Raw genomic sequence first — 107174 nt, 5'->3', positions numbered from 1 at the left:
GCGTAGCAAGCCACTCAGTTGTATCAAATCACTAGAGGTTCAGGATGAAGGCTCACCACCACCTTTTCAGGGCAACTAAGGATGGGCAAGAAGTTATGGGTACAGTGGCATAGGATTATGTCACTGGATAAATAATTCAGAGGCCCTGGAGACATGAGTTCAAATCTCATCGTGCCAGTTGGGAACTACAAAGAAATCTGGCATAAAAAGCTAGTTTCAGTAACGGTGACCATGAACCTAGTGGTTTGTCATTAAAAACCCATCTGGTTCATGAATGCCTTTTAGGGAAGGAAATCTGCCACCCTTACCTGGCCTGGTCTACATGAGATTTTTTTACTCCTGCCATGTGGTTGATTTTTAACTTCCCTCTGGTGGCCGGCAACCCACTTAGTTATATCAAAACCGTTTTGAAATCCACATGTACTGAAAAAGGCAGCTCAACATCACCCTCTTGAGCAATCGGAATGCTGGTCTTCCCAGAGCTGCCTGTTAGGGGTATGGAAATGCAATGCTTTACTGACCAACTGGCTTGCCATAGACATGTGACTGTGCCTTGAGGCACTCTGCCCCTGGAGACAGACATCTTAAGATCAGTTCAGTAAAGGCTCTCACTGAGTACACACTGAAGAAGTACGGCTGGCCTCACCAGGAAACATGGTGCACAGAAGTGAAGAAAAAATAGATTTCTGAACCCTGCAAAAGGGGCAGAGGAGACACTGAGAACCCAGGAACGCAGAAAGGTTCAAATCTGCAAAACAGCTGTTCAAAAGAACAAAGGAGAGCAGAGCAAGGCTGAAAGGCTGTGAGTGAGACAGCTCAGAAAGACACACACAGAAAAGTACAAATCTGCAAAAGAGGCTGCTGGAAAAAGGACAAAATAAAAGCACACGCGAGTGAAATCACTGGCTACACACCCAGAGGGCAGAATTTTCTGCCTGCCGGGTGGGTGGGCCCGACCCAATCTCCGGCGGGCGGGGAGCCAATCCCGCTGCAGAAGCGAGCCCCGCCTCCATTTTAAGTGGGCGGGCCAAATAAGGCCCACCCAGCGTGACGGCCGGTGGGAAGCGCTATGCGCTTCCTGTGTGGGCGGGAGGGCATTCCCCAAATGGGAGATTGTGCTCTTTCGCACATGTGCACAAAAGAGCGCACATCTCCCTGAGGCTAAGTGCTGCCTCAGGGAGATGGCTGACAAGTTGTATAACTGTTGGGCTTGCCTTTCTGAAAATTTAAATGGGACGGGTTCCCCCCAACGTCATCGCACGTCATTTTGCGCGTCGGCGAGTGGGCTCTGCCCCCTGCTCACCGACGGCAAAATTCAGCCCAGAGGCTGCAAGAAAATTACTGAGTGAGTGAAAATGGTTCCAGTCCCATCCCATGTCCATTTGAAAAATGATGCATGGCAAAACTGGCAGTTTTTCCACTTACAATAGCAAAACTATGAGATTGCAACAGGCTTAATGAATAAGCCTGAACTGATCAGGGTAGCCAAACTTTAACACTGCTGGGGAAGAACTGCTACAAAGTGTATACCACTCTAAATCAAACAGATGAGCAAAGAAAAAGGCAACATAAATGTTGAAAGTCTTGAATGCATATTTTGAACCCTGAATGAATGTTACATAGGAATGATATGTATTCAACACTAGAGTTCAGAGTGAAAACGAGACCATTGAACGATATGCGTTGGCAGTAATGCAGCTAGCAGAATCATGTGACTTTGATTAGCTAAAAGATGATTTGATTAGTAATAGATTTGTTTTAGGCTTGAGAGACCCTTCGGTGAGCGCAAGTCTACTAAAAGATGAGAAACTGACGCACAATTGCAGAAGTTGTGAAATGTCAGCTACAGCATATGTATGGCAGAGCAGATCAGGAGATATGTTATGCTGAGAGACGGTCCAGAAGCACTTGCAGACAAAGTGCAGGATTTAAATGTTGTGGAAGACAGCATGCACAGGCGAAGAAGAGTTGCCCAGCATGGGGAAAGCAGGTGTCTTAACTGCAAGAAGCAAAATAATTTCACCCGCGAGTACTTGGCCAGAAAAAAGCAAAACAAGCCCACACAGATGGCCACTGCAGAGTTATCAGCGGTCGAGTCTGATAAAGAACTATACATGGTATGCCGGGTTGGTTCTGTTAAGTCTATAGGAGACAAGTGGTTTGTGCCTGTTACAATGATGACCCCAGAAGGAGAGTATCAAGCGAATAAGAAATGTCAGATAGAAAAGGGTGCGTCATGCAACTTTGTAACCTTCACAGACCTGGCAATCCAAAAATGAAGCCCTCGAAAGTAAGATTGAGACTGTACGATGGTACATGACTCATACCGAGAGGACAAATTAGTCTGACAGCATAATGCAATGGCAAGAAGGAAGGTCTCAAGTTCCAGATCATAGATGAAACACAATTCCCACACATCTCAGCTAAAGCAAGACTCAAGCTTGGGCTGGTAACCCTGAAGGTGCCAACAGAGAAAGGGCAACCAGAGACCCCCGAGTGAAGGAGACAGAAGACCCTAGAGAGAGGGAGACAATACTCAAGTAAACTGCAAGATGGTTGCCAACTACATCAGCGCAACTAAATGCATGAGCCAAAGGTAAATCACTGGAAAATGTTCACATCAGAGCTGAACTGGAAGAGCTGAAGCGCAAGATTCTATACCTTTGAAAACGTGCGCCAAACTGAAATCGTCAATGAACCAAGCTGGGCGAGATCTGACCAAACAAATTTCAGGGCCAACGCAAAGGTACCAGGAGGAAAGAATGACCCAAAATTCCACAGTTGGCAACTCAAAGCGGGAGTTGGAAAAAACTCAACCAGACATGCAGGCGCAACCACAGACATGCGGGCCCAATGAGCAAAGCTGTTCCTTCACAGCAATCGGGCAGTCAAGAAGAAGGGATTCTCACCAGTTGTACTGAGTATAGAACTACCATCAATCCCAGAGGTCCATGGGTCCCCAACAACAGGAATGGAACACCAACTGTCACCAAGGCGACAAGCGCCACGGGAATGACACTCTCCGGACAAGGAACATCGCCCAGGGGAACAGCCAATCTTGACGCGCACATTTTCCATTCAGAGACCTGTGGCCAGAGTGGGCATACAGGACATCACAACGGACCTCCATGGCATCCAAAAGGTGCTGGAGGGCTGTAGTCCTCTTACCTTTCGGGGCCATGTCTTCTTATGCTCTTATTTATTAGCATATTAGCAGCTGAAATGTGTTTCCATGAAATAATAGAGTATGAGCACTCAGTGTGTCGTTCTGAAGTTCTTATCCCTGGTATTTTGGGGGAAATGTTAATCTGTTTCTAATAATGAGGAAATACAATTGCTGGTTCTGAGAACGAAACATCCATTTGCTGAGAGAAAGATCACCTCACAACAGCACATAGATGGCGATGTTAGAGGTTTGTCATCCTCTCCATCTGAGCTCCTTCTGTGCACTGCAACCAGGAGGTTCTGAAAAAAGAGATTTGAAAAATTGCCCCCCTGACTCTTAGCTCATGTCAACCTACTCCCATCTGCTCTGGCTTCAGGTCTTGCCTCTGTTCAGGTTGTAAATGCACACTTTATAGTGGTAAACAGAAGTTCTAAGAGAGCAGCAGAAATGTTGTAAGCACTCAGCAGGTCAGGTGCCACCTTGTGGGGAGAGAAACATGAGCCTGGACGATTCTGGCCCCAACTTGGCAGAGGGATGCGCGCAGAGCTCGCCCTCTCCGTGGCCGTTGCTGTATCTCCCTGTCGTGTTGCTGATCCAGAGGCAGTGTCATTCCTCCCGCGCCAACAACCCCCCCCCCCCACCCCCCGCCCCACCCAGCCTCTGTGTTCACCTATCGCTTTGCCATCCATGTGAGGGTGTGGCGACAGTCTCTGGAAAATGCACCAAAACATCCCCAAAAACCCTCCAGAGGTACCTTCTGACACTTTACAATAGAAAAGGTTCCATCATTTTTTTTTTTAACCTGCAGTGAGGGTACTCAATCCTTTAAATAACATGACTCCAGGGCCCATCATGTTGCTTCAAGCTTCTTTTTTGAGGAGTGGACAATGGAGGCATTGCCAGAATCTACATTGTCCAATTTTGGTGTCTTGGCATCACATCAGCTGGCTAGGCTGTGCGATGCCAGGATAGCGGCAATGCAAGGCATTCGGGCACACACAGGCATCGGAGCTCCATGCATCCATAATCAACTCAGATGCTGCCCAGGCCTCACAGGAAGTGACCCATAGATGCTTGGGCCTGGGGAAGCCAGGTAACCCTGCAAAGTGTGGCTGGAAGAAGTGCTATGTAAGTTAACTTCTTGCCTTATAATTCCTCGGCATGTACAGGGGTGGATAAGTTTCACCCTGGGTTCATTGAATATCCACACACGTATACCAGAATGTCTCCTCATTAGCGCGGGAACACCCAGCACTGTCACCTCATCTAACAGCACAGACCTGACCCTTCTGATGTGTATAACTAAGGCATAAGTATGGTCTCTTCCAATTGAGCTGTTAAACAACCCGAGTGAAGCATGAATACTTCAGCGTTTATCTAACTCAGCACTTCATTCTGCAAACAAAGCTATTTTTTTTAAGGTTACAATTTATTTTGTGCAACATACAAATTGTATGCTGAATGATAAATTACTACGCCTGCTAAAAGCTGATTTATTGAGAACAATAAATGACAGTTCAGTGCATCTAAAACAAATTCATTTAAAAAGTTGTTGAATGTGGCATTATATCATCACGTCATTATCGCTTTAATTGCAGCAGTAATACAGGTATTTAGCCATAGGCCTTTGCCTCAAATAGACATGTATTCCAGTTATTTGCTTAGCTGCATTCAGAAGGACATGAACAGGCAGTGTGGGCTTCAACAGTGCCTGTCAAGTCTTCACTCTTCTGACCAAAGTTGGCAGATATCAGCTGTTCATCGCTAGGATTCGCATGAGAATCTGCAAAATATTAAACCATGTTTAGTTTGGCCTGGGGGAAAGCTACCCAGTGTGTTATAATGGACTGCTGTTACTAAGACAAGGAACATCTTGCATGAGTATAGCTTGTTGTCACGTCTCTCAGAAGTGTTCCAAAACTCTTCCTGTATATTTAATCATTAATGAGGAATGTTGGTCAGGATACATGGAGAACTCCCTGCTTTTTTTTCAAGGAGTGTCAAAACATCCGATTAAACCACATAGAATAGGTGGAAGGACCCTTGCGTTACCATCCAGAGTACCTCCAACAATGCAGTATTTCACCAATGTTGCTACAGAGCATTGGCCTTGGTTAAAGATGCTCAAGTCCTGGAGCGGGAATTGAACCTCGAACCCTCTGATTCAGAGGTAAGAGTACTACCAGCTGAGTCAGCTGATACAAAACTATTTACTTTTTTAGAAGATGCAAATAAATTGCTCAGTATTGCCCATGGACACATGATGAATATAGCCTTATTTTGGATTGGAGTGCTTTAGAACAGTTCTAGATAAGGTGCTTATATAAATGGAAACTCTTTCCTCTGCTCCACAAAATGGGGCTATGTTAACAAAGTGCATTAAAAGGGAATAGGAAGTACACTTGAAGAGAAATAATTTGCAAGGCTATGAAGAAAAATCAGGGGGTAGTGGGTCTAAGTGGATGGCTCGAGTCAGCACAGGCACAATAGGCCAAACAGTTTCCTCCTGTGCCACCTGATTCTATTCTATAATGGCTACGATTTCAAACTGGTTCACCACCACTATAATGGAGCCTGGATAACATAGCTATGTAAACAAACTGCGAACCATACCGGCTGGAAGACAGTGGAAGCCGTAGACAACTGGGGCTGTTTCCAGCAGTGAACATCTAGCCTGACAGCCTAAAACCGGGTCAACAGTGTAGCATTTGGATTCCTGTCCGTGTATGTTAACTGTGTTGTTTAGTCTCACGGTTCTTTTCGTCAGTTTACAAGCTGAAAATATGGTAAGACAAGAGTTAGATAAATACCACAGTTATTATTATAGACAATATATGAACATACAAAATAGGAGCAGAAGTAGGCTATTCGGCCCCTCGAGCCTGCTCCACCATTCAATAAAATCATGGCCGATGTGTTTGTGTTTCGACTTCCACATTCCCATCTACTCCCGATAACCTTTGATTCCCTTGCCTAACAAGGATCTATCTACCTCTGCCTTAAAAATATTCAATGAGTCCGTCTCCACCACCTTCTGAGGCAGAGAGTTCCAAAGTCGCATAACTGCCTGAGAGAAAAAAATTCTTCTCATCTCTGTCCTATAAGGGCGACCCCTAATTTTAAAACAGGGCCCCTTAGATCTAGACTCACCCACAAGAGGAAACATCCTTTCCACGTCCGCCTTGTCAAGGCCGTTCAGGATCTTGTATACTTCAATTAAATCACCCCTCACTCTTCTAAACTCCAGTGGAAACAAGTCCAGTCTGTCCAGCCTTTCCTCATAAGAAAGCCATTCATTCCAGGTATCCACAGGCTGTTTCTGTCATCTGTGAGGCCTAAGTTTTCTAGTTAACTGATCTTGGTTATTTGGGCTGGAGACGTTTTGCTAGCTGCCCGGGGCCTGTTGACACTTGCGGGACTTCCCATATTTGGATGAGATGTATTCAAATGAGATGCTAATGATGGTGCATTAGTATGACATTGCTCTGCAATAAGAGGCAAGAGGGCAGCCAGAGCATTCTGGGTATTCTGCGTTGCTAAGGGAGTGGGGATGAGAGGTTAAATAGGGCAGTCTTGCCTCATGTGATCAGTTGCAGTCAACAAGATAAAAATTGCAGAATAATACTAAATCTTTTGGGCAGCTCCAGAAGGTGCTAACTGTGCCATTCTCAAACAGGTGTCCCATGCCTGCTGTTTTCCTGCCCTCCCCTATCTACATTATCCATGCAGCTTTAGATAGAGTTGGAAGATCCTGCCACAAGATTCAAATTAAGCCATCTCCTGGTTCACTGATACCAGACCAAAGATCTCCAAGGCTTTGGGAAACCTCAGCCTGGGAGGTGCTGCTGTAATAGAATTTCGACAGGCTGAATTCCTTGGGCTATGGACAGAACAGTGGAAAGCTCCTCTTAATTCAGCATCAAACCTAGAAATGACTGACAGAAATATTAAAGGGGACTGCTTAATACTTTGCTTTGACATCACATTGTGCACTATTTTAGTGGAGGCATTCAAAGCAAACAAATCAATGCCGGCGTTAAAATTATAGACTACGATTAGATGGTTGTCCATTAATTTCTAGGCCTAACTTGGTAATTTTATTCACGGAGGATAGAGAATGTAGGAAGTTCAGTAGGAGAATGTTCTGATGAAACTCAGACTGAGGTATATTATTGGGACTATGTAGATGGAGCTTTCCTCTGCACATATTCCATAGCTGAGGGTGCTTGACTCCCCACACTGGATGCCGGAAGCCAAACTGTGAACCTGAAGTGGTTCAGCCAGCAACTCAGCATGTCGTACAGACTGGGAGGGCTCTAGTTCCAATTTCTTGCTTGCGCTGACTTCGTAACTAGGTGGGTGCTATCGCTGAGCTCAACCTCACCCTCCCACCTCAGGTAAAGAGGTGAAATTGTCCGCTTTTCCTAATTCCTGATTGCAATCCAGTGACTCCAGTAGGGAGTGAGTCATTGCTCAAGGTCTGAATTGGGCTTTGCTCTGTTGTCCCTACGGCTCCACCATCATTTCCAGCATGCACCATCAGGGATCACACAACCCAATAGGCATGACACCAGAGGGAGACTAACACCATAATAGTGTTGAACACAAACAGGAGCAAGAGTAGGCAATTCAGCCCAGCGAGGCTGCTCTGCCATTCAACAAGATCATGGCTGATCTGGTTGTGGCCTTAACTACAATTTCCTGTCTGTCCCCCGTAAACCTCAACTCCATTGTTGATCAAAAACCTGTTTAAATCAGCCTTGAATATGTTCAATGACACAGCCCTCACTGCTCTCTGGGGTAGAGAGTTCTAAAGATTAATGATCCTCTGAGAGAAGAAATCCCTCCTCATCTCCATTTTAAATGGGTGACCCCTTATTCTGAAACAACGCCCCCTAGTTATAGATTCCTGCAAAGGAGGAAACATCCTCTCAGCACCTTCCCTGACAAACCTCCTCAGAATCTTATACATTTCAATATCATCACCTCTTATTCTTCTAAACTCCAATGAGTATAAATCCAACCTGCTCAACCTTGCCTCATAAGACAGCCCTTTCATTCCAGGAATCAGCCTAATGAAGTTTCTCTATACTGCCTCCTTCCGTAAGGAGACCAAAACTGTATGGCAGCACCCTAGGTGCAGTCTGAAATACTAAATCAGGATGGGGGCAAAAAAACTTTCAATGTCACGACAGGCATTGGAAGGTCTGGAGATATTGCTCATTCTGCGGGACACACCCTGCAATAGCCAGGACTATATCCTGCACACAAAAATCAGGACAAATCCAACCCAGCCAATTACTGCCCCATCAGTCTACTCTCGATCATCAGTAAAGTATTGGAAGGGGTCATCAACAGTGCTATCAAGCAGCACTTGCTTAGCAATAACCTGCTCACTGACGCCCAGTTTGAGTTCCGCCAGGGCCTTTCAGCTCCTGACCTCATTACAGCCTTGGTTCACACGTGGACAAAACAGCTGAACTCCTGGGGCGAGGTGAGAGTGACTGCCCTTGACATCAAGGCAGCATTTGACCAAGTGTAGCATCAAGGAGCCCTAGCAAAACTAGAGTCAATGGGAATCAGGGGGAAAACTCTCCGCTGGTTGGAGTCGTACCTAGCACAAAGGAAGATGGTTGTAGATGTTGGAGGTCAGTCATCTCAGCTCCAGGACATCACTGCAGCAGTTCCTAGGGGTAATGTCCTCAGCCCAACCATCTTCAGCTGCTTCATCAATGACCTTCCTTCCATCATAAGGTCAAAAGTGGGGATGTTCGCTGATGGTTGCACAATGTTCAGCACCATCCTCAACTCCTCAGATGCTGAAGCAGTCCATGTCCAAATGCAGAAAGACCTGGACAATATCCAGGCTTGGGCTGACAAGTGGCAAGTAATATTCATGCCACACAAGTGCCAGGCAATGACCATCTCCAACAAGAGAGAATCCAACTATCGCCCCTTGATGATCAATGGCATTACCATCACTGAATCCCTCACTATCAACATCCTGGGGGTTACCATTGGCCAGAAAGTGAACTGAACTAGCCATATAAATACTGTGGTTACAAGAGAGGTCAGAGGCTGGGAATCATGTGATGAGTAACTCACTTCCTGACTCCTCAAAGCCTGTCCACCATCTACAAGGCATAAGTCAAGAGTGTGATGGAATACTCCCCACTTGCCAGGATGAGTGCAGCTCCAAAAACACTCAAGAAGCTTGACACCATCCAGGACAAAGCAGCCCTTTGATTGGCACCACATCCACAAACATTCACTCCCTCCACCACTGGCACATAGTAACAACAGTGTGTACCATCTACAAGATGCACTGCAGGAATTCACCAAGGCTCCTTAGACAGCGGCCAGGATTTTCCCCTTGGCGATTTGGGGGCAGGGCCTGCTTGCAGAGAGGAAAATGACGCGGGATGATGTCGGGAGGAACCGACATCGGGAGGAACCCCCAACGTCATCCCGGTCCATTTAAATGTTCAGGAAGGCGGGCAGACAGCGAAATCAGCTGTCCACCCGCTGACCTGTCAAAGGCCAATTGAGGCCATTGACAGGCTAATTAACCTTGTTAAAGACCCTGCCCGGCCAAGCTTAAGGCTGGCGGGCAGGCCAGGAGCCCCAGCGGGCTCCAGGTTATTCATGGAACTTCATCCATGGTGGGATGAAGTTTCATGTCCGTTTTAAAAAAATTTAATAAACTTTATGTGTTTCTTATTAACATGTCCCATCTCGTGTGACATTGTCACATGAGGGGGACATGTTAATAATTTTTAATATTTCTCTATTTTTTAACTTTTCTCACCTGTCAGTTAACTCCCTGAGACAGCACTTTGCTTCAGGGAGCAGTGTGCGCATGTGTGAAAGAGCGCACTTTGACAGATGGGGAATCCCTTCACCCCCCGCACAGGAAGCACATAGCATTTCCTGTTGGGAAGGCCGCCCACTCAAAATGGTAGCCGGCCCCATTTCGGCGGCTGCCCGCCCGCCACCGAGCCAGTGGGGCCCGCCCGCCATCCGAGGGCAAAATTCTGCCCAGCATCTTCCAAACCCAGAACCATTACCATCTAGAAGAACAAGAGCAGCAGGTAGATGGGAACACCACCACCTGGAAGTTCCTCTCCAAGTCACTCACCACCCTGACTTGGAAATATATCGCCATTCCTTCACTGTCGCTGGGTCAAAATCCTGGAACTCCCTCCCTAACAGCACTGTGGGTGTACCTACACCACATGGGCTGCAGCGGTTCAAGAAGACAGCTCAGCACCACCTTCTCAAAGGGCATCTTGGGATGGGCAATAAATTCTGGCCCAGCCAGAGAAGCCTACATCCCATGAATTAATTTTTAAAAAATTAAATGGAGAAAGACTGCAGAAGGGCTGCGGCACAGAGGGATTTGGGAGTCTTGTGCATGAATCCAAAAAGCTAACAGGCAAGTTCAACAGGTATTAGGGGAGGCAAATGGAATATTGTCCATTATTGCAAAGGGAATGGAGTATAAAAATAGGCAAGTCTTGCTAAAACTGTACAGGGCACTAGTTAGACCACACCTAGAATACTGTGAACAGCTTTGGTCCCCTTATCTAAGGAAAGATATACTGGCATTGGACGTAGTCCAGAGAAGGTTCACTAGGTTGATCCCGGGGATGGAGGGATTTTATTATTAGGACAGGTTCAGTAGGTTGGGCCTGTACTCATTGGAGTTAAGAATGAGAGGCGAACGTATTGAAACATATAAGATTTTTAGGGGTCTTGACAGGGTAGATGCTGAGAGGTTGTTTCCCCTTGTGGGAAGTCTAGGACTAGAGGGCATAATCTCTGAGTACGGGGGTGCCCATTTAAAACAGAGATGAGGAGGAATTTCTTCTCTCAGAGGTAGTAAATCTGTGGAATTCTTTACCACAGAGGGTGTAGAGGCTGGGTTATTAAGTATATTCAAGGCCGAGATAGACAGATTTTTAATCAGTAAGGGAATCAAGGGTTATGGGAAAAGGCAAGAAATTGCAGTTGGGGATGATCAGATTAGCCATGATCTCATTGAATGGCGGAGCAGACTCGATGGGCTGATTGGTCTACATCTGCTCCTACGTCTTATGGTTTTATGGTCAATTCTTCCCAACCAAAGTGAACAACTCACATTTTTCCACATTTTACTCCATCTGCCTATCCACCTATCTACATCCCTCTGCAGACTCTGGCTGGGATTTGCTGGCTCCGCTGGGGCCAGTTTCCTCCTGGCGGACGTGGCAAGCCATTCAAATCCCCGTCGCCTTCAGTGGGACTGGAAGATCCCGCAGGCAGGAGGGGCTGAGAAAATCCCGCCCTCTGTGTCTTCCTCACACCTTGCTTTCCCATCTATACCTTTGTGTCATCAGCAAATTTGGCTACAATACACTCTGTTCCTTCATCCAAGCCATTAATACAGATCATCAATAGTTGAGGCCCCAGCATTGATCCCTGCAGCACCCCACTAGTTACAGCTTTCCTCATTTGTCCCAACTCTCTGTTTCCTGTCAGTTAGCCAATCCTTTACCCAGGCTAATGTATCAACCCCAACACCATGAACTCTTATCTTGTGTAGTAACCTTTTATGTGGCAATCTATCGAATGCCTTCTAGAAATCCAAATACACTGCATCTACTGGTCCCCCTCTATCCATCCTACTTGTTACATCTTCAAAGCACTTCAATAAATTCGTCAAACATGGTTCCTCTTTCATGAAACCATGTTGACTCTGCTGATTGTATTTTTATTTTTAAATGTCCTGCTACCACTTCCTTACGAATGGATTTTTGGCGTTTTCCCAGTGACAGATGTTGGGCTAACTCATCCATAGTTTCCTTCTTTCTGTGTGCCTCCTTTCTTGGATAACGGTGCTATATTTGCAGTTTTCCAATTGCTGGGACCTTTCCGGGATCTGGGGAATTTTGGAAGCTCACAGCCAATGCATCTGCTATCTGTGCAGCCACTTTGGGTGAAAGATTCGAGGAAAATGATAAAGTCAAAAAGCGAAAGCCTTTTTAAGGAAGGAAATCACATCCAGGCACGTTGGTCCGAATTATTCAAAAAGGGTCTGTTAGTAAGTATGTGGGAAACTTCTACCAGGTTGGGGTCTGAAAGATCCCAGAATGCTTGAATTCCTATTTGAAGACTCTGGAATGTATTCCTTTACCATCTGTACAGTTTTCCCCTGGCAGTAACCACGAGTGTGCAAATTTGAGAATTTCGTCGGTGCTGCGTTTATTTGGTTGTGGATACTCAGTCTTCCTCTGGGAATCACTTCGCCCACATAATCCGCAAGTACTCTCAGCCATCCATGGTCCCACGGCAACCTGGATTAGGGAGACAGAGAAAAGAGCAGCTCAATGCAATGACAATATGATCCTCCATTCAAGGCCGCTCAAGTTGCTATGAGAAGGGTGATTTTAACTCTCCCTGCCCAGTAGAAGTTAAGGTCACTCTGGTCTATTTACTGCTCCATTTCTGCTCTGGGGCAGCTTAATGTGCCTGACCCAACTCAGGCAGGAGTCTATGATGGAAGGTAAGGAAAAAAAGACAAAAGGAAAGACTTTAATTTATAAAGTGCCTTGTACAACCTCAGGACATTCCAAACCACTTTACAACCAATGAAGAACTTCTGAAGTATAGACATTGTTGTGTTGCGTGAAATGCAGTCCCACAAAAAAAAACCATGTTAAGCGTCTGCAAAGGGACATAGATCGTAATGTTGGTTGAGGGATGAATGTTGGTCAGTGGGGAACTAACTGCCCTGCTGTTCTTCAAATAGTGCATGGAACCTTACATCTGAGATGTCAGGTGGGCCCTCAGTTCCCTGAGTTATCCAAAAGGCAGCACCTTTGACAGTGCAGTGCTCCCTTAGTACTGCACTGAAGTGTCAACCCAGCTAATGCACTCTCTGGTGTTTCGTAATAAGATTCCTGTGGAGCTCAGATTTAAATTTTTTAAAATTAGGTTTTTCTTTATCTGAAAAGGAGATAACAGCAGGGAATGTTAAGCACCTTGACCTCTTTGCCATCAAAGAAGAGCTTTTCAAGACCGATCCCTAGCGCTTTTATCTTCACCCCATTTTCACTTCTCTCGATGACCAAGGATCCTGTAACAGTCAAGGTCAGCGTTAGACAAAGTCAGACACAAGTCGGTCAGAGTGCGATGTGAGTTTCAGGAGCTCTGCTTCCCGTTAGAGACAAATCAGCACGAGCCTTGAATTTGGGAAAGAGAATTTAATCCAAAATTAAGTTTGACGTTTTGCAATGCGAAGTGGACACTGAACATGAACACACGAACATACAAATTGGAAGCAGGATTAGGCCACTCGGCCCCTTCAAGCCTTTGCCGCCATTCAATAAGATGATGGCTGATCGAACTAATGCAATTACTGGAATTCACAATGAGCACACTGCAACACTGAAAGCCAATTCAGAAGCTGTTGGACAGAAACATTGAATGATTCAAATATTGGGTCATACTTCTGTGGTTTACTGTAAAATTAGCTTGAGGTATATTCTACCATTGAGCGTCACCATTGCAGAACTTTAAGTGATGGGACAGTGGTTGGCGAATTGAAGATACTGAGCTCCCTGTAGGGATGAAGCCTTGCCTGGGGAACTTGTCAAAGGCAGGCTTTTTTTTGCCCCCCGCCTTTTCTGAAACCAGCGAGAGATTCCTGGGAATGCAGGTGCCCTGAAGTGTCTTGGCCAAGTGGCAATTCCTCACATTTGAATGCAGATGAGGGAACCTCGCTGTCAACATGGATGAGGCAGTCATTGCCTAAACCAATGGAGCCAGCAGGGGAACCCTCAGCCCACACGTTCAAACTAAATTCCACTTAAAGCCAAACAGCAATCATTATAACTGCTTGTGGGAATGGTATAGGTGGCTCTAATCACAATCTTACTATTCAAACAGGCACTTTCCTGTGATTGCCATTGTCTATATTAAATTAGCTGGATGCAGGTGATGTAGAAGGATCTGGCTGGGTGGATCACGGGCCTATTAGGAAGCAGCCCATCTTGATTCCAACCCATTCAATTAAACAGACTGTAAACCGGGAGTCCTTCCTTACACAGGGCACAATCCATCCTGTCTGATTTCCCTTTCCAACACATCCAAGGGGGGGATCTGCCCATTGAGTTTTAGTTGAAAGCTCTTCTGAATTGCTCTTCAGCAGTTTATACCTGTCTTGTCTTGTCTTGCAATCATCAGCCATTGAAATAATGCTCAGCATTGACAACTCCACTTGCTATCTTTTAATGGTTACAACTCACACAGCCAGGCAGTGAAGGATTGAACTGAAGCCTAGTCTTCATACACTTACAGCTGCTATTTACAGAGACAAATATTACATATCATGCACCTTCAGATCAACACCAACAACCTCTCTTTCACCCTGTTCCTTTATACATGGATATGAGCACAATTAATGCCCACAACCAGAATACAATTAACCCCAAAGCGATATATAATTAACACTGATCTTTCCTCAGAACTCAGTCCTTACAGTCAGTTGGTAGTACAGGACTTGAGTATTGCTGAAAAAAAGAGAAGCTTTTCGTCTTGCACTTACCAGGATAGATGCAAGAATGTCAAATTTCAAAGGGAGCAACAATTTATACTGCATGAGAAAAGGGTGCTGATTGTTGGCAAGTTGACTGTGATTGGTCGAGATGTTGCCATAGAGAATGCGCCAGGGAATCATTATCCCCCATGCCTTTATTTAATTCAAAAAAGGCTCAATGCCTGGACATATTCCTCTTGCCGACAGAGGAGTGTGGGGGTACAAATATGGGGGACAATAGCTCCCTGCTGTATTCTTCCACAAAGGGATCAACCTTACGTCCCTTTTCTGCAACACTTTGAAAGCTTGTGTGAGACTTTCAACGTTTATCTTGAAGAAGCAAAGTTACGTACTTGGACCTGTAAATGGAAGGCTTGCGATTGACACCTTGGTCCCATTGACGAACAATTGGATTTTTCCTGTTTTTGTCGATTGCATTTCTATTGCACTTTTCAAAAAGAAAAAGATAGTGCATTATCAAAAGTGTGACCTTGTTGAATGCTTCTTATCTGCTGAACACGTTAGTGTCCCTTACCTAGAAGGACAATTCAGCTGTACAAACAGTGATTCTGCACTGCGTCTTAATAGTACGATGAACTTCAGTTCAGGGGTACAATCTTGGACCAATACATGAGCACAGCCTTCAGGCATTTGGTACTCAAAACTGTCCTTGGTAAATGGGGTGAAAGTGTTTTGCACAACTGTGCATTCAGCTGTAAAACAAAAATCATAATAATCAGTGCTTGGAAAATCTCTGTAATTAGTTACCGACCAATTAATGAGCTGGTGTGACGGTGGGACCCTAGCCATTACCAAGCTAATCATTTCAGAAAATGTAGGCCTGAATTTTTCAGTCGGCGGGAGTGGGCGGGGGTGGTCGCAGAGCTGACCGCTGCCCGCGATCGGCTCCACGCCGCCATTTTACGCGGGCGGGCCTTGTAAGACGTGAGCGGTAGCGCAACGCTACCTGTGCGGGTGGGGGGGAGGTGGGGAGAGTCGAGGCCAGCGCGCTTTCGCGCATGCGCGTGAAAGAGCGCTCCAATCTCCCTGAGGCACGGAGCTCCCTCAAGGGAGATTGAATTGTTATTGAAATAATTAAATAAATGGAAAAAATTTGAATTAAACATGTCCGCTCATGCGACTGTGTCAACGAGAGATGGGACGCGTTTTTATATTTCACAAAACGTTTTTATTCGATTCATAAAAGCTTTAGGAAACCTCATCCCGCTGGAGGATGAGGTTTCCTAAAAAAACGCCTGTCTGCCAGCTTTCAGGTTGGACGGGCAACGTTAACAATGACACTGGCGCACGCCCGCCAAACGCAACGTCGCGATGATGTCGGGACGCACACCTGGTGTCATCATCCGTCGTTTTGTGCGCCGATGTGTCGGGCCCGACCCAGCACGCTGACTGAAAAACTCAGGCCATTGAATCATAGAGCCTTACAGCGCAGAAGGAGGCCATCCAGCCTGGCATGGCCCTTGTCAGCTCTTTGAAAGGATTATCCAATTAATCCCAATCCTCTGTTCTTTCCCCAGAGTCCGGAGAATATTTCTTTTCAAAGTACGAAAGCATTTCCCTTTCAAAATTTACCATTGAGTTTGCTTCCACCTTTCACTCAGTTCAGCTCATTTCAGAACAACCTTAAAAAAAATCTCTTCACCTCCTCTCTGATTCTTTTGGCACCTGTTGTAAATCTGAGCCCTCTGGTTACCAACCTTCCTGCTAGTGAAAACAGTTTCTGCTTATTTACTCTACCAAAACCCCTTATAATTTTGAACATGTCTATTAAATCGTCCCTTAATTAACCTCTGCTCTAAGGAGAACAGCTCCAGCTTCTCTAACCTCTTCGGAGATCTGAAGTCTCTCGTTCCCAGTACGATTCTAGTGAATCTTCTCTGCATCCTCTCCAAGGCCTTGACATCCTGCCTTAAATGGTGCCCAGAGTTGGACACAGAGCCGAGAGGTCCCTGGTACGCTTCATTTGGCATACTCAGCTGTCTAATGATGTCCGATGTAAAAGTAGAGAAAACAAGATGATGTACCTGTGAACGTTGCTGAAACCATGGCAGGTAAATCCACAAAGACAAGTAATCCTCTTTTCTGCACTGAGGGAGAGTTTACATTAAAAGGTAACGGTGCTGGGATGTGGAGACCTTGGCGACTGAATACATGCTAAATAGAAAAGAAGCAGTGTCATGATAGATTTAGAGTATTGAGACTGGAAACCTCCTCTATGCAATGATGCATTGAAATCCTAAACCCGCACATAATAAAGTGCATTTAAGGTTTCTCAAAAAGCAATTTCACAGGGGGAATCTTATCACTAAAACGTATGGATGCAGGCCTGCCTTGCTCAGTGAGTTTATCCATTAGGAGCTTATGCCGTACAGATCAAAAGCGCAGAATCCTCGGTTTAATGAGGGGCAAACCAGCCAAGGTTCCAGCTCCTGATTATATCATCCAGCGACTGCCAGTGTTGATCTGATCAGGTAAGAAACGAAATACTTGCCTTTCTTTACCTCCTTTCACAATCTCAGGACATCTCAAAGTAGCCAATGAAATGTACTTGTGGGCAGCTACTTATTGCATAGCAAGATCCCAAAGCCAACAACGCTATAATGACCAGATACTCTGATTTTTTGTGATGTTGGTTGAGGGGTAGGACACGAGGGAAAATTCTCCCATTCTTCTTCGAATATTTCCATGGGATCTTTTACATCCACCTGAGAAGGCAGCTGGTGCCTCACTTTAATCCAAAAGACAACACCTCCGGCAAGCTGTGCACTGGGGGTGCCATTTGACCTTTGCACTAAACTCTCTTGAGTGGACGTTGACCTTATCACCTTCTGCCCCAGAGGTGAGAGTGCTACCCACTGAGCCACTGTAGATGCCTAAACTTTACAGATTGCGTTTAAGGTTTTTATTCCAGGTTTGTGTACAGGACTCCAGCTGCCATTTGGGCACTACAATTGGTTTCAGGGAGGGATCAAGATTGGCTCCCAATGGAGTTGTGTCCATCCAATCAGACGAGAGCAAGATTGCATTCTGTCAACCCCCTTGTAGGCGTTACACCTGCTAACAATAGGCCTCATATCACGAGTGGCTGCTTGGTGAAGGCTTCTGGACAGTGCCTAGCGACAGATACTGAGGGGAGAAAATTTGCAGAGGAAATGTTAGTGAAATGAGAAATACCTTTGGAGTTTTCACCACAACATTGAGTGTTTGTTGAGATGTTGCGGCAGCAACCACTGAAATCTGATGGGCAGGACTCTTCTTATGCCTCTCTGAGAACCCTAGCGTGAAGGCAATCCCGGCCAGCTTGTCAGTCACACTGTAATGGAAGTGAGGGGGAGTTAGTCTTCTGCACAGCACTCTGAATGCACAGTAATACAGCGAAAGATGTTTGTTAATTAGAGCGGCTCCTACATTCCTGCAATTTCTTTTAGGGTTTGAGGTATCTTGTCCCATTGTGCTTTGAACAGTACAGCAGGATGATGCTCAAAGTGACCAGTAGATGCCTTTGCTGCAATCTTGTAGTCTTGGCAATTTTTGCCCCATTTCAACGATGCCTGAAATTTTAACATTAATAAATGTTATTTCCATTCCTTAGACAAAGCAAAATTATTAAAAGAAACAGCTAATTGGTGTTTCTTGAGCAGTAAATTACTCTGAAGCATGGCTTGGTACATCGCAGATTTAAAATCCAACAGACATTCATTTGGTGAATGTATGGTTGATCGGTCTGTGATGCTAGCAGTTCAGGAAATCTCTCAACTCTTCTTCAGACACTGCCTTGGGATCTTCAATGTCAATCTGAGCAGGCTGATGTGGACTCAGCTCAAAGAAAGAAAGACTTGCATTTTTTTTTAGCACCTTTGATGACCACAGGGCATATTGAAGCACTCTAACCCTAATGAGGTACTTTTGAAGTGTTGGCACTGTTATAATGTAGGGAACATGGCTGCCTTTAGTGTCCAGCCAGCTTCCAAAACAGTATTGTGTTAATGACCATCGAATCATTACATCACTGAGGAGGCTAGTTGGCCTATCGAGTCCATGCTAGCTTTCTGTAGAGCAAACCAGCCAGTTCCATTCCCTGCTCTAAACCTGTAACCCTGCAAGTTTATTTCCAAGTGTCTATTCAATTTCCTTTTGGAATCAACATGCTGATGAGGGTCCAAGAGTAGGACAATCAAATGATGTCAGGGGTCATGAGGCACTGACCTGGCCTGGGTGGTGAATGGGTATACCATAACTCTGCCAACTGAGCAGCTGAAATCCTAACAATGTTGGTTAACCTGGTCTCCATAGGCTTTGCTGTGTAAAGGAAGTGTAGGAAGGGCAGATTATCTGTTTTTGCGATGTTAATTGAGGAATAAATGTTGGTCGGGGCACCAGGGACAAGCCCCCTGGTCTTTTTCAAAATGGTGTCATGAGATCTTTTACATTTGGTTTAATGTCTCATCCAAAAGATGGTGCCTCCGACAGAGCAGTAATCCTTCTGTACCGCGCAGCAGTGTCAGCCTTGCTTTTTGTGCTCAAGTCCTGGAGTGGTGCTTGAACGCACAACCTTCTGGTTCAGAGGCAAGAATGTCAAAACCTCACCTGAAGGCCAGCAATTCCAACATTGCAACACTCCCTCTATACTCTACTGGACGATTGGCTTACAATAAGTTAGTCAACTCCTACCGCAGGGGCTTAAACTCATGACCCTCTGACATTAAAGGAGCAAGAGTGATTTCAACTGAGCCAAGCTGACAAATCCAAGCTAATTCTTCTGATGAAAAGTTGCTGTTTTCAAGAAACCGTAAAGAAGTTATTACTGTTTCATACTGGCTATACAATCATTGCCTATAAGTTTGTGCAAGAAGACTGTATGGCAATAAGACTATCCTGTGAATAATGAGTTCTTTCTAATGTATCTACGTCCCTTTTTGAGGTGCAATTTTGGTTATTCCCTGGCCTTAGAGGACTAAGATATGTGAATAGGCTCAAGTGTCAATTAATTTTCAGTGGACCAAGGGGAGATGTGGTCACAGAATTAGAGATTATAACACTGAGTAGCCTATTTGATTCATTTCCGCTGGAGCTATCTAATCTAAATCCTTTCCTATTCCCACATTCTATTTTTCTCCTTCACAAGTACAAGTCTTCAAAATGGTGGAAGATATTGATAGGAAAGCTATTTCGATACTGAGTGCAGGACTGAACACAAAACTCAGCAGCAGTGAGCAAAGATAGTGATTAGAAATGTTTCTCAGACCAGATAGAGGAACAGATTGCACTCGAAGGATTCACTGACCTGTCCTGAAATAGGCTCCTGTAGATTTGTTAATATTTAACCTTCAATTAGCTTTTTAAACATATATGATTCCAGTTCCCTTTTACAAGTTCTAATTGATCCTGGATCAACTATACCCCTCCTGTGCCCCTTGCTGCTACATATACACACATGCACACACACACACACGCACGCGCACATACACACACACACACACACAGACATACATACACGTGCTGTTCCACATCCATTATCCCATTTGTCCCTAGTCTACGGAAGCATTTAAGACAAAAAAAAAATGCAGCTATGAACAAGAGTGATAGGTCCAATCCACACTGAGTGTGGCAAACACAGAGCTATGTTTTTGACAACTAGGGCCACTGTGTTTGTGCCAGCTCTCTGCAACAGCAACCCAGCTAGTCCCAAATTCCCCGCTCTTCCCACTGAAAATTTTCTCTCTTCGGGTAATTATCCAGTTCCATTTTGAAAGCCAGGGTGGAATCTGCCTTCACCCCTCTCTCGGGAGGTATTTGAGAAAAACCGTGCTTGATTTCAATGGGAAAGTGGACAGAAATGTTTTTTTAATTCTCAGGATATCAACATCACTGGAAAGGTGAGCACTTATTGCCCATCCCTAATTGATCTGTAAAATTGGGTTTGCTGGATCGCTTCAGTAGACAGTTAAGAGTTAACTATGTTGTTATGGAACTGGATTCACCTCAAGAGCGTATGGTAGATTTCCTTCCCATTTGAGAACCAGTTGGTTTTCTTACGATGATCTAACAGCTTCATAGAATCATAGAATGGTTACAGAATGAGGCCATTTGGTCCTTCATGTCTGTGTTGGTTCTCTACAAAACAACTCAACTTTTTCCACTTTCCCCCTAGCCCTGAAAATTTTTGCTCTTCAGATAATTATTCAATTCTCTTTTGAAAGCCATGATTGAATTTGCCTCCACCACACTCTCAGGCCGTGCATTCCAGATCCTAACCACAGCTGCCAAGAAAAGAACCTTGGGCAGGATTCTCCCCCTGTTGAGGGGGAAGTTGAATTGTGGGTGTACACAAGAGACATGCCTCCGACTGGCGCCCCAGATTGGGGGCACGCTGCCATTTTATGTGGGCGGGCCTTAATTGGCCCGCCCAGTGTGACGTCCACACAGAAGCGCTGTGTGCTCCCTGTGCGTGCGGGGGAATTCCTAAACCTGAGAGTGCGCTCTTTTGCGCATGCGCACAAAAGAGCCCACTCATCTCCCTGAGGCTAAGTGCTGCCTCAGGGAGATCGGCTCTACTGTCAAAAATATTAAAAATAGAAAAAAAAATTCCCTGACATGTCCCCTCATGTGACACTGTCACATGAGTTGGGACATGTCCATAACTTTTTAAAAAACCTTAATTAAATTTTTAAGAACTTACATGAAACCTCATCCCGCCCGTGGATGAGGTTTTATGCCTTTTCTGAGTGTGGCGAACACAGAGCTATGTTTTTGATGACAAAGGCCAGGGCTCCTGGCCTGCCCGCCAACCTTAAGGTTGGACGGGCAGGTCCATTAATTACTTCAATGACTCTGTCAATGGCCTCAATTGGCCATTGACAGGTCGGCGGGCACACAGCTGATTTTGCTGCGCCCCTGCCTTCCTGAAAATTTAAATGGGGCGGGGTGACATCGGGAGTTCCGCCCAATGTCATCACGTGTCATTTCATGCGTCGGCGAGTGGGCCCCGCCCCTTGCTCGCCGACGGGAAAATCCTGCCCCTTGTTGCCTTTGGTCTTTTTGCCAATCACCTTAAATTGCTATGCTTTCCTACTCAACCTTTCCACCAATGGAAACAGTTACTCCCTACATACTCCGTTCAGACCCCCATGATTTTGAATCTCTCTATCAAATCTCCTCACGATCTTCTCTCCTGTAAGGAGACAGCCCAGCTTTTCCAAATCTATCCATGTAACTGAAGTCCCTCATCCCCGGAACCATTCTTGTAAATCTTTTCTGCGCCCTCTCTAACGCCTTCACAACCTTCCTAAAATGTGATGTCCAGGATTGGATACAATACTCCAGTTGAGGCCGAACCAGTGTTTCATGAAGATTCACGATAACTTCCTTGCTTTTGTACTCTATGTCTCTACTTATAAATCTCAGGATTCCCCAACCATTTTCTCAATCTGTCCAGCCACCTTCAACAATTTGTACACTTGCACCTCCTGGTCTCTCTGCTTCTGAACACCCTTTTGAACTGCATCCTTTATCGGATATTACTGCTCCTCATTCTTCCTACCAAAATGAAGCACTTCATACTTCTCACCGTTAAATTGCATCTGCCGCATGTCTGCCTATTCCACCGACCTATGTCCTCTTGAAGTCTATCACTCTCCTGCACACAGCTCACAATACTTCCGGGGTTTTGCGTCATCACAAATTTTGAAATTTTGCCCGGTACACCCAAATCGAAGTGATTAATATCTATCATGAGAAACGCTGGCCCTAGTACTCTGGGGAACACCACTATATATCCTTCCTCCAGTTTGAGGAACAACTGGTCACCATTGCTCTCTGTTCCCTGTCACTCAGCCAACTTGTATTCATTGTCCCTTTCATTCATGAGCTTCGACTTTGCTGACAAGCCAGGGTAATGACACTTTATCAAACGCCTCTAGGAAGTCACATGAGCTGCATTATCTTCATCAACCCTCTCTGCTACCTCATCAAAGAACACAATCAAGTTGGTTAAACATGAGTTTCCCTTAAAAGAAATGTTGTGCTAGCATTCCTAAATCAATTCACATTTGTTCAAGTGGCTCGGATTATCGTCTCCAAAAGCTTTTCCATCACCAAGATTAAACTGACTAGCCTGTAATTGCTATACTTATCCTTACACTCTCCTTTGAACAAGGGTGTAATATTTGTAATTCCCCGGTCCTATGGCAACCACCCTGTATCTAAGGAGGATTGGAAGATTGTGGCCAGTGCCTCTGCAATTTCCACCCTTCCTTTCCTCAGTATCTTCAGATGCATCTGACCTGGTCCTGCTAATGTTTTAACTTTAAAGTGGAGCCAGCCTTTCTAATACCTCTTCTTTATCAATTTTTTGGTCATCTAGTGTCCCAACACCTCTTTCATACTAACCTTTTTTTTTGCTGACACCAATTTTTTGTTTCCAGGTTTTATTTTAACTAAACACAAATTCTGAATGCGCCATTTGAGATTTAAACTGACGTTCTAACAGTATTGTTAAAATAGTTTTCCTCATCCAGTAACAGAAGTTTGACACTGCAGTCCTCAGTGGGTGAAGAAAAGAATGTGCATTACACAAGGAAACCTTGAATAAAGGACAACCTTTATTTGGCTAACTTTGTGAAGTTCTGATTGAGGTGTGGAGCCTGGCCAGGTGTGAGTGTGGGCCAGATATATGGAAATGGTGTTGTGGCCCCAATTCTCTAATACACACTCATTACCAATGAGGCTCTATGGCAGCAGCCGGTCCTTGGGAAATGGGCCCTGTTTGGCCCCGGCCATTGGAGTATGGCAGCCCCCTTGTATATGTAATGCAATGCTCCAAGGACTGGCAAAGGAACATAGGAAAAGTTTTATACTCTTATAGGAATGGGGGAAGGCCATTCAGCCCCTTGGGCCTGCTCTTCCGTTCAAGTAGACCATGGCTAATCTGCACATCAATTCCATCTATCTGGCTTGTCTTTGTATTCCTTGTACCCAACACAAACCTGTTCAGTCTTGAAAGTTACAATTGTCCCCTATCAACATTTGGAGGAGAGTGTTCTGGATTTCTACTACTTCCTGTGGAAAATATGCTGCTTCCTGATTTCTATTCTAAATGGCTGGCTCTAATTTTAAAATGATGTCTCCTAGTTCTTGATTCTCCCACCAGAGGAAATACCCTATTCGATTCCCCAGCAAATCCTTTTGACGTGTTAAAAAACCCCTTTAACAGTTTTAACACTGGAAGATCCTGGAGTCCTTTAGAATAAAAAATGGATTGTGACTTAGTTAGCCGCCAGTCACTGGGTGCTCAGTTGAAATATAATACAGACTTTTACGAGACCTGTGTGCATTTCACTGTTGTACATTACCACTGCTCTGTGCACATTGGGCATCTCAGCACCGATACAAGCTCTCCAGCTGCCTCCTTCTTGCAGTTCATCCACAAATACTTGTAATGCTCGCTGCTCCAATGAACTGTCCATGTATGCTGTTGTCTGGTAACCTTTCTCTTCGTTATCAGTCAAGATTGCTCGGGTTAGCAGTACGAATATTGGTGGCACTGAGTCTTCAAGGGACAAGGACTGGAGGCAGAAAAATCAAATAGGAGCACATGGATTGTTATTCAGAAATATCAATGCAGAATGGTCAATGCTACTGCAAAGTATTGCAATGCTATTTTATTGAAATTGCAACAAAAGTTATATTGCACCTTTAACACAACGGGCTGGGTTTTCAGCTTTGCATTGGGCACGCGAAATAGCGTGAAATTGTGTCTCTAGGTGTTTCAGACAAAATTTAATGCTGAGTCACGTAAAGAGCTCTGATGAAAGGTCACAACCTGAAATGTTAACCCTGTTTCTCTCTCCACAGGCGCTACCTGACCTGCTGAATATTTCTAGGGTTTTCGGTTTTTGTTTCACATCAAAGAGATATTAGGACAGGTGTCCAAAAGCTTAGTCAAAGAGGTAAATTTGAAGGAGTATCTTAGTGGAAGAGAGGAAGGTAAAGAGGTGGAGGGACTGAGGAAGGGATTCCAGAGTTTAGGGACTAGACAGCTGAAGGCACCAATGGTGGAGTCATGAAAATTGGGGATGCACGAGAGTTGAAGGAGCGTATAGATCTTAGAAGGTGTGGGACTGGAGGAGATTAGAGATAGCAAGGGATGAGGCCAAGGAGGGACTTGAACACAAGGTTGAGAATTTTTAAATCTAGCCATTGATGAGCCAAGAGCTAATGTGAGCATAAGAGTGATTCAATAAGATCATGGCTGTTCTGATTGTAACCTCCCGCCTACTCGTCCCGCCTACTCCTGATAATCTATCACCCCTTGTTTATCAAGAATCTATCTACCTCCCCCTTAAAAATATTCAAAGTCTCTGCTTCCACCGCCTTTTGAGGAAGAGAGTTTCAAAGACTCATGAGCTTCTGAGAGAAAAAATTTCTCCTCATCTCTGTCTTAAGGGGTGACCCCTTATTTTTAACTAGTGTCCCTAGTTTTAGATTCTCCCACAAGAGGAAACATCCACCCTGATGGTGATGGTGAATGGGACTTGTTGCAAGCTAGGGCTTGGACAGCCAAGTTTTGGTTGACCTCAAGTTTACAGAGGATGCAAGGTTGGGAAGATGGCTGGGACAGCATTGTAAACATATTTTCCCGAAGGGGCAATGAGCTATGCATCTCTAAAAACCACAAGGTAGATTTGCCTATTGCGTCTCCCTTTCATGAATGCCCAACAGTATACAGGAGATGCAGGGTATCTGTAAGAGAAATGGAGAACTCATTTTCCTATCCCGGGATGCTTGATTGGCATGGGCCCACTCCTGGCATAGTTCCACCTTCAGACAGGACTTACACTGGGATTCAGGTGCAGAAATGGGCTCGGGGGTCTTAAATTGTCTTGCCGTGTGGTATATTAGTACAATCCTTACCATTTGTCACAGGTACATTCAATCAAATGTGATTTGCCCTAATGGCTGATATCATAGGGTCATGTTATGACAGTTCTCTACTATATATTGGGGATCACTGTTGATGACAGTGGTTTTATTATCTACTGGAGAGAAGTTGTTTAGCACAAATTGTTTATAAGGAATTAGAAAGGTTTAAGCACACAAAAGGTAACTGAGCTTTAAAGGAGTGTGATTTACTTCTGATTGCACCTTAATGAGTTACAATTCACTTATGTTGGAATAGCCTGGGCACATTCAAGGGGAAGCTGGGTAAGTGTACCAGGGGGAAAGGAATAGAACGATGTGTTGATAGGGTTAGGCGGAGTAAGGTGGGAGGAGGCTGGTGTAGAGCACACTCCTTTTGGGCCAAATGGTCTTTCTGCACAGTAAAGTTCTATGTAATTCTGTGTTTGTTCTTGCAATCAGCGCACCTTGGTGAGCAATCACAGCTATTTCTCCCCAAAATAAAAGGAGTGATGAAGACTCTATAACTGGCAGCTTTGAAATTGGTGTTGATGCTAATGGATATTGGTGTTTTTGGCTGGTATATATGACTACTCGCTGTAGCTGAACCTCCTGGTGACAGCCTCATCAAGGCTCCCATGTCATGAACGATCATTTGGTTGAAGCACTAGATGGTGTCCATCATTTGTGAAGCTCCCCTCTGGGTGGCTTGGAGCCTCAGTAGAGATAAGAATGGGCCAGAGTATCTGTACCATTGCACTGTGATTCATTTAAAACAAAGTTCTGCATTGGCAATGGAGCTTCGCCAAATGATCGCATTAAATATTCCAGGACAAATCTTATTTTGTTCCCAGTGTTTGCTGAGGGTGCCTGTATTTCCTAAGGCTCAGTATTGTAGGAGTTGTCAACCATCTGGCAACTTTCCCATGTGGTCTCACTGTGTAGACCTGGATGGGCAACACAACCCAGCTCAGTTTTGTCCTCAAGCAACATCCATGTACATACATTTTCTGCAGGGGTGACTGCACATAGGTAGGAGGAGAGACTTCACTCTGGTTTCTCTCTCTCTCCTCTTCAGCACTGTGCCATTGAGGCTAGCTGTTACCTGCCAGAGATCATTTAAGCAGAGACCAGAGATGTGTACAACCCAGTGCTACGTTGGATGCTTAAATTCCCCCCTGGCCAGAACTCCACAAAATCTAAGGTTGACCTTTTTAGTCATTTAGCTGGAATGTACCTGCTGCGATGAAGATGAAGATGAAGATGAATATGAAGATGAGCTAGAGGAACTTATTCCGGACCCCGAACTGGATTTAGATGATGACTCAAAGCTTAATCGGTCTTTGGTTTGTGACTGGAATTAAAGATCATCTGCATTAACAAAATCTAGAAACTTCACAGAGCAATTTGCATATATTTTCAGTTCCCAGTCAGAGAAGTACAATTTTAGAAGTCATTGGTGTCATACAGGCAATTGCAACAGTTGATTTCTGGATAGGAAGGACCCACAAACAGGAAATGAGATAAATGACCAGCTAAACTATCTTGGTGGTGCTGTTGAGGGATAAATATTGTTAGGATGCTGGTAGAACTTCTTGCTTTAAATGGTCATGGGATCTTTACATTCACCTCAATAAGCATTTCTGTATGGTTTGACATCTCAGCTGAAAGATAGCACCTCTGACTCCCTGGATACTGCAATGTCAGCTTATAGATAGCTACCAGGAAATCGCTAATGACCGCTGCTAAGCCTCTCACTATCTTGTCGATAGTGCAGTGGAAAGCTCATTTACTGAGTTTCAGGTGACTGGATATTGATGTAGGATGCAGGGTAGCTATGTCTGGATCAATGAAAGTGAAACCAAGTGAGGGCAGTCCCACTGAGCTGGAGAATGGAGGCAGGGCGTCGAGGAGGATGATGTGGTTGAACGTGTTAAAGGCAACCGAAGAGGTCAAGGTGGACAAGGCCTAAGTAGCATCATGTGTTCTATTGCATCCATCTGAACAGATGGACGGGTCTTTGTTAAAACGTGTCTTAAATATTTTAGCATTTCAGCAATACAGCACTGCTTGACTGCTGTGCTGAAGTGTCAACTGAGATAATGTGCTCAAGTCCCAGAATTGGGCTTGTTTTCAACAGCCCAATGATTCAGATGTGAGGATGCTACCAGGCAGGCAAGCTAAAAAAATAAATTGGGAACTGTTCAATTATTAGCTTCAAACAGGGAAAACAGTATAATGAATTAAATATCCCTCCATATTAAACCACATTACACATGCAGTTGTGGATCCAAGGTACTTGTTGGCACCTCAAATATACCATACCAGGTTATAATGAGATGGTTTGAAATGAAACTGGAAGATGTTTGCATTGGCTCCTTCCTATAATAATACACAATAAAGAGTATTGTTAAAAATACTTTGTTACAACCAAAGCATTGTGGTTAAAGGAAAGTGCTAGTGAAATGGCACTGAAAGATTTTACCTGTTCTTCAGATCTTGAGCCAAAGATCCAGGTCCTCCAGCCCTCATTTACACGCACAGTGCTTGTACGTGATTTGCTATATTCATGGATACATTTCCCATTTTTACATATTTTGGTGGTGGTGTGACGCTTTGTGGATGGCTCTGCGGTGTCGTGCCATGACGTGGAACTACTGGAAGTGTTAACTCTTGATGAAGAGCTAGAGTGTCGTTGTCCATGGTGTTTGCGGTGGTGACGTTTCGACCGACCTGAGCGACTGGAGCTTGATCCACTTGAAGATGATGAGATTGATGATACCCGCTCAGAATCTTCACCACCGTACGTTGCATCCGACTGAGCTGAAGACGAAATGGAGCTGGATCGGCTAATGGAGGCGGTTGAAGACAAGGAGCTATTTCTGATTTTGGGCCTGTAGGGACTTTTGGGCTGTTTTTTCTCACAGCTTCCACCCTTACACTTTTTGGTGCTGGTGGGGCGACGTGGTGACTGTGTGATTCCTTTCTTGCAGCTTGTCTGAACTGAAGATGACCTGCTGGAGGATTGAAGGTCACTCGATTTCCTTGATGATCCCTCACAAGGACGTGCACCATCCTTTTCCCCTGACTTTGATGATGATGAACTAGAGGTGGTCGAATGTTGAGTCATTGAGCTTGACGATCCACCCTGCGGGTGTGTAGAATGCTCATTCTGGGAGAGAGAGGCAGGAATACATTAATGGCATTAACAGCTGTTACCCTGAAGCAATTGTCAGATATTACTCTCCTGGATACTCAGATGCATTGCTGGAAAGAGTAGAAAACTACCAACCAGCTCTTTGAGAAGCATTATGGATATTATTTCAACCAAATCATAGTCTTGGGTCGTCCCACTACTGTAACCTTGAAGTATCTATTAATTTTGCTAAGATTTTCCAAGATAGTTTACAGCAAATGGTAAATTATGCCCTAAGGCCCTATATAACTCTTCTCGTCTTTAAAACAAATTCATCTGAAATCGAGTAATCATTTGAATAAATACAAGGAGTATCCCTTACGAACATATTTTGAAATGTACAAATGTACAACTTGACTGAGTTGAAGATAACAACCTTGATGACTCAGGTTGCTCATGTCTGTTGTGCCCATCGTGTTTATGGTGTTTATAGTGCTTGTGCTGAGTCCCATGCCTGGTCTCTCCGGTCCGTAGTGGATTTCTGCGCTGCTTCACCGCCCGCTCTTTCATAATCTCCATTTGCTTTTCTGGTGATACCTGTTGTCTTTCTGCTTGATGTCTGGGAACTTGATGCTGAGCTGCTCATGCTATATTTGTGCTCTTGCCTATCCTGTTTACAAAGTAACTCATTTGTGAAAATTATTTCTGGTAGTAAAATAAAAAATAATATCCCCAATGACAAAACCAAAAATCTCTTTGAGGCTCCATAAGCATGAGCTCACTCAGAACTCTGCTGCACGTATCCTAACTCACACCAAGTTCTGTTCAGCCACATCTATTTTCTCCCTGGCCCAAATTGGATCCCAGTCCATCAAAACCTCCATTTTAAAATTCTGATCCTCATATTCAAATCCCTCCTTGACCTCACGCCTCCCTGTCTCTGTAGCCTCTTCCAGCCCCGCAGCACCCGTGAGATCTCTGTACTCTTCCAATCTGGACTCTTGCGCACATCCCACTTCTTGGCCAGGAATTTCCCCTCGGCGATTTGGGGGGGCGGGGTCCGCTCGCCGAGGGGAAAATGATGCGGGACGACGTCGGGAGGAATCCCCGACGTCATCCCGGGCCATTTAAATCTTAAGGAAGGCGGGTGGACAGTGAAATCAGCTGTCTGCGGGCTGACCTGTCAATGGCCAAGTAAGGCCATTGATAGGCTCATTAAGATAGTTAAACACCCTGCCCGGCCAACCTTAAGGCTGGCGGGCAGGCCAGGAGCCCCAGCGGCCTGTAGATTATTAATGAAACTTCATCCGCTGGCGGGATGAAGTTTCTTTACTGTTTTGTAAAAATTTAATAAATTTTATGAGTTTGTTATCAACACGTCCCATCTCGTGTGATATTGTCACATGAGGGGGACATGTTAATAATTTTAAAGCGTCTCTATTTTTTGACTTTACTTACCCTTCACTAAACTCCCTGAGACAGGACTTTGTCTCAGGGAGCAGTGCGCTCTTTCGTACGCATGCGTGAAAGAGCGCACTTTTACAGTTGGGGATTCCATCCCTCCCCGGAACAGGAAGCACATAGTGCTTCCCGTCGGGCGGCCTGTTGGGTGGGCCTTAATTGGCCCGCCCACTCAAAATGGCGGCGGGCCCAGTTTCGGCGACAGGGTTCGGCTGCCCGCCCGCCGCCGAGCCGGTGGGGCCCGCCCACCAGCCAAGGGCTAAATTTAGGCCCTTATGTCCCACCTTTGGTGGCTGTGCCTTCAGGGTTCTCAACCCTCAGCTCCGGAATTTCCTCCACAAAGTGTTTTGCCCCTTCGCCTTTCTCTCCTCGTTCAAGACGTTGCTTAAAACTTACCTGTTCGCTTGAGTGTTTAGTCACCTATCTTAATGTTTGCTTCTATGGCTCTGTGTCACTTTTTTGTCCGGTAATGCTCCAGTGAAACAGTACAGGGTGTTTCACTATATTAAAGCCTCTGTGTAATTGTAAGTTGTTTTGTTATCTGACATTAAGCAGCGTAAGAAAATGACACAGCAAAGAGATCTGCTCGTCCGCAGATTTCAGAGCTGAAAATTTTCGGGTATATAATAAGACCTGGGGGGTAATCGTACTCAGGATTAACTACAGGTAAACCAATGTTCAAGCAATTCTGGTTCACCATGTCCTGATGGCTTGAAACATTAACACTATTTCTCTCTCCACAGATGCTCACCAGCCTGTTAAATGTTTCTAGCATTTCTGTTTATATTTCTGGTTCAACAGGTGTTAACTAATTTTTAAAAAAAAAATCTGTTCATGGGATGTGGGCTTTGCTGGCTGGGCCAGCATTTATTGCCTATCCCTAACTGCCCCTGTTCAGAGGGTATTTGAGAGTCAACCACATTGCTGTAGGTCTGGAGTTGCATGTAGGCCAGACCAGGTAAGGATGGCAGATTGACCTGAGCCAGATGGGTTTTTATGACAATTGGCAATGGTTTCATGGTCATCAGACTTTTAATTCCAGATTTTTTTTTTATATTGAATTCAAATTCTACCATCTACTATGGTGAGATTCAAACCCAGGTCCCCAGAGCATTACCCTGGGGTTTCAGGATTACCAGTCCAGTGACAATACCACTATGCCACCACCACCTCCCCCCTCATGCCTCTAAACCTCAGCACGTCAAGTGCTTACAGTCTAAGTGATAGCACTTCCTGGTAGACAGTTCCACCTGAGGGAGAGCTAGTCAGTGGGACTTTGCCTTGAGGATTATGTGTTGACACTTTGAATGGGTACAGTATGCTGAGCTTGTGCAGGGGTGATATTACAGACCTAGGAACACAAAGGTCTGAATAATGACCCGGAGACATGAGCTCAAATCCCATCATGGCAGCTGGGGGAATTTCAATTTAATTAATTAAAAATCTGGAATAAAAAAAATAATCTCAGCAAAGATGATCAAGAAGCTACCGGGGGTTGTTGTTAAAAACCCTACTGGTTCACTGATGCCCTTCAGCGGCTGAAATCTGCTTTTCTTACCTGGCCTGGCCTACATGTGATTCCAGACCCTCAGAAATGTGGCTGATTCTTAACTGCCCTCTGAAATGGGTTGGCATCCACTCAGTTGTATCGAATGGTGACGGAACAGTCAAATAAGAATAAAATCACTTAGACCACCTGGCATTGACCTAGGCACCGGAAGTAACCAATGCAGACCCAACCTTGTCAACTCCGCAAAATCCTTTTCACTAAGAACTGGAGACTGGTGTCAAAATTGGGAGAGCTGTCTCACCGACCAGTCAAGCAACAGAATGACATAGTCATGCTCACTGAATCGTATTTTACAGCCAATGTCCCAGACACCACCATCACCATCCCTGGGTATGTCCTGTCTCACTGGCAGCTCAAACCCACCAGAGCTGACAGCATTGTGCAATACAGTCAGGGGGCAGTTGCCCTGGGAGTCCTCAACATTGTCCTAAAGCCTATGAAATAGATCTCATGACAGCAGGTCAAACATGGACAAGAAAACCTGTTGATGAATTGGCTTTAATTTTCCAAAACTTCCTAGATTCAGGGAAGGTTCCATTAGACTGCAAAATAGCAAAGGTAACTCTTTTATTCAAAAAGGGATGGAGACAGAAAGCCAGAAACTACAGGCTGGCTGGCTTAACATCTGTCATAGGGAAAATGTTAGAAGCTATTATTAAAGAGGCTATAGCAGGACACTTGGATAAGCTCAAGGTCATCAGGTAGAGTCAACATGGTTTTGTGAAAGGGAAATCGTGTTTAACCAACTTATTGGAGTTCTTTGAGGAAGTAACATGTACTGTGGATATCGGGGAACCTGTGGATGTACAGTACTTAGATTTCCAGAAGGCATTTGATAAAGTGCCACATCAAAGGTTATTACGGAAAATAAAAGCTCATGTTTTAGGGAGTAACATATTGGCATGGATAGAAGATTGGCTGACTAACAGAGAGTAGGCATAAATGGTCTTTTCCAGGTTGGCAAGATGTAACGGGTGGTGTGCCACAGGGATCAGTGCTGGGGCATCAACTGTTTACAGTTTACATAAATGACTTGGATGAAGGGATTGAAGGGATGGTGGCCAAATTTGCTGATGACACAAAGATAGGTAGGAAAGTAAATTGTGAAGAGGACATAAGGAGATTACAAATAGATATAGATAGGTCAAGTGAGTGGGCAAAGATCTGGCAAATGGAGTATAACGTGGGAAAATGTGAAATTGTCCATTTTGGCAGGAAGAATAAAAGAGAAGCATATTATCTAATTGGTGAGTGATTGCAGAGCTCTGAGGTGCAGAGGGATCTGGGTGTCCAAGTGCATGAATGATAAAAGGCTAGTACACAAGTACGGCAGGTAATTAGGAAAACTAATAGAATGTTATCGTTTATTGCGAGGGGAATTGAATACAAAAGTAGGGAGGTTATACTTCAGTTGTACAGGGCACTGGTGAGACCACATTTGGAGTATTGTGTACAGTATTGGTCACCTTATTTAAGGATGGATGCAAATGCTTTGGAAGCAGTTCAGAGGAGGTTTACCACATTCATACCTGGAATGGATGGGTTGCCCAATGACGAAAAGTTGGACAGACTAGGCTTGTATCTGTTGGAGTTTAGAAGAGTAAGACGCGACATGATTGAAACATAGAAGATGCTGAGGGATCTTGATAGGTGGATGTGGAGAGGATGTTTCCTCGTGTGGAAAAATCCAGAACTAGGGGTCACTGTTTAAAAATAAGAAGTTGTCCATTTAAAACAGAAATTTTTTCACTCGGAGGGTCATGAGTCTTTGGAACTCTCTCCCTGAAAAGATGGTGGAAGCAGAGTCTTTGAATATTTTTAAGGCAGAGGTGGATAAATTCTTGGTAAGCAAGGGGGTGATAGGTTATCGGGGGTAGGTGGGATACAGATTTCAGGTTACTATCAGATCAGCCATGATCTTATTAAATGGCGGAGTAGTCCTGAGGGACTGAATGGCCTACTCCTGCTCTTTGTTTGTATGTTTGTTATGTTCTGATTGCTGCCAAATGTCTCCCCTCCCTAACAGCACTGTGGGTGTACCTACACTGTAGGGATTGCAGGGGTTCAAGCAGACAGCTCATCACCACCTTCTCAAGGGCAATTAGGGGTGGGCAATAAATGCTGGCCTACCTAGTGATGCCCACATCCCATAAATGAATTTTTTAAAAAAGCCGATGAATTGGTATTCCTCCATGTTGAACACCACTTGGAAGAAGCACTGAAGGTAGCAAGGGCGCTCACTGTACTGTACTGTGCAAGGGGACAAGAATATCCATCACCCAGGGATAACTTTTAGCACCATTATTGACCGAGCTGGCCAAGTCCTAAAGGACGTATCTGCTAAACTGGCTCTCCGGCAGGCAATAAGAGAAACCTGCTTGACCTCATTCTCACCAATCTACCTGTCGCAGATGGATCGGTCCACGATAGGAAGGCCCAGGAGAGGGGAGGGCACAAGGTGCAAAAAACTGGGGCCTGTGGTCTTGGGTGGCCGGGGGACCCCAGGTTCAACTCACAGCTTTGGCTTTAGCAGCAGCACCACCCCTTTGCGCAGGCGGTTGCAGTCGATGGCCAGAACCACAGGCGGCACTAAAGGCACGTCCTGGCTCAGGGCTTCAGCTGATGTTGGAATGAGTGAAAGTTTGGTTGCTGGTTAACAAAGCTCGACTCGTCGTTGAGACTAGAGCTGGCAATCTTGTACTCGGGCTCCGGGTTTAAGCACTGCTACCTTGGGAACAAGCTAGATAGAAGCAAAGCACATCCCCACGGGGGAGAATAATTAGACAATGACTATTTTTAATACTTTGTATTTCCATTCCTTTTCCTTTTCCTAATTCCACAAATAGCGACACAAGGTGACTAGGACTTGGGCCTAGTCTGTGTCTCTCTAGCTTTGCTTCTTAACTGAAAAGCCAAAAAAGGTTATAATAGTTAGCTCTGCTGCTTGGCACTTTTTTATAGTCATTTTTATTAATTATTCATTTTTAAAAAATGATCAATTTATTGCTTTGATAACGTTTGTTTTTTGCTCTGAAACTTGTTTATGTTTTTTTCATACCTTAGCTTTTTTTTTGATGTTCACCTGTAATGTTGTACCAAACCAAATCTTGGGCAGCTGCTGCCGGGTTTCTTGCTGAAGGCAAACGAGAGGTTCACAAGAAATCTGATTTTTTTTTATTTGGAGGGCTGGTGAAAGGGGTTCTTTTTGTTCCAATAGAAACCGGAAGTGTTTGAAATGCTCCGCACACCTGGCGACATCTGTGCAGAGAGAACCAGAGGTCAGTGACCCTTCGTCAGAACGAGTGCATATCGTGGTCCTGCAGCATTAACTCTGTTTCGCTCTCCACAGATGCTGCCTGCCCTGCTGAGTATTTCCAGCATTTTCTGTTCCTATTTCAGATTTCCTGCATCTGCAGCACTCTGCTCTCCTATTATATGCTCCATGCTGGGCATTTGTAAGTGTGGTTAGTTGAAATTTAAAATGAGAAAATATTTATCACTCAATGCAACATGTAATTTTTCTGTTAACAAAGCCCACTTGTGTGGGTAGAAGTAGCACATTATTGCAGTTGAATTGGGTGGTGCTAATTTACTGGAAGGTTTTGCCATTTTGAAATTTGGAAGTGAAACCAGGAATCATGTGCCAATTGAATATGTCAAGATATCATCATTTGTACATGGGATTGTTGTTTGTGGTGCTTGTGGGGTTCAAATCTTTTGAATATTGTTGTTGGGATATTGCATAGGGCCAGGTTCAAAGAAAAGGAGTTGGTTGCATATTATGAATGACTAAGTTGTCTGTAATTGGCTGACAATGCTGTTGTTTTAAGGTGTATCATACTGAAACCTGAGCTTTTGATGGGCTTTATAAATAAAGGTATAGAGTACAAAAGCCAACAGGTTTTGCTGATCCTACATAAACAGTTCAACCCCACTATGACTATGGTCCTCAATTCTGGGCCTCTAGAGGATGTGGCGGCTTAGTAGAAGGTTCAGAAGAGAGTTACTAGAATGGCTCCAGGGATGAGGGATTACAGAGAAACTGGGGCTGCTCTCCTTACAGCCAAGAAGCCTGAGGGGATTTGATGGAGGTATATAAAAATTATTAAGGGTTTAGATAGAATAAATAGAAACTGTTTCCAATGGCGATAATAGAAACCAGTTAATCATAAGAAGGTGTGAATGGCCTTCCTGTGCAGCAATGGCGTCAAATTTCAAATCATTCTGAGTGGACAATAGAAATATTGATCATGCGGTCCCCTGACTGAAACTGTTTTCAGATAATGATTTTTTTTTTACCCCAAGAAGCAGGGAGAAACCAATCAGTCTGCAAATCATACAACAAGAAACAGCAGCAGCAAAGGCAGCAACGTGTATACACAAAAACACAAAGCTTTAAAATTGGAGACAGCAACATTGTTAGGTCTTCCAGCCTGTACCTTTTCAAATCCACTAGTACAGAAACCTGACCTCCTGGTAAGAAGACTATCACCAGGATTTTCCCCTCGGCGATTTGGGGGAGGGGCCCGCTCGCTGACGGGAAAATAATGCAGGATGATGTCGGGAGGAACTCCCGACATCATCCCGGTCCCTTTAAATGTTCAGGAAGGTGGGCGGACAGCGAAATCAGCTGTCCGCCCGCTGACCTGCAAATGGCCAATTAAGGCCATTGACATGCAAATTAACCTTGTTAAAGACCCTGCCCGGCCAAGCTTAAGGCTGGCGGGCGGGCCAGGAGCCCCAGGGGGCTCCAGATTAATCATGAAAATTCATCCATTGGCGGGATGAAGTTTCATGTCCGTTTTTAAAAATTTAATAAACTTTATGTGTTTCTTATTAACATGCCCCATCTCGTGTGACATTGTCACATGAGGGGGACATTTTAATAATTTTAATATTTCTCTATTTTTTGACTTTTCTCACCTGTCAGTAAACTCCCTGAGACAGGACTTTGCCTCAGGGAGCAGTGTGCGCACTTTGAGAGTTGGGGATTCCCTCCCCCCCGGAACAGGAAGTGCATAGCGCTTCCAGCCGGGCAGGTCGCTGGACGGGCCCTAATTGGCCCGCCCACTCAAAATGGCGGCTGGCCCCGTTTTGGCGGCAGGGGTCGGCTGTCCGCCCGCTGCCGAGCCGGTGAGGCCCGCACGCCCACCAAGGGCAAAATTAAGTAACTAATATCTTGACCTGCTGAAAATCCATTTCTACAAGGGAATCCTGCAATAATCCTGATCTGCCACTCCAGCTATTGAATCTGCCTAGACTATTCTTCAGGAGTGAAAGTGCCTTCTTCTTCGCGCCTTCAACGCATGCTTTTCCTAAGTCAAGCTAAACACCTGAATTATGAACTATTCTTTCATTTACGACTTGTAAAAGTGCACTATTCTGTTTAACTATATTTTTTTTCTCTGTGTGTGTATGCGTTTGTGTGTGTGTTTGTGTGCGTGTGTTTGTGTGTGTGCGTTTGTGTGTGCGTGTGTGTGTGCGTGTGTTTGTGTGTGTGCATTTGTGTGTGCGTGTTTGTGTGTGTGTGTGCGTGTGTGCGTTTGTTTGTGTGTGTGTGTTTGTGTGTTTGTGTGTTTGTGTGTGTTTGTGTGTGCGTGTGTGTGTGTGTGCGTGTGTGTGTTTGTGTGCGTGTGTTTGTGTGTTTGTGTGTGTTTGTGTGTGCGTGTGTGCGTTTGTTTGTGTGTGTGTGTTTGTGTGTTTGTGTGTGTTTGTGTGTGCGTGTGTGTGTGCGTGTGTGTGTTTGTGTGCGTGTGTTTGTGTGTTTGTGTGTGTTTGTGTGTGCGTGTGTGTGTGCGTGTGTGTGTTTGTGTGCGTGTGTTTGTGTGTTTGTGTGTGTTTGTGTGTGCGTGTGTGTGTGCGTGTGTGTTTGTGTGATTGTGTTTGTGTGTGTGCATTTGTGTGTGCGTGTGTGTGTGTGTGTTTGTGTGTGTGTGTGTGTGCGTGTGTGCGTTTGTTTGTGTGTGTGTTTGTGTGTGTTTGTGTGTGTGCGTGTGTGTGTATGAGTTCTGAGTGAGTGATGTAGCATTAGACTTTTGGAGTGAATGTGTGAATAAATAATCCTTTGTTTGGATCCACAAAATCTTGCTGCAAATTATTCAGATTGACAACACATTCAGATGTTAGGAAACATACACATCTTCCTTTTCAAATACACACTGATTACGGACAGTAAGGGAAGGGAATTGGGGTTTCAGTTCACTCTCATCCCTGTCCATAACATTTGACTACTTGTAACTAAAGGCAGCTTGCCACCCTTACAGCCAAGGGGCTTGCATTATCATCCTACTCTCTTGACCAGAACGATGGATTAAATTTCAATCAGGATATTTTTACTTCATCACAATGCTATGAATTGCCAACATGTCTGAAGCCCATTGTACAATTTACATCTAATTTGGGTAACAAATGCTTAGGAGTAGAAGGGTTTGGTTTGGTGTTAAAAGAGGAACGACTGAATGTTATTGCTTCAGCATCTGAACAATTTATAACACAACAACCCTTCACGGTTATATATTACTGCGACCTCATAGAACAGCAGACTGCCTCCCAATAAGTTAATCTCAACAGTGTGAGCTTATACCTGTTGCCTTCATGTAAGGGCCACCAAGGTCCTAATGATTAAATTATAGGATCACAGTCTCAGCAAACAGTGCAGCTGTTTAAGTCAGACAGCAGCTGAAACACACAGAATTGGAGAACCTCAGTTTGGATCTCCACCTTGCGCTGTGCTAGTTAGGCCAGCTGTAAAACACTACACCTAGCTTCAGGACGAAACCTGAGTGACGGCGAGAAAGTCTTCCAGGGTTGCCACACCTGATGACTGTTTGATGAGTTCCGCTGCAGTGTGTGGGCCTCAAGACTGAATCAGACTCAGGGGGAGCAGAATTTTATGGCCCTGTTTCGGTGGGGACGGGGTGTAAAATGCGGTGAGACATTCTAAACCCCACTGACTTCAGCGGGAAGGTAAAATCCCACTGCCGGAAAATTCTGCCCAGTGTTGCTCTTTCTCTTTGGAGGTTGGGGTGTGGGGTTTCAAATAACCTTCGGATCCTCACAAGATAAGCCCAGATGTTAAGAATGTGAGGTAACGGAGGGCAACGCTACCACTGCAAGGCATTAATACTTTCAATGGAGCAGGGAAGAGAATGGGGAAGAAAGACAAACAGCAGAAACTCCTGCAAAGCAGAGCTCCCCCAATACTGCACTGGAGCATCTGCCTAGATCATGAATTCAAGTCTTGGGCATTAATTTTGACTTTGGACAAGAGTGTAAAGTGTGTGATATTGACTCAGCAGCCTTTAAATACTTCTCCTGATTGTTTTTGCAATGAATTCAAAATTACCCCTTTGGAGTGAGAATTAACCCATGACCTTCATAGGCAAGAGTGCAAAAATAGGGCAATAGTTTTTAGGCGCAGAAGGGCAGAAGAAGGGGCTTTGCCCCCAATATAAAAGAATATTTACCCAACGCCGACCATTGAAGATTTTCTTAAATTTCAGAAGGGTTAATTTGCCTTCGGGCAGTGTCAGTTCACTCCTGTTACTTCTCCTCATCAAGTCACTAACTCTTGCACTGAGCTGGTCCTCTCCATTCAACTGCAATTCGACTTGTAACTTTTTGATTGGAATTGGTGCGATAACTACAAATATACAAAGAAAAATCTGTTGATATGCTAAACATGTGCATCCTTATCTGAAAGTGAAAAAATACAGAACGTTCATGTCCAGCATTTCTGTGCTTACACTGTCACTTTTGTGTTATGTGTCTCTGCTTCACAGTCATGTAAATGTGATAGTATAACACTGGAGGGGGTTCCCAATCTGATTCGTAGGAACAGGAGCAGGCCATTCAGCCCCTCAGGCCTGCTCTATCATTCAGTTAGTTCATTTTTGGACCTCTCCCTCAAATCCGTTTCCCTGCCTTTGCTCCATATCCATTCATACCCTTACCTCACACAGATCTATCAACCTTTGCCCTGAACGTTTCAATTGTCCCAACATTATTGTCAATAACCCAAATACATAGGGGTGTATTTTATGGGGTTGTGGGGGGGGGGGGTTCGTGAGGAGAGAATTGGGGGGGGAATGGATTAGCCGTCTCTCCCCTCAACCCTCACCCTGAGCTATTTGTCTGGCACCTTGTTGACCAGAAATCTGGTTACCTTATAGCGCTAATAAGCAGGAGCAGCCATCGTAGGGTGAGAGTGGGGCTGTGCAAGAAATCCAGCCCTAGAAAGCTGTCAACCAACAGATTTGCCAGCAGCTCTGTAGCCCCAGCAGTGCCGGGAGAGAGTAGTGGCCACTGCTGGGATTACAGGCAGTCCCGGAGAAGACGAGAGGATGGATACCGGACTTGGGTATGTCACAGGATTTTGACTGGGAAAGCCCAGTGAGGTTGGGGGCGGGAAGTGGGGGGCTGGAGGGGGGGAATGACTGGGGGTTGGGTTAGAGAGGTTTGGGGGGGAGGGACAATAGATAGGTATCATCTTGGGGGTGGTGCCCCCAGTGGGTACAGGAGACACCCCCCCCTAAGGAGATAGCACTCCCTCCACTCCTGTCTACCCGCATTCCAAGCAGCAAAAGCTGCCGGGCTGGTTGCCTTGCCCCCGCCTACCCTTGCAGACTGGAAAATTGCAGCAGGAACGGGATGAGGCCCTTAAATGGTAGTTAGTTGCGCACTTAAGGGCCTCAATATGCCTCGGGACGGGCAAGCTGCCTGAGGCCTTACCTGCCCCCTGTATAATGGGGGACAGCTCAGGGGTGAGTAGGAAGGTGACAGGCTGGTAACCCACTTTATTTCCTGTGGCCCACCCCCACCTTCCAATGTGCCGGGGCAGGGGTGGGAGGGGTTAGTGGGGGATGGTGGGGGGGGGTCAAATTCACCCCATTCAAAAAAAATTTGCCAACCTCCCAACCCCAGGAACACTGGGATTCCCCTGGATGGGCAAAAGTACAGATTTGGAATTTACACTCAGTGTATGAATGTTAAGCTCAGTTTCTGTCGTGCAATGTACACTGGGCCTTCCCCTAATGTACCAGGAAGTCTATCCAGTGAGAAGCTAAGCCGGGTAGGCTGGAAAATCCCGGGAACAATTTTCAACTGTGCTGGGATATCAGTAACCAGTTGGGGGTAATGGCGGGAAATCAGCTATAGTTCCAGCCCCTCTGTTATTATTGAATGACATTTTTGTTGGGAAGGACCCACATTGGGCAAAATGAGAATGATTTAGAAAAAGGAAGTCATCTGATTTTCAAATTGGCCAGGGCAGACGCAGGGGCTGGGAACCCACGGTAGGTTGGGAAATGTTACTGTTCTTAAAATTTCATTGCTGTGCCATAGGTTTGCCACTTTAAAAAAAAAATCACGTAAACCATTTTCAACGCTGCTGACCCTATCCTGCCAGGAGGAGCTGTTCAGCTTTACACAGTCCCCCAGAGGCCGCCTGCCCCTGTGAAAATCTCAGGACATTAGAAGGCGAGCTCTTAGCGAGTCCCTTAATTACATCAGTGCACCTAATGAATGGTGCAGGCAACAGCGCTTTCCTGCCCTTGGCGAAACACAGCAGGGTTAAGGATGGAGGTGGCAGACTGGCATGGAGCCACTGGCACCATTTTTTTTTTGGTCGCCCACCTCCTTGCCGACCTGACTCGGCGCCCAAACATACGCCCCCCTAGTGTCCATGCTTATTCAACATGTCTCGTTGTGAGCCAGAGAAGGAAGGAGATTCATTTCTAAAGCTACACCCATTCTGTTTGCCAGGGGCTTTCGGGCAACCTGAATAAGTGAAAGGCGCTTTTTAAGTGCGAGTTATTTCCTTTTATCATTGCCTTTACCTGGTCTGATTGTGACTTCAATTGATTTATCTCCAACTATTTTGTACAGCAGAGAATCGGTAGCAGAGGCAGCGGCGTTTTCTGTACTGGTCTTAAAACAAATTTCGACTCCGAAAGTGCTGGACTTCACACAAATCTCGCGGACTGTTGGGCTTGGTACATCTGGTGTATCTTCAGCAGAGCACAAAGATCCCCGCGGTAAAGCAAGAGGCAACACTTTCTCCTGTAACACAACCATCATTTAAACCAATAGCAGACCACAATCGACCCAAGCAGAAAGCAACTAAGGGTTATTTTTTTTTACCATCACTCCCTCGCGATCCACTGTTGAATTATTTGCTAAACTCAATTCTCTGCTCCTTATTCCAAACTCTCCTCTCGGTAGCAGTGGAGTGACTTTCTCTGCAGCCAAATCTTCAATATTTCTTGCGAAAGCAAAAGCCCATAACCTATGTAGACATAAAAACAGAACTAAGGGCCGGTGGTGTCATCAAGCTCACTCCATCTCGAGTCCATGTGATAATCTCCTATGTGTAAGCAGTGGCTTAGTGGAAGCTTTGGTAATCTTGCCTCTGAATCAGAAGGTTGCGTGTACATGATCCCGCGACAGAGGCTTGAGCACAAAAGCCAGGGCTGACGCTCCCTGTGCAGTACTGTGGGAGTGCTGCAGTGTTGGAGGTGCATCTTCCAAATGGAAAATTAAACCAAGCCCTCTCAGGTGCACATGAACGTCGCTGGTGTTCTGGCCAAAATTTGTCCCTCAACTCACATCACTAAAATTGCGTTGCTGTTTGTGAGAGCTTGTTGTGTGCAAACTGACTGCCACAGTTCCTAAGTTACAATGATTATATATTGAAGAAGAAACTTAACTGGCTGGAAAGCACTTTGTGACATCCTAAGGTCATGTCTGCCTTTCTATGGCCAAGTGTTTTAAAGGTTGTATTTTCATTAGATAAATGTCTACATACAAACCTACGAACTAGGAGCAGGAATAGGCCACTCAGGCCTTCAAGCCCACCCAGCCGTTCAATAAGGTCATAACCTTTCACCCCTTTGTTAATCAAGAATCTATCTAGCTCTGACTTAAAAATATTCAAAGACCCTGCTTCCACCGCCTTTTGAGGAAGAGAGTTTCAAAGACTCACCAACCTCTGAAAGAAAAAAATCCTCCTCTTCTCCTTCTTAAATGAATGACACCTTATTTTTAAACTGTGACCTCTGGTTCTAGATTCTCCCACAAGAATGGGATTTCCATCCCTTAAGGACATTAGTGAACCAAATGAGTTTTTACAACAATCAACAATGGCTTCATAGTCATCATTAGACTTTTAGTTCCAGATGTTTTATTGAATTTAAATTTCACTATCTTCCATGGTGGGATTTGAACCCAGATGCCCAGAGCATTACCCTGGGCCTCTAGATTACTAGCCCAGTGACAATACCACTACACCCCACCTCCCACCCTCAGTAAACCTGAGTTCATCTAAAATGTGAAGCCCATAACCTAAATGTCCCATTCAATCACTGCCAGTGTGCTTGCTGACCTACATTGGCTCCTTGTACACACCACCTCAGTTTTAAGATTCTCATCCTTATCTTCCAATCTCTCCAAAGCCTTCTGCCTCGGTAACCTTCTCCAGCCCGACAACCCTTCCAGAGCTCTGCTTTCCCCAAGCTCAGGCCTCTTGTGTGTTCTCAGCTTTCTTCGTCCCACCTTTGACATCCCTGCTTTAACCAACCAGGCCATAAATGTTGGAACTCCCTTCCCAAACCTCTCCACCTTCCTCCCCTAAGACACTGCCTTAAAACATGCCACTTTGATCAAGCATTTGGTCAACTTTTCCCAATATGCCCTTTGGCTCATTGTCAAGCTCTGTCTAATGATGCTTCTGTGAAGTGCCTTGGGGACATTTAAGTAGGTTAATGGCACCAAATAAATGCAAGTTGCTGTTGATGTTGTAGGTGAGAAAAAGAAACAGTAAACTAAAAATGACCTTGAGTGCAAATAGGTAGAGTGTCTAGCAAACCTTACCTAGCAAAGAACAGCTGGTCTTCCTGTTTCCATGAGTTTGTCTCAATTTTGACGTTACCATTATCAAAGTTTACTTCTGCGGCAAAGTTCACAGTGGTAACTGTATTTGTTTTCAACTGCGCTGCTACCCCTGCCTGAACCAGAGGTGTGCTTATTCCCATAACAGCAATAACATCTTTGACTGAGCTGAAGAGGAAGGCAATAAAAAGCAAATACTGAGAGGCAATAATGTCGGAGGCAAAGCTGAAAATAAATTTGGTCAACAATATCAATCGATGAAAAATGTTTATCCGTTTCGCCCAGGCAGTTTAATTATATTTATGTGTGAAATAAATACCTTGCGGTGAACTGAACATCACCCTGAATGCTGGTATTCAGGAGCTGAGCCATTGTAAGATTAGAAGAGCTTACATTAACCTTCACTTTGGCTGTAAGAAGAATTAATTGAAGAAATAAAATGGTAATTTAAATTAACTGGCTTTGTTCCAATAAAGGATAAAACATACTGAAAATGCTGGAACTCTGAAATAAACGCGGAAAATGCACAGCAAGCCAGCCAGCGTTGGAACTGGAAAAAGACTGGCTAATGTTTTGGGGTCAAAGGCCTTTTGATAGGATTCGCCAAATCAAAGATGGCCGGGAGAGCAAAGGTGACAAACCAAATACTCCACATTTGCCTTGTTCACGTCTATATAGGACCTCTGGTCGTAACCTAGATCTTAGCAGCGTTCAAAAACAAGAAGGGGATTTTCTAATACCATGGCCTAAAATCCTCGCTTAACAATATAACCCAAAAGCAGAGTCGCTGGTCTTTCATCAGATTGCTATGTGATCTTGTGGTGCGCAAAAATAATTGCTCCAGCCTGCATAGCAACTACATAGCTCAAAACAGCCGGTTAAGCGTGAAGCATTTTGAAAATGAACATACGAGCATATGAATTAGGGGCAGGAGCAGGCCACTCGGCCCCTCAAGTCTGCTCCGCCATTCAGTAAGATCATGGCTGATCTGACTGTAACCTGAACTCCACAATAAAAGATTCAATAGGGTAGATACAAGGAAGCTATTTCCACTAGGGGCTGATTCAAGAATGAATGGTCCGATTCTCGAAATTAAAATGTAATTGTTTTGGACGGAAACCAGGCAGTTTTTTTTAATCGCAGAATTGTTCCAGCATAGAGAAGGGACATTTGGCCCATCTGCACCGGCTTTATCACACAAAAGGTAGGAAGAATAGAATTCTCTCTCCCAAAGGGATGTGGATGCTGGGGAACAATTTGAGCTTTCGAGACTCAGATGGCTAGATTATTGTTCGGCAAGGGGTGTAAGGGATCGTAAACAAAGGCAAGTGAATAGAATTGAGGTGTAAATCAGCAATGATCTGACTGGATGATGGATTGTTCGTAAAAGGGCTGAAATGCATCCTCCTATTCCGATCTTTCTAAAGATGCAGAGAAGCTCGATATAAACGCAAGCCTGCTTCTTTTTAAAATTCCTCTCTTTCTCCGCTGTGCATTTGCAGCATTCATTTCAGACACCCTGGGGTGAATTTTACCAGCCCCCGAGAGAGGGGTGGTGGTGGTGGTGGTGGTGTGGGGGCAGTGCAGGAACAGAGATAGGGGTGGGTGGAGTTTCCCCAAATGGCTGATTCTCTGGGCTGATTGGCTGCCTGCTCCAATGGAGACGTAATTAAAGCTCCAATTACAGGTCATGTTACAAGGGTACTGACATTTTGATGAAGGCGAGGAGGGCCCACCACATGGGGGAGGCCGCCAGCTTCTTAGAGACAGCCTCCCTGAGGCAACACAGGGGCTTATTGTAACAGGAGGCCGCTTGGTCCAAAGAGGTTGTGGCAGGCAGTAGCAGCAGCCCCTGTATCCCCAGCGATCCACCCAGAGGAGATCCCCCTTCCGTCCTGAGGAGCCTTCTGCCTCCCGCCTCCCCCCTCCCCACCACCGGAATTTTAATTTTTGCATACCTCGGAGGGTGCCTCCATTTTGTGGTTTGTGGCTCTGCCTCAGCAGCGCCCACCCCTTCCAGTGGGGCTGCTTAGGCTTCAGAACTGTCGGCCCTCTGTTTGGGCCGACAGCCATTAGGAGCCCACCCCGCCATCCTCCTTTGGGCCGCAGGCCCGGAAGCAGCCTGTGGGAAAATTGCGGAGCCTGTCCCTCTGTTGGCAAATGCAGGCTCAGGACTCGCTTTTTGGCCTGATATCAGGCCCCGCGGTAAAATTCAGTCCCCTGTCACAACTGTCTATCAAAGCATTACCGTGCACGACTGAAACAACAGTGTAATAAAACGCTATTTCCAACGGCAGGCCAAGCGATGTTGGCACGATGTACCGAATCTCGGATGCCAGCCAGGGTTTGGTCCAGTGTACGGTCAGTCCACTCTGAAGCATCTCTATGAATTCCTTCAGCAATCTCTCTATTTTTCCCTTCTTCAGCTATGCAAGACAAAAATTTAAAAAATGCGAAGAAGTTAGAGTGCATGACCCTGACACTATTTGGGAATTGCACCAATCTTCCATTTTAACTGATGCTAGCCTGGCCAAGCCCACAAAACCAATAAGAGCACAGGAGCAGGAGTTAGGCCATTCGGTCCCTCAAGCCTGTTCTTTCATTCAATATCATCATGGCTAATCTTCTACATCAACTCCACTTTCCTGCCTTAGAGGTCCAGCGGCATTAACCCCCCCTTCCGACTCTGGGAATTCCCACTTGGCCTTGTGCAGAATGGATCTTCCATCCACTCCTTAAATGTCAGCTGGTGGGAGCTCACGACCCTAGGAATTCTAGGTTCCTGGAAACCAATTGATTAAGTGAGATTAAAGTGTATTTACCTCTTGATGGTTCCAAGTTCGTCCTTGAGTGTAGTGGTTGGGGGGCGGCGGGGGGAGGTCGGGCGCAGGGGTGATGGTTCGGCATGGGCATGGGGGTGCGAGGGAGGAGGCTCTAGTTTGGGCAAGCAACAAGAAGAAGAGGTAAGTAATTTTTCTATCGGCCTGCTCACAGAGGAGTGGAGTGAGTCACTATGTAGCTTTTGGGATGGGTTATGGCCTGGGCAACGCCCATGATGGCAAGTTGGCAGATTTTGCAGACAATTAGGCTTCGGTGGCATTGGAGATGAACCCATAGTGACCATAGTGTCCAGTGACCCTACGTAAAGATGGTGCCCACTTACTGACTCCACCAGGTTCAATCTTGAGTTTATAGCCATCCAGAGCCAACTAAGAGGTTTACAACACTTGATCCACTAACAATGCACTGTGGCAGCAGTGGCTACGATCTACAAGGTGCACTGCAACAGCTCACCAAGGCTTCTTCAACAGAACCTTACAAAACCCCTGACTTCTACTGCCTAGGTGGACAAGGGCAGCAAAGGCATGGCAACACTCTCCAAACTACATCCTGACTTGGAAATATCCTTCACTGTTGCTGGATCAAAATCCTAGAACTCTCTTCCTAACAGCACTGTGGGTGTACCTACACCACATGGACTGCAGCGGTTCAAGATGGCAGCTCACCACCACCTTCTCAAGGGCAACTAGGGATGGACAACAAATGCTGGCCCAGCCAGCGATGCCCACATCCCATGAATGGATGAAGAAAAGGCCATGCAGTCCATCATGCTTGAAATGACTCTGAGCAATTCAGAACTGATTTGACTTTGATTACCTTCTGCTCATAGACTTGTATGTATTTCTGCTTCAAATATATATCTACATTTTCCTTAAAATATTAAATGAGCTCTGACTCAATCCTGTACTCCAACAGCCCCCCTTGAAATAAATTTCTCAAAATCTCTCTCCTCACTCTCAGTGATAATTATAAATTGATGATCCGCTCATCACCGACTCCCAAACCAAAGGAAATAGCCTTTCTCTATTCACAATATTTTAAAAACCTTGAACAAATTCTTGGGTTCTGACAACACGGAAATGAAACCCGCCATTGTATATATTTAACTACTTTATCCTTATTGCTGTATTTTAATTTTAAAAAGTAATTTTCTTTGTTCAACAGAAAATGGTTGACCCTCTGCCTGAGAGTTATCCCCAGCAGTCTCTGGGAAAAAAGGATTCTCTTCTCAGTTTCTGGAATGTCTCACCTCGTTACGCCTAGGGAACAACTAACAGACAATCTGTGACTGTGCAGACCAATTTCAAAGGGGCCCACAGAAATGTAATTTACTTTTGATAAGCTAACCTTGCTAGTGGAGTTAATGGGTCTGCCCAGATAATAGCTTCCCTAATGTCTTTTCAACATAAATGGCACCCCTTTCAATGACTAATGGCTGAGACGTTATCAGTCCTGAAAACAAATCCAATTCCAGATGCTGGATAAACATCCCTCTTTAAAGTCATTGTGGAGGAGGAAGGTCACATGACCTAATACTCTGGCCTTTTGGACAGGTTAATATTAGAACTCGGGGTTTCGCAGCCAGTCTGCTGCTGTAACATACAACTGGCAAGCTGCAGAGAAGCAGACTCCATCCAGGCAGGACAACTGGCCCATCTGCTGGAAGATTTCATACCAGCGCATACAGAACCAACTCAATCCCTGCGTGCCTCCTTCAGCTTGCAACATCGACACCGCTTGAAAAGCAAATCTTACAAGTCCGGTCTCCAGCCAGCCAAACTTGATCGCCCACAGGAAAGAATTCCTCATTGGACCCTGACTTTGGACTCCTTGAACGCCCATGTGAATCAATATTGATTATTTTCTGTGATCCTTGTACTCTAAAACCTCTTTTCTCTATCCCTCCCTTTACCATGTGAATGCAGTGTGCAGTGTGCGAGCACTCCCATCATGGTTTTTGAATGGGCAAAATAAACTAACCTTCTGAGTTATTCCTAATTTGAGTTTGCTGTAGATTATTGAAAGAATGAAAGTTGCTGGAGTCCTAGAGGACCATAGGTGCTCTCTCATTAAAGAGAGACGATTGGTGGTGAGTTTAGCCTGAGGGTCACCATTGATTAGTAAAATTGGACCACACAAAAACCGAGGGGTTGGGAAAGTATGACACTGCTTATTCTTTAGAAAGAAAACTAATTCAAAACACCTTCTGTTGACAGATGAGAGATAAGAGGAAAACAGCGCTATTTGAACTGACCTCTTCCTGTCCATAATAAATTTTCTCTTAACCTTCTGTGCTCCAGTGAAAATAATCCCAGTATCCAAAGTCCCTCATTACTGGCAGAATCCAATTAAATGGCATTGTCCATGCCTTACTAACCTCTTGTAAATCTTTCTGGCGAAATTCAGCAAAAGCAAGTTCTTGACCAAACAACCTGATGTAGACGACTGCCTGGGGCTTAATTATGGGTATTGATTTCCATTCAGGCACCTAGAGGGCAACAAATTTCAGAAGAAAAAAACGATGAATAAATGCTGTAAATCTGAAACAAAATTGGAGAATGGCAGAGATCTGCAGCCAGTAAAGAGAAATGAAAGGTTAATGTTTCAGGCAGAGCTTCGAGGAAGAGGTTACACCTGAGCTATTGATTGGTCTATTCCCTGCACTGTGAACTATCCACAGCATTGCATCACAGGCAACTTACCAATGGCTTCTTGGACAGCACCTTTTAAACGTGAACAAGGGTAGCAAGTGCATATGGGAATACCACAACCATCAATTCCCCTCTGTATTAATTATGGTTTTATTTAGTGTGTAATGTACCTTTAAGAATAATATGTGTTAAGCATGATCACATGATCTGTAGCAACCAATAGGAGAGTAGCGTGGGCTACCTCAGCAGGCAATTTAAAGTTAGAGTTGGAGTTGAAAACACACGTACTGCTGCTGCTGAGTAAATTGCAAATAAACTTAAAGTTTCCACCCAAGAAGTGTCTGTTGATCAACTCTGTTATTAATAGTACAACTTGGCCACCCTACAACAAACTGGCAATGAGGATAAAACAGGACTGAACAGAAGAAATCAGGTTAGAAAGAAATTGGAACTGTACCTCACCCAGTGATTGTAAGTAGCAAGCTCTGTTAGAATTGAAGGAGTTATCCTATCTCAAAATGCTACAATTTGGGAGAATTGATCTTTTTGAACCAGCCACAGATGATTAGTCTCAATACATAGAATGCCTCACGTTCTTTTTTCAAGCGAATGAGATTACGGGGAAAGAGAAGAGATCCTCTTGAGTACTTGTAGGAGCAAAATTTACAGCTTGATTTGAAGTTTGATGGCACCCAGTGGCCCAGTTTTGAAGAATTTTGATGAATTGGTGGACCGCGTGAAGGAACACTTTCAACCCAAGCCCTCAGCCCAAGCGATGCAGAGGCTCAGGTTTAATTGGCAAAATAGAGCCCCAGGTGAGACAACTGCATGCTATATGGCAAATTTGAAGCAGTCAATGGAAAATTGTGAGCTCGGTACAACTCTGAATGACATGCTCAGCGATCGTTTAGTGTGTGGTGTGAAAGAGGACACTATTCAGAGAAGATTATTGTCCGAAGTGAATCTGGATTTCAAGAAGGCGCTAAAGATAGCACTGACCATAGAAAGCACTGTAAGAGATTCAAAAGCAATACAGGGTGCGCAAAAAGGCAACGTCCTCCATATCAGGCGAGAAACCCCAGCCGAAAAGGGTGTGAAAAAGCGAGACTCCGCCGAGAAGCAGAAAACAGCCCTCGCTAGCTGAAGAATAAAGAAAAATAACTTAGCAGTGAAATCAAAGAATAATTTTAATACAATCAGTCTTTTAGCAATAGGCAATTTAAAAAAATTGAATGCTACTATTGTCACAGAAATGGACCTATGATGAGGCTGTGCAAGGAAAGATTCAAGCAGGCTAGTAAACAAAAGAAGAAGCCCAATGAAATCTATAATGTAGAAGAGCCTGAAACAACAAATTCAGACATTTACTCGTTTAACCTGAAAGTTGGAAAGACAGAACCAATATTTGTCACAATGAAAGTAAATGGCAAACCTGTTAGAATGGAAGTGGACACGGGAGCTTCCACTACAGTAATTGGGGAACATACCTTCAGGTATTTGAATAATGGTGAACACCAATTACATTTAGAAGAAACAGCTGCCGAGCTAAAAACATAAATGGGTGGAGACATTCAAGTAAAAGGCATAACTGTCCATTATGGAAGCCAATTGGCAAAGTTACCAGTGTTAGTATTGAGAGGCAGAGGACCAAGCCTTCTGGGGCGAAATTGGCTAAGGGAAATCAACCTTGATTGGCCACTGAGATTCCAAAAGGAAGCTGGAAGCATTCCTGTTTTGAAAAAGGAGTGTGTAAGGACTCAACAACCTGAAGAAATGCAGGCTGTCTTAAGCCAAAACCTGGAAGAACAGCAGGAGAAACTTGAAGAGACCCTACTCGATGACAGAGTTCGAGACAAAGTTAGCAACCTTCGAAGGGAGAAAGAAAACCTGTTGAAAGACCTTCACACACTACAAGATTCCCTCAGGTCAAAGTTTGTACCTCTGGAAATGTATGAAGAGAAACAGAACAAACTGAAGAATGAGTTGACAGAGAAGACACAACAATGTTCAATTTTCCAGGAGACAGCGAACAAATACAAAAAAGAGATGGAAGAGCTGAAGAATCAGCTAAATGAAGCCAAAGAGGCTTTGGAAGCAAAAATCGCAGAATTTTCCAAGAAGCAGGCAGATAATGAAATTTTGGGAGACTCAACCACTGAGCTCAAACAAGTTGAGCTTGCATCTGAGAGAAGCCTGACCAACAGTGAAGTCAAAAAGAAGCTGTGATTAAAGTCTGCACTGGAAAGAAAAGTGCACATTCCAAGCGAGGGAGGTAATCCATTTGGGTCACCGGGTAGATTCACAGGGCCTCCACACGGTTGAGGAGAAAGTGAGAGCCATAAGAGAGGCACCTGCGCCAAGGAATGCCTCAGAGCTCAAATCTTTCCTAGGGATGATCAACTATTATGGGTGGTTCTTGTCCAATTTCTGTCTAGTGTTGACCCTCCTACATTCTCAACTCAAAAAGAACCAATGTTGGTCTTGGGACGTGCTCCAGAAAGAAGCTTTCATAAAGGAGGAACAATTGTTGCACTCGTCTAATCTATTAGTGCATTATGACCAGACAAAGGAATTGGTGCTGCCATATGATGCAACTCCCTCTGGAGTGGAAGCAGTGCTCTCTCATCGGATGGACGACAGCACAGACTGGCCAATAGGTTACGTATCAAGAACGCTCACCTCACCGGAAAAGGGATACTCACAGGTAGAAAAAGAAGGCCTGTCCATCATCTTTTCTGTCAAGAAATTTCACCAGTATGTACACGGATGCCATTTTACAATCATTTCAGACCACAAACCATCGTTAGGTTGATTAGTGATGACAAGGTTATACCACCCATAGCCTCAGCAAAAATACAACTTTAATTCTGGCAACATACAAATAAATACACTTTCGCACATAGGCCTGGCAATCAAATCACAAATGCCGATGCCCTTAGCCGTTTGTCTTTACAAGAAAATTATGAGCATGTCCCAGTTCCACAGGAACTTGTTTTACTGTTAAATTTCTTAGATTCCTCGCCGGTATGTGCTCGATAGATCAGAGACTGGACAAGTCGGGACCCAGTCCGATCTCAAATACGAGAACAAGTGCTACACGCTCGATCACAGGAGCTTGTATCTGATGAAATGAAACCGCACTTCAACAGAAGACATAAAATAACCAGCCAGGATGGCAGCTTATTGTGGGGAGCATGAGTGATAGTTCCTCCAAAAGGAAGGGAGTCACTTTTAAGTGAACTACATAGTGCCCATCCGGGAATTTCCTGAATGAAGACCATAGCACGCAGCTACCTGTGGTGGCCTAGGGATGGATGGCAAAATAGAGAGTTTAGTAAAGCACTGTGTGCAATGTCAGCAGCTGCAAAAGTTGCCAGTGACAGCTCCATTACACTCATGGGAGTGGCCAGGTAGACCCTGGGTGCGGTTACACATTGACTACGTTGGACCTTTCCTGGGAACAATGGGCGGAATTTTACTGCCCCGTCACGGCAGAGGTGGGCCGTAAGATGTGGCAAGCCGCTCAGGACTCCATTCACCTTGGCGGGGCTGTAAAGTCCCGTCGTGGTAAAATTCCGCCCAATGTTTCTGCTCATTGTCGATGCCCATTCAAAATGGTTGGATGCATATGAGGTGAAGTCACCAACGTCAGCTGCTATAATTGAGAAACCACGTCAGAGTTTTGCCATTCACGGACTACCAGAAGTAGTCATTTCCGATAACAGCATGGCATTTACGAGTGCTGAGTTTCAATGGTTTTTCAGCTTCAATGGTATCAGAAACTGAACTGGACTAGCCATATAGATACTGTGGCTACAAGAGCAGGTCAGAGGCTAGGAATTGTGTGACAAGTAGCTCACCTCCTGGCTCCCCAAAGCCTGTCCATCATCTACAAGACACAAGTCAGGAGTGATAGAATACTTTCCACTTGCCTGGATGAGTACAGCTCCCACAACACACAAGAAGCTTGACACCTTCCAGGACAAAGCAGCCCCAATTGTGCAGTGTACAGTGGCAGAAGTATGTACCATCTACAAGATGCACTGCAGGGATTCACCAAGGCTCCTTCGACACCACCTTCCAAACCCATGACCTCTACCACCTAGAAGGACAAGGGCAGCAGATAGACGGGAACACCACCACCCGGAGGTTCCCCTCCAAGTCACTCACCATCCTGACTTGAAAATATATCACCGTCTCTTCCCTATTCATGGGTCAAAATCCTAGAACTCCCTTTCTAACAGCACTGTGGGTGTACCTACGCCACATGGACCACAGTGGTTCAAGAAGGCAGCTCACCACCACCTTCTCAAGGGCAACTAGGGATGGGCAATAAATGCTGGCCCAGCCAGTGAAGCCCACATCTCATGAATGAATAAAAAAACGTTCATGCGAAAACTGCACCGTACCCTTCATCAAGCAGACTGGCCGAAAGGGTGGTTCAAATGTTCAAGGCAGGCATGGGAAAGCTAACTGGCCATTCCTTGGCAACCAAGCCAGTACGCTTTCTTTTTCATTACAGGACTGCTCCTCACACAACAACAGGTGTCACACCTGAGGGGTTGTTGTTGAAACGCTGTCTCAGGACGAGATTGAGCTTAATAAGGCCGAATTTAGAGGGGGAGGTGGAAAGAAATCAGGGAAGCCAGAAAACTAGACACGACTGGCATAGTCGCAAGAGGAATTTTACCGTGGGAGAGCCGGTATACGTGAAAAACTTCAGGGAAGGACCAAAGTGGTTACTGGGTGAAATAAGTGCAGTGACTGGACCTCTATTTTAATACATGGAGGTGGAAGGCCGGATCATCCGTAAACATATGGACCATTTAAGGAAGAGAGAGACAAGTCATCAAGGTTTGGTTCCACCAGTGATCATGACCGGGTCTGCGTTTCCTGTTGAGAATACTCAACCCAGGACTGACATGTCTGATGTTCCTGTAAGAGTTGAGGACACAGAACTGTAAGTGCCCACCGAAGCACCTGATGTTCAGGCAACTCCAGAAAAGGAGATTCCTGACAAAGAATCTGAAGTTGTGGAGCTGCGATGTTCCACACATACCAGGAAATCACCTGAAAGACTGAACTTGTAAATTCCTTACTCAGTGTAAACATTATGCTGTCTTGAAAAATATGTACTTGTAAATATCATATATATAGCTGAGCAAAAGGGGGAGGAATGTAGTAACTATGGTTTTATTTAGTGTGTAATGTACCTTTAAGAATAGTACTTGTTAGGCAAGATCACATGATCTGCAGTAAGCAACAGGAGAGTAGCGTGGGCTACCTTAGCAGTCAGTATGGAGATAGAGTTGGAGTTGAAAGCACATGTGTAGTTACTGCTGAGTATATTGTAAATAAACTTAAAGTTTCCACCCAAGAAGTGTCTGCAGATCAACTCTATCATTAATAGCACAACTCGGCCACCCTGCAACACCCTCCAAGTCACATACCATCCTAACTTGGACATAAAGTCCCTCGTTGTCACTGGGTCAAGATCCTGGAATGGCCCCTACCTAAAGGCATTAGGAATATCTGCAGCACGTGGACTGCAGCAGTTGAAGAATGATCACCATGACCCTCTCAGGGCAACTAGGATGGGTCTTATTAGGGATGCCCAAATCTGAAAATCAATTAACAAATTATACTGTGGGAGAAGAGAGCATTTGATGTTATAATTTCAAAAGGGCATGGGTTTGAGAATCACATTATAGCAGCGCTGTGAATGTGGTCGCTGCTCATGTTGAATAAGTCTATGCTGGGAGCTCAGGCTTGGTGAGTTTACTTTCCAACCTATAGTGAAATCCACAGCTATTATCGGACAATCAGCTATTCTTTATTTTGATCTGGTGCGTGACTCTGATTTTCAGTTTTTTTTCTTTCATGGGATGTGGTCATCGCTGGCCAGACCAGCATTTATTGCCCATTCCCAATTGCCCTTGAGAAGGTGGTGGTGAGCTGCCTTCTTGAACTGCTGCAGTCCATGTGGTTTAGGTACACCCACTGTGCTGTAAGGGAGGGAGTTCCAGTGACAGTGAATGACGATATAGTCCCAAGTCAGGATGGTGTGTGGTTTAGAGGGGAATTTGCAGGTGGTGGAGTTCCTGCATACACCTGCTGCCCTTGTCATTCTAGGTGGCAGAGGTCATGGGTTTGGAAGGTGCTGTTGAAGGAGCCATGTAGATGGTACATGCTACTGCCACCGTGTGCCAGTGAATATTGAAGTTGGTGGACGGGGTGCCAATCAAGCAGGCTGCTTTTCGCTGGATGGTGTCGGGCTTCTTGAGTGTTGTTGGAGACTTACTTATCCAGGCAAGTGGAGAGTATTCCATCACACTCCTGACTTGGAGATGACGGACAGGCTGTGTGGAGGCAGAAAGTGAATTATCTGCTGCAGGATTCCTAGCCTCTGACCTGCTCTTGTAGCCACAGTATTTATATGGCTAGTCCAGTTCAATGATAGCCCCCATGATGTTTATAGTAGGGGATTCAGCGATGGTAATGCCAATGCTGGCGCAGACGATGGACAGTTTGGTCATCATGAAGAATAAGGAAGACTTGCATTTATGCAGCATCTTTCATGATCTTAGGACCTCCCAAAGCAACAAGTTAAATGCTTTTTGAAGTGCCATCTCTGTTGCAATCTAGGAAACACAGCAGTTGATTTGCGCACAGCCGTCTCCCACAAATAGGAACAATGTTATGATGGCCAGTTAATCTGTTTTTTGTGATATTGGATGAGGGATAAATGTTGGCCGGGACAATGGGATCTTTTACACCTACCTGAAAGGACATGTAGGACCTTGGTTAAATGTCTCATCTCATCAGAAAACAGATTGCAGTACATTAAAACATTGCTGTGTAATCCCCACATCCCTTGGTGTGTAAGTGCAGCTTGAACAACACAAATGAGAATCCCTGTCATTGATCATCAAGTAGTGTCCCTTCACAGAAAGTGTATAAGTGTGGACATTGCATTATTGCAGGATTGTGTATGATTGCAATGGCCCTTTTAGTTGAAAAGCCTCAGAACCCAATGTCATAGAAGCCACACCCGAACAATGGACAGACGCTTGAGTGAGGTACCAGATGCTGAGCAGAGGAAGATACGTTAGCAACAGCCTTCAGGGTAGGAGGGGAAGAAAATGGAGATAAAAGGAATTGTCCTAACCTTCCTCATTATATGTTCATTCCTTGGTGTCCTCTGGTGGGGTTGACTTTTTTTCCATTGTCCCTCTGTATGGATACCGATCTTTACAAAACAAGCACAGGGTTATTATGTTTAGAAACTGTAACATTTAGTGAAATAGAAGCAGGCGGTACTCTCTTTTATAGGTATTTCATGGTCAAGTTACCTCCAGAAAATCTGAGGAGACTCCAAGGCCATAAACTTTGAAGTTGGCTACGGCTGTAGTTGGCAGAATACCCTCTGACTTCTTTATTAAGTAAACATTGGCATCGATTCCAGCCAAAAGCTTATCTACAGGAACAATTTTAACACTCATTGTTCTGTTAACAACACCTCAATAAACAAATATTCGAACTCTTATTAAAATGCAGTCCTGTATATCTTAACAAATCATAGCAATTTCTATAGTGCCCCTCATGCACAGGACACCTTAAAGGTTTTGGGCAGTTTTAATTTCTCATCTCTAGTTGCCTCTTGGTTAACCATATAGAGTTGGACTACAACCACATGCAGACCAGAGGTAGTATGGATATCAATAAATCAGATTATGTCAATTCGGTAGCTTTCATGTTTAGTTTCCTGTGTCATTCTACAAATTCCCCGATTTATTGAAATAATTTTCACAATCTTGGGGCTGTTAAGCAACTAGGCATCAGTACCCATTCAAGCCGGAGAGAGAAAGGGTGGAATGAAATGCTACACTAAAGCTCCGTCTTCTCTCTCAGACAGAAGGTCCTATGACACCATTAGAAGCACATGGGAGTTCTGCCAGCTCCTAAAACAGATTATTTGGTCATGTCTCTCAATACTGAGTGTAAATTAGCTGCCATGTTTCCTACATTACGAGAGTGACTGCACCTCAAAAATGGCTGGAACGTGCTTTGGGACATTCTGAGGCTGTGAGAGGTGCTATATAAATGCAAGTTCCTTCCTTCAACATTTGGAATGGTGAAGTGTTTGAGGCAGAACCCCGACAATCATTTACGACAATCAGGAATGGGAGGGGTTTAGGCTCCTGGATATATATTGGAAATTTTCATCTGCTTGGGGAAAGAGCAGTTGAGTACTAATTGGATTGCTCTTTCAAAGAGTCAGCACAGGTACAATGGGCTGAATGGTCATCTTCAATTCTGCACGATTCTATTATTCCGGATGGATGAAATAAGAGTGACTGAATGGCCTCCCTCATCCGTGTGTCCATTTGCCCTGATCATACAGTAGAAGGATGCTTTGTAGACAGAAACAAGAGCAAACTGCAAATGTTGGAAATCTGAAACAGAATCACAGGATGCTCCTAAGCCCAGAGAAGGGTTTACACTTGAGGTGTTCACCTGCCTTATCTCATAACCAATGAAGATCGACCTGCTGTGTATTTCCAACATTTCCTGTCAGCTCTGCTTTGCTACGGGTGGGAGGGGGTTTTAAAAAAATATTCTTTCATAGGATGTGAGTGTCTTTGGCTAGATCAGCATTTGTTACCCATCCTTAATTGCCATTGAGTAGATGGTGACGAGATGCCTTCTTGAGCTGCTGCAGTCCATGTGGTGTAGGTACACCCACCATGCTGTTAGGAAGGGAGTTCCAGGATTTTGACCCAGCGATAGTGAAGAAACAACGATATATTTCCAAGTCAGGATGGTGTGTAACTTGGAGGGGAACTTGCAGGTGGTGGTGTTCCCATATGTCTGTTGCCCTTGTCCTTCTAGGTGGTAAAAGTGGCGGTTTGGAAGGTGCCAAGGTGAGCTGGTGCAGTGCACCTTGTAGATGGTACACACTGTTTTTACTGTGCCTCGGTGGTGGAGGGAGTGAATGTTAGTGGATGTGGTGCCAAGCAAGCGGGCTGCTTTTTCCTGGATGGCGTCAATTTTCTTGTGTGTTGATGGAGCTGCACTCACCCAGGCAAGTGGGGAGTATTCCATCACACTCCTGACTTGTGCCTTGTAGATTGTGGACAGGCTTTGGGGAGTCAGAAGTGAGTTACTTGTCGCAAAATTTGAGCCTGCTCTTGCAGTCACATTGTTTATATGGCTTGGTGCAGTTAAGTCTCTGGTCACTGGTAATCCCCAAGATATTGATGGTAGAGGATTCACTGATAGTAACGCTGTTAAATGTCAAGGGCAGATGGTTAGGTTTTCTCTAGTTGTCTGGCATTTGTGTGCTGGGAATGTTACTTGCTGCTTACCCCTCCTAGCCTGAATAGTGTCCAGGTCTTGCTGCATTTGGACATGGACTGCTTCAGTGTCTGAGGAGTTGTGAATGGTGCCGAACATTGTGCAATCATCAGTAAACATCCCCAGTTCTGACCTCATGATGGAGAGAAGGTCATTGATGAAGCAGCTGAAGATAGTTGGGCCTAGGACACTACCCTTTGGAACTCCTGCAGTAATGCCCTGGAGCTGAGATGATTGGCCCCCAACGACCACAACCATCTTCCTTTGTGCTAGGTTTGGATCCAACCAGTGGAGAGTTTTACTCCGATTCCAACAGATTTCAGTTTTGCTTGGGTTCCTTGATGCCACGCTCAGTCAAATGCTGCCTTGATTTCAAGTCATGTTCACTTTACTTCTTGATGTCATCTCTTTCATCAATGTTTGAACAAAGGCTGTAATGAGATTGGTAGTTGAGTGGCCCTTGCAGAACCCAAAATAAGCATTGGTGAATGGGTCATTGCTGTGTAAGTGCCACTTGATAGCATTGTTGAGGCACCTTCCATCACTTTGCTGATTATTGAGGGTAGACTGATGGAGCAGTAATTAGCATGATCCTAACAGCACCGTGGGTGTACCTACACTACATGGACTGCAGCGGTTCAAGAAGGCAGCTCACCAGCACCTTCTCAAGGGCAATTAGGGATGCGCAACAAATGCTGGCCCAGCCAGCGAAGCCCACATCCCGAGTATGAATTTTTAAAAAAATTATCCTGCTTTTGGCGTACAGCATACCTGGGCAATTCTCCACATCTGCCAGTGTTGTACCTGTACTGGAACAGCTTAGCTAGGGGCGCAGCAAGTCCAGGAGCACAAATCTTCAGTACTATTGCTGGAATATTGTCAGGGTCCATTGCCTTTGAATTATCCAGTGCTTTCAGCCATTTCTTGATAGCACATTGAGTGAATTGAATTGGCTGAAGAACTGGCATCTATGGCTTCAGGGACCTCAGGAGGAGAGGGTTATTTGTGGAACCTCCTTCACCTGTTATTTAGTTGTCCACTACCCTTCACGACTGGGTGTGGCAGGACTGCAGAGCTTAGATCTGATCACTTGGTTGTGGGATCACTTAGTGCTATCTATCACATGCTGCTTCCGTTGTTTGGCAAGTAGTCCTGTGCTGTAGCTTCACCAGCATTTTTAGGTGTGCCTGGTGCTGCTCCTGGCATGCTCTCCTGCAATCTTCATTGAACCAGGATTAGTCCCTTAGTTTGATGGTAATGGTAGAGTGAGTGATATGCCAGACCATGAGGTTACAATTCCAACATTGTGGAATACAATTCCACTGCTGCTGATGGCCCACATCACCTCATGGATGCCGAGTTATGAGCTGCTAGATTTGTTCTGAATCAATCCCATTTAGCATGGTGGTTAGTGTTGCTGGGAGAGAATATAGCCAGGGATGGTGATGGGGGTATACGGGACATTGTCTGTAAAGTATGATTCGGTGAACATTGTTAATGGTTCATTGATAATGTTGTTAAAGATACACAAGTGATAGGCATTGTTTGATTAAGTACTGGGGTCATATGTAAAGAGAGTCAGCTGGGGCACTGAGTTAGTAATTAGGAGGCAGAGATCTATAAGGCTGCATCCTGTGAATAAACCTACTATCAAGGAAAATAATTGTTGTGTTTTGTACTTCACCATCTGGCTTGGTATCATTTAACATGGTAGCAGAGAATGGTTGCCTAAAAGTGAAGATTAGAAACTAAGAATAATTTTTTTCTGATAAAAGACTGTAACTGGAATTACTTTTGAGAAGAATAGCTAAAACCAAGTGTAAAGTGCCAGGGTTTAATTTTCCACTGATATTCTCTGAATCTGAACCTAATGGCCAATGGAGAAATGAAGCCAATATATGGACACGGGTTACATCCTTAACAAAGAGAAAACTAAACATGGCTTTGGCACTGTCACTTCTTAACGAAAGCAGGATAAGGCGCAAAGTGTTTTTGGAGCTAGAGGCTCATCTGTTGGACACTGAGGAAGGTTTGGATAATATTTATAAGAAAGATGATCTGTTAGATGCATGCAAGGCATGGTCAGCCTTTGGTACATTTAGAAGGATGGATAGTTGTTCCATGGAGGAATACATCATGGAATTTAACAGACTATGGCTGGGATTTTCTGGCTGTGGTGTGGCGGGTACCATCCTGGTGGATGTGGCAAGCCAGCCAAAGGCCCATTGACTTTGGCGGCACTGGAAAATCCCGCTGGTGGGCAGGACCAGAAAATTCCGCTACATGTCCCAGATTGCAGAAATTCTATTTGGAAATTTCTGGATCAGTGCTTGCTTTCAAATAGTTGGAATTGTGCTGAAGTGCCACATATGGATAGGCTCGTGGTCTTAACTGGAGTTGGATTCTCAGAAAGAGGCACGCATTGGATCAGGTGTCCGAGGCTTTAAAGAAGTTCCTGGGAAAGCAGGCATTTCCGTGAGCCTTCATGGCACCAATGGGACATTCGGCAGTGTGACCAAGTACGGAGGATTCAATGGTCGCGGCATTTCAAAACCGTTCAGATGTGAGGATATGATAACATCCCAGAAATAGCTGTAAATCAGGAATTGGTTGGGAGGGAGGAATTCCAGAAAATTACAATCACCAAGGAAGTAGTACTGAGCAAATTATTAGAGTTGCGGGCTGACAAGTCCCTGGGTCTTGATGCTCTTCATCCTAGGGTCTTAAAAGGAGTGGCTAGTGAGATAGTTGATGCGTTGGTTTTAATTTTCCAAAATTCCCTAGATTCGGGAAAGGCTCCATTAGATTGCAAAATAGCAAAGATAACTCCTTTATTCAAAAAGGGAGGGAGACAGAAAGCAGGAAACTATAGGCCAGATAGCTTAACATCCAGAAGCCATTAATAAAGATGTTATAGCAGGGCACTTAGAAAAAATTCAAGGTAATCAGGCAGATCTAACATGATTTTGTGGAAGGGAGATCACGTCTCTAACCGATTTATTGGAGTTCTTTGAGGGAGTCGCATGTGCTGTGGATAGAGGGAAACTGGTGGATGTACTGTACTTAGATTTTCAGAAGATATTTGATAAGGTGCCACATCAAAGGTTATTGCAGAAAATAAGTCCCAACACTGATCCCTGTGGCACACCACTTATTACATCTTGCCAACCGGAAAATGACCCATTTATGCATGCTCCCTGTTTCCTGTTAGCTAATCGATCTTCTACCCGTGCCAATATGTTATCCCCACACCATGAGCTTTTAAGACAGAGATGAGGAATTTTATTTTTCTCAGAGGGTCGTGAGTCTTTGGAACGCTCTTCCTCAAAAGGCGGTGGAGGCAGAGTCTTTGAATATTTTTAAGACAGCGCTAGATAGGTTATTGACATGCATGAGGTGGGGTGAAAGGTTATCGTGGGTAGGCAGGAATGTGGAGTAGAGTTAAAATCAGATCAGCCAGGCAGTTATTGAATGGCCGAGAAAGCTCAAGGGGCCCAGTGGCCCACTCCTGCTGCTAACTGGTACGTTCAAGAGCTTGGGGCAGGATTTTCAGATCGGGCGTGCGGGCGCGATGGGTGAGCCCGAGAGCGGCCGGGAACAGATGGCCACCCGTAATCGGCCCCCAACCGCAATTTCATGCCGGCTGGTCAACTAACTGACCAGCACGAAGCACATGCTGAAATGCTCAGCGCTGCCGGGGTAGGGGGCGGGAGGAGGGTGGGCACTGATGTAAACGTGGGCGCGGGGGGAGCACTGAATGAAAGCTCTTTGTGCGCAGAGAGCTGAAGACTTCAAAACAATTCAATAAAGATTTTAAAATCTGGAAAAATATGTCCATGCATCAGAATCAGTCACTCGAACATAATACACGATGAAAATTCTGCCCATATATTTTTTTATTTGATAACGGAAACCTCGTCCCGCCCTTGGATGAGGTTTCATCAAAAACGCAAAGCCCGCCTGGCAGATTCGCCCGTCCGCCGACCGTAAGGTTGGACGGACCACGAAAAATCGGGGACAATTGGAACCTCAACAAATTTAATTGTCTTCTTAACTGTCGGCGGGCACGCTTCTGACACTGGTTGCGCGCCCACTGACTGAAATGTTGCCCGAGATGGCATTGGGATGCTCACCTGACGTCATTTTGTGCCCGATGGGGGTCGGGTGTGTGCCCACACCTCGACTTCAAAATTCTGCCCAGGGAGCACTTTGTGGACACTTAAGGGTGGGATTTTCCAGTCTCACCCACCACCGAGATTGACTGATCCCCCCCGCTGAAAGTCAATGAATGGACTTTCGGCTGGGCCCTGGAATCTCCTTCGGCAGGTGCCACCACGACGGGGCCGAGAAATCCCGGCCCAAGAATAATATTGTAACAGCGGAAAAAAGACATACATTTTTTTATAAGCACTTTTCACGGCCGCAGGACAGTGCCAAAGCACTTTACACATAATGCGGAATCTTTTTGAAGTGTATGTAATGTAAGAGACTGTTGTAGAAATCATGGCAGTCAATTTGAACACAGCAAACTCCCACAAAGAGCTACTTGATAATAACCAGATCATCAGCTTTTGTGATATTGATTCAGGGATAAATATTGACCAGGAGATTGGGAGAACCCCCCTGCCTCTTATTTGAAATAGTGACCTGAGAGGGCAAACAGGACCTTGGTTTAGTGCCTTCTCTGAAAGTCAGTACCTCTGACAGTACAGCATTCCCTCCGTTGTGTCAGCTGGATGTGTTGGCCTGAATTATAATTTATTTTCCCTTTCGTTCCCTATTCCATCATTTGCAAGAAAAGGAAAAAGATATGAAACAATAGATTTTAGCTTCTTACCTTTAAATGCTCCAAAATGCAAACCTTTGCTGTACCGATAACTGAGTGTGCTGCACTTTTGGTTCAAACGTTTGATGGCGAGGTTGCAGCTAGCGGCCCTGTGAAAAGCAGTTGTGTTAGCAGGGAAGCTCTTGCTTTAATGGGTCAAGTTACAGTGCAATGGTCCATGGCTTCTTTATACTCACAGCGACTGGAGTTCGGGTACCGAGGATCCTGCTAGAGATTTCATGTAGGAATAACCAAAACTGGTCACTTGCAAGTTGGTCTCTCTGACCAGTGAGTCAGTAACTGATGCAATTAAAGCCAAGGATGGCTTGGTTTCCATCAAGACAATGAAAGCCCTCATTCGTAATTCAGCGTTGATTCGTTTGTTCATGAATAACTGAAGAGTGATGGCTTGTACCTGTCCAAGAGATGGCAGCTCAGTTGGGTCTGATGTACAGACATGCAACCTTGATTGTACAGGTGGAACGAAATAGAAGGACCTGCATTTACATAGTGCCTTTCTCTCAGCAGGATGTCCCAAAGAACTTCACAGCCAATTTAGTACGTCTTTAAGTGCATTCACTGCTGTCATGCAGTAAATGCGGCAGCCACATTTACACACAGCAAGATCCCACAAGCAGCAATGAACCAGTTTTTATTCAGTGATGCTGGTTGAGGGATAAATATTGGCTAGGGCACCAGGGAAACCTCTCCCCCCCCCCCCCTCCCCACCGTTCTTCTTTGAAGTTGTGTCATGGTGTCTTTTATGCCCACCTGAGAGAACAGGGGTCTCTGTTTAATGTCGTATCCAAAGCTCTGACAATGAGCACACTCTCAGCACAAAGAAGGCCATAAGCATGAGCTCTGACAGCAGAGGACACGGTTCATTGAAGAAAGGTTCGCAAAACTTGGGCCTTGCCCTCTTTAGGATGGAGGCTGCCGTCTGGACCTGTTTTCAGGCTGAGACTTGATGCCCCAAGGGCATTGTACTCCTGAAGTGGGAGGCCCGAGGATTGATAGAAATTGGAAACTCGGGCCTAAAGTGTATTCTCAGGACCAGCTGCCGGCTCTACTAACTCGACTGATGTGAGGAACTGGTTTTGAGCAGCTTCCCTCAGCAGGAGGCTTTGGGTAAGTCACGGAATGGTGTGGTGATGGGAGAATGACGGGGGGGTGCAGTTTGTGTTGCTGCCATTGCCGCACCTGGCTTCATAGGAAGCTGTTTTTTCAGTTGATGGCTGCTGAAGGATCCTACGAGTGGTAGACCTGGTGCCAGCCTAGTGCGTTATAAGTCCAATTTGTCAGGAGGGTCCTTTAGAAGTTTTTAAGGGGAGGCGAGTGGTATTGTTGCTGGACCAGTGATCTAGAGACCCAGGGAAATGCTCTGCGGATCAGGGTTCAAATCCTGCCATGGCAGTTGGTGGAATTTGAATTTGAATCCAATAAAAATATGGAATTAAAAGTCAAATGATGACCCAAAAACCCCATTGTTGATTGTTGTAAAAACCCATCTGATTCACTAATGTCCCTTTAGGGAAGGAAATCTGTCGTCCTTACCTGGTCTGGCCTACATGTGACTCCAGACCCACAGCAATGTGGTTGACTGTTAAATGCCCTCTGAAATGGCCTAGTGAGCCCACTCAGCTCACCACTTTCCCAAGGGGCAACTAGGGATGGGCAATAAATGCTGGCCCAGCCAGCGAAGCCCACATCCCATGAGGCTGGAAAATGGTGATGTTTCCTTCCTTGGTACAAAAAAAAAGGCCACATGGATGAGCCCTGTAGACAGGTGACTTGATTTATTGGTAGCAAGTTTAGTCTAACATGGACCTTGCAGTCTTTGTGACAGGGATTAGTCTGGGCTCTCTATCAGGCTCGAAATCGGCCCCAGGGGGGCAATACTCACTCCTGATGCGGGGGAGGGGGGTTGGTGTCTGAGGATTGATAGAATGTTCCATACCTCTGTGGTTGCTCTAAACAACAACAAGTTGCATTTATATGGTGCCTTCAAAGCATCCCAAGGTGCTTCATAGGAGTGATATCAAACAAAATTTGATGACAAGCCACATGAGGAAATATTAGGGCCAATGATCTGAATATATACATGATGAAAAGTTTTAAGGAGCATCTTAAAGGAGGAAAGAGGGGTAGAGAGGAGGAGAAATGAAGAGATTTAAGCAGGAAGTTCCAAAGCTTTGGGCCTTAGCAGCTGAATACATGGTCGCTAATGGCAGAGGGATGAAAACTGAGGATGTTCAAGAGGCTAAAATCAGATGAGCTCAGCTATCTTGGAGGGTTGTAGGGCTGTTACATTGGTAACATTTTCCAGTTCTGATGAAAAGTCACCGATCTGAAATGTTAACTCTGCTTCTTTCACCATAGATGCTGCCTGACTTGTTGGGTATTTCCAGTATTTTCCATTTATGTAGCTGATCACAACTTCCTGGTTTGCCTTACTTTATGGTTTACCCCAGTCGGCTTTTCCGATCGCATTCAAAATGCACCCGGGGGCAGATTGGCCATTTTGGCCTCACCTTGCGCGGCTCCTTCTTGGCGATGTTGCGTAATGCCATCACGGCCTCCCCGTGGATTCTGCTTGTGACGCTGCTGGCGACATTCCCAAATCCCGGCAGGAGTTTCTGGATGCGCTTCAGACTCGCCACTTGCCCTGCATTGCCGATGGCTTTGAGGCCGAGGATTGTTTGCTCTTCACTGTCTCCGCTGCCAGCCTCAACAACGAGCTTGTGGAGTGGCTGCAAAGGACAGAACGTCAATGTGGAGAATAGAGAATGGCATCTATGATGCTTAGGACAAATTGCATAGACTAAGCTGGCTTCCCCTCCTCCAAAGGGGTGATCAAAATTGCGGAGTTGGAGATGACTAAAGAAGGTGATAAGATAGCTAGAGAAGAAAGTATCTCCTCTGGCGGGGAACATAAACTTAAAGTTAGAGCTGGGATGTTCAGAGGTGATGTCAGGGAGCACTTCAACACACAAAGAGTAGTCGAAATCTGGAACTCTGTCTCTCAAAAAGCTGTTGAGGCCTTGGGGTCAATGGAAAAATTTAAAAACCAGGTTCTTCTGGTCAGTTTAGAAAGCAAGACATGATTGAATGACAGAATAGGCTCGAGGGGCTGAATGGCCTCCCCCTCTATTCCTATGTTCTTAGTTTCTAATATTACAGTCCTCACCTTTTATGATGCTTACATTCACATGAATGTTATTTGAGTGTCTTGCATGATGGCCATTAGAATAGAATAGCACTATTACAGTAACAAGTATGTGGCTGATCACAACTGAATAAACTAAAGAGCGTTGCATGCAATGCAACCAGTTTCACTAAACTGCAGTCAGTGTTCAGTACACATCATAACCCCAAACCTCAAAGGGGCAGGCATATTTAAGGGATCTGGTTAGCTCAGTTGGCTAGTGTTGAACATAGGAACATAGGACTTGGGAGCAGGAGTAGGTCATTGGACCCTTCGAGTCTGCTCCGCCATTATGGCTGATCTGGTTGTGGTCTCAGCTCCACTTTCCTGTCTGCCCCCTCCCCCCCTATAACCCTTGTCTAAAAAAAAATGTTTCTAACTCAGCCTGGAACTTAAAGAGCCAGCCTTCGCTACCTTCTGGGGAAGAGAATTCCACACTCTGAGAGAGTAAAATGTCTCCTCATCTCTGTCTTAAAAGGAAGGTCTCTTGTTCTTAAACTATGTCCCCGAGTGGGGTTGATTACTGGTCAGGCTGAGGTAGATTGGGACTGGCTCCTCGTACTGCCCTTGGGAGTGGAAGACAGTGGCAAACCACCCCTGGGAAAAGCAACAGCCAAGGAAACAGCTCAGGGTGAAGCATCAGGAGACAGTAAGTCAAAGGGCTGCCGTCTGGCAGAGTGTATGTGAATGAATGAGAAGGATTTAAATATCCAAAAGGAAACTGAACGATAATGAGGTGCAATTTACGGATTGCTCTTGCATTTAGCGTATCTCACTAAGGCGTGTAAGTGCAGCTGTTTCTGCCTCAAATAAATTTTTAATTGGTAACTTTGAAATTGCCACTAATGCAAGTGGCCAATGGCTGTCTTTTTCTGCTTGATATAAGCGACTGCATGTTTTAGACATGCTGGAGACTACAGTTAGATCTGAAAGGTATTAGAATGTGGACTGTTGCCCGCCTGTTATGGAACCCTCCCGATGTCTGGTCGCCACATTACCAGAAGGATATGGAGGCGTTGGAGAGGGTGCAAGAGGAGGTTTACCAGGATGCTGCCTGGTCTGGAGGTTATGAGCTATGAGGAGAGGTTGGAGAAACTCGGATTGTTCTCACTAGAGCGATGGAGATTGAGGGGCGACTTGATAGAAGTTTACAAAATTATGAGTGGCATGGACAGAGTAGATAGTCAGAAGCTTTTTCCCAGGGTGGAAGACTCAATTACTAGAGGACATAGATTTAAGGTGAGAGGAGAAAACTTTAGAGGAGATGTGCGGGGCAAGTTTTTTACGCAGAGGGTAGTGAGTGTCTGGAATTTGCTGCCAGAGGAGGTGGTGGAAGCAGGTACGATAGTGGTGTTTAACAGGCAGCTTGACAAATACATGAATAGGATGGGAATAGAGGGATACGGACCCCGGAAGTGCAAAATGTTTTAGTTTGACAGGCAATATGATCGGCGCAGGCTTGGAGGGCCGAAGGGCCTGTTCCTGCGCTGTATTTTTCATTGTTCTTTGTTCTTTGTTCTTTGTTGTCTCTTCTATTGATCCGCTCCTATGAGTCATCATCCAGGTCAAAATCCACCACTATGTTTCTGATACTCACGTACCTGGAGGGCTTCATCAGGGCAAACCCGGAGAGTTGCGCAATATTTGTAGACCAACGTTCCATAAGCAAGCAACGTGACTCTGCGAAGGAAGGGGTCTCTCTGCATGTAAGGGCTGGACAGCAGAACCTTGGGTGGAAGCAGAAACATTTTGCTGTCATTTTATGAGAAACCGAAAATCACAATGGGCTGAATTCATTCGAAGGGTTGGTGGGGAACACATCCCTGCTGACTCCCACAGACCCAATGCCATATTACGCTCTAACAAGCATTGATTGGCATAAGGCGGGACTTCTGCCGCTCACTCTGGAGGAAGCCCTGTCCTGGAGCGTTGCCGGCCAATCTGATTGGGTGGCAGCTCTCCAGTCCCTCCAGGCACAGCATTTCAGTGGCTGGAAGAGGCACTGCAGGGAGCTGCCTGGCACTAAGTCCCAAGAACCGGAGGATAGTTGGTGGCAGGTGTCCCAGGACAGGGAGGGTAGGGAAGGCCTGGAGGGTCGCCAAGAGGGCGATTGGAGTCTTAAGTGAGCATATCAGGGGCTTAATAGGGGCAAGGGTGGGCTTCCCCTCTGAGGCCCTGCCTGTCCCTGCGTAAGATCACTATTAGGTCAGGGCGGGCAGGAACCCGGAGGGAATCCTGTCCATGCAATTTCAAGCTCTACCCCCCACCTCAGAACCCGCCGGGTGGGGGGTGGATGTTGGGGAGAGGGAGTGTAAAATTTTGGCCAATGTGTACTGAAGTACATGCAGACCTGGGATAAGGGGAAGGCTTCCGCAGCGCAAGCCTGTGAGTGAGGCACATGTGGAGGAGTAAGTGGGGGCAATGAACCATTTGGGTTTAGAATCCCCATTGATAACAGGGCCTGCGAGCTGGGGTGCACAATTTGTGGTCTGCACAAGGGCACCACAGGCGGAGGTAGGACTCCCTCCCTACCCTGCAAATCACTGCGTCCTCAGCCTCATAGGGACCTGATGTAATTTTGGAGGGAGCTGGCATTTTGAAGGGCAGAACTAGACCCCATTTAAAGTGGGGTGGGGGCATGGTGATGTCGAATGAGGGCAAGGGATGTGGGATGGAAGTGGGAAGGTGATATTCCTTTTTGATTTGTTTTATCTGAGGCCCTCCTGACAGAAGGGGCTACAACACCCCTGAAGCCAACCTGTTACATATTAGGTGTTCTGGTCCCATTTACTCCGGTTGGCTGGAAGACGTTGGTCGGTACAATTCCATCTTGCCCACAGCATCTTAGTTCAAGATTAATTTGTCAAGACCTAATGCTCTTCAAAATTTAAAAATAAATTGCTATAATACTTGGCGATAGAATCTTTCATCACTGCAGTGTGTCAGAAAACAGGCCAAAAGTAATGTTAAAATGAGACATTCTTTAAAAAGAAAGAAAAAAAGAAAGACTTGCATTTATATAGCACCTTTCACAACCACCGGACCTCTCAAAGCATGTTAAAGCCAGTCAGGTACCTTTGAAGCGTAGGCACTGTTGTAAATGTAGGGACCACGATAGCCAATTTGAGCACTCCAATAACCGGCAATGTGCTGATGAACAGATAACTGTTCTTAGTCATGTTGGGTGAGGGATAAATATTGGCCCCAGGACACCAGGGAAAAGTCCCCTGTTCTTATTTGAATAGTACCATGGGATCTTTTACATCCACCTGAGAGAGTAGATGGGGACCTGAGTTTAACGTTGCATCCAAAAGACAGCATTTCTGACATTGCAGCACTCCTTCAGCATGGCCTTGGCGATGTCAGCCTAGGTTTTGTGCTCAAGTATCTACAGTGGCATGTTGACTACTTCTAACTCAGAGGTGACATTGGCGCTAACCTGACATTTATTTAGTATATAGTATATATTTTTGTATATTTTCCAAAGTATATATTTGTATAAACGTATCACAACTACCAAAAAGGAAACTTCAACAAACAATTTTGAATCTTGTGGGTAGAAGTAAAACGGAGCAAAATGTAGGCAAATGTGAAATTGTCTATTTTGGCAGGAAGAATAAGAAAGTGTATTATCTAAATGGTGAGAGATTGCAGAGACAGCTAGCTTTACCTGTTTCTCAAAATTTCGAGATACCTTGCCCTTCCACCTGCTGCTCACCATGCAGCTTGATGCTGAAATAGGGCCTATCGAAGAAATCCTGCGGGATAATGGCCACCCTGGTCAGATCACTTCATGCTGTACATCACACAAACTTATGAACGGGTCTAAGGCTGTCACTTTCGGCCCTGAAAAGTGCCCAGTCTACCTCAGATTACCCTGGATAGGCAAGGTATCTCAAAAAATTTGAGCAATCGGTGAAGCTAGCTGTTTCGCGTTGCTACTATGTAGTAGCAACACGAGTGGTATTCACCCCTAACAGTGTTTTGCCGTCAAGCCAAAAAGACGTTCTGCCTATCACACAAATGAGTAATGTGGTATACGAATTTGAGAGCCAGTGTGATGCTAGGTATGTAGGCCGTATGTCCCAAAGACTGGCAGATCGTATCAAACAGCATGTCCCAGCCACTGTCCACAACGGGCAAGGTACAGACCCACCCAACCAGCCCATGCTTGGAAAACTCAAAACACTGTGTCCAACATTAGATGTGATTCCGCGATTGGACGACGTTTAATGAATTATCCTCAGTGTGCTAAGAATTGTGCTGACAATCAATTTAAGTTAGTCAGACGGGCTCGCAATTTGGTGCATTTGTGTGTACTGGAAGCTACATATATTAATACACAGAACCTGTTCTTTGCAGACAGAAAGAACATGTACACACATTACGCCTGTTTCAGCCAAACAAAATAAGTGACAGCCATTTGCTGGGGCAGTTCATCCCCCAGGGCAATGTCTTGACCAATCAGAGTCAAGTTGCCTAAGTTTAAATTTCAAATAATTCTTAGCAGTTAACTGTTAGTCACCATCAACTGGTGCAGTCTCCATGGCAATGCCTCTACCAGTCAGAGTTCACTTGCTAACCAATCGGCACTCTCTTCTCATACAGTAGAAATATGTTGTTTCCCCTGACATTGTTACTTTCTGGCCAATTGTCCTGAAGGAGTGCAAGACAAAAAGCTTTGACAAAATATGTCTCTTTTTTCAACAAAAAGCACTTTCTGGCATTCAGAGAAGCTGACTACCCTATTATGTCTGAAGAGACATTAACGACCTAGTGAGCTGCAGAAGACCAACTCCCAAGGGGATTATGCAAAGGCCATTTACATTTATTAAGCTAGGCCTGGCCAACGAAGACTGCCAGTCTGCTGGTTGAAACATTAACACTCTCAAGAATATACATCCTTTATCCAAGCCAAAGTGGAGAAGTGGGAGCCTAGCTGGGAGAACCAGTTTCCTGTCTGGCTGCACCACCAGTCAGTCTGACATCTCCCGTCTACCAAGCAGCAGCTCAGAAAAGGGCTCTGACCGGGTTTGAATGCCTGGCCCCTGTTTATGCTGCTTCTACTGGAACTTCTGTACCATCGCCTACAACACTAATTCACCTCTGCATGACCATGTCATTGTGGAAGTCATCTCTTCTGGAAAAGTAGATTATCCAGCATCAGTTTCAGCCTGCTGACCTCTGTGAAGGAATACACCATTGGACTTTGGATTCTGGACTGTGGACTCACATAAAACAATAGTTCTTATTTTCTCTGTGGTCTTTGCCTGTACCTCTTTCTTTTCTTTATCCCTCTGTTACTGCTTGGTTTCAAAAAGGGGGTGGGGATTGGGGGACATTGCGGGCCCTCCTCCTGCCTTTTGAGTGTGCGTAAAATAAACTAACCCTCCAAGTTTATCCTATCTCGTATTTGCTGTGGGGTTATTAATGGGAAATTAGGTCACACCAAAACCGAGGGGTTAGGAAATACACCACTGCTTATAAAGGGAGAAATCAAAATTCAAAAACACCTTTTGGTGGTGTGGCGGTGAGAAGAGAAATCAGGGCTGTTTAAATTAATCCCCCCCTCCCCGCCATCTGTAACAGAGTAATGAGCGAGTATACCATTATCAAATGTTTGTTGATTGAAACCAAGGCCCTATATTCATGTGGACATAATAAATTGTATGGCTCCGTCTGGAGAAGGTCAGGTAATTCTCTCAGTGACCTGGTCAACATTTCTCCACTAACTGATGCCACCAGCAACAAATTATCTGGTCATTCATCCCATTTACAACAGCTTGTGTTTACATAGTGCCTTTATAATGATAAGGTGTCCTAGGGCACTTCACAAGGTTGTAAACCAGGATAAAAAAAAACTGACACGTATCTAAAGAAGGAGACATGAGGTCAGGTGACCAGATGATCGATAAAGAGATACATTTTAAGGCATGTCCCAAAGGAGGTCGAGAGCTGCGAGATTTCCAAAGCTTAGGGCCTAGATGCCCGATGTCATGGTTGCTTTTGGGGTCTTGCTGTGCATGAACTGGCTGCTGCATGTGTCTACGTAACAGGAGTGAGTGCCCTTCAAAAACTGGTCAGTTGGTTGAGAAGCACACTGGGACTTGAAAAGGGGCTATCCAAAGAGCTAACAGAGAGTTTTACACAAATGTGTTAACCATTGCGGATGCTAAACTGCAGGCATACCTCTTTAACATCTTATTCTACGACGCACATCATTACACGATCAAAGAAGTGGGGACATACCGTCGCATTATCTACACCATGGCAGTCAGCTTTGATGGAATGTAGCACAAAAATCAGAGCCTTGGCTGCTTCCTCGCCTAGGAGTTCCCCCTGCTCAATTTTTGTTCGGATGAACTGAATTGCTTCCGGGGTTCCTGCAGTCGGTAAGGTATCCCAAATCCAGCGCCTAGTTTCAGAGCAAAAAAACAGAATAAGCACTGAGAACATAGGAACAGGAGAAGGCCATTCAGCCCCTTGAACCTGTTCCGCCATTCACACGACTAACCTATACCTTAATTCCATTTGCCCGCCTTGGTTCCATAGGCCCTAGTACCCTTGTCTAACAAAATCTATCAATCTCAGTTTTGAAATTTCCAATTGATCCCCAGCCTCAATAGCTTTTTCGTGGGGAGGGAGTTTCAGATTGTCGTTACTCTTTGTGTCAATGAATGGCTACGGAGATCACCCCTAAATTAGTTCCTCTGTGTGGTAATTTTTCTATGTTTTTATGTTGCTTATTTTAAGGAAATGCCCACTTATTCTAAACTCTCCCTACCAGAGGAAATAGTTTCTCTTGATCTATTCTATCAACCTTGAACATTTCAATAGGATCACCACTTAATCTTCTATACTTTAATACATTTTTCTTTATTCATTCATGGGATGTGGGCATCACTGGCAGGGCCAGCATTTGTTGCCCATCCCTAATTGCCCTTGAACTGAGTGTCTTGCCACACCATTTAAGAGGGCAGTTAAGAGTCAACCACATTGCAGTGGATCTGGAGTCACATGTAGGCCAGACCAGGTAAGGATGGCAGATTTCCTTCCCAAAAGGACATTAGTGAACCAGTTGAGGTTTTTTTTCACAACAATTGACAATGTTTTCATGCTCATTATTACTGAGACTAGCTTTTCAATTCCAGATTATTACTTGAATTCAAATTCCACCAGCTGCCATGATGATATTTGAATCCTTGTCCCCAGAATATTAGCCTGGGACTTTGAGATGACTAGTCTACTGACATTACCGCTACACCACCGTCATGCCTAGTCTATGCAACCTGTCCTCATAACCTGACCTTCTGTTATCCGGTGTAGTTCTGGTGAATCTGTGCTGCATCCCCTCCCAGCTCAAATATCCATTTCCTTCCTGCGGTGCCCAAAGCCTATTTTCTTTGGTCCGGAACTAAATGGCACAAGCCTCTAAAGTTGTCACTAAGAGAGTGAATGGAAGATTAGGAGAAATTTATTTAGTGTTGTTGGATTATGAGATGCTCCACCTTGGAATAATTGAATTAGGGATCTGTACATCTTTGAAAAGAAATGCAAATAAGTATTGGGAGCAGAGGAAGCTACAAAGCTATGAGGAGAGAGCCAGCTCATGGATTTCAGTCTGGCTTACTCTAGCAAAGAGCTATCACAGCATGATGGGGTGAATGGCCTCGAAGTGAGCTGTAAAGATCATTGTAGATTTTGGATGGGTATAAACACAAAATGGACTTTACAGATTCAGAGGATTTACAGAGCACTCATGGACAGCTGGGAGGACCTTTTCCCATGAGGGGGAGACTAGAACCAGAGGGCACAGTTTAAAAATGAGGGATCTCCCATTTAAGACTGAGATGAAGAGAATTTCTTTCTCTCAGAGGGTCGTTAATCTGTGGAATTCTCTTCCCCAGAGAGCAGTGGGTGCTGGATCTTTGAATATCGTCAAGTCTGAGTGAGGTAGATTTTTGATCTTCAAGGGTGTCAAGGATTATGGGGGGCAGACATGAAAGTGGAGTTGAGGCCGTAACCAGATCAGCCATGATCTTATTGAATGGCAGAGCAGGCTCGAGGGGCCGAATGGTCTACTCCTGCTCCTGATTCTTGTGTTCTTGCGACAGCCACAACTCTATGAATTAATCTCAGAGCCCAGCTTTCCTCCTGCAGCTGCAAAATCTGTGAACCTCCAATCATAGGAACTTGTCCAGAGTCTAAATTTGTCCCCAAGGCTCCATAATCCAACACCCACCACCCCCCCCCACCCACTTCCCCCCACCACCCACCTGACACCGCACCACCACCCCCCTCCCCTCACGTGAGGGGCCTGATCTCAAAATTTCTTACCTGTTCTTCAGGGACTAGAGCTGCTTCCCATCCCTCCACAACCCCCCACTATCACCCTTCCACACACCCCCTCCCCAGCATGAGCTGGGCACCCATCTGGAGGTGAATGCACTTGAGCTCACACTGCTTTCCAGTCAAGGTTGAGCCAGGAAGCAGGAATTCTCAGAATAAGGAGACCCCTCACCAACTTACAAGGTCAAATGCACAACTGCAGCAATCATGAGAAAGCACCTGCAAGGATGTAGTGTTGAAGCCAAGCTGCATTGAGGTGCTTAATCTACCTCCAGTGCCCCAATCCCCCCACTATTCCCTCCCCCCCCTTATTCACCTGTGGTGTGATGTGAGTGCACTTTTTTCCCAAACGCTTTGAAGGTTTTCCAAAGTTGCCAAACGCAGGAGCTGAATGAGCTGCAGGAACTTCAGTGGAGCATCAGGATGAGCTCTCTCTCGGTTCATTTGAACCAAATTTTCCAACGTTGTGATAATCTGTTAAAACAAACCAAGGGGAAATGAGAAAAAAAGTAGAAAACGCTGGGAAAATTTCAGCAGGTCTGTTAGCATCTGCGGAGAGAGGAACAGAGTTAACGTTTCAAGTCCGTATGACTCTTCTTCGAGGGAGTAGGGGTTCCCATGCTGTCACTGTGCAGGTAGTGTAAGAATAATCGTAAAGATCTGGTTGAACTTGATGCAAAGGTGCTTTGGGATTGTGCTGAAAATTCTCAAAACACGTTGTGGCTTGCCAAACTGTCCTTTCTAAAGGACCACTGCAGTTATGCTTTCTCAAAACACCTTTGATACAGACAGTAACTCACGACTCGGGAGTGGTTGCACAACCACCTGGGAGACAATTGAAGCTTGAACATAGCAAAAGGCAGGTGCACCCGCTGGTTAAACAAGTATGTGCAGGAAAGTCGTGTAGGGATAAACCAGCTATACATGATACTGTGGACAAAGCTCAGCTTAATGTGGACTAATCAGAGACTGATCATGCACTCCATAAACCAATCAAGGGGTACAGGAGGATCGGGCATGAGGGCAGCTATGGCGCAGCCAAAGGATTGCAAGAGGCGCAGAGTCCTCATCAGCACAGTAACATCAAGAGTCAGACCATCCACAGGAGAATTCCCTCTGGAAGCGGATTATTCCCAGTCAGATCTGATCCAATTGATGTCATCTAATCGCCGTTCCTTCACTGTCGCTGGGTCAAAATTCTGGAACTCCCTTCCTAACAGCACTGTGGGTGTACCTACACCACATGGACTGCCGCGGTTCAAGTAGGCAGCTCACCACCACCTTCTCAAGGGCAAGTAGAGATGGACAATAAATGCTGGCCCAGTCAGCGAAGCCCACATCCTGTGAATGAATTAAAAAAAAGAAATCAACCTAGACTGACTACCTAGGGGCTAACTGTATGGTTTCTAAATTCCTGTCAATTATTTACAATCTATATCAATGACTTGGATGAAGGGACTGAATGATAAATTTGTCGATGACACCAAGATAGGTAGGAAAGTAAGTTGTCAAGAGGAGGCAGAGAGTGCAAATGGGTATAGATAGGTTAAGTGAATGGGCAAAAGTTTGGCAGATGGAGTATAATGTGGGGAAAATGTGAACTTGCCCACTTTGGCAGGAAGAATAGAAAAACAGTATACTACTTAATTGGAGAGAGATTGCAGAACTTGGTGGTACAGAGGGTGTCCTGGTATATGGATCACAAAAAGTTAGTATGCAGGTACAGCACATGATTAGAAAGGCACAAAAACAGAAAATGCTGGAAAAACTCAGCAGGCCTGTCAGCATCTGTGGAGGGAGAAACAGAGTTGGTGTTTCGAGTCCGTATGATCCTTCCTTCTCTCCAGCGATGCTGTCAGACCTGCTGAGTTTCTCCGGCACGTTCTGTTTTCGGCTCAGGTTTCCAGCATTTTGCTTTTATGGTTTGATTAGAAAGGTGAATGGAATGTTGGTGTTTATTGCAAGGGGAATGCAATCTAAAAGTAGAGAGATTTTACTGCAGTTGTCCAGGACCTTTGTGAGACCACACCTGGAGCACGGTGTACAGTTTTGGTCTCCTTATTTGAAAAAGGACATAATTGCACTAGAAGCAGTCCAGAGAAGGTTCGCTTGACTCATTCCTGGGATGAAGGGTTATCTTATGAGGAAAGGTTGAACAGGTTGGGCCTGTATCCATCGGAGTTTAGAAGAATGAGAGGTGATCTTATTGAAACATATAAGATCCTGAGGACACTTGATAGGAGGATGTTTCCTCTTGTGGGGATGGTTTTAGTAGGGATGGTGTCATTTGCCAAATGTTGGAAATTGCCCCCACTGTGTTTAATTGTTAAGTCCTAACAAATCATTTCCCCATATCAATACTCTTTTCAAAACTAATTTTAGGCACAATATTTGTCAATTATTCTGTCCTTTTTTAGGTATTGATGCCTCTGCAAGTAATAAATATACAGGAATTACATTTTGAAAACAAACTCATTCATCACCCCGTAGTTTGTTCCCTCAGTAGCACATCCTTTATTCTGGCCATTACTATTATCTTACATGTCAAATTCATGTTAGGCTTTTGGGGCTTTGGATCTTACTGTGCTTTTCTGTTCATGGCCTTGGGCAGATTTTGAGGCAGGAATCCGTGGGCTTCATTGTTGTCTAAGCTCCTAGCTGTCCCCTTGGATGGCAGGATTAACTGGACTGCACTTTGCCAGAAGGTTTCAGGACAGAAGCCTTGTTCATAGAGTTGCCGAGTTAGGAGTCTGATCTATCAAATTCCTTTTCTGAAGTTAAAAGGACTTCGGTCGCAAGCAGATCATCATGGGCAGGATTTTTCGGATGGTAGGGTTTCCTGACCTGCCACCCAAGGAGTCAATGGGGAATACATCCCCTTAATTGGTGGGAGGTGGGATTTCTGCTTCTCACTTGGGAGGAGGCCTGAGCTGCCAGCCCACCTATATTCCCAGCAGCACCACCTTGAGACGTGCCCACTTCTGGGGCAAGCAGGCCCACCTGTCTGAGTGCCGGAGCCCCCAGGACCAGGGACAGAATTTTACAGATGGCGGGGGTTCCCTGACCCGCCAATTGAAGAGTCGGCGATGAATGTATCCCTGCTGATACCGGCTGCCCCACATCCATTTAAATTGGCTGGAGGCAGGATTTACACCCTTCATTCGGGAAGAAGACCCACCTCAGAGAGCTGCTGGCTCAGTCGCATCAAAGAGCAACAAAGAATTACCGTCCAGAGTGCAGTGGTTCCAAATAGATACTCACTTACCAGCGTCTCAGGGCAGCTGAGGATGGGTGCTTCCCCTGAAAGCAATGCCTATGTGCAAGGAACAAAACAAAATTGTGGAGGCAACTAGGACGGTAGAATGATTTGGGTAGACAGTGTGACCCTCTTTGAATGTGTGTCCAGTAGAAATTACTGACTACCGAGCTTGCCTCATTGTAGTGAAAAATCAACACAGGGCACAGGTAAACCATAAGGCTGGTAGTCAGGCAAATGAGTTTCTGCAATGTACCAGCGCTAAGCTTGCGGAGAGTTAAAAGGCCACAGGGATAGAATGGGCGAATGGGGCTGACAGGCTTGCTCTAAAGAGAACCAGTATGGACCCAATGGGCTGAATGGCCTCCTTCTGTGCCGAAATGAGTCTATGGCTCTGGGTCAGGAATTCTCTTGGAGTTGCTCCCATTTCACCAGATGTGTAGGGGGAATTCCTGTTGTATGACATGTACCTTAAATTTCTGCCACATTTCCGGTGAAATAGTCAATCTTGGATGAAATTTCTAGCCAAAGTTGCTTAATTCCAATGATCTGATAATCTATGTTCCCTGAACACTAGGTTTCCGAATGTGCTGTGCTGTTTACAGTGCTACGTACAAGGTCTTAGATAATTCGATTTTGTTGTGTGCGTGAGATGATTAGCAGGCGCTTGCCAAACCTCCCCGGAAGAAAAGTCGGTTCCAAACCACCCAACATTAAAGAAGGCCGCGCCGCAGCCATAACACCCTCCAGGTGGCCGAAACAAGCTGAGGGTTGGACTTCTGCCCCTCAGTGGGATGAACTCCTGCCCTTGAGATCAGACGGCTAATCAGATTGACCGGCGGCTCTAGCAATCCCCGCAGTGCCAGAACTCAGTAGTGGGTATTGCTGGGACTGCAAACAGATCCATGGGTAAAGAAGACATGGCCACTTGAAAGAGTTAAGTCTGGAGTTTTGAACAGAGAAGAATTATGGAGCTTATGGGTGTGTGTGTGTGTGTTGGGGGTGGTGGGTGTTGGGGGGTGTGGGGTGGGGGCGTGCGGGGTTAGCAAGGGGGGAGGCGAGGTCGGGATTGGAGGCCAATTTGTTGTAAAAGCGGCTTTTCCAGTCTTGCTGGCCTGCCACTGTCCAATGTATTATGGCAGCGGAGGTGGATTGAGGGCCTCAAGTGGGCAATAATTGGCCACTTAGGGACCTCAAAATAGGCCTAAGGATGGGTGGGAGAGTGGGTGACTTACCCAACCCCTGAATGTCTGCAATGGGAACCAGGTTGGGGGTGGACAATAAAATTCAGCCCAGGTATCAGACTGTAGTGTGAAGAGGTCCACCCTGATTCCAGAGTAAAGTAGATGAGGTTTCTCCTCCAGGAAGCTTCACACCAATGTTAAATTTGGCCCTGAATCCAGATTGAGAGCACTAAACACCAGCACTATAGTAGGAGTGTAAATATGCCTGAAAAGTCTTGTCATTTAAGAACTAAATTTATTGGCCAGTCTGTACACCCAAGTTAATCTTCCTTATGCCTATGTGACATAGGAACATAGGACTTAGGAGCAGGAGTAGGCCATTCAGCCCTCTCAGTCTGCTCCATTATTCAATAAGATCATGGCTGATCTAATTGTGGTGTCAGTTCTACTTTCCTGTCTGCCCTCCCCAAAACCCTTGATTCCCTTGTCTATTCAAAATCTAACTCAGCCTCAAGTAAGTTCAATGAACCAGACTCCACTGCTCTCTGGGAAAGAGAATTCCACATACTAACTGAGAAAAAAAAATTCCTCCTCAATTCCGTCTGCAAAGGGTGACTTCTTATTCTTAAACTGTGTCCCTTACTTCTAGTCTCTCCCACAGGAGGAAACATCTTTCCGGTATCCATCCTACAAGGTTCCCTCAATATGTTTAACAAGATCACCTCTCATTCTTCTAAACTCCAGTGGGTATAGGCCAAACCTGTTCAACTTTTCTTCATAAGATAGGCCCTTCATCTCAGGAATGAGTCGAGTGAACTTTCCCTGAACTGCTTCTAACATAATTATATCCTTTTTCAAATAAGGAGACCAAAACTGTATGCAGTATTCCAGATGTGGTCTCACCAAGGCTCTGTGCAGCTGCAGTAAAATTTCCCTACTTCATCTGCCCAATTTTTGCCCACTCGCTTAAGCTATTTATATCCCTTCGCAGACTCTTTACATGAGACATTAACAAACAGATGTACAGACTGATAGCTAGAATAACACCAGCTGCTTCATCAAGCCTGCCCCACATTCATATGCCTGAATTATCAATTTCCAGTCACATAACCCACACCATTCCCACAGCCATGTAATCTCCTCGAACAGACAAATCTACTTCAAATCTTTTTTCTCATCCATTATGATATGATTTGGTAGCACAGAATTTGAATATTGCTGAAGAGAGAAACATGTTGCTGAATCTTTTCATCTTAAACTCACCAGGACAAATGCAAGATTGCTAAATTTCAAACAGTTTATATTACAGGAGACTGTACTCAATCAGTCTATGCCTGCAAAACCCAAAACAAAATGTCTACTGTTAGGTGTGATTCCGTGACTGAGCAGCACTTGTTGGACAATCCTGAGTGTGCTAATAGCTATACTAACAACCAATTTAAGATAATCAGTTAAGTTCATAACATGGCTCATTTACATTTGCTAGAAGTGACAAACATTCAGAAGCAGGGACCCGGTCTCTGAAATAAAAGGAATATATTCAATCCTTGCACCTATTTGAATTACTATTGTTCCCTGTGCTTCCTCCATGTAAACTCCTTGGCCAATCAAAGTCAACTTGCCAACCAATCGGCACCCTGTTCTCCTGTAGTATAAACTGTTGTGATCATTTGAAATTTGGCATTCTGCCATTTGTCCTAATAAGTGCAAGGCTAAAAGCTGCGGTAACATGCCTCTGTTTTCAGTGATCTTCACTGCCAACATACTCCTTGCTGGGGTGGGAAAAGTGAAGATGCACAAGAGACCGGAATTGGAAGAGTACAGAGACCTTAAACGTTGTGGGGCTGGAGAAGATTACAGAGATAGGGAGGGGCAAGGCCAATTTAAATACAAAGATAAGAATTTTAGACTCAAGACATTGTTGGACTAGGACCCATTGCAGTTCCGCGATGACAGCAGTGAATGGAACTTGGTGCGAGTTAGGATACAGACAGCAGAGTTTCGGATGAAATAGAGTTTCATTAAAATAACTCAAATAGAATGACAGCAAACATGCATGGAGTGAAAATGTGTTCGGATTCTGAGGTCATCTCACCAGCGATAAAAGTACCAATGCCCTATATTCATACAAGAGTCACAGTCAGATGTACCTTATTAGTATCATTAGGCGAGGGTTTGACCAACAGCAATGGTATCTGCAGCAGTTCATTGGAAAACTGATATCTCAGGGTTCCTCGCTTTTCTAGGTGCTCGGTTGGGATGGGCGGTGACTGATTTTTGCAATCCAAGAAGACAAGATGCTGCCTATTTCCAAAACCAAAGGTAGGTTATCACACAGAATGTTAAACACTTAGAGAAGCATTGAATTACTATGGGGACAGCTGGCCGCTGAGAAGGGCAAATTCCCATCATTCACCTTGTTGGATGGGACTTCATCGCTAAACCAGGCAAACTTACTGGATTATCCGTATAACCCTGGCCAGGAAAGAGGAAAGATGTGGAATGCATCGTGGTGTTAATGGCAGGGAAAATAAGCACTAGTAAAGCATTCTAAAACACAAAACATTCTAATCAATCTTCTCTGCACTCTTTACATGGCCTTGCCTTCCTTCCTAAAATGCATTGCCCGGAATTGGACACAATACTCCAACCAAGGCTAACTAGTGATTTGTAAAGGCTTAGCATAACTCTGTGCTGGTTGCAGAAGCTGCTAAAACTGAGCTTGGTGCATGCAGGTTAGGGAGAGTTAGACCATAAGACCATAAGACATAGGAGCAGAAATTAGGCCATTCGGCCTATCGAGTCTGCTCCGCCATTCAATCATGGCTGATAAGTTTCTCAACCCCATTCTCCCGCCTTCTCCCCGTAACCTTTGACCTCCTTACCAATCAAGAACCTATCTATCTTGGTCTTAAATACACTCAATGACCTGGCCTCCACAGCCTTCTGTGGCAATGAATTCCATAGATTCACCACTGTCTGGCTAAAGAAGTTTCTCCTCATCTCTGTTCTAAAAGGTCTTCCCTTTACTCTGAGGCTGTGCCCTCGGGTCCTAGTCTCTCCTACTAATGGAAACATCTTCCCCACGTCCACTCTATCCAGGATGGGAGGGGCTGGGGTTTTTGCATCTGACTCTTCTTTCGTAACAACCTTCCACAGAATGACCCGCAAGGTTTACGCACCCTGTTGAGACTGGGTGGAGGTCGGGACAGTTTTAGTTGTGAGGACAAAGAGTCTGGCAAAATTCATTGTCGAAACCCAAGAATGAAGAATAGCTGCTTTGTTAGGATACCTAACGTAGCACAGCCTGGAAAGAAAGTCTTCAGGAAACAAATGGGGGAGAACACAGCCGGTGGATAAATAACCTGCAGGGAAGGTCGATTAGACACATAAAAGATTTGGAACTTTATGTAAATACTCGCACATTCAAGAAGAAGGATTACCTGGACTCTGTGCTGGCAGCACCATCACGTTCATTAAACGGTGTGAACTGATGTGTCTCTCTACTTACGACTTCGACAATCACTGCTTCGTCTTTGATATTTTTTATAGCGTACGAGTAGGTGGCGACACTCCGCAGGCTCTTGCCTTTCTACATCAGTAGAGAACAGAAACTGTCTGATTATTGTTGCCTTTTCTTAAGTTTCTTTCAATATGCATAAGGCTGTCTGGGAAGAAGAAGTCATATTGGAAACCCTGACGTGTGGCAACCATTTGCCCCCAGTGTCAACCACCACAGTGACACGAGGTTAACTTGAAGACCATAGGGAAACCTTTGAAAACGACTATAATAGCAGTGACTAATTTCTGACTTTGTGTGATTCTGGAAAATGTATTTACATTGACTTCAACGTAAATATAAAAACAAATCAGGAGAGAAACATGGGCTGTAAAGTGGAAAGAATGGACAGTTTGCAACAGAGCAAGACAGAGAGAGAGAGAGGTGGATAGAGCAAGTGAGCAGGGCTGGATCTGACAAAGCTTCATGGAATATGTAATAACTTGAGAGAACAAGAAACAGATAAACGTTTTTACAGTGAGCTTTTCAGGTACTACATGCTCGATCAGGACTCTCGTCCGGAATTGCCTGTACTTAGGGCTTATGTCGGAGCCTCCCGGAATATCACGTGACCCCTGATAGAAAGCAGGAGAGGCTACACCCACAGTAAATACATTTCCTCTCCCTTTAGTTTTTTTTACAATTCCCATTTACAGGAGAACATTGAATGTCCAACAACATATACATGTATACAGTTACAGATGATTAAAGGTCTAGCCTCTGAGGTGCTCTCCTTAGATGGCTAGAGCGGTGTAGCTCTACCACTTGAGGTTCCTCAACAGGATTTGGAACTGTAGCAAGAGGCACATCATTACAAAGTAGCAGTTCTGGGTTTGGCAACTCTACAGAGACATTGAGCTTGTCTATTCCAGGTCAATCTGTCACCTCAGGGATTGATGGTTCGATGTGAATCACACGCGGAATAGCTGGTTGTTGGAATATCTCTCTAACACAAAAATGATCTATATGCTTATAAACGATTCTATCTTCCACTTGTACTTGGAAAGATAAGGGACCAGTCTCTGAGACAATGGTTCCAGGTACCCAACAAGGTCCGCTTCTGAAATTTTGCACGGATACCGTGTCACCTACACTGAATATGTGAGGTTTGCTGTGTATATCGTGATTCCATTTTTGATAACTCTGATTCTGCTCCATTTCCCCTCTAAGTTTGGAAACACCAGACTTAACCTTGTACGTAGGCTGCATTTCATCAACAATTCAGGCGGTGTTGAACCCGTAGCCGAATGAGGCGTTATACAATAACTGAGAAGAAAACGGGAAAGTCAAGATTCTGATAACCTTTTCATTCCAGATTTAAAAGCTTGTACAGCTCTCTCGGCTAAACCATTCGATGAGGAATGGTATGGGGCTGTTTTAATATGTCTGATTCCATTCAGATTCATGAATCTCTGAAACTCTGTACTGGTAAAGGCTGTACTGTTATCAGAAACAATGATTTCTGGTAGGCCATTTATGCTAAAACAATGACGCAGCTTCTCGATAGTTGTACTCTGATCTGACTTCGTGCACATCTATCCATTTAGAATGGGCATTTACAATCAACAATGGTGGGATTCAAACCCGGGTCACTAAAGCATTACCCTGGGTCTCTGGATTACTGGTCCACTGACAATATCAATACACCATCCTATTTTGCATAGGGCTTGCCTCCATCCAGCTTTGCATATAAGTCATCTATCCTTGGAATGGGGGTACTTATCTAGTTTTGCTGCCTTATTTATGGTCAATTTATAGTCCCCACAAATGCGTATGATTTGGTCAGGCTTAGCCACTGGAACTATGGGTGTTTCCCATTCCGGGAACTGGACAGGTTGGATGATGCCCGGCTTTTCTAACTGGCACAGTTCCGCATCCACCTTCTCCTTTAATGCATAAGACACAGGCCTGGCCTTAAAGAAACGTGGTGTCGCCTGAGGATGCTTTTTAGCTTCCTAGTTCACCTCAAATGACCACATTGTATTTCCTTAACAGTTCAGGAACTCCTGTTTTCAGGTGAAATATTTCAGACCAGCCAAGATTGATCTTCTGTAACCAGTCTCGGCCCAGAAGACTGGGTCCTTCTCCTGTTATTATTATCACAGGCAGCTGGGCTGTCTGTTGCCTATAAGTCACTAGTACTGTGTCCTTTACCTGAATAGATTCTCCAGTGTATGTCTTTAGTTTAGTGGTTGTCCGCTCCAGGTTTATTGGCTTTCTACCTTCATTAAGGTATTTGAAAGTGTGCTCTCCCACCACAGTAGTTGAGGCACCTGTATCCACCTCCATTATTAGTGGCTTTTCATTCACTTGGACTGTGACAGTGATGGGTTTGGTTTTTACTGTGGTGATGTTATACAGAGAATAAATGTCGGCAGCTTCAGGTTCTGCTGTATTTTTTAATTCAATCATGTTGGTTTGTTGCTCTATGGGCTGTTTCGACTTTGCCCTGCATTGCCTTACTAGGTGACCTTTCTTATGGCAATAATGGCATTCTGCCTCCTTGAATCTGCAGGTGCCCAGTCTACTGTCACCCCACAACTATAATAGATTAATCTAGGAGCCACTGCTGAAGTGTTTCTACTTGGCCTTTTCATGTTTCTAACAGTGAACATTGCCACTCGCTTCGATGCCGTGGGTTTGGTTTTCGCGCCACGCCTGGCGGTAGATTCCCGCCCTACATGAAGGACAGCACTATGTTGTATGTGTTGTAAAGCCTGTGAGTCTCTCACAGTGCTTTCCATGGTGAGGGAGGTTTCTAGGACAGGCTTAAAGTTGATGTCGACCTCAGCGAGTAAACAGCGCTGTACGGCGTCGTCCTGAACTTCACAAACTAATCGGTTCCGCAGCATATCATTGAGTGTGTCTCCGAAGTCACAGTGCTCTGTTAACTGCTTCAGCTTCGCTACATAGGTTGTGATGGACTCTCCCGGGACCATAACTCTGCAATTAAACTTAAACCGCTGCATTATTACGGTTGGCTTCGGCTGGGAGAGCATGTTCAAGAGGTTCACCAATTCGTTATAGGACTTAGCATTGGGCGCGACCGAAGCCATCAATTGCGAATGAAATTGTATGTCTTAATTCCACACACACTCAAGGGGATTGCTTTCCACTTTTCCTCCGTGGTAATTCTGTTCGCTACAAAATGAAAACCAAGGTGCTCTACACACTGGCTCCAGTCTTCCATAGTCGCATCGTGAGGATCGATTCTGCTGAAGAGCGGCATGACTGGTGAGCAGTCTTTTCTTTTTCTTAAGATTCGATGTATTCACGTTAACCAGGCAAGGTGCAGCGTCGGAGCTACTTTACATTCGTCATCAGATGTAATGACTTGACGGAGCAGACAGGTTTCAACAGATAAACTTTATTACAGAAAACGTTTCATGTTCTACATGCTCGATCAGGACTCTCATCAGGAAGCTCCACCCCCTGGATTGCCCGCGCTTACGGCTCATTGGCCGGAGCCTCCCAGAACATCATGTGACCCCTTAAAGACATCAGGGGAGGCTACACCCACAGTTATTACAGAATATGCCCAAGAGCTTGAAATAGATGTTAAAAAAGCCTTTTCACATATGCAAACAGTGTTCAATCCTTACATATTCATTTCAGCACAGAGATAACTTTTTAAATAATTTTAATGTGCAAATGCTTAGCTCCTTAATCCTATGCTCACTATTTTATTGGGAGACTATTGTGGCTGAAAGGAAGAACTGGCATTTATACAGCACCTTTCACCATCTCAGGAGGCCTCAAAATACCTGACCCTGTGGGAAATGCAACTTCCAATTTGTGCAAAAGATCCCACAAACAGCAATGAGAAAATGTCCAGATAATCTGTTTTTGTGATGGCGATTGAGGGATCAGTATTGGCCAGGACACCAAGGCTAACTCCCCTAGTCTTCTTCGAAACAATGCCATGGGATCTCTTATGTCCGCCTGAGAGTGCAGACTGAGCCTCAATTTAACCTCTCATCTGAAAGGTGGCACCTCTGATAGTGTAGCACTCTCTCAGCACTACACTAAAATGTCAACCTGGATTATGTACTCGAACCTTTGGAGTGGGACTTGAACCCACAGCCACCTAACTCAGGAGGCTAGGGTGCTAACCATCAAGCTATAACAGGTGAGATAGCTCATTTAAATGTCTTCTGTATTTATCCAACTTCTCTGCTTATTCCGTTTTTTACCACAAGAAATATAATTTGTGCATTTACCAGCTGGCAGGTTTCACATGGCTGACTATAAACAGAACCCTTGGTCTTTGAGATTTTCTCCTGGCACTTGTTCAGATCCTTGGATTTTATGACAGTGATAAATCCGCTTTTCTTGTTTTCCTGAATTACATAGCTTGCTTGGCAGATGCCTTCCACACCATTCTAGACATAAATGCAGACTTTATCAGTGCATGTACAATATAACATGGAAAAAAATATCGCTAACACTCTATTACATTACGGATTCCATAATCAGCAAACTCCACCAAATGGAAGGGCAAAATCAGCAGGGAACACCATCACCTCCAACTTCCGCTTCAAGACCCACACCAATCCCAACTTGGAACCATATCGCCATTCCTCCACTGTCGCCGGGTCAAAATCCTGGAGCTCCCTAGTCTAATGACAGTGTGGGAGTGCCTGCAGGAGGGCAAGGAGGCAGGTCACCACTACCTTCTCAGTGGTGACTAGGGAAGCTCTGAGGCTAGGTATTCCATAGCAATTAACTCACCTCTTGACTCCCCAAAGCCTCTGCTTATAAGGCGCAAGTCAGGAGTGTGACGGAATTCTCTCCACTTGCCTAGCTGATGGCAGCTGCAGCCATGCTCAAGCAGCTTGGCACCATCTCGGACAAAGCACTCTGCTTATTTTGCAGCCCAACACTACCTCATACATTCACTCCCTCCACCACTGGCGCACTGTTGCTACAGTGTGCACTAACCACTGGATGAATAACAGCAGCTTGTCAAGGCTTCATTGACAGCACCTTCTAACCCTGCAAACTCCTTGATCCAGAAAGACAATGGCAGAAGATACCTACCAACACTATCACCTTCAGCCACCCCAACCCCCGTTTGGACATTTATAGCCGTTCCTTCATCGTTACTGGGTCAAAATCCCAACCAAGTCTCTACCAAATGACATTGTGAAAGCAAACTCACCGCATGGACTGCAGTGGTTCAAGAAGGCAGCTCATCACCAACTTTTTCAAGGGTGACTAGGGATGGGCAGTAAATACAAGCTCTGCAAATGACATCCACATCTCAAGAATGAAAGCCATTTTCAAAAAATCAACATACCTCTTGCAACTCATAAATGTTCTGTGACTTTTTAATGCTGATCTGCAGCATGTTCAAAATGCCCCTGTGGATGTTGAGGATATTTTCGGGTAGGTCTGGATGGGCCCATATACTTCCAACTCGACCATGGTTGTATTCAAACTCTATCGGCTTGCTCAGTTGTGCGCTTAGCTTCCGAGTTAGCTTCCGAGCTGGGATAAATTGAGCGTTTGGCCAAGTCCCGCTGTACTCTTGAATTTGAGGTGAGATAATCTTGAGGATGGAACAGCAAAAGATTACTATTTCAAAGAAACGTTACTGCCCTTCGGAGACCATCGACCTACATTTTTAGGAGTTATTATGTTTGATAATTCTAAATTAGGTGCCATGGTATGTGAAGAATCTACTGTATGTAATACTGAGAGCGTTACTCATGGGTCCACACTTTTAGGCAGCAGTTGTATTATACGAATTGCAGCCATCAAGGCCTCTGTTATAGTAGTCGGATAGCAAATTGCTGCCAAGAGAGAGTTTAGCATCAAGCATTAAAGATTCAGCATGCGAGAAATTGGTCCTTAGTATGTTTACTTACCAGTTTAAAAGTTAAAGGGGCAGCGGGGAGGGTGAAAAGAGGATTAATTTTGGCAGGCTATGTCTCGTGCCCCAAGGAGGCCTGTAATATGTCCATTGTCATATTGGCCTTGGGCGACATTCAGATGCCTCATGGGCTCGCCAACCATCCAGCATTGGCTTGGAGTCTCCAGGAACTGGACACTGCTGTGCACTATCCTGGAGAAAAGTCATCGGGACATTAAAAAAGATTGTTTTATTTTTGTCTTTTTCTTTGAACATTTCCCGTTACCAGATATAAAGGTATTGAGAAGAGAAATAAAGGTTCTTTGGCTGACAGTCTAGCATCATCCAATTGGGCAATGAGTCTTTTTGATTTTCAATTGGCATAGGAAGGCAGTGCGTCACAAGGATGGAAGTGTTGGCCGACTAATGGCTGGACCGTTGGGGTAAGTCACACGATGAAACCTCCAGGAACACATGTAATCACAGTTGGCAACCCTAGTGACCAAGGAGGCAGCCTTAAAGAGGCATTTAAGCCATTTGCATATGTTAATATTAGGCCACACACGTGTTAAAGGACCCTGTCAAGAAACTGGACACTGAGCCTGCTCTGTTTGCTGTGGCCTAACCAACAGGTAGGTTCTGCTTAAAAACTTACTTCAATTGGAGCCGGAAGAGTGGGAGGGCTCTTCCTTGATCTAATGTATTTTTACAAGCTGCAGGTACTGAAGTGCAAAAATGATCGATGTTAATAAAAGCATGCAAGATTCATTGTCTTGATAGAGGCAGGAAAGCAGGAAAGTTACATGAAACCTCTAAAAATCACTGTTTTGGCTTCAGTCGAGCAATTCTGGGCACTGAACTTTAGCTAGGGTATTGTAATAAACGTGAGGTACCGGACAGGTTTCTTACTCGAAACGGATAACTTTATTATAGAGCTCTTTTAGAAGTTATATGCTTGAACCAGGTCCACGGCTAGAAAGCTCTGCCCCTAAGATTGCCCGCACTTAGGAGTCATTCGTCATTATAACCACGTGGCCCCTAAAGGCAGTAGAAAAGGTTATACCTATAATCACTATCGGCGGGATTTTCCACACCTGCCTGCTGCCGCGATCTTCCGGCACAAGCCAATGGACTTCTGGCTGCGATGGGGCCGGAAAATCCCGGCCTATATTTCCTCCTCCTATAGTTATTTTACATTTCCTATTTACAAAGAACATTTTAACCCACAACATATACATATATACACAGGTCATGTGATTAATGGTTGAGTCTTTGTGGTGGTTTTCTAATTTGGTTAGAGCGGTGTAGCCCCACCACTTGAGATTCTCCCACTAGATCGACATGATCAGGAACTGAAGCATCAGGGTCATCCTTAGACAATGGCAGCTCAGTATTAGGCGATTCAACAGAGACATCAGGTATGTCTATTCTAGGTCAACCTGTCACTTTAGGGATTAAAGGTTCGACATCAATTACAGGTGGGGCAGTTGTTTGCTGGAGTGCCTCTCTACTCCTTAGATGACCCATATGTTTTCAAACAATTTGGTCTTCCACTTCCACTTGGAATGACAAAGGTCCATTTTCAGAAACAATTATACCAGGAACCCATCTAGGGCCATTTCTAAAATTCCGCAGGAAAACTGTCTCTCCCACAGTAAATCTTCGAGCTTTGTTAATAATATCGTGATTCACTTTCTGACTACTCTGGTTCTTCTTTACTTTCCCCTCTAAGTTTGGAAACACCAGATTTAACCTTGTATGAAGGTGGTGTCTCATCAGTAATTCAGACAGAGTTGAACCTGTAGTTGCATGAGGAGTTGTCGGATAATTGAGAAGCAAACGTGAAAGTTGAGTTTCTAAAGCACCTTCGGATAACCTCTTGTTGTGGGGAATTTTCAGTCAGGAAACATGGCTCCTTGGCTAAAAGCAAAAAAACTGCGGATGCTGGAAATCCAAAACAAAAACAAAAATAAAAAATACCTGGAAAAACTCGGCAGGTCTGACAGCATCTGCGGAGAGGAATACCGTTAATGTTTCGAGTCCAGATGCTGGAGTCATACGGACTCGAAACGTTAACTGTGTTCCTCTCCACAGATGCTGTCAGACCTGCTCAGTTTTTCCATGGCTCCTTGGCTGTGTGGTGGTCCACCCCCCCGCAACATTACCTAGACGAAAAGGTACGTAGGGACAACTCCTTGGTGCCAGTGCTGGGACCCCTGCTGCTCGAGAGCCAACCTGGGTCAGTTGGGAACAAAGGTATTAGGCTGAGCTAGTTAATAATGTAAATCTGTGTAAGATGGGGACAGATGTTGACGTGGGTTGTATGTGTATTTTGTGTGTTTAAAATAATCAGAATCATCTGGGCATTGTGAACACCCATAACCTTGTTACAGGAGGGCAGTTAAGGAGAGATAGATGTCTGTAAGTAGACAACAGTAGACTATCATTCATCAGAATTCACCTCCGATCATTAACAGTCTATCAATACTTATCAGAGTTTACCTCCGGCTGCATCGTAACATGAACTTGATTGTTACAATCGTTAATATGAAATGGGAAGCAATCTCCACGTATTGTTTACTATCTCCGCTGTATTGTTAGCCATAGCAATGAATGAAACTGTCTTACTATAAAAACTGGATACATGCTTGTATTCATTAGATGTGACTCCGGCGTAGTCCACATCTCTCGTTGCAACGATAATAAAATCAACGTTGTCTTCGCCTCCAGCTGGGGGGTCTCGTGGCTTTCTCTTGTTTTCTCTAGGCCACACTAATTCGACAGGAAGCTCTCAGCAAATTAATAGACCCCAAGAATTGTAATTGAGAAATCCCACAACACCTCCTCATGCCTGATTTGAAAGTATACACTGCTCTTTCAGCTAACCCATTGGATGTGGGATGACACGGTGCTGTTTTAATATGCTTAATTCCATTTCAATTCATGAACCCCTGAAATTCCATACTAGTGAAGGCAGTACTGTTATCCAAAACAGTAACACCTGGTAGGCCAGGTACACTAAAACATCGGCGCAGCTTTTCCATAGTTGCCACGATGTCGGTGATCTAACTGTTGGGGAGGGTTTAAACTAGCCCAGCACGGGGTGTGGGAACCAGGAGAGAATATTAGAAAGTGATACCAGGGTGCAAGGAACGCTGGGAGAGGCAGATAGCGCTAAAATAGTGAACAGTAGTTCATAGATGCAGTCAGAGGAAGGGAGCAAGTCTAATTCAGGATTACGCTGCATGTATGTTAATGCATGGAGTACAGGGTAATAAAATTGAGGAGTTACAGGCACAGATTGTCTTGTGGGGTTATGACGTTGTGGTGATAATGGAGACCTGGCTTATGGAAAGGCAGATCTGGATGTTAAATATTCCTGGTTACAAGGTGTTCAGAAAAAGGTAGGACAGGGGAAAAAGGAGGAAGGGTGGCATTTTTGGTTAAGGAGAGTCTTGACGTGCTGGAGAAAGAGGATATGTCAGAGGATTCAAGGACAGAATCGATTTGGCTAGAGCTAAGGAATAAGAAGGGTGCAATTACATTGCTCAGTGTAATATATAGACCACCAGCTAGTGGGAATGATATAGAGGAACAAATCTGCAAGGAAATTACAGAGAGGTGTAAACATCATAGAGTAGTCATAATGGGGGACTTTAATTACCCATATTTAGACTCAGATATTGGTAGTGTAAGGGGCAGTGAGGGACAAGCATTCCTAGGCTGTGTTCAGGAGAATTTCCTACAGCAGTATGTGTCCAGTCCAACAAGAAAGGAGTCACTGCTAGATCTAGTTCTTGGGAATGAGGTGGGCCAAGTAGACCAAGTGACAGTGGAGGAACATTTGGGGACAGTGATCATTGTATCATAAGGTTTAGGATGATGGTGGAAAATGGCGTTGGTCAATCCAGAGTAAGAATAATCAACTGGCAGAAAGCAGACTTCAGTGGGGCAAGAAGGGAGCTGGGCCGGATAGACTGGAACCAAAGGTTGGTGGGAAAAACAGTAGCTGAACAATAGGCTACCTTCAAAGAGGAGATGGTTTGGGCACAGTCAAGGTATGTTCCCTCAAAACAGAAAGGTAGGACAAACAAATCTAGGGCTCCCTGGATGACAAAGGAGATAGAAATTAAGTTAAAGAAGAAAAAGTGTGCTTATGACAGGTGTGAGGTAGCAAATACAATTGAGAACCAAGCTGAATACAGAAGGTTCAGAAGGGATGTGAAAAAGCAAATACGAGAAGCAAAGAGGGATTATGAATAAAGACTGACAGCTAACATAAAAGGAAATAAAAAATTATTCCATAAGCACAAGTATAGTAAAAGTGTGGTAAAAGAGGAGTAGAGCCAATTAGGGACCAAAAAGGATATTTACACATAGAGGCAAGAGGCATAGCTGAGGAGGAGGAAGCTCAGTCACAAGAAAGGTTTAAACTCGATAAGGAGGAGGTATTGGATAAGCTATTGGTAATTAAAGTTGATAAGGCACCGGGATTGGATGAGATGCATCCAATAATATTGAAGGAAGTGAGAGTGGAAATTGCAGAGGCACTGGCAATAATCTTCCAAGGTTCCCTGGATTTGGGGGAGGTGCCGGAGGACTGGAGAATGGAAAATATTATGCCTTTGTTCAAAAAGGCTGTAAAGACCTGCCCTGCAATTACAGACCATTCAGTTTAACTTCAGTGGTGGGGAAACTTCTAGAAACAATTATTCGGGATAGGATTAATAGCCACATGGAAAAATGTGGATGGATTCGGAAGAGTCAGCATAGATTTGTTAAAGGAAAATCATGTCTAACTAACTTGGTGGAGATTTTGAAGAGGTAACAGAGATGGTTGATGAGGGCAAGGCTGTTGATGTGGTGCTATATGGACTTCCAAAAGGCGTTCAGCACAGTGGCACCCAGACTTACGAGGAAAGCTGTAGGTCATGGAATAAAAGAGGCAGCAACAACTTGGATACAAAATTGACAGAGGGATAGGAAACAGAGAGTAATAGTTAATGGGTACTTTTCATGCTGGAAGGAGGTTTGTAGTGGAGATCCCCAGGGGTCGGTATTAGAGTCATAGGGCAGAGTTTTGCCGTTGGCGAGCAGGGGGCGGGGCCTGCTCACCGACGCGGGATGAGGTCGGGCGGAACACCCGACGTCACCCCGGCCCATTTAAATTTTCAGAAAGGCGGGGGGGGCAGCGAAATCAGCCTAAATGTTGGAGGGTAGGCAAGGGGCCCTGACGGGAACTAGAACAAAACATGAAACCTCATCCACGGGCCGGATGAGGTTTCATGTAGGGTTTTAAAAAGTTTAATAAACTTACTATGTAAATTATAAACATGTCCCATCTCATGTGACATTGTCGCATGAGGGGGACATGTTAGGGAATTTTTTTTTTCTATTTTTCATATTTTAAGAAGTGTAAGTGATCTCCCTGAGGCTGCACTCTTGCATTTGGGGAATCCCACCACCTGCACAGGAAGCGAATAGCCCTTCCCGCCGGATGTCACATTGGGCGGGCCTTAATTGGCCCGCCCACATAAAATGGCGGTGGGGCCTGCTTCTCCAGCGGGGATCGGCTTCCCGCCCACCGGAGATTGGGTCGGGCCCGCCCGCCCGGTGGGCAGAAAATTCTGCCCATAGAGTCATAGAGGTCTACAGCACAGAAAAAGGCCCATCGAATCTGCACTGGTCAAACAAGTATCTAACTATTCTAATCCCATTTTCCAGCACTAGGCCCTTAGCCTTCTATGCCATGGCATGGCAAGTGCACATCCAAATACTTCTTCAATGTTATGAGAGTTTCTGCCTCTACCACCCTTTCAGGCAGTGAGTTCCAGATTCCCACCACCCTCTGGGTGAAAAAATTCTTCCTCGCATCCCCTCTAAACCTCCTGCCCCTTACCTTAAATCTATGCCCCCTGGTTATTGATCCCTCCACCAAGGGGAAAAGTTCCTTCCTGTCTCCCCTACCTGTGCCCCTCATAATTTTATATAACTTAATCATGTACCCCGTCAATCTCCTCTGCTCCAGGGAAAATAATCCCAGTCTCCAATCTCTCCTCATGACTAAAACTCTGCAGCCCAGGCAACATCCAGGTAAATCTCCTCTGGACTCTCTCATGCAATCACATCCTTCCTATAATGCAGATTTCAGAACTGTACGCTATACTCTAGCTGTTGCCTAACCAGCGTTTTATACAGTTCCAGCATAACCTCCCTGCTCTTATATTCTATGTCTTGGCTAATAAAGGTAAGTATCCCATATGCCATCCTAACCACCCTATCTACCTGTCCCACTACCTTAAGTGACCAGTGGACATGCACACCAAGGTCCTTCTGATCCTTGGTACTTCCCAGGGTCTTACCATTCATCGTGTATTCCCGTGCCTTGTTTGTCCTGCCCAAGTGCATCACCTCACACTTATCCGGATTAAATTCCATTTGCCACTGATCAGCCCATCTGACCAGCCCATCTATATCCTCCTGTAATCTATGGCTATTTTCCTCACTATTTAACACCCACCAATTTTTGTGTCATCTGCGAATTTACGGATCAACCCTCCTACATTCAAGCACAAACAGCAAGGGACCCAACACTGATCCCTGTGGAACCCCACTGGACACAGGCATCCAGTCACAAAAACATCCCTCGCCCATCACCCTCTGCTTCATGCCACTCAGCCAATTCTGGATCCAATTTGCCAAATTGCCATGGATCCCATGGGCTCTTACTTTCGTTATCAGTCTCCCATGCGGGACCTTATCAAAAGCCTTGCTGAAGTCCAAGTAGACTGCGTCAAATGCATTACCCTCATCTACACACCTGGTCACCTCTTCGAAAAATTCAATCAAATTGGTCAGACATGACCTCCCCTTAACAAAACCATGCTGACTGTCCTTGATTAATCCCTGCTTCTCCAAGTGTCGATTAATTCTGTCCCTCAGAATTGCTTCCAATAGTTTCCCCACCACCGAGGTTAGACTGACTGTTCTGTAGTTCGCTGGTTTATCCCTCCCTCCCTTCTTGAATAACGATACCACATTGGCTATTCTCCAGTCCTCTGGCACCTCTCCTGTGGCCAGAGAGGTATTGAAAACTATTGCCAGCGCCCCTGCTATCTCCTCTCTTGCCTCACTCAACAGCCTGGGATACATTTCATCAAGGCCTGGAGATTTATCTACTTTTAAGCCTGCCAGACCACTTAGAACCTTCTCCCTTTCTATGCTAATTTCTTTAGCTATATCACAGTCCTTCTGCCTGATTTCCATACCCACGTTGTCCCTCTCACTTGTGAGCACTGACACAAAGCATTCATTTAGAACCCTACCTACGTCTTCCGGCTCCACACACAAATTACCACTATGGTCCTTAATGGGCCCTACTCTTTCCCTAGTTCTCCTGTAACTCTTAGGGCAGCAATTTCCGGTCGGCGAGTGGGGGTGGGGCCCACTCGCTGGCACATAAGATGCCGTGGGGTGACGTCGGGCGTGCGTCCCAACGTCACGCCGCGTCATTTAGATTCTCAATTCAGCGGGCACGCAGCCGAACCATCAGCGGCCACTTAAGGCCTTAAAAAGAGTAATTTACCTAATTAATGGGCCTGCGTGTCTGACCTTAAGGTTGGCTGGGCAGGCGAAGAGCCTTCCGAAAAAGCATGAAACCTCATCCACGGGTGGGATTTGAAATGTTCGGAAGATTTTAAAATAAAAGTAATGGACATGCCCCAGCTCATCATGAGGGGACATGTCAGGAATAGATTTTTCTGCCTTTAATAACGTTTTTACATTTGAGCCGATCTCCTTGAGGCAGCGCTTTGCCTCAGCGAGATCTGTGCACTCTTTCGTGCGCATGCGCGAGAAAGCGCCATCCGGCTCAGGGAATCTCACCCCACCCCCACCCGCACAGGGAGCGCGCAGCACTTCCAGGCGGGCGTCACGCTGGACGGGCCTTAATTGGCCCGCCCACATAAAATGGCGGCGCACCCGCACGTGCCCGCTCCCGCATTGCTGCCCTTAATGTACTTGTAAGATAACTTTGGATTTTCCTTGCCAACGTTTTTTCATGCCCCCTTTTTGCTCTCCTAATTTCCTTTTTAAAAGCCCCCCCTACACATTCTAGACACCTCTAGGGCTTCCGCTGTTTTGAGCCCTCAGTACCTATCATAAGCCTCCCTTTTTCTCTTTATCCAATTCTGTATGTCCCTCGACATTTGGGATTTGTTGGTCCCACCCTTTACTGGAATATGTTGGCCATATTCTAAGAGATATCATCACATGACCTCCCCAAGACTCCTGCCATTGGTCACCCGACATGTCAATTAACATGGAGTCCCACCTTCCTTCTGTCCCAGTTTTGACTTTTGAAAATCTGGGTACCCTAATAATGTAGGAAACAAGGCAGGTGACAGGCAACTTGCACACATCAAGCTCCCACACATCAAGCTCCCACATATCAAGCTCCCACACACAGCAGCGGGAAAATAAGCAGATAATTTGGAGGGTGTTTTGTTGACAGATGCTTTTATCCCCTCCCCCTCCATTTATTCTTTCATGGGATGTGGATGTCACTGGCAAGGCCACATAATCACCCTTGTACTTACCTTGCTCAGTCATTTCAGGGACAGTTAAGAGTCAGCCACATTGCTGTGGGCCTGGAGTCACATGTTGGCTAGAACAGGTAAGAATGGTCTTTGGGCATTAGTGAACCAGATGGGTTTTTACAACAATCAATCATAGTTGGCTTATATTCCAGATTTATTTACTGAATTCAAATTCCACCAGCTACCATGGTGGGATTTAAATCCACGTCCCAGAGCATCAGTCTAGGCCTCTAGATTACTAGTGCAGTGACATTACCACTACACCACCAGCTCCCTGTATTGGGACCCTTGCTTTTCCTGATATATTTAAATGATCTAGATCTTGGTGTGCAGGAGACAATTTCAAAGTTTGCAGATGACACAAAACTTGGGAGAATTATAAATTGTGAAGAGGACAGTGTAGTACTTTAAAAAGGACATAGACACATTGGTGGATTAGGCAGATAGGTGGCAGATGAAGTTCAATGCAGAGAAGTGTAAGGTGATTCACTTTGGCACAACGAACATGGAGAGACATTATAAAATAAAGGATACTATTCTAAAGAGTGTGCAGGAGCAGCAGAGAGGCTTGGGTGTATTTGTACATAAGTCATTAAAGGTGGCAGGACAGGTAGAGAGAGCTGTTTCTAAAGCATACAATATTCTAGGCTTCATTAATAGGGACATAGAGAACAAGAGCAGGGAGGTTATGGTGAACTTATTTAAGACACTGGTTAGACATCAGCTGGAGTATTGTGTACAGTTCTGGGTGCCACACTGTAGGAAGGATGTGAACACATTGGAGAGAGTGCAGAAGAGGTTTACGAGAATGGTTCCAAGGATGAGACACTTCAGTTATGAGGAAAGATTGGAGAAGTTGGGGCTGTTTTCATTGGAGAGGAGATGGATAACAGGAGTTGATAGGGGTTTTCAAAATAATGATGGGTGAGAACAGAGTAGGTAGGGAGAAACTGTTCCCGCTCATAAACGGATCGAGAACCAGAGGGCACAGTTTTAAAGTGTTTTGCAAAAGAAGCAAATGCGAGGTGAGATAAAAACTTTTTCACACAGTGAGTAGTTGGGGTTTGGAATGCGCTGCCTGGAAGTGTGGTGGAGGCAGGTTCAAGTGAGGCATTCAAGAGGGCATTAGATGGTTATTTAAATAAAAACAATGTGCAGGGTTATGGGGAAAAGGCAGGAGATTGGCGCTAGGTTAAAATGTTTAGAGAGCCAGTGCAGACACGATGGGCTGAATGGCCTCCTTCTACACTCTAACAATTCTGTGATTCTGTTACACATCCATCCACTTAGAATGTGCATCGATGATCAATAAAAACATGGTACCCAAAAATGGACCTACATAGTCTATATGTAGTCTAACCCAGGGTCAACCAAGCCGCTCCCATGGAGCTGAAACAGGCAACTTCTGTTGTTGCTGACACTGGAGACAGTGCTTGACCATGCTTTCAATGTCACTGTCTATGCCTGGCCATCAGACATAGCTTCATGCAAACATCTTCACCTCGATATGCCTGAATGCACGCTGTGAAACTCTGTCAAGAGCGGTTCTCTTCCTTGCGAAGGGACGATGACTCTTGGTCCCCAGAACAAGATTCCATCTTGAGAACCTAACTCTGTTTTACGGTCTCATCTCTTCAGACACTGGTGAATTTGACCATCCTTGCAATACTGGTCTCGGAGTTTTGACAAAATTGGATCCCTCTTTGTTCAATTTCTTATTTGCTTCGCACAGACCAGCAAAGAGTCCAAGAAATTCAGTACAAGCACAACTTCTTGTGACACTGGAGCACGTACAATGCTACCTGGTAATGGAAGATGACTGAGGGCTTCTGCATTTGCAACATGCACACCAGGACAGAGCATAAAGATATATTCATATGGCCATAAAATCAAAGCCCAACATTGAATTCTTGCTGAGGCTATTGGCGGAATGGCTTTATCCTAACTGAATAAGCCCATTAGTGGTTAATGGTCCGGCACTATGGTTAAATGTCGTCTGTGCAGATACTGATGGGATTTCTTCACTACAAATATTACTGCTAAACCTTCTTTTTCAAGCTGTGAGTAACCCTTCTCAGCTGCAGAGAGGATTCTGTCCTTCCGGAACCATCTTCCATCCTGTGTGACAATACCGCTCCCACACCGTAGGGAGATGCATCACAGGCTAATATTAATTCTTTTGATGGGCCATAACGTACTAGTAGACAGGATGACTGTAATAGCTTCTTGACTTATATGAAGGCTTTTCCTTGTTGTGTATTCCATGACCAATGACGGTTCTTTTTCAATAATAAATGCAAACACTGTTGACATGTTTGTCAAGAAGTGACAGTAATAATTTCTCATGCCCAGAAAAGACTTGAGTTCAGTGACAGTGGTAGGAGAGGGCACCTCCTTGATTGCCCTGACTTTCTCCTCTACTGGATGCAACCCCTGGGCATCCACTCAGCGACCCAAGTAAGTGACTTTTGTCACTTGGAAGTATTAAAAAATAGAGATAGCTTAAGTAAGTTATATTGGTATTTGTGGGTGTTAGGAATGAGTTTAAGCTTTAAAGTTTAGGTTTTATTTGTATTTCTGTATCTGTGTGTTAAGAAAAAGTCAAACTGACTTTCACTTTAAAAGGTGTCTGCATTTCTAATCAGAGTTTACGACTGTAAGAGAAGTTAAGCAACTGCAAGAGTGGAAAAACTGGGCTGTTGCCTAGCAACAGGGTTCCAGAGAGGCAGGTCCCTCCCACAGACACACAGAAGAAACTAGAAACAGCAGTTTGATTTGGGAAGCTGTTTGAGTTCAGTTGGTTTTGAAGACAGCTGCCTAGGAGGGACAGATAGCCAGTCCCAAGCTAAGGTTGGTTGAAAGTAGCTGCCAGTGAAAGACTGGAGCAAAAGGGACAGATAGCAAGTCCCACGCTAAATGAGAAAGTCCCCAAAATCCCAGGGCGTGGAACAGGAGAAAGTCCCAAGAGGCCATTCTAGTCAAAGGCAGGACAGGAACCTGGAAAAGATCCTGTTCTGTGGAAGTGAAAGTCGGGAGCGGAGAGGAAGACTCCCAAGCTTCAAGCTTAAAGAGATAAAGGCTTGTGAGAGGGCAGAAGGCCCAAAGAGACAACTGAAGGTCTATAACTCTTTGCTATGGGCGTGTGAAGCAGCGGCGTACAGTTGACAGCTGAGTCAGTGAGCGAGAGTGCGTGGAAGACAGCTCGAGTGCTTGTGCTGACCCGGGGAGAGGGACCTTGAAAGGAATGTTTGAAACCGTGGAGGAGAATCCTTGTGGGGGCGTCTGAGAGAAAGCATGGGTTTGGGAGGAGATTCCAAGGCGAGTTCTTGGAAAGTAGAGATTGGAAACTCTCATGTGAAAGATGAAGTGCAACGAGACCAGTTGGCTCACATTGTGACAAGCGTCTGGGGGAGTTGAGGAGAGATCCATAGCATCTGCCTGGGATGCCAGCTGTCACTTGGGGGAGAATTTTCTCCCCGTCGGTTGGACTGGGCGGGAGTGGGCACGGGTGGGCGCGCAGTCGATCGTCACCTGCGATCGGCTGCTCATTGCCATTTTACGTGGGCGGGCCAATTAAAGCCCGCCCAGCGTGACGTGCACCCGGAAGCGCTGAGTGCTCCCTGTGCGGGCGGTGGGGGGTGGGGGGAGGAGAGAGAGTCTGGGCCTGTGCTCCGCATGAGCGCGAAAGAGCACAGAAATCTCCCTGAGGCACGGAGCTGCCTTAGGGAGATTGATTTCATCCTGAAAAATGGAGAAAAAGAATTAAAAACGTTACTCAGACACGTCCCCTCACACGACAGTGTCACATGAGCTGGGACATGTTTATGAATTTCAATAAAAAATTTTATTTGATTTATAAAGCCTTCACGAAACCTCATCCCGTCCGTGGATGAGGTTTCATGAGAAATGCGAAGGCCGCTTGGGCCCTTCGCCTGTCCGACAACCTTAAGGTTGGATGGGCAGCCCTGTTAATGATTTCAATTGGTTTTTAAATGATAGTTCAGCTGGCACGCAGCTGACTCCTCCCCACCCCCGCACGCCAACCAGAAGATTCAGGTCTTGGTTTCAGAGTGTGGTATGTCTGACCACAGGTTGCCAATTGATTTACATGAACAGGACTTACTGTGAACATCAGAGTATAAGATAGCTTTTTAAATTTGTGGTTATTCTTACAGATGTATATATATATATATATCTGTAAAGGGATTGTTGTGGGGAAGGAGTATTGTGAAATCATTAATCTTTTCTTGTTTAATAAACATTTTATGCTTTGGTTAAAAGTTCCTTAGCTGACTCCGGTGACTCTGTTCAGTAGCTCCCTCTCCACGTACCTAAACAAACAAATAAAAGCTAGGATCTATCAAGCTGGGTTCGATCCTGGGATCTAGCTTGTCCAGGGGTAAGCTCGGCTGGGATCGTAACAGAAGGTACATTTCTCTTTCTTCAATTGTACAACAGCTTCCAAAGATCATCTTAACATGTTTTCTAGGTTGGCCAAATGTTTGGCTCCCTTTGATCCTGTGATCAGGACATCATCCAGGTACACTACAACTTGGGAAGTCTTTGCAATAGGCTTCCCATGGTCCTTTGGAAGATTGCACAGGCAGGTGATAAACCAAAGGGTAGGCGTGTATATTGATACAGGCCCTTGTGCATGTTGATGGTTATATACCCTCTAGCTGTCCAGCTCTAGCTGTTGGTATGCATGGCTCATATCCAGTTTGGTGTAGGATTTTCCTCCAGCTAGCTTAGCATACAGATCTTCAATCCTTGGGATACGATACTTATCTAGTTTAGCAGCCTTGTTCACAGTTAATTTCTGGTCTCTGGAAATGCGAATAGTTTGAACTGTTTCATCACAGGGACTACGGGCACTGCACATTCCAAAAATTGGGCTGGCTGGATGATGCCCGGCTTCGCCAGATTCAGTGGCTGGTGACCTTCATTTAGGTGTTTAAATGTGTGTTCTCCCACCACAGTGTTTGAGGCTCTGTGTCTACCTCCATGACTAGAGGCTTCCCATTCACTTGAAGGGCGATGGTTATTGGTTCAGTTATTACTGCTATGACAATGTAGAGGGAATCGATATCAGTTTCGGCAGCTTCTGGTTCTGTTATATTGTGCTCTTTAATCATCCTGGCCTGCTGTCTGATGGGCTGTCTCGATTTTGCCCTGCATTGCTTTATTACATGTCCCTTTTTGTGGCAGTAATGGCATTCTGCTTCCTTAAAACTGCAGTTTCCGGTACATGGTCACCCCCATGTCAGTGACAGATTAAATTCTGAATCGCTGCTGAGACGCTTCCCTTTGCCTTTTTGTTTATCGAGCAGCGGAGACTGTCTTCCTCCTCGCGACCGTCTCTCTGATTTTCGCACCACGCCTGAAAAACCGGCATCGTGTTGCACACTCTAAAGCCCGTGGGTCTCTCTCATCACGGTCCATTACTAGCGCTATTTCATGACGCGCTTCAAATCAATATTAACTTCTACAAGTAAACGGCGCTGAATGGCGTCATCGTGAATGCCACAAACCAACCGATTCCGCAGCAGGTCATTGAGTGTATCTCTGAAGCCTCAGTGCTCAGTCAAAGGCTTCAACTTTGCTATATACATTGCGATGGACTCTCCTGGGGCCCTTACTCCGGAGTTGGGCTTAAATCTTTGCACAATCACCCATGGCTTGTGCTGAAAATGTGTCTTCACAAGGTCTACCAGCTCGTTAAAAGATTTAGAATTGGGCGCGTTCGGATGAGTTTATATGTCTTGCTTTCACAGACACTTAAAAGAATTGCTTTCTTCTTCTCCTCCGCTGTTATTTCACTCGTCACAAAATAAAAACCTAGGCGCTCTATGTGCTGGCTCCAGTCTTCCATGGACAAGACCTAAGGGTCGATGCTGCTGAAGAGTGGCATGACTGGTGAGCACACTTTTCTTTCCTTCCTTAAGAATTGACGTACTCACACTCACGAGGCGAGGTGCAGTGTCAGGGCTTTTTCTCCTCTTCGCCAAGCATAATGAATTGAGGCATCAGACAGGTTTTTTACCCGGACAGATAACTTTATTTACAGAGCTCTTGAAGAAGCTACATGATTGAACCAGGTCCACGACTAGAAAGCTCCGCCCCTAAGTTTACCCGCGCTGAGGGCTGATTCGTCAGTACAGTCACGTGACCCCCCCTAAAGGCAATAGGAAAGGTTATACCTACAATCACTACAGATATCAAGACCTTAGAGGCGCAGCAGCGATTTACTAAAATGGCACCAAGAATTATCTGGAGAGACTCGAGAAGCTGGCCTTGTTCTCCTTAGATCAGAGAAGGTTAAGGGGAAATTTCACAGAGGTATTCAAATACTTCAAACATAAATAAGTAAATAAGGAAAAACGTTTCCACGGGTAGAAAAGCTGGTAACCAGAGGGCACAGATTTAAGATAATTGGCACAAGAACCAGGGAAGAAACGAGGAGCATATTTTGACACAGCCAGTTACGGTGAACTGGAATGCACTATCTGATAGGATGATGGAAGTGGATTCAATAGTAACTATCAAAAGGAAATTAGATATATACTTCAAAAGGAAAATAAAAGGATGCAGGGCTGTGAGAAAGAGCAGGGGGAGTGAGACTTCGTTATTCTTCCCTGGGATGTGGGCATCGCTGGCAAGGTCAGCATTTGCTGCCCATCCCTAATTGTCCTTGAACCGAGTGGCTGGCTAGGCTATTCTGGAGGGCAGCCAAGAGTCAATCACTTTGCTGTGGGTCTGGAGTCACATGTAGGCCAGGCCAGGTGAGGATGGCAGATTACATTCTCTAAAGGACATTAGTGAACATGATGGGCTTTTACATCAATTGATGGTAGTTTTGCGGTCACCATTACTGAGACTGGCTTTCAATTCCAGGTTTTATTAACTGAATTTAAATTCACCAGCTGCCAGGGTGGGATTTAAACTCATGTCCCCAGACCATTAGCCTGGGCCTCTGGCTTACTACCACCACTACACCACATCCCTCAATTGGACTAAACAGATAGCTCTTTCAAAGAGCTGGCACAGGCATAATGGGCCGAATGCTTGTCTTTCTGGTGTTGTAAGAATCTATAATCCATTAAAAGCACATTTGTACTTTATTAAGGCAGTGCACGAATCCAATGGCAAATGTAAAATAGTCATTCAGGGAAATGACAAGACCTGGCATTACAGTGCAAGATTCGAAACATACCGTTCGTGCCTGAAGCTGCCTTTGCGAATCGCTGTAGAAACCGTCTCACCTTCATCTCCATTGTCATTGACAGAAAGAATAAATGGGCGCTTTCCATAACGAATGGTTCGAGTCACTTGGCAGGGTGACGCTGGAGTGGCAAGTTGAAAACCGCATCCTCGCTTTGGCAAAAATTTGACAACCATTAGTGGTGGTCACAACTAAGTATTATTTAAATAATTAGGGATAGAATAAATAATGATCGTTTAAAAAAAAAAAATGCATGTGCTGGAAACCTGAAGGAAGAACAGAAAATTCTGAGTGCGCACGGCTGGCCTGATAGGGCCTGAAGTGAAAACAAAAATGGGGCTAACTGTTTGAATTTCAGAATGGTAAAGGGGGAAAGGTAGATAGCGCCTTCTTCTCCTAACTGCCTAGTTATAGGATTGACTGAAGCAAAGTTACTAAATTAGAATTTTAGATTTGCGATCTTACCCGTCCTCCCCAATCTAATTCAATTTTTCAATTCAATTCATTGCTTTCACATTTTCTGGACCTGGGCCACGTGGATTGCTGTGGCTCAAGAAGGTGGTTCACCATTACCTCCCCAGGGGCAATTAGGGATGGACAACAAAATGTGAGCCTTGCAAATGATGCTCGTCTCCTGGAGAAATTTCGCTATCCAAGTCTTAACCTGTTTTTCTCATGTTTTTTCCCCCCCCACCCCAGAGGGTCAGAGGCCTACTTTAAGTCTCCAGGATTTTCACTGTTCAGTTGACCCACTCAAGATAGCCGGACCACATGGGAAACCCCAATATGTTGAGAGGCGTTTGAAACCCATGATTTCCAAAGGGAGTAGGAAAGCTACCCTTTGATTTTGGTACAGTTTAAACCAGGCTGGTTGATTATTCTTCAATTATCGAAATGTTCCTTACCTTAAGGAGATAGGTCCTCTGATCTATTGAGCTAATTTGCAATTTGCTGGTAATCTTGAGACCTCCCCTGGCCAAGCCATTTTCTGGTAGGCCGGTCAGAACAACCCCTTCGTACTGGTAAACATAGGTCTTGCTGTGACTGAAAGAAGGCCCTGTGAGTAAAGGTAATTAGTGGTGGTTTAAGAATGGACATGGTCAGTAGTAACCCTCAAAATGACATTCTTCAGCCACTGTAAATCCAGAAGAGAAGTATCCTTACCATATTGTTGGCTCCCTGAGGGAAAATAAAAAGAGCAAATTCAGAAAGAGTAGGTGATTCATGAAATCGTTTTAAAATTTTGCTTTTCTCTTGCTTGAATAATTCACATAAGTAAATAAACCGAATATCATTATAGGATTATAGAAACTTACAACTGGAAACCATTCGGCCCATTGTGCTCCTGCTGGCTCTTTGAGCGAGCTATCCACTACCCTGCTCTCTCTCCACAGCTCGGCAATTTTTATTCCTTTTCAAATTTTCTTTTGATCTCTTTTTTGAAAGTTACTGTTGAATCTACTTCCACCGCCAGTTCCAACAGTGCGTTCCAGATCCTATCAACTCGCTGTGTAAAAACATTTCTCCCATCTCCTCTCTGGTTCTTTTGGTCAGTTTATGTTAAATCAGTGCCTTGAACTGACCAACCCTCCTATCAATGGAAACGGTTAATTCATAATTACTCTTACAAAAGCCCTGCATAATTTTGAACACCTCTGTTAAACCTTCCCTTAAATCTAAGGAGAACAATCCCAGCCTCTCTATCCTGTCCTGATAACTGAAGTCCCTCATCCTTTGTATCATTCCAGCAAACCTTTCCTCCAACGTCTTGAGGGCCCTGACGCATGAGGCGTTATAAACTTACCCACAAGAACGAAGGTCAGTGCAAAAATGATCCCCCTCATCGTAATAAGTACCAAATGCAACTGGCCTCTCCCTCTTTCCACCCTTTATAGCAAATGCTCAACACATGGGATCGCATGTGCCCAGCTCCGTGACCAATCACTTTCCTGTCAGATTGGTTTGACTCATGCTCTTGAAGTAAAAAGCGTTTAATTTTTCTTTGGAAGCGCCAAAACTCAGTCAGTAAACAAAATCCTCGATGAATGTCACTGCAGGAGATTTTGAGGTGAGATAGGTTTTTCTGTTTTAAAAGTTTGTTTGCAATCTCTCTGTGCCACACTTGGCAATGGAATTTGGCACTGTCGCGCTGTATGGGTTAGGGTGACCTGGATTCTCTACGTGTGTGCCCTTTGTCAAAGAATTGCTGTTGTCTTTTTGCTTTAGCATTCAAAGCATAAAACTAATTTCCTTTTTATTTCACTTGAGAATGCCCCGTTGGGTACATTTTAAAAATGCTTTTGTGTCCCATCGACATGAAATGATAACCTTTTGGTATTACTCAGGTTTACATATTATTCCAATGCTGCATTTTGCAGGGTTTTGGAAACCCAGGGTTTAAACTAATGATGGAATCAATACTATGGTCACAGAGAAGATTTGCTGAGCAGCTTATAGATAGAAGCCCATGAGCCTTTGGTGTAAACTACAGGCGTCACAAGGGAAGTTGGAGTTAGAATTGCTAACTCAACCACCCGGACGAGTCAGAGGGTTACTGAAC

The 107174-nt window shown here is 45.0% G+C and overlaps 1 protein-coding gene across 1 annotated transcript; it reads right to left on the bottom strand.

Moving 5' to 3' along the window:
* Window positions 1–4584: 4584 nt before the first annotated feature.
* Window positions 4585–106587, bottom strand: LOC144692165 (vitellogenin-like). The gene is made up of 35 exons (XM_078560683.1): window positions 106419–106587; window positions 105779–105793; window positions 105520–105671; window positions 88241–88492; window positions 87162–87323; window positions 82826–82974; window positions 81533–81686; window positions 75259–75416; window positions 72843–73008; window positions 68195–68320; window positions 65920–66138; window positions 63586–63803; window positions 63401–63498; window positions 56559–56683; window positions 56375–56455; window positions 48933–49043; window positions 45963–46140; window positions 44034–44124; window positions 43697–43882; window positions 41969–42113; window positions 41665–41887; window positions 39295–39470; window positions 28147–28833; window positions 27987–28043; window positions 26899–27015; window positions 24116–24328; window positions 18174–18316; window positions 17940–18078; window positions 16790–16919; window positions 15280–15457; window positions 15098–15192; window positions 13189–13283; window positions 12342–12501; window positions 5780–5941; window positions 4585–4949 (listed from the first exon to the last, which is right to left on the bottom strand). Exons 1-35 carry the CDS (start codon window positions 106456–106458, stop codon window positions 4828–4830), a joined length of 5523 nt encoding a protein of 1840 aa, XP_078416809.1. The 5' UTR covers window positions 106459–106587; the 3' UTR covers window positions 4585–4827.
* Between the last annotated feature and the right edge of the window lie 587 nt (window positions 106588–107174).

This window comes from Cetorhinus maximus, chromosome 17, assembly GCF_964194155.1.
Source record: "Cetorhinus maximus chromosome 17, sCetMax3.hap1.1, whole genome shotgun sequence".
NCBI lineage: Eukaryota > Metazoa > Chordata > Chondrichthyes > Lamniformes > Cetorhinidae > Cetorhinus > Cetorhinus maximus.
The sequence above is the reverse complement of the archived record's forward strand: the minus strand, read 5'-3'. Positions and strand labels throughout refer to the sequence as shown.

Bases quoted from the DNA above. Each gene is read 5' to 3' on its own strand.
- LOC144692165 (XM_078560683.1), bottom strand. From the start codon at position 106,458: ATGAGGGGGATCATTTTTGCACTGACCTTCGTTCTTGTGG. The intron at 88,493-105,519 runs GTAAGGAACATT...TCCATCCTCAAG, and splicing joins AGAGGACCTATCTCCTTAAG to ATTATCTCACCTCAAATTCA. The intron at 12,502-13,188 runs GTGCTTAACATT...TCCCTAATCCAG, and splicing joins TTGATGGCAAAGAGGTCAAG to GTTGCCGTGGGACCATGGAT.